Genomic DNA, 144,179 nt, shown 5'->3' on the forward strand with positions numbered 1-144,179 from the left:
GGATAAGTCGGACATCTTTGAAGTGAAGGCAAGAACTAGATAAATGTAATTGTTATTAAAAGCTGATCAATCAGTTAAACATAAGCAATCCTTATTTCATCAGGGGAACATCTAATTAAAATAAATAAAATCTTTCAAAACATGCGCACGGACAACATTAGGCAATCAAATAAACTTATCTTTGTTCTTTGTTATTCCTCCCTCATCTTAACTATTTCAAATATGTAATTGTTCACTGTTATCCTCTGAAAGGCTTTCAAAGTTAAAGAGCAAGTGACATCCATTTCTTTGCAGCTAGAGTAAGCGTGCCCCCATGTGACAAGATGAAGTGAAACAAAACAATCACAATACATTTGTTTTTCAATCAAAATTATTATTTTGAGAATATTTGTTCCACAAATTGTAAAAATGTCAAATGAATTGAATTTTTTTTTGTAACCCAAGAATGATTACTTAACATTTGTCAAGTGCTTTAGTTGATAAGCTGATACACAATCAAAACACAAAACATATGAATATGCGACAAAGCACGTTAAGTAGTGCTTCTTCAGACTTAGTATCAAATGAAATGATAAGGAATATTTAGTGGTTACAGTTACATTTTTATGTAGTTACAGTATTATAATGAGCATTTATGCAGCACTGCTGCCCTCTGATGGTATGATGGTGCTATTGGAAGTGGCTCCGGGGTGAAGTATCCCTATAGATACAGATCTAGGATCAGCTTCCCCTCTCCAATCCCAACCTAACCATAGGGGAATGCAAAACTGACAAGATCAGCATCTAGGGGCAACTTCACTCTACACCATTGGAGGAGCTGCAGGTTCCGTGGCTGCAGGTTCCAGAGTGATCACATATGTTCAGGGTGGCTCTGCAGACATGTGATAAACTCCTGCACAGCTTTGCCCTCAAAGCAGATCTGGTACACAGAGGCAAACAACGGAAACCTACAAGACAAAACATTGCACTAAATCTCAATGCAGCAAGAGGTGGTTCCATTAGCAGCACTCACACATTTGTTGAGGAGAGCTTCAGTTCAAACTTGCAGGTAATTTGATGAAAATGTATGTAGTGAATGAGTAGAGGAATATTGGAGGAACATTTTCAGGTCACTAAATGTATTAAAAGTAGGCTCAGCGATGCACGAAGTAAACAAAAACATCGGGCCAATTTCCGCAAGAGCGTTAAAGCACGAGGCTAAACTTCTTCACTATTTTGGTCCCATAGTCATCACGTTGTAGCAGCGTGAAGCGGACACGTGCACAGGCGCAGATACTCTGTGTGACTGTGTGAGAGCAAGCAAAGTCATAGCGTTGAGTCTCACTTTAAGGTGAAAGAGTTTGTACTCACTTGTTGATCATGTCTCTCTTCTTGAGAATTTTGAACACCTCAGCAGAGGTTTGTGGGCCTTGCAGCTTCTGGCCATTGAGCATCTCAGCCTCTAGCTCTTCAATAGACTGGAGAAGTATGCAACATAGCTAGTTACTTTACTTAAAGCATGTATACACACACAAACATTCCATGGGTTTCTTGAAGTGATGGATATTAATATCTTAACTGTTATCAACCAGACAAAACGGGTGGAAGTTGTACTGGTCACAGCAGAGTCACATCCTTGAGTCGTGTTTGTCTAGATATGTCACCTTGGACGTCTTGGCGAAGGCCTCGGCCACCTTGCGGTTGCGCCCCCCGTAGCAGGTGGTGATCAGGTCGGCGACCCCACAGCTCTCCAGGAAGGTCACGGAGGACACCTGGCCCTTACAGAACAGCTTGGTGAAGGCGATCATCTCCATCAGCCCCAGCCGGATCACCGCAGCCTTGGTGTTGTCCCCAAAGCCCAGACCGTCACAGAACCCAGCGCCCACCGCTACAATATTCTGGGAAGGAGAGAGTGGGAAAGGAACCATAAGTGGTATGTGCAGTTCTCTACTCTTCTTCTAGCAATATTATGATTCATGGTTTGTAACAAATGATTTGACAATGTGAGCAAATAAAACAGAGGTACAGTGGAGCGAAACATAGGCCTTCTGTGTAAGTTACGTTAACGATGTAGCTATATGTAGCAAAAGTTGTTCTCTTTGAGTTTAAATGTAAATTGTACCTTGAGAGCCCCACAGAGTTCTACTGTGTCACTCTCCTGCACCACGGTGATCCTGAAGTTGGGAGTCTGCAGCAGCTCTTTAAAGATATGTCCGTTTGCTTCGTTCTTAGCTCCTGTTTAGGTAGTGATAGAAAGTCAAGGTACACATAACTGCATCCGTGGGAGTTGCAACACACTAAACATTACAGCAATAGTCTAGATAAAATGATCTAAAAATGTCTTACCAATTGTGGTCTCACAGAACTTCTCATCAGCCACTTCGTTGGCAATGTTGGCCCCCATCAGGACGCTAACCTCAATTTCCAGTTTCTCACGGATGATGTCAGAGATGAGCTTCAAGCCCTCTGGGCCTTCATCGATGCCCTGAATAAGGACCAGGGCAGAAAAGAGATCTTAGGCTGCCTTCAATCACTCATTTTGTAACATATAACCCTAGTTACCAGCATTTGGGTGGCTGCATTTTTTTTGACTAGGCTGCTATTACATAATGAGTGTAAAATCATAGCCATGATGATAAATTCATACAGCTGAGACTTTCCCTGAGCACAATATGAAGCCAGAGTAAATTCAGACTTAAAATTGTTTATAGATTTTAGCAATGTTTTTTCTAAGTGAGAGCTGGTGTGAAAAAGAGGTAAATGGCATTACTTTGATGAGGGATATCCCAATGGTTCCCTGTGTAAGATGAGGTTTCATCTGATCACATAGCCTCCCAATGAACTGATGTGGAATGACAAAGATCAGTATGCTGGCCCCTTTCACCGCTTCTGTGACTTCTGGGACAGCAACCTGGTAAATTGGAGCGGGAAAAGATAGCATGATACATTGTACTACTCATGATGGATGTTACTGTGTAGTAGCATTTATCGTGAATCTACATTACGCAGTGGAGGCTGTTGAGGGGAGGACAGCTCACAATAATGGCTGGAACGGAGCGAATGCAATGGCATCAAACATGTAGAGACCATGTGTTTGATGCCCTTCCATTTTTCCCGCTCCAGCCATTACCACGATCCTGTCCTCCCCAATCAAGGTGCCACCAACCTCCTGTGATTACAAGATGTTATGTGATGTTATTTTGTTACATGGAGTTGACATAAGGGGCGGATGGCTATAATAATACATACATTAAGTTTTGACACAGTGGAAAGCAAGGTATGTCAGACTGGTAGGCCATTCAAAGAATGACAAATACCTTTAGCATCTATTCATGAAGATATATTCTGGCTGGGGGAGTTTTGTTAAGAGCCCTGATGCTCGTTCTGAACGTTAACATGCATCACTATTGGTTTGGGAAATATAAGGGACATATCTTTTATAGCAGCGAGAAATAATTACCCAAAAACCTAAAGTCTAAATTCCTACACACCTTTATAGTATGTCTGGGAATTTCCACGGACCTCACAATACCATATTATCACAATATTTAGGTGCCAATACGATATGTATTGCGATTCTCACATTTCTATGTATTGCGATTCGACACTGTGATTGTATTGCGATTCAATGTTCCAAACTGTTCACCATAGCTGCAGAGGGACAAGCAAGAACATGAGAAAACAAGTCTTGATCAGTCATTGGAATAAAAGTGCTGAAAACAAATTGGCGCCCTATTTTTTTTTTAAAGACTGAGAACAAGCTATGAAGGAAAAGTTCTGGGGTTTTGGTTTAGCTACAGACAACTAGCAAAAAAAATCATATTGCGATATTTTCAAAACTACATGATACATTGTCAAAAATAGTATCCTGATATGCAACTGTCTAGATTTCTTACCCCAGCACTATTTTATACGGTTAGGGTTTATGTTCCCACATGGCCATGTTACAAGCACTTTATTAAGGAAGACTAATGGAAGGCAGAGAAGACCACCTGTGCTAATTAGCTATCTAGCGTGCTTAAACACCTGTGTGTCAGCGTAACTGGAAAGGAAGTGTAGTTTGTGGTCTGGAGGAACACATTTGGCATGATATTGATCCCATACTACGCATACACACAGTCCTATGGTTCTGTGCAAACCTGATACAGTAAGTGTTATCTTTTATATTTGAAAGATTATTTCTCGCTGATATGAAAGATAATCCTATGTTTCAAAAACCGCATTGCAAGCAATGATTATTGGCGTTTTCTAAACTTTAAAACAAAGAGATGGGATTGTAGTGTACATGGGCCCACCGGTAAACGGTGCTTATAGCTGAGAACCCTAGGGATAAGGCAGAATGCCTTGTTAATGCCTTGGGTTCTTGAGAACAACCCAGACGAATATGTTGTTAGTTCTGTATAGGTCAAACTTCACTCATCTTATCTGTGTGTGTCCTTTTACACAACCACAAAGCATGTCCGGAGATAGGAGATAATGTTAAATCCAGATGTATTGCCCAACTCAATGATTTGTAATCTTGAGGCAAAAAATCTCTACTAAAACACAATACTAACCACATTTTTGGGAAGCTTGTGACCCGGTAGGTATTTGACGTTCTCATGCTCTGTGTTGATGATTTCTGTTAACTTTTTGCCATCGATCATCTCTTCAAACACCCACATGTTGACAATGGGGTCAAACCTGTTGGATCCCTTTGCATTGTGACCGACGATTTTGGCTATCGCTGAGCCCCTAGGAGATGATGAAAACATATTTTCAAAATCCCAGTCGCAAAATGAACATGCTAAATATATCCTGGGGGTACGATAACCAGATTATTACAGTACACGGAATGTCTTGAATGTAAATCAAACTTCTATGTTTGATATTCTATGAAACTACACGCAAGTTGTACATTTAACCTAATATCAGCACTTAGTTGGCTACATTATGACTCAATCAGTGGAATTAATAATGATATAATGTTGTCGAATGCAGGCACATGCAAATAGAGAAAGCGCGTAAATATACCAGTTTCCAGATCCAACGATGCACACTTTCTTAGCAGGCATTTTTAAGGTAGAGTAGCAGGCACGATTTCTTTAACAGTGTTAACAGCTCAGTAAAATGCCGTGTTTATAACCATAACTTCCTTATACGCCATTGTCGTGTGGGCAGCACATTCTTTTTTAGCACACCGCCCTTTTTTTAACCTGTTTATAAAAGAAGGGAAAGGTTTGTACATGTTAGATAACAGTAGGGTTATTCTGGGTGTGCCACCACGGCGAACCTGTCATGACAAGTATGGAGAGACATTAATGCATGGAGAAAGTTCTATAGTTTTCTCGATGTGCAGAGCTCGGAGGAGAAACAAAATTCTCACTGTCTGTCATGCAACATGACTGGAATATATGCTGGCGGTAGCTCGATGGGGTATGTGCAGGATATATTTGAAGATGGGTTGCATTTGTAGAATTTCGACAAACTTTGTATGGCAAAATATTCCCCTTTTTTTTGCCAGTGCGGAAGTCCTTTCATGGAATTGAATCACATGACTTCAGTACCGTGTCGCGTCATCGTGAAGCCTGTTAGCAGCGATTTGGATCATGTAAACACCAAGCTAACAACCTAGCACGCCACTGTTTTTATAAGAATATGTTGTGATGGATTACTTAATCAGTTGTTTAGATAGCTATCGTTCATGGAAAAACTATGTGTTTTGTTAAGCCATAAACAGAAGAAATCCATCTGTGAGCAAGGCCTTCAAGTTAGCAAATCAGACTAGCGTTTGATGTGTGGCTAGCTCTCGAGCTAGCTAGCCAGCTAGCTAGCGTTTCTGGCAAGGTTTGTAGCTTGTTAGCTAGCTATAACGTTGGCTATGACTATGCAAGGGGAAACCGCCACGGCAATACGAATATCGGACAGTGAAGGGAAACTGGATGTCTTTCCCCAGAAAGGGACGCCTGGTAGTTCTGGGAGAGGGAGTTCTAAAGGCTGGCAGTACAGGTATGATGACTGTCTAGCTAGCTAGGCTAATTCTCTTGTTTAGCCATATCTGGCTAACCAATCGTGCTAGTTAGCTGCAGTGATGTGTTTGGCTAATAGGCAGTGCAACACACGTCTTCAGTTGGTAACTATAATTAATTGGTCAAATGTTAGCTGGCTGGCCAGCTTTGGTTTCTAGCTTTTCTAGCTGAGCTTACTGACTTAGCTATTAGTTAACAGGCTAGCCAGAGTTGAATCAGAGGTTAATTGGGAGTTGAACTTTGCCAACCCACTGCTGTTATTGTAGCATAACTAGCTTTTTTGCTAACTGTCAATCATTTTCTCAATCTCTGCTCTGTTCAGTGACCACATGGAAAATATTGATGGTTACCTGATGAAATACACCAACCTGGTAACAGGATGGCAATATAGGTGAGTGGGCAGCCCAGGTTGAAGAACATTGATTAACCAGTGCTATGTGCATTTAGTAAAGGTATTTACAATATGCTCAAATCAACTACACATACTATTGAATAGATTCAATGTTTTGCCAACAAGCATCTTCAGCTCAAGGACATTGGGCCAGTAACCAAAAGGTCACTAGTTCGAATCCCTGAGCTGACTAGATGAAAAATCTGTATATGCCCTTGAGCAAGGCACTCAACCCTAATTTCTCATGTAAGTCGCTCTGTATAAGAGCGTCTGCTAAATTACTCAAATGTAAATCTTTTGCTTGAACGTTCTGCTCTTCATGCAGGTTCTTTGTCCTCAACAATGAGGCAGGGTTGTTGGAGTACTTTGTCAATGAGCAGTCCAGGCCCCAGAAACCTCGCGGGACACTCCCCTTGGCAGGGGCGGTCATATCCCCCAGCGACGAGGACTCCCACACCTTCACGGTCAATGCCATAAGTGGGGAACAATACAAGCTCCGAGGTAAAACACACACACACTATTGTCTCTCACACTCACCAATCACAACAGCTACAACAACTCCTACAAGAGTGTCATGCTGTATGAGTTGTCTACTACAGGACATCTATGGTTTGCATTTTAGCACAATGTTATTATATCCTCAATGCATCAGTCAGTTGTTGGACAGGCAAGATACACATATAGTCACTGTCAGACTATTGGACCAAGACTTTAGGAAGGGGAGACAGCATGTAAAACGTTGTCCTCGGTCGGAGAGGGATAACGTTGTCGTTATTGATCCATGCAGAGATTCACTCGGCTGCACTGTAATGAGCTCTTGTTCAGGCAACAAACTAAAGAAAACCGACTGAAACAGGGATGCACTAACTGAACATATCCAATAGGAAACTCATTTTCAGTTGCAAAACATTTTGCAACGGTGTGCACTAATGAATGTGACCCTGTGGTGGTGTTGTGTCTCCCAGCCACGGATGCCAAAGAGAGACAGCATTGGGTGAGCCGGCTGCAGATCTGCACGCAACACCACACTGAGGCCATGGGGAAGGTAAAGGCAAGGGCTTTTCATCTGACACACACCCACTTTCGCAGATGCATATACTTGCATATATACACAGTTGCATGCGTACACGGACAGGCACACGCACTCCTCATCACAAGCTCTTTCTCACTCACAACAATGTTTTCCCTTGATCCAAACACTCTACTGGCTTGTTTTGTTATGCAATCCCATTGATCGTGTCCATGGTTGCCTGTAACATGAGCTTCGTAACAGAAGTGCAGAGGGGATGTCTTGTTTATAGATTAGGTGTAGTAGTGTTTTTGCTTGATAATGATAACACATTGATGGGGAACTCGAGCTTCCATTCATTTAGCTTAATTATGAGCCTAGACCATCCTAGATGCCAGCCTTTGAGTGTAGTGTTGTAACGCGCCAAAGACACGCCTGGCTGCATCATAGCAGACAAACGGGGGGGGGGGGGGGACGACGACACTTCCTTTAAAAAAAAAAGTTTGATCTTACTTTCCTGGCTGAAGTCAGTGAGTCAGCATTACTCAGTGGGATTTCCTTCCTAACAGATGTACACTTTCCATTGAAATACTGTTAAGACAGAATGTGACAAACCACAAGAATGATGCTAACTCTATTCTTGGATAAATTGTGGCGTAACAATAACATCTTGATTCAGTACTTCACATGATTGGCCTTAATTCGTCTCGCATCTTGAGCACTTGAGTTGAAGACAATCAACATTTACATTGCACATTGACATGACACCATAAGGCCACACAAATGGTCACAAACAAGATGGCTCCGTAGGTTAAAATTCACCTAGGTACAGATCTAAGATCCTCTTCCCCTCCCACGATCCTAACTGTAACTAATAGAGAGAGGACTCATCATTGATATAACTTGTTTTAACATGGACATGTCCATTGTGGGCTTCCACCATTTTGAAAGTAGTCAGCTGGTGGGGATTCCTATAAGTTGGGCGCAATCAGCTGAAGAAGACAATGGACTAAGCCTCAATGTCACTGCCCATGCTGTCACACACACTATAATGGCACAGATACAAAGATGAGTCCTCTATCTCTATGCTGTAACCATTAGTGGGGGAAATGCTAAACTGACCCAATATCAGCGTCTAGGGGTAACTTTACTTACATTCCACAAGCTCCAATGATCAAAATATACTTTTCCCAACATCCTATCACAGATGAGATGCACTGTATGACAAATTTGTTCTGTCTTTGTCCAGAGTAACCCTCCGCCCAAGTCTCGCAGCTACTCCATGGCGTCTCAAGGGAGCGCCAGCTCGCCCCTGTCCCAGCGCAGGCCGAGCCAGCTCCAGAACCAGAACGCTGCCTCCTTCTTCAGCATGACTCAGCTCCACAAGGGCTCCTCGCTGTACTCCTCCAAGAGGTCCCTGCTGCCCGACCATCTGCTTGACGCCAGAGAGGTAGGCTGGGGATAGGGCCGGTAGCTATTACCTCATGAACCAAAATAGAACGGGGGTTTAGCATAGCGTGAAGTTTTTTCTCAGTGTTTTGTATTTATTTTCCATCAATGTTTTTTTAATAACTTTGCGTCTCAACAGGAATCGCCGGTGGTAGAGAGAAGAATATCTCTTCTGCCTTATTAGAAGTTTATTTTGTCTTAGAGGGTATTATCTTAGTCTTTTTACCCAGCTTTTTTGTCATTTTATGAAGACTTTTCATCTAGGACTAGGTTACAGGGACTTCTTGTTTTAATCTAATGACGGATACAGTTAGCTCATTTTTACATCTGTATCAACTCACTCCAGTTCCTTCCGCTCTTCTTACTCCCAGATGATGACCCAGGCCCAGGGCCAGCACCGAGACCTGATCCAGACCATCGAGGGCCTGCCCCCGGCCGCGGGCCCCCTCTCCCCGCTGGACCAGGACCTGCTGATGCTCAAGGCCACCTCCATGGCCACCATGAACTGCCTCAACGATTGCCTGCACATCCTGCAGCTGCAGCAGCTGGCCCGCCAGAGGAGCTCCCTGGGAGGTGAGGGTGACCGCTGGGGGCCTGGAAGGGAGGGGGAGTAGGTCACTACTGGTGACAGTAATGAGTGTTCATTTATGGATGAACTCCAATGAAAAGAAGGGGATCTGTGTGCATGCCCTGTTAGTTTTAGATCTTTATTGTCAGGATTTCTCAGATTTGCCTTCTAGATGCCGGTTAAGAGAGCAAGGTAGAAACTGTAAGTTACCTTTTCTTTACCCCCTTGCTCAGAGTTAGCCATGGAAGTCTACATGGATTAAAGGTGTTTTGTTTCCAAGAATGGTTTTAGTCGTGTTTAGTTTGTATGCAACATGTACTAGACACCCATCATATGCTAGCACAATTCTACCTCACAAATCATGGAATTGCACATGTAGACCCTCCCAGTCCAGATGTACTCCGAAAGCCGACAGTGGAATTATTTTCAATCATTTATGAAGGAGCGGTACTTATTCTTACCGGCTGTTTAGGGTTGTAACCAGATCTCTCATTGGGTAACTGAGTAATACCAGCTCTCCCAATTAACCACCCTTCTTCCATTTTGCTCACACAGCACCATACTGACAGCCAAGAGACTTACCAAAAGTAGTATGGCTGCTACGATTTCTTTTGCCATTTCTTTTGACAGAGCCAACCAGACATTGTGGAACAGGGGAAACGGGGAAAATCCGTCACAAGTTCCCAGTTTGACGTAGGAGATCGTAAGATCTTGTTACCTGGCATCCATATTTCATTAGGCCCACGAACAGGATGGAACCCGGGGAAGAGCCAATCAGGAAAAGTTGTCAAGGATTGTGTGGGCCATGCTAATTTGAATGGGCCTCGCCTCCCACCCAAACACCCATAGAAATACCCTATGTGGCGCTAATGCTAACCCACCAATCAGGCGAGGATGTTTCCTGTTGGCGGGGCATGAAACGTATCTCGATACTCACCGGGGATCGGGTTAACGTCTCCATCCTGTGGTCCTGGGGAACTGTCAGAGGAATAAGCCAGCCAGCCACCCCATCTAGCCAGCCTGGGTGTTTTTTGAATGGTTGCTGCATACGACCTAGTTGTTTTGGTCCGGTAGTTAAGGGACCTCGTAGTGTAGCCTTGTAGCCTAGCATGAGTACCTCTGAGCTGAAGGCCGCTGCGGCCGCCGCTGTGTCAATTGTTACAGGGCCCACAATCGAGTGGCTGGAGCCCAAGCTGCCGGACATCCTGAAGAACGGCGGGCCCTTGGACAGCTTCAGCACCAAGGGAGGGCTGCTGGAGGGCGGCCTCCTGGAGCTGAGTGCCACGGAGCCCTGCAGTTTCTCTGGGGTAAGGACACGGAACATTACGAGACCCAAAAGGGCTCATCACACTATCGAGCCAAACTGTACTGACCTGAGGCTGTATAGGGCGATGTGAAAAGTGATGTAGGTGTATCTCTTTGGACAGGACAGTTTGACTTCAGTACTTTTCATTAAATAAATGTCAATGTTTCCAATGATCATTTTGTCTATGTAACAATGTGTCCATGGTCAGATGAGGAGGATGGTAAAGTAAATCACTTTACCATGGCTTTTTACTGTTGGTGCTTCAGCTTGACTGTTTTTCAAGATGCAAGCCACAACTTTTGTTGTTCTTAAAGTAAATATTGTATCCCCTGCCAGGAGGAGATTGACGGGGAGGACGAGGTGGAGGACGCATTCACGGAAAAGGAGGAGGAACTGGTGGCGGTGGAGGAGGAGCGCAGTGTTGTCCTACACCTGCTCTCGCAGCTCAAGCTGGGGATGGACCTCACGCGGGTAGGTCGAGTTCCACAAAGCTCCCCCCCGGACACAGCCTGAAACATACATCGGGCTGGACCAAGGCCCAGCTAGACAGACCATAGTAGTGTCTTGTTTCCCGTCCTCTGATTGCTAATGTAAAGGACTGCATTACTGGAGTTAAGAAATGCCTCGGTTTGTCGTTTCATTCTTCTTGTTGACTTCATAGTGGAGCTGGGTGATGAATTGATGCGTTAACAATAAATAGAATGATACGTTTTAAAGTTAATGTGCACCGGTTTTTATTGGTATTATCTTTTAAACTAATACTACTAGTTCGTTAGTTTTAGCCATCAGTTTCCCCATTAACAATCCTCCATATAAGCAAACTTATTTTGTTTCAAACTTCACATTTCTCTATTATAGCTTACAAAATTCCTGCTCTAAGTGATCGGTGTTGATCATTTTCGGTTATCGCCCCAGCTCTACTTCAGTGAAATTCAGTTTCCCATGGTTAGCAGCAGCTAGTGTAGGCTCAAAGCCTGTTGGGTGTCGGATGGTGGTTAGTCAAGTCATAAAAAGAGAATGTGTTCTCACTGACCTCAAATTGAAGCTTTCTTTAAAATCATCTTTACCTCATTAGCTACATGTCATTATAGATCACACACTAGGTTATTGAACAGTTCTCAATAACTCACCTGCTTTATTAAAGGTCATAAATAGTTCTGTCTCCTCAGGTGGTGCTGCCCACCTTCATCCTGGAGAAGCGCTCCTTGCTAGAGATGTACGCTGACTTCATGTCCCACCCGGACCTGTTCGTAGCCATCACAGACGGCCAAGGGCCCGAGGAGCGCATGGTGCGCTTCGTCGAGTACTACCTCACCTCCTTCCACGAAGGCCGCAAGGACGCCATCGCCAAGAAGCCCTACAACCCCATCATCGGCGAGAGCTTCCACTGCTCCTGGAAGGTGCCCAGGTCCGGGGAACCCGCCAAGGATGCCCCCTCGCTCTCCTCTCCTCCCCAGGGAAGCCCCACCACCGAGGGGGAGGACAGCAGTTACCAGTTGCGCTTCGTGGCTGAGCAGGTGTCCCACCACCCGCCCGTGTCGGGCTTCTATGCCGAGTGCCTCGAGAGGCGGATGTGCGTCAACACCCACGTGTGGACCAAGAGCAAGTTCATGGGCATGTCCATCGGGGTGTCCATGATCGGGGAAGGTAAGGCCGGCCAGAGACGAGGTATCGATTATTGCACCGTCTGTGCATGCTAGCACCAGAGTGGTTGGTGCTAAACCCCTGGCTAAACATGGTCTGTAATATGCATCTGTCTAATGCTAACAGGATATAAACCATATTGTAATTTGTATGTGTAGGCTGCCTGTACCTGCTGGAGCATGACGAGGAGTACATGTTCACGCTGCCCTGTGCCTACGCCCGTTCCATCCTTACCGTGCCCTGGGTGGAATTGGGGGGAAAGGTAAATGTGAACTGCACCAAGTCGGGATACTCCGCAGTCATCACCTTCCAGACCAAGCCCTTCTACGGAGGCAAACTGCACAAGTGAGTGCCCCTCACAGAGCGTGCACACACACCTGCAGAGGAATTCCGAATGCTGTCATTAAATTGTTGCATTGGCTTTTGGTTAGGTTTGTGTCCCTGTGCCATTACAGCTTCATATAGTTATTTCCATGTTATGTTACTGTGTGTTTTTAGATTTAAACAATAAAAATGTTATGGATCCTAGGACTCCCTGGAACACAGTGACTGAGGAGTGGATTATCCTGGCTAAAGAAAGATTAATTGATATTGAGTTAGTGTGCTTGAATAATTTACAAAAGCCACAACTCTTTGGATTGAAGTGACCTCAAATTGTTTTGCATAGTTTGCGTGGAGAGACTGTGATTGGTTGATATCGTTGGCCATGTGTCCTTCTGCTCTCGTGGCGCCTCACGCAGGGTGACGGCGGAGGTAAAGCACAACGCCACCAACGCCGTGGTGTGCCGCGTGCAGGGCGAGTGGAACGGCGTGCTCGAGTTCAGCTACCAGAATGGCGACACGCGCATGGTGGACGTCACCAAGCTGCCCGTCACCAAGAAGCGCGTGCGCCCCAACGACAAGCAAGGACCAACTGAATCAAGGTTAGACAAAAAAAGTGAATTCATATTTGCATTAATATGCTCAGATTTGTTTTCAATGCTTTCAGGTGAGGTTGTGGCATAGATAAGGACTATATAATAAAATGTTTAGTTAATTTTGGCGCTGATTTTATTGTGCCTTGTCCCATTTTAATAGTCATGATACAAATAGATCACTCTGGGTTTTTTTAGGCGCCTGTGGCAGCACGTGACTGAGTCGCTGCGTCAGAAGGACATTGAGAAGGCCACGGAGTACAAGAGGATCCTGGAGGAGAGACAGAGGACCGAGGAGAGACACCGCACTGAGACCGAGACCCCATGGAGGACCAGATATTTTGAAAGCGAGGTACGTAGGACATCATCTTGACAAACCTTTTCATATTTAGCGTGCTTGCTTCAGCAAGACCTGGGGGAGCTTTGGACAGACATGCTTTTGTACAGCTGAAGCAAGCACACATTTTCTTCAGGAAACGTTCTATTATTATTGTGTTTCGTTACGCGGTCAGACATTTTGGCACCCACATTCCTGAGAAGAATGCAAGGATAATGAACACATGATATCTAATGAGGCATTTACAGTTTATATTCAGGAATAAATGGATTTTATTATGGATCTTTATAATGGATTCTCTTCTGTCAGACATTTATAGGTTGAAATGACAATTGAGTAGCAGGAAATCTGACAGATTGTACTTTATTAATTTATTTTCATGTTTTCTATTGTCTTATCTCTGTGCTAGGGCGAAGGCTGGATGTATCACAAACCACTGTGGAAAACACCCACTCTGAAAACTTAGTTCTACCGGTCAGCGAGATCCCATCATCGATAACGGGTGTAGCCACGAGACTGACGCTCTCTTTTGGTTTGTGTGTGTGTGGGGTTATTTCCTAAACGGTCGAGGTAAAGCGCGACCTCCACTTACATGCATACGGATGCAAAAGTATTGGGGAAGCCCTGTAACGTGACAGGCTATATAGTTTCATCTCACGCTCGCTGTACAGGCTTTTGTACTGATCACTTTTTGTATAATCCACTCTGAATGAGGACATTTCTCCTTGTACAGATAAAAGGTACTCCATTTACGCCGCCTTAACAATCGTATGGCGCCGCGCTCGTTTGGATTGTTTAAAGTGTTCAAGAATCACGATTCAGCAGAGGGAGGTTTGTTTTGTTTTACAGTGATGTCGCACACGAGACCGAGAATCGAAGTGCATCTTTCAAAGTACACAATTGACGTTCGACGGTGTGAACTGGATAGCCATACTGTGGGACATGATTGGCAAGGCCCGGGTCATGTTCATTAGGGCATGTGACAGAATGTTTTAAAACGGATTACAATGGAAAATGAGTTCTTATTGGATAAGTGCATAGTCCCTCCCTGTTTCAGTGAGTTTAATTCCGTTTGGTGCCTAATGACACAGCTTGAATAAGACGCACGCAACCTGTCACTACAATGAACAAGTTTAAAATGGGGACAATGTTCCTGAATTCATACTGTAGGTAATGAATGACATTACTCCTTTGGTTTTGCTCAGACGTCTCCATTTGGATGATTCCATCGTTCAGAATGATTGACAAGGCTTGGCATGATACAGATAGTATTTTAATGATTTAGGCCCCCAAAGTGAATGCATTTGTTTGATAAAGTAACAATAATTTCTTTCACAGTCCCAAAGGGATATAGTCCTCCTTCCTTGCTTGAGGAATTTTGGAAAATGGAATGCATGATGAGCAATGTCTTCTTTTTTTTTGTGTGTGTGTACTGCAAGTATTATACTCTGGTTACTATGCCTGAATTCAACAATTTAATGTTTTGTTATTAAAGCTTTTAACCAAATTAATTTGTTTTCATATGCAAAACAAATGTTTTATTTTTCTGTTTAAGAATAAATGTTAATCTCCTGGATATCTCAGTCAGTCTGTTCTGATTTTGAGAACAGAATATAACTAATATCGTCACCTTATTTGTTGGTTTTGAATGAGATTGTGCCCTCGTGGTGTTTCTTTTCAAAAGCTACGGTTCTCACATTTTCATTCCCCTCCCCAAATGTATGTGAAATACACAGAAGTGGAGTCTCATGAACACTAATGCAGTCAATATCAGCCTGGAAAGGTTCCCCCAACCCCTTTTTGATAGGTAGAATGCAAAGAGAAGACCTGCTTGAAGCATGGGATGTGATTTTAACTCTGCATTGATAACCTACTCTCTCCACGTCATGGTGCCTTAAGCAATCTCTTCCTATGTGCTTCTTCCAGTCCAATATTATATTATTACCCCCCCCCCCAGGGCTGGATTACTGCATTTGGAAGTCAGCTAATTTATAGCGGTTTCATACTGCTATTCTACACATTTTGGCATGAGCCTGAGAACATTTAGCTGTTTTAAAGCTCATTTTGGGCAATTCTACATATGATATCTGGGGGTCCCTGACCTCCAAGGGTAAGCAACCCCGGGGCATATGCGCTGCGTGCCAGTTCTGTAATCCAGCCCTGTTTGTTTCCCCGTCACCGCTATGAATGATGCAATCGTATGTAAATATTAGTTTTGGGGGTATTTGTTGCATTTTTTCCTGTTTTGAAAGACATGTTAGAAGCACAGACCCCTGAATGGTGTTATACACGTTGACTTGGTTGTTTGGAATATTACTCGTTTGTCTTGCTGACCTGTGAAATGCACTGACATTGAAGGAAACATGACTCCTTGTAGACTAAGATATGTGTGGTAATGACTGATTAAATAAATTGCCTATCAATTGAGTATTGTTTTTTTCCTCAAAAAAATAACTGCCCATACAACAGTAATATTTGGTAACCCGATACATTTTCCTTATTGACCGTGTATTACTTACATCATGGAACTGCTCAGTATTTTAAAGTGGATTCCTTGCTGACAACGGGTGCATCTCAATACTCTTCAAATGGGTGTGTAGTGAGCCACAATCAATACAGAGAAGCTAACTTTCTTTACATTTTGTGTTTTACATGGCTAACAGTTTAGGTTGGGCAGAAGTTCAAATCCCTCAATATTCCTCATGAAAAGAAGCACACGTTCAAATATTTTTGTTCTAAATCAGAATGAACCACTGCTAAAGTGTGGTAGGGGGGAAAAAGTGATGTGAATGAGTTTATTGATACAGGACAGATTAAGATATTGAGGTTATCCCTCCACCACTAAGCTTTGATAGGAGCCCACTTGTGCAGCGATTGTCTGGCGGTGTTCACATTGAAAGTTAAACTATAAACAATATTGGTAGTCTTAAAAACAGCCAGTCATATCCTCATCGCCCAAGAACTGTCATCACCACTCACAGGTGGAAGTTACAAAATGTGCCTCTCAAACTTGTTTGATGCCCTTCCCCCATACAGGGCACAGTCATGTTTCTGTGCATTCTTTCCACGTGTCCTCTTAGGCATTGCTTTGTAGCATGTTTTTTTTCTCAGTGGGTATTCTCTTACTATTCAATGTACTTCTGGCACTAAAGCATGACAGACACGTAATATTTATCCTGTGAACTTCCATATGCAATGTCAAATAATAGACAATTGTGAAAGCTGTGCAACAGTCATGGTAGAATGTGGTTTCTCCCCTCGGTCTCACATGCCAGTTCAGATTGGAACAATTCGTGAAACGTTTACAACAATCCTGACCGCATAATGGTGTATCGCTTATCCTCACATGCACTCAAAGATCTGCTACTACTAAAGCAGCAATATGATTTCCCTCATATGCGTAGTCAGATTATGGCCATGCAGAAATGACATGCCACAATAATGACAGCGATAAGGCTTCCCCCCTTTTTTGAATCCTAATGTGAGAACTCCCAATCATCACTGAGCAAAACATTTTCTAGACCTGGCAGCGATATGATTTCTCCCCTATGTGAATCCTCATGTGGATTTTAAGACCAGTGCCAAAATGAAAACAATTGCCACAATCATTACAGCTAAATATTTTATCCCATGTGTGGATCCTCATGATAATTCAGATACCCAACTTCAGAACTTTTTTTGTTTGTTTCTGTCTGCATCTGCGATTTACGCAGGGGCTGAGAGTCACTGGTTTTCTCTGTGGAATCCTCTTCCTTAGATTCTGTTTTGATCTGTTCAGTAGAGGCCATTCTGTCTTCGTATTCTTCACTTTGGGTTTGTGAGGACTGAGTTCACCCAGGCAGGAGTGAATACAGAGTCTTCCTCCTCCTGGATGATACAGAAGTCCTCCTGTTCCTCTTTAATCTGTATGATGTTTCAGTCATCTTGCCCCAGACTGGTGCTCAACTCCTGCTTACAGTGCTGCAGCTCAGGGGAAACACCCTCTTCAGAGACAATGATCTGCTGGAAACCTGAATGGAAGGAAAAAGGATGAATTACAACTGAAAAGCTGATAAGATAGGGGTTTCTGAATTGTCTTGTCAGGCGGTGCTCATCCTTCAACCAACAGTGTAGATGATTTTTGTGCTATCTGACGTAAGACAATGGGGTCTCTGTTACAGGATAGGTTCAGCCTTTTACAGCGTAATGCAAGTTGGTTCCTCACCTTGAAAGTAGTCTGCAAACTTATACCACAACTAGCTAACAATCTATGCAAGGGATAGAGGCAACTGTGCAATGCCAAATCACCTTTCAGTAATGCCAAATCAAATAATTGTTGACTTCAGAGGATATGGCCTTGAACTTTTGATCTGCGCTGTTGTCGTGTAAAATAGTGTTTTATTAAGACAGTAGGCATATTCTGCCCGTTTTTGTTTTTTGCCTCTATACATTTAAGTTAGTAAGGAGGAGACAGGTGTCTTTTGCAACCTGACTGGAGGATGTTAAATGTATTCACTGGTAGCAGGGAAATTAGTGTGCTAGCCAATGTACAATGTCCTTCTAAATGATATTGGAACTCTCAAAGACCGGTAAACAGTGACCACTAGTGGCTGTTCAGGCTACAAATTATGCAGAGGTGGGCTGCTAGTGGCCCAGTGGAGCTTGCTAGTTGGGTAGGCATTGGGGCTGGGAATTCAGGTTTCTCACGATTCTTAGGTGCTGATACGATATGTATTGTGATTCGATGTTCCAAGCATTATGCTCAATATACTGTATGTCTGCTGCAGAGAGAGAGAGAGCATAAGAACATTTTAGTTTTTGATCAGTCATGGAAGTAAAAGTGCATGTTAGCTCAATATTTAAAAAGATGGAGAAAAACTCCAGTTTGGTACTGTTCCAGTTTCAACTGTTCTGCCTGCGGCTATGGAACCCTGACCTGTCCACCGGACGTGCTACCTGTCCCAGACCTGCTGTTTTCAACTCTCTAGAGACAGCAGGAGCGGTAGAGATACTCTTAATGATCGGCTATGAAAAGCCAACTGACATTTACTCCTGATTATTATTTGACCATGCTGGTCATTTATGAACATTTGAACATCTTGGCCATGTTCTGTTATAATCTCCACCCGGCACAGCCAGAAGAGGACTGGCCACCCCTCATAGCCTGGTTCCTCTCTAGGTTTCTTCCTAGGTTTTGGCCTTTCTAGGGAGTTTTTCCTAGCCACCGTGCTTCTACACCTGCATTGCTTGCTGTTTGGGGTTTTAGGCTGGGTTTCTGTACAGCACTTCGAGATATTAGCTGATGTACGAAGGGCTATATAAAATAAACTTGATTTGATACAGCCGACTGGCGCTACCTAACTAAACGTAACGGGCATTAATATTCGATAGGGCTGTGACGGTCATGGAATTTTGGATGACCAATCACTCTAGGACGCCCACGAGCCTCGTCTGAAGGTAGCCTGGTACCAGGTTAAAAACATTTATGGACAAAGTTTAAGGGGTTAAATATGTTCCCCCAAAAAAACTGGATACTTCTTATATCCCTGATATTGGACAGACATTTCAAAACAAACTTCCTTGATTTATTTTTTGACTGTTTTTCCATGTATGAATCTGTTATTCAGTGCATTTCTATGAGATAATAGCAGTAAGGCCAAATTCAATGTTTCATCCCCCCAAAAAAGTATACTTTTTTTATACCTAAAATTTCAAATCAAATAGCTAAGTGATCCTTGGTATGACCCTCTTAAAACAATTCAATACGTTAGCTTAGTAGAACCCCAATATGGTTGTTTACACAGGCAGCCAATTGATACCTTTTCCACCAATTGGTCTTCTGACCAATCACATCAGATCTTTTTCAGAGCTGATCCGATTAGTGAAAGAAATATCAGAATTGGACTGCTTTTATAATTGCAACCTATGGTACTTACCTTTTGTATCCTGTGTCTTTTGTTACAGTTCTGATTAAAGAGATTCTCCTGTACTTTTGTACACTTCTTAACCAGTAGTTCTGACAGTAGTGCTCACGAGCCAAAAGTGGTCCCCGAAAATTGCATACTATGTCACATGTGTACCACACCTTTGCTCTCTAGCTGTCACTGTCACTCAAATGGCGAGGAGCTGAAGCTCATTGGCTAGAACTCAAATTGCTAGGGGTTGGCCCACGTGGGGGAAAATGTAGGGAAAATGGTGCAGCACAGCATCCAGAAAAACAGTTGCTTTAAAACTTCAGATTTAGTGGTTTATTGAGGTAAAAAAGTCATTATGATCAGATTATGCATGTATGAGGTAAACATTTACACATCCAGTCAAAAGTGGGAGGTTTAAAAAAGACAGTCACCAAAGTGCCGGTGCATGTCTTTAAATGGACTTAATTAAGACAGGTCCAGCCTGGTTTATGGAACATTTAGTGGAAGAGTTTAAGCTGGCTGTGTAGCTAAAAAAATAGATCAATGGGAGCAAGGCTTTAGTGAATACAACACACTTTGCATGAGCCACAGCAGTTAACATCATTTGAATGAACATTCTACATTGCCATGGAAATGATTGCATCACAATACCAGTTAGTCATTGTGAGTGTTAAAAAATATATATATATATATATTTTTTTTTTTACCGAGATCTGCACCATTTAAGTAAATTTAAAGTGAAAATAGCTTATTCCATAAACTTTGAGCTAGACGTTATCCGGCTTTGAAATTCAACTCAACTGAAAATTATGTTCAAGACCAAAACAAGGGTTCTTGTAGTAAGAGAGACTAAAAACCCTCTTTAGTGTAATCAGGAACTATCCTGAGAAATAAAATACAAAATAATAATTTAAATAAAAGGGTACCTACTATTTTAAGTGCATATGAAAACTGATCATAAAATAATTGAATAAAAAAATGTTTTACATATACACGTTCCTAAGAACCTTTTTTTGGAAATAAGTATTAATAACTAAATAGAACAATAACCGTGTAAAGTCAGAGCAGACCTGTACGCCCTTAAACAGTAACTTAGTTACTGTATACATAAAAAATAAATACAGCTTTCAATCTTCTTCGTAAGTTTGTAAACAAAATATGTCTTCTGGGCATACAAGAACAAACGAATAAATTGTCATTATGAGTGTACCCATGAGTTTACCAGTCAAATTGACAGGGTTACATTCCAAGCCCATTCTATTCATTATATTTGTACGTATGCTGCATGAGGGGGTGTTGCCTAGGCAACTGTAGACTTGTTTTCTACAACACCTTGCTCGTTTCAGCAAGGAGCAACAAAAACGTTTCAACACCTTAATTAAGAAACATACTCAAACGCACATTTGTCTTCATCCATAACCGCTGGTGACGCAGTTATATTTTAACGATGAAAAGGTTTTGTCTGAATTAAATAAAATGAGGACTAAGAGTCAAACGCCGACCGGTCCCAGTAAGAGAGAAACCCCCCCACCAGATGACAATCGAGGCAAAGGGGAATGAAATGGAGCATGTTCCTGCGCTGCAGGGTATGTCTCACCATCATTTTAAAAGCAAGCGCATACTATATTGTGTACAACATCAGCTGTAATGCTAACGTTAACAACCAATTTGACAAACATACCGTTTTATGCTAGCTCCACTGGTTATATGTCCGGGCTAATCCATACCCTGGACTTCTGGAGAGCCCAAGATGAAGTGCCCAGACCCAGAAAGGTTTACAGGTTGTCATTACCTCTGTCAAAAAGCTGATGATACCTACGCTCTCAAAACTAATCGTGAGTACTGCTACCAAATTATGGGACAGTTGGGAATCACAAGGTAGCCGTGATGTGATTCTTTGCGTCAGGTGTAACAATGACCTTCCCCTAGTGTGTCCACTTTGATGCAGAAAAGTGGGAGTACATGAAAAGCAACCTGGACTGCTTTTTTTATTTGCATTTCCTGCCGGCCCGGTACAGATAAGATCTGTGGCAATGAATGACGCACACACTCATATCAATGACCTGGTTTCCTTTGTTGAGGTATCCTCTGGTGTCGGTCTCCTCTGTGGTGAAGCTGCATCTTGAGGATCAGATCTTAATCTGTAGATACATGTGATGATATAGACTCAGTGGCCAGTTTATTAGGTACACCCTGTTCACAAAAATGGTTCGCTCCTACAGACAGTGAGTCACGTGGTTGTGGCTTGCTGTACAAAGCAGGCAGTCAGGCATCGAGGCATTTAGTTGCTGTTCTTTTGAACATTACAGAGGAAAACGATTGACCTAAGTAGGGCTATCTCCGACCCCCCAAAAATATCAATCAATCGGTTGAAATGTTCAAACATATTTGTGCATATAGACACACCCTATGTGTTTTAATAGAGTCAACGATATATGCATTGAGCTTGTCTGATGCTTTAAGCTCCCTGTTTGATTAAATAAGACACTAATGACTCAAGAGGGAGCCAAAGACCAAGATTACCAGAAAAAAAAAAACTTAACCCAACTATTCTCGCTCCTGCTGGCTTTCGCAGATTCTGCCATTACTCTCCTGAAGTTGCCGGTAATAGGCTACACGAGGAGTAGGCAACCTTTCTCATGTGGAATGCCAATTTATCTAATCGATCTGTGTGAAAGTTATGGTTTTCATATGCACATTTTCGTGGAACAGTTGTTTCATTTCATTTATAATAACATCTTCATATCTCAAAATCATTGTCATGTGGTCAGTCAATTGTATCTAAATGAAAATTATACAAACCTAAAAAATAACTTCTATTTCCATTGCCAACTATGTAAAAATAGACTAGAAAGCCCCCACAAAGAAATATGCTGCTAAAAATAAATATCCCATAAATCACATTGTTGCAGACAGGCCATGCATAGACAAACTTGAAACATTGTTTAAACTACTAACTTGGGGCCAGCCTGAAGTTCCTTGCAACATTGTAAAAAATGATCTGGGCCCTAAGTTTCCCATGCAGACCAAGCTGTAGGTTATTTGCGCAAGGAACAAGAAGTAATCAGGTAGGCCTATTTTATGATGTTTCCACTGGATCAGAGAATGACACTTTTTACTTTCACGCTGAGTGGTTATCGGAAGGGAGAGAGCTGGGAATATTTTTTTTTAAATACATTGAGGAATTGTCATTTTCAATGGATGTAAAAACAGACTTCGTACAGGTGACAGTGCATGTCAGAGCAAAAACCAAGCCATGAGGTGGAAGAAATTCTCCGTAGAACTCCGAGACAGGAACACATCTGAGGAAGGGTACCAAAAAAATGGCTGCAGCATTGAAGGTCCCCAAGAGCACGGTGGCCTCCATCTTTCTTAAAAATGTAATTAGTTTGGAAGCAACAATACTCTTCCTAGAGCTGGCGGTTCGGCCAAAAACTGAGCAATCGGGTGAGAAGGGCCTTGGTCAGGGAGGCGACCTAGAACCCGATGGTCACTCTGAAAGAGCTCCAGACTTCCTCTGTGGAAATGGGAGAACCTTCCAGAAGGACAACCATCTCTGCAACACTCCATCAATCAGGCCTTTATTGTAGAGTGGCCAGGTGGAAGTCACCCCTCAGTAAAAGGCACATGACAGCCCGCTTGGAATTTGACAAAAAGGCACCCAAAGGACTTTCAGACCATGAGATACAAGATTTAACTATTTGGCCTGAATGCCAAGCATCACGTCTGCAGGAAACCTGGCACCATTCCTACGATGGTGGCGGGAGTATCATGCTGTGGGGATGTTTTTCAGCGGCAGGGACTGGGAGACTAGTCAGGATCGAGGGAAAGATGAACGGAGAAAAGTACAGAGATCTTTGATGAAAACCTGCTCCAGAGCGCTCAGGACCTCAAACTGGGGCGAAGGTTCAACTTCCAACAGGACAAAAACTCTAAGCACACAGCCAAGACAACACAAGAGTGGGCTTCGGGACATGTCTCTGGATGTTCTTGAGTGGCCCAGCCAGAGCCCAGACTTGAACCCAATCCAACATCTCTGGAGAGACCTGAACATAGCTGTGCAGCAACGCTCCCCATCCAACCTGACAAAGCTTGAGAGGCTGTGCAGAGAAGAATGGGAGAAACTCCCCAAAAACAGGTATGCCAAGCTTGTAGCTTCACACCTAAGAAGACTCGAGACTGTAATCGCTGCCAAAAGGTGCTTCAACAAAGTACTGAGTAAAGGGTCTGAATACTTATGTAAATGTGATAGTTTTTTACTTTTAATAATTTGCAAAAATGTAAACCTGTTTTTTCTTTGTCATTCAAGGGTATTGTGTGTAGATTGATGAGGGGGGGGTGAAATTATTTAATCTGTTTTAGAATAAGGCTGTAATGTAACGAAATGTGGATAAAGTCAAGGGGTCTGAATACTTTCCAAATGCACTGTACATGTTTAATATTACATAAACATAACATGTAAAATGTACCATGACTTAATTAGTTTTTTCCTCTCTGTCAGGTTAAGGTACTTATTCTTACAACTAAAGTTAAAAAGGCATTGGATTGGTGTAAACTTGGGAAAGAGTTTTCTTTCACCAGTCTAGGCGCTTATCCTTTCAATCCAAGTCACATTCGGATTGATTTATAATTGAAACCAAACCTATGTCCCGGCCATCACGTTGCATGGAGTCGCCTCTACTGGCTAAAAGCATGTGTTAGCATGGGCAGTGTATTTGAGGACTTTCGCCATTTTGATTTCATTAACTTCCCAATTCATTGTCTGTTTCTTCCTGATGACCCAGTTAGAGTCCTGATGCCAGGTCATCAGGAATAATCACCCTATGAATTTTACTCATGAAGAAGAAAATTGACTTTTTAGATGAGATGGCCTCAACGGCACTGCCCATTCTCTCACAGATGCCATCGTGACACAGATACAGAGATGTTATGTCTGTGGTCCAGGCCCATCACCTTATATATTACAGCGCCCAGAAGTGACATCCTAAAACAAAAAAAACTATAAGCCAACAACAAATGTCTCCTGGCCTCCCACACACAGGCTACTAAATATAAAAACGAAATAAACATTTCTATCAAAACTCAAACAAAATAAAAATTAGCAAATCAAGTCTAAAAACTAACTGAATTTCTAATCAAAACAAAAAACGAATATTAAATCACAAAACTATAATAACCTTGCAGCGATCACTAGCGGTTGTTCAGGCTATAAATGATGCAGAGGCCGGGCTGCTAGTGACCCAGCGTGAGCTTGCTAGATGTAGCCTGGGCATCAAAAAACGTTGCTTAGCTTCCTGCTAACTGAATTAAACTGTCAATTGTCAATGTTTATAAAATTGATGTTGATTAACAGAGGGGGAAAAAAGTTACAACCCTGCTCTATACAACTTTATCTCAGGTTTCAGGATGATGTCAAGCAGCCCCTGTAGACGTCGGTTGTCCTCTTTCGATAGATAAACGTTGTCCTGGTACTCTGACATCGTTTTTGCAACGGCTCTGAATATCTCCTCCGCAGCGCCTGTACATCGTTGGTTAAAAATCACTCTCAACAACTCCAAGACATCTTTCAGATAATTTTAGACATCTTTCAGATAATGCCAATGGCTAGCTCGCGTTGCGTTCCGTCACCCGTGAAGCCTACAAGAGTAATGAAGCACTTCCGGGTGTAATTATTTCAAAGTTAGTCATGTCACGTGAAACTGTAAAATTAATAATAAAGGCTAAAATGATTGTATTATCAACATATTCTATACTAGTCATAAAACACATGGTCCTCGAAGTAATTCTGATACTTCTTTTGTTTTTTTTAACAGGGCTCCCACTCTTTTCAAGAAATCATTCTATAACTTTTCCATAAAATGTTTTATCATGATTTACAAGGAAGACGGTACTCAATAGGGGGCAAAACACAATAACTACACACCGAAGTAGGTATTATACATGCATACGTGAACAATGTATCAATTCCCTAGGTGAAAAGACAGTTTGTTCAGGTAGAGAATGGCTACTGGTGTCTAATGGGCTGAACTGGAATCTAATGGTTTCTACTGGATTCAATAGGACTAGTTTAAGTGACCGTTTGAGCTAGACTCGGTAACAGCTTGCATCAACGTGGATTTCATCAGATCAAGATAATTGTATCACTATCGTTGGACCAATTATTTGACAGATATTGTACAGTGATTGCCTGGCAGGGTTCACATGACAAGTTATAAAAGGAGACTAATATAATCAAGTTAAAAACTATGAACAATAGTAACTTGTCTGTCTGATGCCCTTCTCTACACCAGGCACAGTCATGTTCCCCTACATTCTCTCCATGTGTCTGCTTAAGCCTTGCTTTGTTTTGAAGCAATCACGACTTAGCATAATAGTTTCTTCTCAGTGTGTATTCTGATGACAATTCAATGCACTTTTGGTACTTAAGCATTTGACAGACACTTGTAAGATTCCTCCCGTGTGAATGTCTCATACACAATGTCAAAAAAAGGCAGTCGTAAAATATTTTCTAGTCATGGCAGTAATGGGGTCTCTCCTCTCCGTCTCCCCAGCCGATTCAGATTCAAACAATTAGTGAAATATTTACAACAATCCTGACAGCAATATAGTTTTTTCGCTCATGTGATTACCGCCAGTGCTGAAAGATCTGCTACTATAGCGACAATGATGTGATTTTCCTCGTGTGGATCCTCATATGCGTTGTCAGATTACCTTTATGACGAAAATATTTGCCACAATGATGACAGCTATAAGATTTCTCCCCTGTGTGAATCCTAATGTGAGAACTCAGATTACTAGGACGAGCAAAACATTTGCCACAGACCAGGCAGCAATGTGGTTTCTCGCCTGTGTGAATCCTCCTATGAAGTGTCAGCTCACCAACTCGAAAGAAACATTTGCCACAATCATGACAGCGATGAGGTTTCTCCCCTGTGTGAGTCTTTATGTGATAGTTCAGATATCCAACTTGAGAAAAACATTTGCCACATTCACCACAGCGATGCGGTTTCTCTCCTGTGTGGGCCTTCCTATGCAATTTGAAGCGGTCAAGCCGAGTGAATACTTTGTCACAATCCTGACAGTGATACGATTTCTCCCGTATGTGGGTCCTCATATGGGAATCCAGTGTTCCCATCTGAGTGAAACATTCACCACAATCACTACAGCAAAATGATGTATCTTCTGTGTGACTTCTCCTTTGCACTGGTGATTTCAGATCCAGGGATTCTCCACCGTTCGAGCTTTGTCCTTTTTCTGTCCATGTCTTCTTCAATTTGCACTGGGGATGAGAATCACTGGTTGGCTCTGAGGAATCATCTACCTTAGGTTCTGTTTTGATCTCTTCAGTAAAGGCCATTGTGTCTTTGTATTCTTCACTTTGGGTTTGTGAGGACTGAGTAGGGTACTGATCATAGTCACTTTTCACCCAGGCAGGAGTGAATACAGAGTCTTCCTCCTCCTGGATGACACTGAATTCCTCCTGTTCCTCTTTAATCTGTATGGGGTTCCAATTATATTGCCCCAGACTGGGGCTCCAATCCTGCCTATAATGCTGCTGCTCAGGGGGAAACTCCACTTCAGAGACAATGAACTGCTGGAAATCTGAAGGGAAGGAGAAAAGATGAGTTAGAAGTTATAAGCTGATGAGCTAGGTACTGATGATCTGACATAAGATAAATGGGGTCTAAGATCGCCTATGTTCAGGATTTCGCACTCATCTGTGCTGTTGTTGATTGGCCCAAACAGTTTGCGTATATAATAGTCAATCATTTATACCAACAGCCGCAATCTGACTCTAATGATTATAATGGAGAGGGCATAGCTCATTACTGGTCGAAACAACACTAATGATCCATAAAAAACACAAGGGTAGTACAGCGAGCAACTTTGTCTTCAGTAATCGCTGCTCGATTAAGTTCTGGGTCCATACGTGTTAAGAGAAGAGATACTAGAACAAGGAGCGGAACAAGAACGAGGAGCTCCACCCTCTCTCTTTGCAAGTTACGGGCCAAAAGTCCCCTCCCGAAATTCTAAAGATGCTATCCACCTGTGAAATCGTGATTTGTCCCCCAAAAATAGCGAGGAAAAATCCAAGCACCAGAACTATTCCTGCTCGTTAGCTATCAGTGCCCATAGTACGAAGACATCTACGGTATCATTTATGTTTATGTAGTCTGTCCACGAGAGAATGTCTACAGAGGTTGTACTTAATAAACATGGATTTGATATTGCTTATTCTATTCATATTTAAAATTATTATTATTGACTGCAAATTACTTCTTAAATTTCTCTCGCTATATGAAACCTGCACTATTGATTGTAGAGTTAGAATCCTAGAGCGGACAAAGCCCAAACCCCTGATCAGACCTGATATTTGACTGGAAATGTCTGTGGAGGGAGGTTTGCCTGACGTCTCAAACCTGAATTTAATTCCACTGATTTATTGACAGCTCCACACATTCTGAAACAGACATCCTATAATTTTTTGTGCTAACGTTAAAATGAGGCGGCGTTTTCGAAAACTCACTTCAGTGACTGGATCATCTCCAACCAATCAGAGAATCAAAGCCAATGTTGTGATTCATGATTCATGTAGGCCCCATCTGGCCCAACCCATTGGTTTCTGGGACCAAAGCAAATCCTGACTCATCGTGGAGAAGAAATACTAGTGGGTGTGGCGTTTGGCTGGGTAAGTCAGTAGGGCGGGGAATTGCCAGGGACCTCACGATACGATCACGATACTTAGGTGCCGATACGATATGTAAGTCGATTCTCGCGATTCAATACTGTGACTATTACCGTCCAAACATCTTGCTCACCATATGTCTGCTGCAGAGGGACAACAGATCCACGAGAAAACAAGTTTGGATCAGTCAAGGAAATAAAAGTGCTGAAAAAAGGTAGAGTCAACTGGCGCAACAATATTGCAATAGTCAAAACTATCCAATATCTGTCAAATAATGTACCCATGTGTAATTGTATCCATTTTTCCCCCCATTACTAGTATTCAGGCTATATGGAGGTAGCTTGCCATCAGTGGTCTGCAATCAGCAGCTCATACGGGCCTGCAACTGTATGACAGAGGGACTACTTACAGTGTATGCAATCATACAGTCAAATGCATTCAGAGTGAGATTAACAAAAAAAAATGTTTGTTGTCAAATAAAGGAATTTGTCTTTTGTTGAAATTATGTAACGACATTCCAACATTGTTCAGCACATTTATTGTATCCGTTTGCATCGTTTTCAATACAGGACTTTTAATTTGGAGGCGAACATTTGATTCCACTATTGTTACCCATTGTTAATGTTGCTCATTTCACAGTCCTAGTGTGGCGGACCAGTGGGAGCTTGCTAGCCATAAGAATCGGACTAGATGTTCACTACTTCTCGCTCTAGTCAGAACAGTGCTATGCCACGATCAGGACAGCCGGCGCGAGATATGGCTCAGATAACAAACTCCTAACTATCCTAACCAGGGGTTGGAACCAAAATTATTTCCCAATCGTTTTGTTCTGAACAGAACCACTATATTTTCATTCCGTTCCACTGTTCCACCCAGCAAAATACAATTCTGAACCGGTTCAAACCAAAAAAGTACCGTTCATATTGTTCTTTTTTTTAACCTGTAAAAGACTAATTTTCCTCTCACATTTAGCTCATTAAATTACTTCCCCAACAGTGCGGATAGAGCAGCTTTCTATGGAGCAGGCAAGCTAGTTTGAGCGAGATTGATTTTGACAAAATCTTTTAAAAACTAGCAGTATTTTAATCTCCTTGATTTGTCAGTTGGGATAATTAGGAATACAGTGGTGTGTGAGTGAGAGGCCTGCCAGATCTTACAACGCCTAGATAGGTATTTTACAGTAGCAGCTAACCACATCATATGTTATAGCAATCTGTCAGTCGATGACACCGTCGTTGACGTGACACACAGCCATTGGATGATGCATGCAAGGTCTGAGCAGGGGAAGGTGACCCCTGACTTGACCATTTCTTGACTAGTGAGGGGATTTAACTAATCTGGCCCGGGTAAGCGTGTTTTGCAATGGGTGAAAGTCAATTGCATTCTTTTTGGAAACTGGCTGTCTCCCGGGCATGAGCCAGGTGCCCCGTTCAAAGCCAACGGTGAAGTCGGCTCGAAACACATGGAGTAATGAGTAGGATTCTGTGTTTTCAAATGCAAAAGTCATTGCTTTTATCTGCCTTCCCAATGAAAATTATTTAGAAAATTCAAACATATCTTATGGAAAAGAGATGTACACTACCATTCAAAAGTTTGGGGGTCACTTAGAAATGTCCTTGTTTTTGAAAGAAAAGCTCATTTTTGTCTATTAAATAACAGCAAACTGTAGACATTGTTAATGTTTTAAGTTACTATGTTGTAAATTACTATTGTAGCTGGAAACAGCAGATTTTTTATGGAATATCTAAATAGGCGTACAGAGGCCAATTAACAGCAACCATCACTCCTGTGTTCCAATGTACGTTGTGTTAGCTAATCCAAGTTTATCATTTTAAAAGGCTAATTGATCATCAGAAAACCCTTTTGCAATTATGTTAGCACAGCTGACAACTGTTGTCCTGATTAAAGAAGCAATAAAACTGGCCTTCTTTAGACTAGTTGAGTATCTGGAGCATCAACATTTGTGGGTTCGATTACAGGCTCAAAATGGCCAGAAACAACGACCTTTCTTCTGAAACTCGTCAGTCTATTCTTGTTCTGAGAAATGAAGGCTATTCCATGCGAGAAATTAAGGCTATTCCATGCGTGAAATTGCCAAGAAACTGAAGATCTCGTACAATGCCGTGTACTACTCCCTTCACAGAACAGCGCAAACTGTCTCTAACCAGAATAGAAAGTGGGAGGTGGGAGGCCCCGGTGCACAACTGAGCAAGAGGACAAGTACATTAGAGTGTCTAGTTTGAGAAACAGATCCCTCACAAGTCCTCAACTGGCAGCTTCATTTGATAGTACCCGCAAAACACCAGTCTCAACGTCAAAGGAGAAGAGGTGACATAAGACTCCAAACAGCTAATCAAATGGCTACTCAGACCCCCCCACCCTGCTACTCTGTTATTATCTATGCATAGCTCCTTTAATAACTCCACCTACATGTACATAATTACCTCACCTCGACACCGGTGCCCACCGCACATTGACTGTACCGGTACCCCCCTGTATATAGCCCTGCAATTGCTCTTTAATTATTTGTTATTCTTATCCTTTTTTGGTATTTTCTTAAAACTGCATTGTTGGTTAAGGGCTTGTAAGTAAGCCTTTCACTGTAGTAGTAGTAGTAGTATTTGGCACATGTGACAAATAACATTTGATTAGATTTAACTGGTGGGAAAGGTATTAGGTCAAGTTAAAGCTGTGAGGATCAGGAGAAGTGGGCTAGTTTGGATTTCTTGTACTTCCGCGGAGCAGAAAGAGCGGATTTGAGCAGGGCGCCCGTCAATGTGAAAACTCAGATTAAGGGGGTAATATTGGGTGTGTCACGGGGAGTTGACGTTAAAGAAAAGAAGAATATCCCTGGAGTGGTTGACGCACGTCGGGCAAATTGAGTGGTTAATGGAGAGAAAGTGAGGCGCGTCCTTTAGTTTTTTTAAGCGGAGTCCCTCCCTACCTCGGTGAAGTTGGGATATGTGAATGATCATGTCAGAGCATTTGTGCCAAGAGTGATGCAGTGTAGCCCCTAAAGCTTTTGGACAAGAGGAAAGTGTATGCAGAAGGGAAAAGCTGAGATGTCCGTGTTGTGGAGGAGATCATCTAATGTGTTGTAGAAGTGTGCATGTGACGTGTTGACTAGCATGAGCAGTATCACCCTCTCAGGCCCCAGAGTCTGGGGAGGGAGCTATGTAACTTGGAAGGACAGAGTTAGAGCTTGTTAATTTTGTTTCAGTTTGTCACCCCCCCCCAACAGAATTGAGTTGAATTATTTCACACCAGTTCAGTTGGTGGCGGTAATGCACCATAAACACTGGATGCCAACTGCCGTTAAACACCGAAGAAGAAAGGGTTGACATGTCAGTAGTTTTCCTGTCAAATTTGGCTACTTAGAAAATGATGTCGCAGGTGAAAATGTATTGGTCACGCGTCTTTGGGCTACTTCTAAATTGCACTGCGGCTGCCATGAGATTTTTCTTATGTGTTGCAAACCGTGACAATATATCCTCCAAACACCAGCTTTGAGGGAATTATCACTTTTATACAACAGGTTACCAACATATTGAAATAATGACTGACATTTTCGTTAAAACGTTATTTTGATACATTTATTCATACTATTTAATCTTTCCACAAGATATAGTCCCGACGCCACAAATCTAGGGTTGCTACCCAAGCCGGGGATATAGTTGTTCGTTCTATTGGTTCGGTTGCTAGAGACACGACCCAGTCAATCAGTCTTTTTGTTCTGTATCTATGGACGTGACCCAGTTGTTTGTTCTAAATGTTTCATTGTACATGTTCTTAACCCTTACTTTCTAGCTAGCCAACTAAGGCTAATTTACAGTCACGTCAAAAAGTGCAGCCAGATTAACAGCAACGTAGCCGCATTTGCATTTGTTTAAGCTGTTTTCTAGTGACATTTATTTGGATACATCCATAACGAGCTAATGAGGCACAATTTGCCTGGCATAGAAAATGTGCTCACTTGTCAGGACACTTGATTAGAGGAGCTAGCCAACAACACAGCTAACACAACCACTTCAAACTGAAGCTGGAAAGACTGCAAACTAGCTGCACTTCGTTTCGTTTTATATTTTTAAATTCATTTTTTAAATATATATTTATAAAAATTATGCCAGTTGATTCATGATTTCGACTGGCTGAGAAACACTGCCTGCCTGTCTGTCTCGTCCCAACACGTTCATTACTATGGGACAGCAGGAGATCGAATTTGAATATTGAAACAATTTTGCAAATGTCGAGAAACAGACAGCAAGGTATATACACAAATCTCCCCTGTTGAAAACAAAATGTTAGTCTAAAAGAAATGTGAGATAATGTCTAGATGCTTTTTATAGTGGAGATCCAAGTTTATAAATTGCCTGGCTGGGCTGATGAGACAGTGGATGCACAGTCAGATGGAACAGAGTAAATTGGCTAAATCTATGACGTTAAAATGCAACGGGGCGGTTCGAGCCCTGAATGCTGATTGGCTGACAGCCGTGATACATCAGACCTATACCACAGGTATGACAAAATATGTATCGTTACTGCTCTAATTGCCTTGGTAACCAGTTTATAATAGCAATAAGGCACCTCAGGGGTTTGTGGTATATGGCCAATACACCACGGGTATGGGCTGTATCCAGGCACTCCGCGTTGAGTGTTTTTTATTTATTTATTTATTTTACCGTTATTTTACCAGGTAAGTTGACTGAGAACACGTTCTCATTTGCAGCAACGACCTGGGGAATAGTTACAGGGGAGAGGAGGGGGATGAATGAGCCAATTGTAAACTGGGGATTATTAGGTGACCATGATTGTTTGAGGGCCAGATTGGGAATTTAGCCAGGACACCGGGGTTAACACCCCTACTCTTACGATAAGTGCCATGGGATCTTTAATGACCTCAGAGAGTCAGGACACCCGTTTAACGTCCCATCCGAAAGACGGCACCCTACACAGGGCAGTGTCCCCAATCACTGCCCTGGGGCATTGGGATATTATTTTTAGACCAGAGGAAAGAGTGCCTCCTACTGGCCCTCCAACACCACTTCCAGCAGCATCTGGTCTCCCATCCAGGGACTGACCAGGACCAACCCTGCTTAGCTTCAGAAGCAAGCCAGCAGTGGTATGCAGGGTGGTATGCTGCTGTTCAAGAACAGCCCTTACACGTGGTATATTAGCCATATACCACACCCCTCAGGCCTTATTGCTTAAATAGACAACGGCTGGAATGCAGATTTAACCCATCAGCATTCAGGATTAGGCCCACCCGTTTAACAACCTGGCAACCCTAAAGACAGTTACAAATCGATTGCCCACCTTCATCATCAGCCGCGGGGGAATTGCCGGAAGGACTGTTGGTTCTCGATGAACCACTGGTAACAAGCGTCTGTCCTTCTTTGCCACTCACCGACCTGTACCTCGACTTGGTCAGGCTGAGTTGCTTCTCTAGCATTTTGATTTGCTCTTTGCTTTGAAAGACTTCTACACTTAACGCTCCACAGCAATCCTCTACTAACTTGCAAATCTCTGTCACGGCAGCGGAGGTTAGAATGTCCATGACGGAGCTTATCCGTTGATGCAAAACACTCGTCTCCGACATTTTCAGCCCTTGTTTTTTTTAACCGGTCACAATTACTTAGCTAGCTATTATGATTCCAAACGTTTTTTTTTGCAGCAGCTTATTCACGAAATAGTCATATTTGTAAAGAACATATGGCTTCTTGTTATCAATGTTTCGCCATCTTTGATAACTGTGTTCTTTCTTGGGAGCACATCCGGTCAGATTTTAGATAGACAAAAAGTTAGAAAGCGCCACCTACCGCGTGGAGACTAGGAGGCGCGTTACTCAGAGTCAAATCTTTGAGCACTAATTGAATTTGGTGTATTCTCTGACAGTAGGAATTATTCCTATGGTTTGCAGAATCATTGTTTAATAATTGAGTAAATAATGGTTTTTATTATGGTTACTGGTTATCAACTTGAATAAAGGATTTAGCACTGGAATAATCTTAACCTCAGACAAACTATGAGGTTGTATTAGTCTCAAGATCTTAAGAAAAACATTATTAATATTGTTAATTCCTAGTACATATGCTTATTGTTTTTACCATAGATATAGAATATGGTCAGTCTTTTTTACACCATCACTTACTGAAAACCCTCTTATCCAAATAAGGCTGTAAAAACATTCCATGCAAAGTTTCTCATCTAAACACACCCCTATATCTAGTCTACACCCTTTACTGTATTTAACAGAGCCTTAGCCGAGCCTGAGACATGTCTCAGTAAACAGGTAAATTGAGGCTCAATAAATAAATGGTGGATTCTACAGACTTTCTGTTCTCATCTTAAATCTTTTCTCATCCCATTTTATGCTGTCAACCAAAAGCACCATATCCAATGTTTTTTGTTGTCATATTATCCCTTTCAAAGGCCATAGATGATCGTAGACAATACTGTTATCTTCCTGAAAGTACTAGCCCATACAATGTCATATATATATATATATGCTGTATATACTTTTTTTTTAAAGAGTGTTTTACTTGAAAACAATAATACCAGTTTAAGTACATAGAAATACATTTTTATAGAAATTACAACACATTTGCGAAAACATTCCTGTGTCTGATGACGTTTAAAACATAGGATGTTCTGTCATGGTCCCCTGAAGGTTTTTGTTTAGTTCCCAGCATGTTCCTGAGACATCTTTGTTTTTAGGCTGTCACCTGATGGTTCCAAAGAAATGTTGTCCCTTCCAAAAAAACAACAACACCCTCATAGACCCATTCCCCATCAGATCCGGAGTACACCAAGGCTGCCCCTTAGCCCCACTGCTGTACGTTATCTACCTAGAGCCTTTCCTCCAGAAGATCAGGTCAACAATAGGAATCCCTGTCTACCAGATGCCAGGGACCCATGGGGGAGTCTTAAAGTGGCGGCATACATGGATGACATCACCATCGTCGGCACAGATAGTCGCTCCATCGCCACAGCAACAAAGATGGTGAACGACTACTGTGCAGCCACTTGCGCCCTCATCAACAGGGTTACGAGTGAACTATACCTGTCATAGGACTGGCATGGGACTCACCACCTCTTTCCCTGTCAAAACAGAGAACATCAAGCGCTTGGGGTCACTTTCCAGAGGGATGGAGGTGGCTCCGTCAGCTGGGAGGAGACCATCCGCCATGTCCAACAGAAAATCTGCGAATAGAGCGCTCAGTCCCTCACAATGACGGGTAAGATCCTGCTCTTGAACGCAATCGATCTCCCCATTCAGGGTGTTTCCCCCAGACAGAGCAAACAGCAAAAAGATAGAACACATGATGTTCACCTTTGTCTGGGGGAGCCAGATGGAGCGACTCAAGCGCAGCACCCTGTACAAAGCAGGTGAGAACGGGGGGAAGGGGGTCCCAGACATCCTTAACATCATTAGGGCACAGGGACTATCCAACTTGGTCACCAACATCCACAAGACAGACAGGGAAGCCAGCTACTTCGAACGGTACTTTGCCAACCCCATCCTCCAAACCCTCAGACTCAGCACCATCGACTACACTGTGCCCTATTCCTGGGACCCCCCCACCAGTGCCTTGACTTTTTCCACATTTTGTTACGTTACAGCCTTGTTCTAAAATTGATTAAATAAAACAATTTCCTCAGCAATCTACGCACAATACAGAATCGACACACAATAGCGAAAACACTAAGAGCCCGGACTTGAACCCGATCAAACATCTCTGGAGAGACTTGAAAATAGCTGTGCAGCAACGCTCCCCATCCAACCTGACAGAGCTTGAGAAGATTTGCAGAGAAGAATGGGAGAAACTCCCCAAATACAGGTGTGCCAAGCTTGTAGTATCATACCCAAGAAGACTCGAGACTGTAATCGCTGCCAAAAGTGCCTCAACAAAGTACTGAGTAAAGGGTATGAATACTTAAGTAAATGTGATATTTCAGTTTTTCATTTTTAAGAAATTAGCAGAAATGTTTCCGGTCCATGGTGTTCCCGGTTCCCGGTTCACCAGCCCAAGTTCCCGGTTCATGGTTCCTGTTCTCTCCCATGCCCATAGTCCCAGACCCAGCACCAACCCATGGTTTTTCATTCCTGGTAACAGCACGATCTCCAACCAGGCCTCAACACCAACCCAAGTTTCCCGGTACCAGCCCCAACGCTAGCACAAACCCTGGACACTGCACTGTCCTACAACTACCACCTTCATCCAGCAACTGCCAGCTCAGACCCCACCCCTCCCCCCACACAAAGACACAAACACACCGCCAACCACTCCACCAGACCAACCATGACTGACTGACAGACTGATTGTTACATGTTATTTGAACGAATGCATTTGTTTTTTGGTAATTGTTGATCGATTGTTTATTTATTTTTGAATTGTTTATTATTTTTTAAGTTGAACTAAATTTGATTTAAAATTTTAACATGTAATGAATTTTGAAAAATAACTAATTGACCTTTTGTAAAAAGACAGGTGCTGCTGATAATTCTGCCATCGTCATCAGTGTGTGTAGCCAATGTATCTGATGCTGTCTGGTCAAAAAGTATGGCATGTCATACTCTTTTTGGCCAGACAGCATCAGATACATGGGTTACATATAGTAAGATAGAGGGGCGGTGTTTCACTCACTCGGATGCTTTCTCCAGTGATATAGTTTCAGCCACATGCGAATTGAAGAAAAGTTGGAGGATGCTGTAATTATTTTGCATGAACATGTGAAGGTAACCTACTTTTTGAAGTGATTTGCTTGACAATCAGATGAAAACATCATGACAGGTTGTGTTCACGGCACATTAAAAGGTAATACATTTTTATAGTTAAATTACGTCTTACTATAAAACCCATTAAAGTATATAGGAGGGGCGGGGGCTCAAACTGGCCTCTGCCTGGCGCCTCCAAATCACTAAGTCTGCCTCTGGGTGCCCCAGTGTACTACCAATATTGCAAGTTATTTCTCGTATTGGCTTCTACATCAGTTTTTTGTCTTGTATCAACAATGATCTATTTCTGGGAGATCCATTTGAATCACTCCAAAACTTTGCACATAGTGCTGCCATCTAGTGGACAAAGTCTAAATTGCGCCTGTGCTAGAATAATTCATTGTCCTTTCTCTTGCATTTCAAATATGGTACAAATGTGCCAGTGTTCAGACATTCTTTCTGATCCAGGCGAAATCACACATCAACTTCGTTATTGTGGATATGTCCAAGTAAATGCCAATAGAAGAAAAGCTAAAACAAACGAAAATGCGACTGACACGCCCACGTCTGTAACATGGACAACCTGGACAATATGTTGGTAATCGTTTTATAAAAGCAATGAGGCATGCGAGTCAGTGCTATATAATGACTACATGATATATATAATGCTATATAATGACTGCTTCGCGTCGGGCCGAACAACGCCATTTGCCTTTGACTGTATTCATTATATAGCACTGCCTCTTGTGCCATATTGCTTAATTAAAACATGCTTCCTCGTCCATTTTTTGTGTTGCAAACAATTGTCTAATTAGTTTTACAGATGAATCGTATGTTTGGACAGTCAAAACTTTTGAAATAGATTTTTGAGAAGTTATCAAAAATAGCTTACGGGTTTCAAATTATTGAATTGGAATTTACTGTCTTAAAGGGGTAATTTTTATTTATTTTAAATTAATTATAGACCGATTATACAAAACAAAACATTAGGAACACGTAAATTATACAACTTTCCATGACATAGATTGACCAGATGAAAGTTATGATCCCTTATTGATGTGACTTGTTAAATCCACTTCATTCAGTGTAGATGAAGGGGAGGAGCCTGGTTAAAGAAAGATATTTGAGACATGGATTGTGTATGTGTGCCATTGATGGTGAATGGGCAAGACAACACTTTTAAGTGCCTTTGAACGGGGTAGTAGGTGCCAGGTGCACTGGTTTGTGTCAAACTGCAACGTTGCTGGGCTTTTCACACTCAACAGTTTCCCGTGTGGACATCCAGCCAAAGGACATCCAGCCAACTTGACACAACTGTTGGAAGCATTGGGCCAGCATTCCTGTGGAATGCTTTCAACACCTTGTAGAGTTCATGCCCTTACGAATTGAGGCTGTTCTGCAACTCAATATTACGAAAGTATTCCTAATGTTTTGTACACTCAGTGTATATACCCATTAACTCTTGAAGAATATAACTAACCCTAATATAATGCTTCATTAGCTTACTTCAACTGTCGTACCCCATCAGAACCCCAAATATAAGCTTGTTTTACCACAGTGTTTCTACACAATGTGACTGTTATCAAAAACAGTATAGCTTTAAAACATGGTTAAAACTATAATTTGGATATCATAGCTGGTCAATCCTTGCACCCATAACTGTCTGAATTTGACAGCGCTTACATTTCTCCAGGCCCATCCCTCAGCTCTTTACCAAAACAATGGCAGTGTGTCCACTTTGTTATTGTTTGAACTGCAGATTTCCACTTTTAATTCGAATTCACCCCAACCTTGATGTGTAAAGACTGCATAACCTCTACTCCCCATCTCCTTCCCTCCAGACTCCCTGCAGCTCTCTCTTGCTGTCTCTGAAGAGGAGGTTCTCCCTGAGCACTGTGAGCAGGAGCGGAGCCTTAGTCTGGGGCAGGAGAAAACTGAGCCCACACAGATTAAAGAGGAGGAAGTCGGGACCAGTCAGGAGGAAGAACCACTTCAATAACTCTTTGATACCAAAGAATCCATATTCGCTCCTCCCTGTGTGACAAGTGAATGTGATCAGGAGGAACCACTTCAGTCCTTCATTCCTCCTCAAATCCAGACAGGAGAACAGAGAATGTGACCCTAAACAAGTGAATCTCACACCTTTTGGCACTGTGACTCCGCTTAAGGCTCTCAGCATTCCCTGTGACCCTCCAAATAATCAAAACAATGCATCCAGCCACAGCACAGCCGAAAGCAGCGACCCAATGGGACTCGACAGCAGCCCAACATTAGATCCCAGCCTATCATTGGATCACAACCCATCATTTAAGAAACACAGATCCAAACCCAGCACCACAGCTATAAAAACTCTCCGCTGCTGTGACTGTGGTGAAATGTTTGCTCTAAAATCTGACCTGCAGATGCATGTGACTCTCGCCAAGAAGAGACCCAGTGAATGCTACAACTCTACCTGTAAACTGAAGGCCCCATGTCAGACTGTGTCACAATGGGAAAACCTGCCCCTGCCCCTTTTGTGGCAAGACCTTCCAAGTAGATATTTCCAAGCACATGATGACACACAAGAGAGAAATCATTTAGCTGTGGTGACTGTGGGAAGAGCGTTAATCGCAGGGGGAACCTAACCCAACATATACAGACTCACACAGGGGAGAAATCATTTAGTTGTGGTGACTGCGGGAAAAGCTTCAGTCTCAAGAGTAACCTAACCGAACATGTTCGGACTCACACAGGAGAGAAACCATTTAGCTGTGGTGACTGTGGGAAGAGCTTCAATCGCAAGCAGCCCCTAAACATGCATAATCTGACTTACATGGGAGTAAAACCATTTAGCTGTGGTGACTGGGAAAAGTTTCAATGTAAAGGACTCGCTAAAGAAGCATAAACTGACTCACATAGGAGAGGAACCGTTTAGCTGTGGTGACTGTGGGAAAAGCTTCTATCAGAAGGGGCACCTGAATGTGCACAAACTGACTCACACAGGAGAGAAACCCTTTAGCTGTGGTGACTGTGGGAAAAGCTTCAGCGTCAAGGGGAACCTAACCATACACAAACTGACTCACACAGGAGAGGAATATGGCTGCTCTGTCTGTGGGAAAAGATTCAGTCGTACGGCTCAGCTGTTAAAACATATGAATACAGCTCACAAAAAGAAAGAGAACAGGACTAAAACAGAAGAAAACATATTTAGACAAAGATTTGCCAGAAGAGCCGATTGACGTTTAATGGGTTGAGTCTTGTCCTTGAGGAAATATTTAGCGATTTCCGCTAGATGGGTCAGCTGCAAAGTCAAAATTAGCTATATTGAAACAATTCTGTTTTTTTTTTTTTTGCTCTGTGGTCTTAATTTAAGGTTGAGGTCAAATCAGATTTTATGACTTTGTGGCTGTGCGAGCTAGTGACCATTCTGCAGAGCTGCCTCCAGAACAAGATTCATAACGGAAAAAAACGCTGACCTGCATAAGAAGATGGAAATTAAAAAGCAGGGATTGGACAACTGAAAAAAAAGTCATGTAAACTCTGGATAATACATGCTCTAGATATGATAGATTTACTTTTGTAAAACGTTCTATTGGGGTAATTCAGACCGAGTTGCACATGTAAATGGAACTTAATTCCCTGCTCTCTCTATGGTATTCTGACCTTGAACTGAAGCATGGTGAAATGCCAGTGCCAGCCTGACCTTGAACCGAAGCATGGGGAAACGCCAGTGGACGTTTGACCTTGAACTGAAGCATGGGGAAACGCCAGTGGAAGTCTGACCTTGAACTGAAGCATGTGTTTGGGGTGGAGATCAAAGAAATGGAGGTGTGTTTACAGATAACCCATATTCTGACCTTGACTTCATTCCCTCATAATGTCACCACTTTACCGTGAGAATCCCAAGAATAAAGTTGTGCAATCTGTCGGTTTCAAGTGGAAAAACATATAGTTAATTTCCCCTCATAGTTATGACACCATTCTCCATGCACTGTAATTTATAAACTGATAAGAGCATTTACCTTTATGATTGTTGAAGACAAATGTGAAGCAAACTCAGAAGAAAATCAACATGAATGGTATTTCTGCGCCTTTCCTACTGTGAAGTATGGAATGCTGTGCCTTTATAAAGAATTGTAATTGAATGCTCTTGTAACTTTCGGGACTAAACTTGGAGACGCAAGCCAAATGGGATGACAAGGCAAAGCCGAGCACAGTTGACAGTCGCGCCAAATGTGCTCTCTAGAATGCTTTAATTATATGCTACGACATTTCCTGTTTCCTACATTTGTTTTATGTCAAATGTTATTCGCCGCTATATAGGTAGTGACCGTCAGTATTAACCACTCTTATTTAACACGTTTCGTGTTAGTTCCCTTCAGTTGGTACCCTGCATTTCGTATAATTCCATTACATTATTTGGTTTAGAATACCTTCATTTGTTTCCTCTGTAAACGCTGTCACGTTCTTGTGGTTGTTACGGAGGGTAGCTAGTAATAGTGGATATTATTTAATGAAGGCCTCATACAAATTGTAGTGTAAATCGGGACATCTAAGCTTATAAAACAATAATGGAGCGCAGACCAAATCATTATAGTTTGAACTTGACATGCAGCGCAAGACTTGGACCTTATTGTCACATAGTTCCATGATCAGTGCGAGCAATCAGGGTTAATTTATATCCTTCTAATAATGTACACTCCTTAGTTATATTTTAAGCATAAAAGCTCTCCAACCCCTATTTTTCCTGGAAGTAACCTAGGATTCATGAATACTTACCTTACGATAAATGTGTAATATCAGAGGGTTTTTAAATCTACCCGTGGGTTCTGAAACAGAGCCAAATATTCATGTTTTGATGGCTTTCTTTCATTGATCTCCATATTCTGAACGCATTCTCCGTAGGCTAGATTAGTCTTGTGCCGATCAAATTCAAATTAAAGGTACACAGTATTTAAAGGGATTGCTTTAGACACATGAACAGAAAAAAATAATTGAAGAAATTACCTGATCGATTCAGTCTGCCACTCAGTGGGTGTGTTTTCTGGGGTTGAACAAAATGTATTCAGTGCGCGCAAGGGAGCCACAAATCTCGTTGCGCACCTACATAAGGTTAGTCTGAATACCAACTACTGAGAAGGGCTTAGTAAAGGCATGCCTAGGAATGGCGTACATTTCCTGAGTGAATCGGCTCCTAAGTGAATCAAGTTTGATTTGAATTATGTAATTATTAAACAGTACAGAGTATTGTAGGAAACTCACAGCTCTGGTTCAAAGTCTGTTTTCACGTTATTAAAAACAGGGATTCCAGTTTGTTTTGGAATGTCTCTCAGGGTGATGAGAGAATCAGAATGATGTTATTGATAGGTTCAAAATGCATACTTTCCAGATAATATTGCCTTCTTTATGTCCAAGAGTATTTCTCATTCATTTTGACCTAATGCTGTTTGTTCATGATATTGATTGAATATTTTGGGAAGTAGATCACCAAGTCAGCCTTCTTCCACCTCAAACATTTCACGACTGAGACCCTCTCTTACTGACCCCACTGCTGAAACCCTCATTCACACCTTTGTTTTATCTGGCCTGGATTTGTTTTATCTGGCCTGGACTACTGCAACGCCATTCTCTACCGACTCCCCGCCATAACACTGGACAGACTTGAACACATTCAAAACTAATCTGATTACAAAAATATTGTAATCCGATTAGATACTTCTTAAATTAAGAACTGTGGCATGTCTCCACTAACAGGTGGAAGTTACAAAATGTGCCTCAATCTTCTGTGATGCCCTTCCCCCACACAGGACACAGTCATGTTTCTCTCCATGTGTACTCTTAAGCCCATGATACAGTGGCAACATTACCTCCACAAATTCCAAGTGTATCATGGCCTTAAAGGCTCCAATGAAGATTTTCAGTGTGAAAAGAGACAAGTCAGATGGCAGTCATCATGTTCAGAAAAACTATTTAATGTTGCAAACAGTAGAGGCCTACTGGGAGATCACTCTGCACAAAGTCAGCAACCTCTTCAAGATACAACTGCTAAAATGGCAAATGGCTCAAATGCAAATTATTCTTCGGAGTGGCAAGAATATTAATTCTGAATGAGACATACATGCATCATTATAGACGATGGGTGATACTGAACAATGAAACACACACAATGGTTTCTGGAAGAGACGGGCTACGCAATTAACAATACAAGTTCTGTTCTCAGTGGAAAAATACAGCTTCACACTTAATGAAAAGTTACAGCCAATACAGAATGGAAAATGACAGGTTAAGCAGAATATGTCCTGATTATGGCCTTTAATAGTTATGCATAGATGGTGCGTTTTGTGTTATTACATACAGCCGGAAAGTACTTTTGGATATCAGAACAGCGGTAACTCCCCAGCATTACAACTTTCCCGAATTGGTGGTTTTTTTTTAAAACTGTTAGATACTACTGCCCTGTTGGAGCTAGGAACACAAGCATTTCGCTACACCCGCAATAACACCTGCTAAATATGTGTATGTGACCAATAAAATTTGATTTGAATAGAGAATCAGGCTTCAGGACTACCAGAGTAAAGGTCATTCAAGCATGTCCTCAGGTGACCCTTTTAGGCTTTGAATGTTGTTCTTCGCTGTGTGTTCTCCGATGACAATTAAATGCTTTAGTGCCAGAAGTGCATTGTCGACAGAAAACGTGGAAGATTCCTCCCCTGTGTGAATGTCTCATACGCAGTGTCAAATGAAAGGCAGTTGTGAAAGATTAGCCAGTCATGGTATTAATGTGGTTCCTCCCCTCCGTCTCCCCAGACGAGTCAGATTGGAAGGAGTGAAACATTTACAACAATCCTGACAGCAAAATAGTTTATTGCTCATCTGATTATCCTCATATGCACTTGTGACTGCCAGTGCTTAAAGATCTGCTACTATAGCAACAATTATCTGACTTCCCTCGTGTGAATCCTCATATGCGCTGTCAGATTACCTTTATGACGAATATATTTGCCCCAATAATAATGACAGTTAGAAGATGTCTCCTGTGTGATTCTTCATGTGATAACTTAGAGAAGTGTGCTGATTATAACATTTCCCACAGAACTGGCAGCGAAAACGTTTCTCCCCTGTGTGAATCCTCCTGTGAATATTCAGATCCCTAAATTTAAAAAAACATTTGCCACAATCGTGGCAGCGATGCGATTTCTCCTCTGTGTGCGACCTCCTATGATAATTCAGGGACCCAGCATTAGAAAAATATTTGCCACATTCACCACAGCAATAAAATTTCTCTCCTGTGTGATCCTTCAAAGTGGTCAAGGAGGGTTTGAAGCGGTCAGACTGAGTGAATACTTTGCCACAATTCACCCTTGTGTGAATCTTCATATGAGAATCCAGATATCCCCACTGAGCAAAACATTTGCCACATTCATCACAGCGAAACTGATTACCTCCGGAGTGTATCATGATCCTATGAGAATTCAGTTTTCCCATCTGAGTGAAACGTTCACCACAATCACTACAGCAAAATGATTTATCTTCTGTCTGACACCTCCTTTGCACTGGTGATTTCAGATCCATTGATTTTCTACCTTTGGAGCTGATAAATCTTTTTCCCTTTTCTGCCTGTGTCCTCCTCGATTTGGGCTGAGGCCGAGAGCCACTGGTTGGCTTTGAAGAATCCACTTCCTTAGGTTTTGTTCTGTCTTTGTATTCTTCACTTTGGGTTTGTGAGGACTGAGTTGAGTACTGATCATAGTCACTTTTCACCCAGGCAAGGGTGAATACAGAGTCTTCCTCCTCCTGGATGATCCTGAATTCCTCCTGTTCCTCTTTAATCTGTATGGGGTTCCAGTCATCTTGCCCCAGATCGGGGCTCCACTCTTGTTCAAAGTGCTGCTGCTCAGGGGGAAACTCCACTTCAGAGACAATGAACTGCTCAAAATCTGAAGGGAAGGAGAAAAGATGAGTTAGAATTTATAAGCTGATGAGATAGGTGGTCTTTGCATTGTCTTATGTCAGGCAGTGCTTCATCCTTAACTGACAGTGTAGACAAATTCTGACATAAAAAAATGGGGTCCCTGTTTAAGGATAGGTTCAGCCTTTTACAACATAATACTAGTTGGTTCTTCACCTTGAAAGTAGTCTATGAATCTTTAAACAGCCACTACAAACATTGGCTAACTTAAGCCACAACTAGCAAAACATCTATGGAAGTGATAGGCAACTGTGCAATGTCAAATCAAATTAGGGCTGACCCCAATTAATCGATTGGTCAATTGTTTGGGTCGTTAGGCTGTTGGTCGACCGAGATTGTTTTAGTCGAGCAGTAACAAATATATATATCTGCGCCCATCTCTGTGAACTAATCCATTGTGGAAGCCTAGACTATAGCCAATTTAGGCTTGATTCGAAAATGTGGTCGGAGACTCCATATGGAGGGTGTGATGCAGAGGCCAAATCGAGCTCTGTACCGCATCGCCATACGCCTCCCAAATTTTGCAACAATGCGGAGGGCTCTGTATAGCTCCACATTGACATGATTGGTTGACAGTAGGTGGGGGTGGTACATCCTGTATAAACACTAACTCACTTCCTTGACAGCATCTCTGCACTGCTCTGTGAAGCATGAATGGTCTGACTTCTGCTGAGGTCATATCATCATAAATGCTGCATGGCCAATGCAAACGTCAGATTGAACATGCGCCCAGACCAGAATTCACTTCACTGTCCAGAATGCGCTCTCTCCCGGCAATTTGTGCACATTCATTGCTTCATAACTTCATTGTGTGAATTGTTTGCTTTTGATTGTTAGTGTATAATACTACATACACTACCGGTCAAAAGTTTTAGAACACCTACTCGTTCAAGGGTTTTTCTTTATTTTTACTATTTTCTACATTGTAGAACAATAGTGAAGACATCAAAACTATGAAATAATACATGGAATCATGTAGTAACCAAAAGTGTTCAATCAAAATATATTTTAGACTCTTCAAAGTAGCCACCCTTTGCCTTGATGACAGCTTTGCACACGTTTGGCATTCTCTCAACCAGCTTCACCTCTCACAAAGACACGGCAGTTGTAACCCAAAATCTCCAATTTGCACTCCAGACCAAAGGACATTTCCACAGGTCTAATGTCCATTGCTCGTGTTTCTTGGCCCAAGCAAGTCTCTTCTTATTATTGGTGTCCTTTAGTAGTGGTTTCTTTGCAGCAATTCTACCATGAAGGCCTGATTCACACAGTCTCCTCTGAACAGTTGATGCTGAGATATATCTGTTACTTGAACTCTGTGAAGCATTTATTTGGGCTGCAATTTCTGAGGCTTGTAACTCTAATGAACTTATCCTCTGCAGTAGAGGTATCTCTGAGTCTTCCATTCCTGTGGCGGTCCTCATGAGAGCCAGTTTCATCATAGAGCTTGATGGTTTTTGCAACTGCACTTGTAGAAACTTTACATTTTCCGTATTGATTGACTTTCATGTCAAAGTAATGATGGACTGTCGTTTCTCTTTGCTTATTTGAGCTGTTCTTACCATAATATGGACTTGGTCTTTTAACAAATAGGGATATCTTCTGTATACCACTCCTACCTTGTCACGTCACAACTGATTGGCTCAAACACATTAAGGAAAGACATTCCACAAATTAACAAGGCAAACATGTTAATTGAAATGCATTCCAGGTGACTACCTCATGAAGCTGGTTGAGAGAATGCCAAGAGTGCAAAGCTGTCAAGGCAAAGGTTGGCTACCTTGAAGAATCTCAAAATATATTTTGATTTGTTTAAAACTTTTTTGGTTACTACATGATTCCATATGTGTTGTCATAGTTTTGATGTCTTCACTATTATTCTACATTGTAGAAAATAGTACAAATAAAGAAAAACCCTTGAATGAGTAGGTGTTCTAAAACTTTTGACCGGTAGTGTATATCACCAGTAGTCCATTTACCGTTAATTCTTATAAATACTCATCTTCAATGTTTTACTTTGGTTACGGTCATTTCTTTTAATGCATTCAATATTATTATTCCAGTCTTCCTGTTCTCATTGTCAGAGTGGACACATTGTTTGCACAACCTATACTACACTTGTGAGAAACAAGTTTTGGTTTATTTAATTCCATTTGAGTTCTGTCAATTGAGTCACTGTGTTTTGTATGAAGTGCTGCTGTCAATGTTGAGTAAGGATGTGCACGCATAGAAGTAGTCCTATAGGCTACCTGGCCTGCGTGCAAATGTAGGCATAGGAAAGGTGCCCATTTGGGGATCTGATAGTATTTCTGACTGGCTTAACGCACCACCACCTGTGGAGCTTCTCAAAGTAATGTTTTCTTCACCTTAAACAGCAAGCAAACTAGGTCTCTAAATTTAAAAAAAATTTTTTTTACATCCATTGAGAATTACAATTACAATCAAATCTTTCCAGCTCTCTCTTTTTCGATAACCACTCGGCATGAAAGGGGAAAATATCATGCTCTGATCCAGTGGAAAAGTCATAAAAATAGGCTTCTTATTAGTGGTTGACTTGGACTGAAAAAGGTTCTGGTACTCATTTTGGGTCATGGTACTACTTATATTTAGGTGCAGGAGCTCCACAATACTTTTGAGCTACTATTCTATAAGAGGAACAGGAGCTCAAGCGGATGAAAAGTTGAGGGTGTCGGTACTCAGCTCTGGTGAGCTCCTGCCCAAGTCAAGCACGGCTTCTTATCCCTTGCGCAAATAGCCTACAGCTGTGTCTGTCCCGAGCTCACTGTATTTTATACAATGTTGCAAGTAGCACGCTTCCAGCTGGACCCAAGTTAATACAATGTTTGAAGTTTGTTGCAGACAGGCCAAATGTAGCCAATGTGATTTATAGGATATTTATTTTTATCAGGATATTTTCTACCTGCCGGCTGCAATATTTTTTATTTGTTGGCCTTATGTAGGCTATTTTTACATAGTTGGCAATGGCAATAGAAGATACTTTTTAGGTTTGTATAATTTTCATTTGGATAGAATTTTGATTAACTACATGACAATGATTAAGATATGAAGACGTTATTATAAATTAAATTCAACTGTTTCATGAAGATGTGTATATGAAAACCATAACTGGCACACAGATCCGCAGAAATGGTAAGATAAATTGCCATTCCACATGAGAAAGGTTGCCGACTCCTCGTGTAGCTTATTCCCGGCAACTTCAGGAGAGTAATGGCAGAATCAGCGAAAGCCAGCAGGAGCTGGAGCAGAATAGTTGGGTCAGGTAAAGTTTTTTTCCTTCTGGTTATCTAGACCTGTCGCCCTCTTGAGGCATAAATTCATAAGCTTAAAGCATCAGACAAGCTCAATGCATAAAGTTGATTTTATTAAAACACGTGGAGTGTCTCTATATATAGAATAAATATGTGTTGAAAATTTGAGCAATAGATTTGTGAAAAGAACAGAAGACTTTCGGTCAACCAAGATTTTTGTTGTTGTCAGGGACAGCCCTAAATCAAATAACTGTGTTGATTTCAGTTGATTTGGCCATTAACTGGAAAAGTGTTTCATAAAGAAAAGAGGCATATTCTGCCCGTTTGAGTTTTTTTGCCTCTATACATTTAAGTTAGTAAGGAGGAGACGGGTGTCTTTTGCAACCTGACTGGAGGATGTTAAATGTATTCACTGGTAGCAGGGAAATGAGTGTGCTAGCCAATGTACAATGTCTGTTCAAACGATAGTGGAAACGTCAAAAGACAGAAACAGCGACTACTAGCGGCTGTTCGGGCTAGAAATGCTGCAGAGGCAGGCTGCTAGTGGAGTCATGGCAGAGGGGAAGAGGCGAAGCGAGAGGGTTTACTCCACCCAAAATCTGTCCACATTAAGCAGGTCATTAATTATTACGCAAGTGAGGAGTTTTTGCATGGGGGGCAATGAGTATGGACTTTTGTCAAGATAAAAATGTATTGCCATTTTGATAAAATTAGACGTTTTTGATCTAATACGTTTTGTAACACTTAGGTTATTACAAGTGTACCACAGGAGGCTGGTGAGAGGAGGAACGCTAATAATATTGGCTGGAATGGAGTAAATGGAATGATATCAAACACATACCTTAATACATTTCCATTGATTCCATACTAGGAGCCCATCCTCCCAAATGATGGTGCCACTGATATAAATATGATACACTGACATCCTGGTAACTTTGAGAAAAAACACTTTATATCGGAGTTGTCCCTGTTGAAATTCAAGACTTCAATGCATATTCATGAGAATAGCATAGCGTCTCATTCTCCATTGAATACAGTCCGTTGACTTCAACACCCCTCGTCAAATATTCAAACAACGAGATATATCCACCAATCCAAAAAGAGGAACAGGCAGGAGCTTGACAGCCCGCCGTTCTGCTCTGTGGACATCCAATCAAATTGTTAGGGAGAAGACAAGCATCTCCTCATACAGTATATCTGGGGCGTTATCATTACGGAAACCGTTCACCGTTTTTAAGAACCAAACGGAAACAAACAGAGCAAACGAGTGTTTCTATTTGACAAATTCAGGTAGGTCCCTCCCTTTTCATTCGCTTCTGTTTAATAACTGTTTTGCAACAGAATTGGCGTAATGAAGATGCTCCCAGCCATAGTTGCGTCACTAGATACCACAGCCAAAGTCATAAACTTCGTATTTGGTGTGGTTTATCTTGGCATCCAACGTTATGGTGCATTACCGCCACCTACTGTCCTGGAGTGTGGGCCAGTGACAGGGTGAAACTAAAACCTACCTGCCAACCCCATTGCCCTTAAAAAATATTAAATATTTGACACTATATCTAAGAACGTTCTACTCAATATACTCAAACTAATTTCCTGTATCCTCTTCTCCCTCATTCTAGATCGCTACCTCTTTCCCTCTGATACTGCCCACACTGTTGCAATACATGCTCCACGGTCTCTGTTTCAAAGTCAGAAACACCGCCTGTTCTACAATTTATCTTCTTAAAATCTGTTTTTAACGCTAACCTTATTCCTAAACTTAAATGAATACCAAAAAGCTACTTTTTGCTTTCATAAATGTTTACGATAGAGCCGATTGATTTTGTGGCTGTGGTAACTAGTGACAACCCCTAATCATGTTCAACTGCAAGTCAACATGGCTGCCGAATTTGCTAGCTGTCAGCACAGAGGTTTTCTAGCCACGTTACTTAGGCTAGCTTCCTGCAGCACTGAATTAAATCCTCAACAATGCAAATGTTTATAAAATTAATGTTGAATACTGAGAATGTAACAAACCTGCTCTATACAACTTTATCTCAGGTTTCAGGATGATGTCAAGCAGCCCCTGTAGACGTCGGTTGTCCTCTTTCGATAGATAAACGTTGTCCTGGTACTCTGATATCGTTTTTGCAACGGCTCTGAATATCTCATCCGCAGCGCCTGTACATCGTTGGTTAAAAATCACTCTCAACAACTCCAATTTAGACATTTTTTTTTCAGATAGTGCCAATGGCTAGCTCGCGTTGCGTTCCGTCACCCGTGAAGCCTACAAGAGTAATGAAGAACTTCCGGGGCAAGTTTTTTTAATCCTTCAAAGTAAGAGTAATATTATGTGAAAATGTAAAATTAACAATAAAAACTAAAATTGAATTATCAACATTTTATACTAGTTATAAAACACACGGATCTCTTCAAAATAAGAGTAATATTATGTGAAACTAAAGAGGAACAGGAACTAATTGTTTAGTTTTTTTTAAACAGGATTCCCACTCTTCAAGAAATCATTCCATAACTTTTCCATAAAACGTTTTATGACTTACAAGGATGAAAATACTATTTTACTTAACTAGGCAAGTCAGTTAAGTCAAGAACAAATTCTTATTTACAACTACGGCCTACCAAAAGGCAAAAGACCACCTGCGGAGATGGGGGCTGGGATTATTTTATATTTTTAAATAATATATATATATATTTATTTATTTTTCAAATATCAATTATATTTTTTATACATATATTAAAAAAAATAAAAAAAATAAATAGGGGGCAAAACACATGATAACTACACACCGAAGTAGGTCTCATACATGTATGTGTAGATAAACAATGTATCAATTCCCTAGGTGAAAAGCCCGTTTGTTCAGGTAGAGAATGGCTACTGGTGTCTAATGGGCTGAACTGGAATCTAATGGTTTCTACTGGATTCAATAGGACTAGTTTAAGTGACCATTTGAGCTAGACTCGGTAACAGCTTGCATCAACGTGGATTTCATCAGATCAAGATAATTGTATCACTATCGTTGGACCAATTATTTGACAGATATTGTGCAGTGATTGCCTGGCAGGGTTCACATGACAAGTTATAAAAGGAGACTAATATAATCAAGTTAAAAACTATGAACAATAGTAACTTGTCTGTCTGATGCCCTTCTCTACACAGGGCACAGTCATGTTCCCCTACATTCTCTCCATGTGTCTGCTTAAGCCTTGCTTTGTTTTGAAGCAATCACGACTTAGCCTAAATAGTTTCTTCTCAGTTTGTATTCTCTAAAGACTATTCAATGCACGTTTGGCACTTAAGCATTTGACAGACAATTGTAAGATTCCTCCTGTGTGAATGTCTCGTACACAGTAGCCACATTTCCATCCACAGTTTTTATGCGAGTTAAATCAAATGTTATTTGTCACACACACATGTTTAGAAGATGTTATTGCAGGTGTAGTGATGCTTGTGTTTCTAGCTCCAACCGTGCAGTAATATCTAACAATACACACAACCTAAAAGTAAAATAATGGAATTAAGGAATATATAAATATTAAGATGTGCAATGTCAGAGTGGCATAGACTAAAATACAGTAGAATAGAATACAGTATATACACATGAGATGAGTAAAGCAGTATGTAAACTTTAAACATGAGTAAAGTGACTAGTGTTCCATTATTAAAGTGGCCATTTCAAGTCTATGTATATGGGGAAGCAGCCTCTAAAGGTGTAGGGTTATGTAACCGGGTGGAAGCCGCCTAGTGATGTCTATTTAACAGTTTAATGGCCTTGAGAGAGACTGAAAAACAGCTCCTCTTGGTCCCAGCTTTGAAGCACCTGTACTGACCATGCCTTTTAAATGATAGCAGGCAGTGGCTCGGGTGGTTATTGTCCTTGATGATCTTTTTGGCCTTCCTGTGACATCGGGTGCTGTAGGTGTCCTGGAGGGCAGGTAGTTTGCCCCCGGTAATGCGTTGGGCAGAACGCACCACCCTCTGGAGAGCCCTGCGGTTACAGGCGGTGCATTTGCCGTACCAGGCGGTGATACTTTCAGTTGTGCATCTGTAAAAGTTTGAGGGTTTTAGATGCCAAACCAAATTTCTTCAGTCTCCTGAGGTTGAGAAGAGGCGCTGTTGCGCCTTCTTCACCACACTGTCTGTGTGGGTGGACCATTTCAGATCGTCAGTGATGTGTACGCTGAGGAACTTGAAGCTTTCCACCTGCTCCACTGAGGTCCCATCGCTGTGGATAGGGGCGTGCTCCCTCTGCTGTTTCCTGAAGTCCACGATCATTTAATTTGTTTTGTCAACATTGAGTGAGAGGTTATTTTCCTGGCACCACACTCCCAGGGCCATCACCTCCTCTCTGTAGGCCGTCTCGTCATTGTTGGTAATCAAGCTTACTACGGTTGTGTCGTCTGCAAACTTGATGATCGACTTGGAGGTGTGTGTGGCCACGCAGACATGGGTGAACAGGGAGTACATGAGGGGGCTGAGCATGCACCCTTGTGGGGCCCCTGTGTTGAGGATCAGCGAAGTGGAGGTATTGTTTCCAAGCTGGGGGTGGACCGTCAGAAAGTCCAGGACCCAGTTGCACAGGGCGGGGTTCAGACTCAGTGCCCCGAGCTTAATGATGATGACTATGGTGTTGAATGCTGAGCTATAGTCAATTCTTTTACATTTATTATTATAACAATAAAAATAAATCACCTTTAACCAGGTAGGCCAGTTAAGAACAAGTTCTCTTTCACAACTGCGACCTGGCCAAGATAAAGCAAAGCAGTGTGACAAAAAAACAACACAGAGTTACACATAGGATTTTTTTAAATACAGTCAATAACACAATAGAAACATCTATATGCAGTGTGTGCAAATGGAGTAAGGAGGTAAGGCAATAAATAGGCCATAGTAGCGAGGTAATTACAATTTCTCAAATTAACCCTGAAGTGATAGATGTGCAGATGATGATGTGCAAGTAGAAATACTGGTGTGCAAAAGAGCAAAAAAGTAAATAAAAACAATATGGGGATGAGGTAGGTAGTTGGGTGGGCTATTTATAGATGGGCTATGTACAGCTGCAGCGATCGGTAAGCTACTCAGATAGCTTATGCTTAAAGTTAGTGAGGGAGATTTAAGTCTCCAACTTCAGCGATTTTTGAAATTCGTTCCAGTCATTGGCAGCAGAGAACTGGAAGGAAAGGCGGCCAAAGTGGGTGTTGGCTTTGGGTATGACCAGTGAGATATACCTGCTGGAGCACGTGCTACGGGTGGGTGTTGTTATGTTGACCAGTGAGCTGAGATAAGGCGGAGCTTTACCTAGCAAAGACTTATAGACGACCTGGAGCCAGTGGGTCTGGCAACGAATATGTAGCAAGGGCCAGCCGACGAGAGCATACAGGTCGCAGCGGTGGGTGGTATATGGAGCTTTGGTGACAAAACGGATGGCACTGTGATAGACTGCATCCAGTTTGCTGCGTAGAGTATTGGAAGCTATTTTGTAAATGACATCGCCGAAGTCGAGGATCAGTAGGATAGTCAGTTTTATGAGGATATGTTTGGCAGCGTGAGTGAAGGAGTCTTTGTTGCGAAATAGGAAGCCAATTCTAGATTTAATTATGGATTGGAGATGCTTAATATGAGTCTGGAAGGAGAGTTTACAGTCTAGCCAGACACCTAGGTATTTGTAGTTGTCCACATATTCTAAGTCAGAACCGTCCAGAGTAGTGATGCTAGTCGGGCGAGCGGGTGCGGGCAGCGATTTTTTGATAAGCATTCATTTAGTTTTACTTGCGTTTAAGAGCAGTTGGAGGCCACGGAAGGAGTGTCGTATGGCATTGAAGCTCGTTTGGAGGTTTGTTAACACAGTGTCCAAAGAAGGGCCAGATGTATACAGAATGGTGTCGTCTGCGTAGAGGTGTATTAAGGATACACCCGCAGAAAGAGCGACATCATTGATATATACAGAGAAAAGAGTTGGCTCGAGGATAGAACCCTGTGGTACCCCCATAGATACTGCCAGGGTTCCGGACAACAGGACTTCCAATTTGACACACTGAACTCTGTCTGAGAAGTAGTTGGTGAACCAGGCGAGGCAGTAATTTGAGAAACCAAGGCTGTTGAGTCTGCCGATAAGAATACGGTGATTGACAGAGTCGAAAGCCTTGGCCAGGTCGATGAAGACGGCTGCACAGTACGGTCTTTTATCGATGCCGGTTATGATATCATTTAGTACCTTGAGCATGGCTGCGGTGCACCCGTGACCAGCTCTGAAACCGGATTGCACAGTGGAGAAGGTACGGTGGGATTCGAAATGGTCAGTGATCTGTTTGTTAACTTGGCTTTTGAAGACTTTAGAAAGGCAGAGCAGGATGGATATAGGTCTGTAACAGTTTGGGTCTAGAGTGTCTCCCCCTTTGAAGAGGGGGATGACCGCGGCAGCTTTCCAATCTTTAGGAATCTCAGACGATACGAAAGAGAGGTTGAACAGACTAGTAATAGGGGTTGCAACAATGGCGGCAGATAATTGAATGAACAGCATTCTTACATAGTTATTCCTTTTGTTCAGATGGGATAGGGCAGTGTGCAGTGCGATGGCGATTGAATCGTCTGTGGATCTATTGGGGCGGTAAGCAAATCGAAGTGGGTCTAGGGTGTCAGGTAAGGTAGAGGTGATATGATCCTTAACTATCCTCTCAAAGCACTTCATAATTACAGTGAGTGCAATGGGGCGATAGTCATTTAGTTTAGTTATTTGTTTTCTTGGGGGAAGGAACAATGGTGGACATCTTGAAGCAAGTGTGGACAGTAGACTGTGTTAGGGAGAGATTGAATATGTCCGTAAACATTCCAGCCAGCTGGTCTGCACATGCTCTGAGGATGCGGCTAGGGATGCCGTCTGGGCCGGCAGCCTTGCGAAGGTTAACACGCTTGTCTTACTCACGTCGGCCACGGAGAAGGAGAGCCCACAGTACTTGGTAGTGGGCCGCCCTGTTATCTTCAAAGCGGGTGAAAAAGGTATTTAGCTTGTCCGGAAGCAAGACGTCGGTGTCAGCGACGTGGCTGGTTTTCCCTTTGTAGTCTGTGATTGTCTGTAGACCCTGCCACATACGTCTCGTGTCTGAGCCGTTGAATTGTGACTCCACTTTGTCTCTATACTGATGTTTTGCCAGTTTGATTGCCTTACGGAGGGAATAACTACACTGTTTGTATTCGGCCATATTCCCAGTCACCTTGCCATGTTTAAATGCGGTGGTTCGCGCTTTCAGTTTTGCGCGAATGCTGCCATCTATCCACGGTTTCTGGTTAGGGTAGGTTTTAATAGTCACAGTGGGTACAACATCTCCTATACACTTCCTGATAAAGTCAGTCACCATATCCGTGTATTCGTCAATGTTATTCTCAGTCTACCCGGAACATATCCAAGTCCGCGTGATCAAAACAATCTTGGAGTGTGGATTCCAATTGGTCAGACCAGCGTTGAATAGACCTTAGCACGGGTACTTCATGTTTGAGTTTCTGCCTATAGGGAGGGAGGCGCAAAATGGAGTCATGATCAGATTTGCCGAAGGGAGGGCCTTATAAGCATCCCGGAAGTTGGAGTAGCAGTGGTCGAGTGTTTTAGCAGCGCGAGTACTACAGTCAATGTGTTGATAGAACTTCGGTAGCGTTTTCCTCAAATTTTCTTTGTTAAAATCCCCAGCTACAATAAATGCGGCCTCAGGATGTGATTTCCAGTTTGCTTAAAGTCCAGTGAAGTTTATGGGCCGTCGTGGTATCAGCTTGAGGGGGAATATACACAGCTGTGACTATAACCAAAGCGAATTATCTTGGGAGGTAATACGGTCGGCATTTGATTGTGAGGTATTCAAGTTTGAGTGAACAAAAGGTCTGGAGTTTATGTATGTTATCACAATCCCACCATGAGTGGTTAATCATGAAACATACACCTCCGCCTTTCTTCTTCGGGTAGAGTTCCTTATTCCTGTCTGTGTGATATACTGAGAACCCAGCTGGCTGTATGGACAAAGACAGTATATCCCGAGAGAGCCATGTTTCCGTATAACAGAGTATGTTACAATCCCTGATGTCTCTCTGGAAGGAGATTCTCGCCCTGAGCTCGTCTACTTTATTATCCAGAGACTGAACATTAGCGAGTAATATACTCTGAAGCGCCTCCTGAGTCAGACTAGAAGTCCACTCCGAATACCTCTTCTCCACCGGCAGTGTTTTGGATCACACCATATATTACTAAAAATTTAAAAAATCACAACAGCTGTGATGGAAACAGGAAGTTTCTGTACAATTTTATAAATGCGTACATTAATTATGAGAGAAATGACAGTGGATACGACTTTATGTGCAAATATTGATATAATAACCATCATATCGAAGTAAACTTGGGAGTCACGCGATGATATGGTGTGTGCTCCTCCCACTACGACTCAGGAAACCATGCAGTTTATTAGGCTACAGCTGAAATATGTTTTTAATAACCTTTATTTGATCAGGGAGTCATACTGAGACAAAGGTCTCTTTTACAGATGAGCCCTGAATTACATAAATGACAGAAAATACAAATAAAAATATAAATACAAAATGCATGCAGAACGAAACACATTTATCAGTAATAAGTTCCTCAATCAGCCTTCTGAATTGCCCTAGAGGCACCAGAACATCAAATTTAAGAACATTTTGAAGAGTGTTCAACAAATAAGGTGCAAGAAAACTATGAGAGACCAAAGGAATATGCATTTAGCCAGTCATGAGACCGGGTGTGGTAACTTGTATGTCTAAAGTCTAGTAATTATGTTAGGTAGGTACAGTGGGACTTTTTGTAAAATAGCTTTAGAAATGGAAACATAGCAATGTATCAAGCTACGTGACATAAGAAGGCCAACCAACTACCTGGTAGAGAATGCAGTGATGAATACTAGTTACATGCAGCCTGGTCTAGGCCAATTGAGGAAAGCCTCTGAATTAGCAGTGAGTGATTAACAGTATTGAAAACCTTTGACAGGTCAATGAAGAGGGCAGCACAATGTTGCCTTTTATCTATACAACTAACGACATCATTTATAACTAGGGATGTAGCAGAGATAGTGCTACAACCTGGTCTAAAACCCAACTGATGTATATTTAGAATACACTTCAAAGATAAGAAAGTTCATAGCTGAGAATTAATCAAGGGTTCTAATATTTTAGCTAGTCAAGAAAGTTTAGAAATAGGCAGATAATTATTTAGGTCACAAGGGTCAACACTAGGATTGCAAAGGGTCGGAAACTTTCCGGCAAATTTCCGGAATGGGAAGTTAAGCCCGGAATTTGGGGAATTTTGCTTAAATTCATCAAAAAAGTTAGCGTGTAACAGTGAACCTTTTTTGTGGGATACACACAAGGCAATCCTAGGTGTTGTGGCATATTTTGTTTAAATTATCCCCCAATTCAATGGAATTGCAACCCTCTGCATGCACAGTGCATTCTTCCATCACATGTGCAGCTGATTCTCAAGATCTTGCACACTAATGAGATGCTATTGAGCCCACACTACTACACTGTCTGAGCTAAGGACTACATGCTTTCTGGTAAGTTTTGATTACAATACTGGGTGGGGTGAAAATATTTTATTTTACATAATTCTTTGTTAACTAGTAAATAGTAGCCTACAGCAAAGTGTGTTTAAATCATTTCTGACTTGTTAACAATTTCTGCTAGTTAGTTTTTGCTACCATGTGGGTTTTAGCTTGCTTGAGCTTGCTAACCGAGGAGTGTTAATTCACCTGTTTCCATACATGTTTCATTTTAAAATATTTATCTTACAAAGGAGTTCTTTAATCTAACTGCTTAACTATTTATCTGTACATGGAATTGTATTTTATTTTAGTACGTATTTTTTTCTAATCTTTACAGGAAAATGCCACGGGCACTATCTGATGTGTGGAGACATTTCACTGCAGCTAATGTGTAAGGAAAAGCTGTGTAAATTTACAAATACTGTGCAAAATCATATGTGAAGAATACAACAAAGATGCAGAATCCTAGGGCCAAGTGCATAAAGTTCCCTCGGTGCTCACAACAAGCAACCTCTGACAAAAATCCCTCTACTTCTATTCGAGGTGAAAATGATGAATCAGATACCTTATCGATAGCAACAGCTCATGGTCCTCCTGGAATCAGACGTTTTTTGTTACTCAATGGAGGAACGTAGTCAGAAATGCTTATGAATGTCTTGCTCAAGCAGTATATGCAACTGGTTCACCTCTGATGCTCATAAGCAATGTGTATTGGAAGAGATTTCTGAATGTTTTTCGCCCAGCATATACCTCTCCAACCAGACATGCTTTATCTACTCATTTGCTGGATGCAGAGTTCAAGTGAAGGTCAAGCAAATCATAGAGAAAGCAGACTGTATTGCAATCGTCTCTGATGGGTGGTCGAATGCTCGTGTGCGAGGAATAATTAACTACATCAACACCCCTCAAACAGTATTCTACAAGAGCACAGACACAAGGGACAACAGACACACCGGTCTCTACATTGCAGATGATCTGAAGGCATTCATCAATGACCTTGGAGCACAGAAGGTATTTGCACTGGTGACAGACAATGCTGCGAACATGAAGGTTGCTTGGTCTAAAGTGGAGGAGTCCTACCCTCACATCACACCCATTGGCTGTGCTGCTCATGCATTGAATCTGCTCTCCAAGGACATCATGGCACTGAAATCAATGGATACAGTCTACAAGAGAGCCAATGAAATGGTTAGGTATGTTTAGGGTCATCAAGTTATAGCAGCAATCTACATCACCAAGCAAAGTGAGAAGAATTTGAGCACCACATTGAAGCTGCCCGGCAACACCCGTTGGGGTGGTGTTGTCATCATGTTTGAGTCTCTTGGGGGGGAAGGAGTCTCTCCAAGAAATGACCATATCGCAGTCTGCCGATATGACAGCCCCATGAAGAGGATCCTCCTGGATGATGTATTTTGGGAGAGAGTGGTAAGCAGCCTGAAACTCCTGAAACCTATAGCAGTAGCCATTGCACAGATTGAGGGAGACAATGCCACTCCGTCTGATGTTCAGACTCTTCTTGCAGATGTAAGAGAAGCGTGAAGACTTCTGCCTGAAGCCCTTACACGCCGCAGCGTACATGTTGGACCCAAGTATGCTGGCAAGAGCATCTTGTCTGGTGCAGAGATCAACAAGGCCTATGGTGTCATCACTACCGTGCCTCGCCACCTTGGCCTCGATGAGGGCAAGGTTCTTGGCAGTCTGGCTAAGTACACTTCCAAGCAAGGGCTTTGGGATGGAGATGCAATATGGCAGTCGTGCCAACATATCTCATCAGCCACCTGGTGGAAGAGTCTTTGTGGATCTGAGGCTCTTTCCCCTGTTGCCTCCATCATCCTCCAAATCCCACCAACATCAGCCGCCTCAGAGAGTAACTGGTCCTTGTTTGGGAACACACACATCAAAGCACACAACAGACTGACCAATACAAGGGTTGAAAGATTGGTGGCCATCCAGGCAAATGAGGCTTTTTGAGCCAGACAACAAGCCAGGTTGGAAAGTGACAGGGAAGATGAGGCCTCAGAGTCTGATGTTCAAGAGGAGGTCCAGAGAGAAGACATGGAGAGGAAGACAACCAAAGCTTTAGTTTCTAGACTATCATTTTACAGATGTATGTTGAAAATGTTTTTGAGAGATGCGATTAATCATTGGGGATCATTCAATATTCCACTTATTTTGTTGTTCAGTGAAATCATCCCATGTGAAGAGTCAACTCATTTAGAGATCAATTCGTAACTAAATCGTTTTAAAAATGTATATTGGAAGGATTTAATCATTCGCAATTATGTCTACTTATGATAGGGTAAAAGGTTTATGTTTCTGTCTCCATATGATACGGTAAATATATCCAATGCAAAAAACATTGACATTTAAATGGTATTAATATATTCCCGTTAATTCCCACGGAAAGTTTCCAAATGTGCTACCCTAGTCACAACGTTAGTGAAGGGGGAGTACATGGGCCGCCTTCCAAACTTTAGGGATAGTACCAGATATATAATGGTCAGGTTAAAAAGATGGGTTAAAAATTCAGCAATCAGGGGGGCAGAAAACTGCAGCAAAAATGGATCAAGCCCCAGGGGATTTCTTTTACATCAATCTTAAGCAAGGCATCTAGCACATCACAGATAGTAAATTGTTGAAATAAACAAAGATTCACTATAAGTTGGCGGGTTAACCGTCGTGTCAGCTGGAGGCTGGCAGAGGGAAGAGCAGTTGATTGAATGACCAGGGTCAATTAAACCAGTTTTTCTCAAGTTAAAAGCATCACTTATCCCATTCTTCTCAGTTATGATGCCAGAGGCAGACAGAACTTGCATTGGCAGGGAAGAAGAGGAATGTGTTCCTTCAGTGCATTGACTGTTTTCCAAAACTTAGAAGGATCACCAGCAGAGTCAGAGATAGCTTGATTAAGCTTTCTTAAATCGAGATAGGACATCTGTTTCTCAATTGTCTGAAAGATTGTCAGTCCACTACAGAGTCAGTTTCCTTGAATTGGCCCAGGCCTGATTTCTCATCTGAATGAGCTCAGATAACTAAAATGAAAGCCAAGGGTTAGATCTATCTTTGACTCTGATTTTTTTTTAAAGGGGCGTGTGTATCTGCCAGAGGAATAAATATGGAGGAGACATCTTCTATAGCCAACTCAGGGTCAGAAACACAGGAGACAGTGGCTAAATCAGATTAGAACATGTTATGTTATGATGAACTTCACAGGGTGGTGAAAGTGCATGGTATGAGCTTGATGCTCATTTCTCAAAAATATTGAGGGCCTTATTGACATGAAGATCGATAAATACAAATATTCTCACTCTTATCCATAATAAATCTCATCATGTAGGCTAGCCTGTCTCTGCGACCTGTTGGTTAGAGAGCACGAGCCAAGACCAGAGTAGAGGCTCATTTGCTATTTAAAGCAACAGTTTGTGACAAAACTATTCGCAGAGTTAGATTTTTATTCAGTACATGAAAACTTAGGCGAAAATGTACATTGTGTGCACCACGTCATCACACACTGATTTTTATCCACAACAAGTCTGCTTGGTGGGAAAATGCGCATATTTTCTTTATGCAGATTTTAGAATATTCACATTAATATCTGTCGCCAATTGGATGGAAACCTAGCCAATGTTAAAGATAGGCAGTTATGAAATATTTGCCAGTCATGGTAGCATGTGGTTCCTCCCCTTGGTCTCCTCATATTCTAACAATTATTGAAACATTTACAACAATCCTGACAGCGATATAGTTTATAGTTCATGTGATTTATCCTCATATGAACTCATGTGACTACCGCCAGTGTTGAAAGATGTGCTACTATAGCAACAATTATATGATTTCCCTTGTGTGAATCCTCATATGCGCGGTCAGACTATCTTTACGACGAAAATATTTGCCACAATATTGACAGCAATAACATTTCTCTGTGTGAATCCTAATGTGAGACCTCAGATTACTAGGACGAGCAAAACATTTGCCACAGACCTGGCAGCAAAGTGGTTTTTCCCCTGTGTGAATCCTCATATGAAGTGTCAGATCACCAACTCGATAGAAACATTTACCACAATCATGACAGCGATGAGGTTTCTCCCCTGTGTGAGTCTTTCTGTGATAGTTCAGATACCCAACTTGAGTAAAACATTTGCCACATTCATCACAGCGATGCGGTTTCTTTCCTTTGTGGGCCTTCCTATGAGCATCCAGTTTTCCCATCTGAGTGAAACGTTCACCACAATCACTACAGCAAAATGGTTTCTCTTCTGTGTGACTCCTTTGCACTGGTGACCTTAGATCCATGGTTTTTCTACCCTTCGAGCTTTGTCCTATTTCTGTCCATGTCTTCTTCAATTTGCACTGGGGATGAGAGTCACTGGTTGGCTCTGAGGAATTATCTTCCTTAGGTTCTGTTTTGATCTCTTCAGTAAAGGCCATTGTGTCTTTGTATTCTTCACTTTGTGAGGACTGAGTTGGGTACTGATCGTAGTCACTTTTCACCCAGGCAGGAGTGAATACAGAGTCTTCCTTCTCCTGGATGATACTGAATTCCTCCTGTTCCTCTTTAATCTGGATGGGGTTCCAGTCATCTTTCCCCAGACTGGGGCTCAACTCCTGCTTACAATACTGCTCGACAGGGTGACACTCCACTTCAGAGACAATGAACTGCTGGAAATCTGAAGGAAAGGAGAAAGGATGAGTTACAACTGAAATGCTGATTAGCTGGTTTTAGCAATGCTAGTATTTACACACTACCAATGCTAGGAATTAGTTTGAAAAAAAAACCATAAGTCTGCCAGCGGACAGAAGTTAAATTTAATTTAAACTTACTCTGAACATTTTCTGTAGGCTTGGTCCTTATGCAGGGGGGAAATTTTGAAAAAAACATAATAGAACGTAAATTAAACAGACTTTCCAAACATGGGTCTGTGTTGTAGACCCACTTCCACTTCCACTTCGCTTACCTCATCTCAAAATAAAAGTCCTGCACGTGCGCCATACCTGCACACATAAAAAAAAATCAAGAAGTTGTGGGGGACTTTTATTTTGACATGAGGTAAGCAGAGAGGAATAAACCCATGTTTGGAAATTCTGTTTAATTATACATTCCATTAGATTTTTTTTTATTTTTTATTCCCCCCTGCATAAGGACCAAACTTACAGACAATTGACAGAGTAAGTAGAAATATCATTTTATTTCACTATTCAGCATTTTTGCAAGCTAATTCCCATCAACGCTGTTGTGCAAATACTAGCCCTGCTAAAAGCATTTACACACTGATTAGATAGGTGCTTATGCGCCATCTGACATAACGGGGTCTAGGATAGAATGGCACATTATTTTTTTTAAAGATAGCCCATAGGATAGTTCACGATTTCGCGCTCATCTGTATTGTTGTCGATTGACCCAAACAGTTTTTGAAGTGTGTATGGGCAATCATTTTACCAGTAGCCGCAATCTGACTCTAATGATTATAATGGAAGGCGCATAGCTCCATACTGGTCTAAACACCACTAATGGTCCATTTAAAAACGCAAGGGTTGTACAGCGAGCGACTGTATTCAGTAATCTCTGTTACTCAGAACTAAAGTTTTGCATAATTGGTCAGCTGTTCGATTAAATTCTGGATCCATACATGTGAAGAGATGCTAGACTGAGGAGAGGATTGTTTATTCTACTACATGTAATATTATAAATATTGACTGGATTTGTGATGCAAGCTATCGGTTTCTGGGACCAATCAGAACGGTCAGAATGTGTTTGCATTCTAGAAGAGGTCAGGGAGGGAAGAAAATCCAGACCATAGAGATAGATAGAGGACTTATACTTGTATCTGTGTCATTATAGCCTTTGTGACAGCAGGGCAGCGCCATTGAGGCAATCTCCATTTTGAAGTAGTCAATTTTCTTCTTCACGATTGGCTGATCCCTCCTGATGACCCAGTTGGACATAACTCCAACAGGGTCACCAGGAGCGATCAGCCAATGAAGTTGTAAATCCCACTCAGTTGACTACATTAAAATGATGGAAGCCCTCAAAGGTTTTGCCCATGCCAATAGGGCCTTTTGGCCACTAGATGCCTCAATCATTTTTTATGATCCAGACTCATCGTGGAGAAGAAATGTTAGTGGGCGTGGCGTTTGGCCCGGGAACGATGTGGATGAGTACTCAGGCTAGCGGGAGGTAGGTTGCTGCTGATTAACAGCGGTCTGCACCGGAAGGGCTGTAGTGCACACAGGCCACAAACGGCTGCCGGCAGTGAGTCTGCAACTGTATGCTGGAGACAGCATTATGCAGTCAAATACATCCAGAGTGAGATTAAAAGATGTGTTCTGTTTATTGTCAAATACATTAATTATTGTATTTAGTTGAAATTATGTAACGACATTCCAACATTGTGTAGCATTAATATTCCAGGGGTTGGGTTAAATGCGGAAGACACATTTCAGATGAATGCATTCAGTTGTACAACTGACTAGGTATTCCCCTTTCCCTTCATTTGTTTGCATCAGTTTCAATACAGGACTTTTAAACTGGAAGGCGAACATCCAATTTCACTATTGTTAATGTTGCTCACCTCACAGTTGTAGAGCTAGTGGCCCAGTGGGGGCTTGCTAGCCATAAGAATCCAACTAGACGTTCATTAGGACGACTTATCTCTCGTCAGAAAGGTGCTATGTCACGATCAGGACAGCATGGAACTGGCGCGAGGTACATCTCGGAAAACACACCTCAATCTCATTATCCCCACTGACAAATCGAGAATGGTAAGCTGACAAAATAAGACTATTTCAAACTTCTCAATTTGTCAGTGTGGATAATGGGATAATAGAGCTCGCCAGCTTGTAGGCCTATAAGACGGAAATGAGTTAAGTCTGGTTCGTTCAGCCATTCCTATGAGTGAAATTAATGGAGAAAGAAAGGGGTTTTGGGATAAATGCCAAAAAGAGAGGTTAACACAGACTTAGGAGATCTTCTTCTGTGGGTTTTATGGCAGACTACAACCCAAAAAGGTGTATTACTGCCACCAACTAGACAGGGTTGAAAAAAACAAAGGTATAAATAAAACCCATACGTGATAGGGAAAATGTACTTAATCCACCCACAATAAAACACCACATTGACAAAACCCCAAATCTCCCACTTTTTTCTTCAAATCTCCATATCTCCCTTCTCAGGCTCTATGACCTGAGAAGGTGGTTTGGCTAATGACAATACTCCATGAAACTCCTTCGCCGAGAAGTCTTTCAGTCCCAGGAACCGTACTGCTACAATCGATCCACAATCTATTTTCCTGGACTTCCTCTCCACCTTGGCAGTGCCATTAATCCCCATAGCTATAAAGGCCACATTGTTAACCTTTAACATATCTGGGTCTTGCTGTCAACCCCTGCTGCCTTCAGTGAAGACCTATCCAACACCATGGACTCTTCAGGAGCGCCATTCGAACCCTCAACCCTTTTAACAGCCACTGCATATGAAATGCTCTGGACAGCCCCGACTTTGGCCAGTTCATACTTTTTCACCCTTGTTGTGCATTCATGGTTCCCACCCCAATTGCAACAGGTCAAAAAAATGATATTTTCCACAACTTGAACATCTCGGCTTCTCCCTTCTGCAAACACTTGACACATGTCCAAAAGCTTTACAATGATCACACTGCATTGGTCTTGGAACAAATGATTTTTTTCTTAGGAGATCTTATACATTTTGTTCTAGGAGATAATATCAGTCAGTTAACATGACCTTTATGAATTCTTTGTGCTTGTTTTTCTTAAATAAATGCTTCAAATTCACCAAAAGTTACGTTACCTGATGAATACTATCTCTTAAAGGGGCATTTATATTTTTATTTGATTTTGACTTCATCATCTCCAGCCCCTCCTAAAATGATTTGGTTTTAAATATACTTAAGTATCAAAAGTAAATGTAATTGCTAAAATATACTTAAGTATCAAAAGTAAAAGTACAAATCATTTCAAATTCCTTATATTAAGCAAACGGCACACTTTTCTTGTTGTTCTTTTTTACAGATAGCCAGGGGCACACTCCAACACTCAGACATCATTTACAGATAGCCAGGGACACACTCCAACACTCAGACATCATTTACAGATAGCCAGGGGCACACTCCAACACTCAGACATCATTTACAGATAGCCAGGGGCACACTCCAACACTCAGACATCATTTACAGATAGCCAGGGGCACACTCCAACACTCAGACATCATTTACAGATAGCCAGGGGCACACTCCAACACTCAGACATCATTTACAGATAGCCAGGGGCACACTCCAACACTCAGACATCATTTACAGATAGCCAGGGGCACACTCCAACACTCAGACATCATTTACAGATAGCCAGGGGCACACTCCAACACTCAGACATCATTTACAGATAGCCAGGGGCACACTCCAACACTCAGACATCATTTACAGATAGCCAGGGGCACACTCCAACACTCAGACATCATTTACAGATAGCCAGGGGCACACTCCAACACTCAGACATCATTTACAGATAGCCAGGGGCACACTCCAACACTCAGACATCATTTACAGATAGCCAGGGGCACACTCCAACACTCAGACATCATTTACAGATCGCCAGCGGCACACTCCAACACTCAGACATCATTTACAGATAGCCAGGGGCACACTCCAACACTCAGACATTATTTACAGATAGCCAGGGGCACACTCCAACACTCAGACATCATTTACAGATAGCCAGGGGCACACTCCAACACTCAGACATTATTTACAAAAGAAGCATGTGTTTTAGAGAGTCCGCCAGATCAGAGGCAGTAGGGAAGACCAGGGATGTTCTCTTGATAAGTGCGTTAATTGGAACATCTTCCTGTCCTGGCATTCAACATGAAACTAGTACTTTAGAGTGTCAATGTATGGAGTAAAAGTAAAGAGTACATCATTTTCCTTAGGAATGTAGTGAAGTAAAAGTTGTCAAAAATATAAATAGTAAAATACAGATACCCATACAAACTACTTATGTAGTACTTTAAAGTATTTTTACTTAAGTACTTTACACCACTGCCATTGATCTCTATTTGGAGTACAGCGCTACCGGGGAGAGAGAGATCAACTTGACCATTTCTTAGTTTAGGTCAAAGGCTGACAACAGCCAGTTACAAATCGATAGCCCACCTTTGTCATCGTGAGTGTCGTCCGCATCATCGGCATTGGCCGTGGGGTAATTGCCCGAAGGACTGTTGTTTATTGGTGAGCCGCTTCTGACAGGCGTCTGACTTTCTTTGCAACTCACTGACATGTAATTCGACTCAGCCAGCCTGAGTTGCTTCTGTAGCATTTTGATTTGCTCTTTGCTTTGAGAGACTTCTACACTTAACGCTCCACAGCAATCCTCTACTAACTTGCAAATCTCTGTCACGGCAGCGGAGGTTAGAATGTCCATGACGGAGCTTATCCGTTGATGCAAAACATTCGTCTCAGACATTTTTAAACCCTTGCTTTTGTGAAACCGGTCACAACTACTGTATAACTACTATGACGATAAAAACCTTTAAAAAAACGTTATTTGTTCAAGAAATAGTAATATTGGTAAGAATATCTGGCTTATTGTCAACACTCCACCATCTTCGATAATTGTGAACTTCCTTGCGAGCGCATCCGGTTAGAGTTAAGATAGACAGAAAGCGCCACCTACCGCGTGGAGACTAGAAGGCGCATTACTCAGATAAATATTTGAGTACCTAACATTGTATTTGTAGAATTCTCTTACGGTAGGAATTATTCCTATAGTTTGCAGAATCGCTGTTTAATATTGAGTAAATCATGGCTTGTATTATGGTTATTGGTTATCATGTTATCAACTTGAATAAAGGATCTATCACTGGAGTAATCTTAACCTCAGACAAACTATGAGGTTGTTCGTATTAGTCTCAAGATCTGGTGCAAAGCAAAATGCAAAAGTCCTGCAGAAGCATATACAAAACTTCTGACAGTTATCAACTTTTGTCCTGCAGGATTCCTGCACAATTCCTTCACAGAGGCCCAAATTCCTGTAAGATTCCCGTGGGACTTTTTAGTAAGGGGTATGTTTTCCTTCCTTGTTTTCCCAGTTAACCATCCTAATATTCATTCATCCTAATATCCATTCATCATTCATCCTAATATCCTTTCATGATTCAAACTGCAATAATAAAATGGCACCAGACCATTCAACTGCAATCCTCCTCTCTGTTTTAATGACAACCAACATGATAGCCTCAACTCAAACCAGCAACAGTTACATCAAATACAGTCCTTTTACCACTACTCTGATATTTTATTTCACAATGAGCCATGACTAGAATACAGTAAAACAGTATGTAAACACAAATAAAGTGACCAGTGTTCAATGACTCTATGTACACAGGGTGAAGCAGTCTCTAAGGTGTAGGATAGAGTACTGGGTGGTATCCGGCTAGTAACAGTGACTAAGGTTCAGGGCACGGTACTAAGCGGAGGCTGGCTAGTGTTGACTATTACAGTCTGATGGACTGGAGATTAAAGCTGAACTGTCTCCTCCTTCTAGATGTTAACGGGGTGAACAGGCCATGGCTCGCGTGGCTGAGGTCCTTGATGATCTTCTTGGCCTTCCTGTGAAACCGGGTGCTGTCGATGTCCTGGAAGACAGGCAGTGTGCCGTTGACTGCACCACCCTCTGGAGAGCCATGCAGTTGCAGACGGTGCAATTGCCGTACCAGGTGGTGAGACAGGCTGACAGGATACAGGATACTCTCAATGGTGCACCTGTAGATTGTGGAGGCCAGATGACCTGGCCTCCACAATCACCCTACCTCAACCCAATTGAGAAGGTTTGGGATGAGTTGGATTGCAGAGTGAAGGAAAAGCAGCCAACAAGTGCTCAGCATATGTGGGAACTCCTTCAGACTGTTGGAAAAGCATTCCAGGTGAAGCTGGTTGAGAGAATGCCAAGAGTGTCCAAAGCTGTCATCAAGGCAAAGGGTGGCTACTTTGAAGAATCTCAAATATAAAATATATTTAGATTCGTTTAACACTTTTTTGTTTACTACATGATTCCATATGTGTTATTTCATATTTTTGATGTCTTCACTATTATTCTACGATGTAGAAAATAGTAAAAATATAGAAAAACCCTTGAATGAGAAGGTGTGTTCAAACTTTTGACTGGTACTGTAGGTATTCTTACATAGGTATTTCTCTTGTCCAGGTGGGATAGGGCAGTGTGCAGTGCAATAATGTCATCCGTGGATCTGTTGGGGCGGTATCCACTTAGTCCCTTTACTGTCGCTTTGCCTCTTTGATTGCCTTACGGAAGTCAGAGCTAGTCTGTTTGTACAGTATATGTCCATGTTCCCAGTCACCTTGCCATGGTTAAATGCGGTGGTTCTCGCTTTCAGTTTTGCTCAAAAGCTTCCATCTATCCACCGTTTTTGGTTTGGATAAGTTCTAATCGTCACAGTGGGAACAGCATCCTCTATACACTTGCTGATTAACCCAGTCACCGAGTCAGTGTATACTTCAATACTATTCTCAGATGCGGCCAAAAGGCCGTTTAACATGGGCAGCGCCATTGAGGGCTTCCGCCATTTTAAAGTAGTCAAAGTGGTCAAATGGGTGAGTATTCTTATGGGTTGTAGCCTCAATGGCACTGCCCATGCTGCCACAGATGCTATAATGACACAAATATAAAGATGCTATAATGACACACCTCTATCTATCTTTATGGTTATTTGACATTCATTTGAATGCAACAAGAGTTAAGGAATTTACAGGTCACGTTTTTTAATCCTTCAAAATAAGATGTCCTGTAAATTGTGTAATATGTATAATAAAGACACAATAAAGTATACTAGCTATTAAACACATGGATCTCATTAAGTAATCATGTGATATATTTAGTATTGCTGGTAACGAAGCAAAAGTGACATTTAGGTTCCTAAAGACATTATTATTATACATTATTATATTATTGTTATGTAAGTAGCTAGACCTATTATACATAATAAGCAGTATATTTTATTACTTTCATAAAACATGATCATGTTCCTCATGGTGAATATAATAAATATCAGTATCTTGTTCAAATGAGGACCACTTTGGTAACAAGCATTTTAATTAATACTATTGAGAGATATCCTCTGGGTCCACATTGTACATTTTGTTGTATATGTCTGTTACCCAAAATAAATGAAATTAAAAAATCTATGTTGGAGATGGACTGTTGAGGCCCTTTGCTCCAATGGGAACAAACAGGAATAAGTCAAGTAAATTAGACTTCAGTCCCCCATGAAATAACACCATATATAGATTCTACAGTCCCTAGTGAGTAATCCCAACCACACTTTTACTTTGGCACCGAGAATATTTTTCTTTTTATAAACCAATATGTGATGTATAGGCGTGTAGTGTATTGCATTTGGACCAACGGAGTGGGTGGAATAGAAAGTGTTATATATACACTGCTCAAAAAAATAAAGGGAACACTTAAACAACACAATGTAACTCCAAGTCAATCACACTTCTGTGAAATCAAACTGTCCACTTAGGAAGCAACACTGATTGACAATAAACTTCACATGCTGTTGTGCAAATGGAATATGAGACGGAGAGACGGAGACGGCATGAGACGGAGTCTGCAACCCACACAAGTGGCTCAGGTAGTGCAGCTCATCCAGGATGGCACATCAATGCGAGCTGTGGCAAGAAGGTTTGCTGTGTCTGTCAGCGTAGTGTCCAGAGCATGGAGGCGCTACCAGGAGACAGGCCAGTACATCAGGAGACGTGGAGGAGGCCGTAGGAGGGCAACAACCCAGCAGCAGGACCGCTACCTCCGCCTTTGTGCAAGGAGGAGCACTGCCAGAGCCCTGCAAAATGACCTCCAGCAGGCCACAAATGTGCATGTGTCTGCTCAAACGGTCAGAAACAGACTCCATGAGGGTGGTATGAGGGCTCGACGTCCACAGGTGGGGGTTGTGCTTACAGCCCAACACCGTGCAGGACGTTTGGCATTTGCCAGAGAACACCAAGATTGGCAAATTCGCCACTGGCGCCCTGTGCTCTTCACAGATGAAAGCAGGTTCACACTGAGCACATGAGCACATGTGACAGACGTGACAGAGTCTGGAGACGCCGTGGAGAACGTTCTGCTGCCTGCAACATCCTCCAGCATGACCGGTTTGGTGGTGGGTCAGTCATGGTGTTGGGTGGCATTTCTTTGGGGGGCCGCACAGCCCTCCATGTGCTCGCCAGAGGTAGCCTGACTGCCATTAGGTACCGAGATGAGATCCTCAGACCCCTTGTGAGACCATATGCTGGTGCGGTTGGCCCTGGGTTCCTCCTAATGCAAGACAATGCTAGACCTCATGTGGCTGGAGTGTGTCAGCAGTTCCTGCAAGAGGAAGGCATTGATGCTATGGACTGGCCCGCCCGTTCCCCAGACCTGAATCCAATTGAGCACATCTGGGACATCATGTCTCGCTCCATCCACCAACGCCACGTTGCACCACAGACTGTCCAGGAGTTGGCGGATGCTTTAGTCCAGGTCTGTGAGGAAATCCCTCAGGAGACCATCCGCCACCTCATCAGGAGCATGCTCAGGCGTTGTAGGGAGGTCATACAGGCACGTGGAGGCCACACACACTACTGAGCCTCATTTTGACTTGTTTTAAGGACATTACATCAAAGTTGGATCAGCCTGTAGTGTGGTTTTCCACTTTAATTTTGAGTGTGACTCCAAATCCAGACCTCCATGGGTTGATAAATTTGATTTACATTGATCATTTTGTGTGATTTTGTTGTCAGCACATTCAACTATGTAAAGAAAAAAGTATTTAATAAGAATATTTCATTCATTCAGATCTAGGATGTGTTATTTTAGTGTTCCCTTTATTTTTTTGAGCAGTGTATATTATTTTCAACAGTGTTATTAAGCCGTCAATGTTTTGTGATTATTGGTGTTGTAAACATGTAGCTAACTGGTTAACGTTAGCATCTTGCCTGTTTGACATTTCTTTGGAAATACTAGCTACTATTATCGGGTATTTGATAAGCGGTTTAGCAAAATAAACGTTTAATCGGTATTTGGTCCCCAGTTAGTGGCCACCTTATTACATCCATTAAAGTGGGTTAAAAAAGAGACATCGATCTCTTCTCCCAAGCGTTTAGTAGATAACTGGTCAGTTGGTTAGCTTTTCGGTTTAAAAACATGTACTTACCTGTCCACCTTTCATACCCTGCTGCGGTCTCCTGTTGACTGACTGTTAAAACATGATTCCTCAGCAACATATTTTTCAGTGTTGGAACCAAATACAGATGTACAGATGCATCTTATGTTTTGACAAAGTAGATACTAGTTTAATACTAAAATATAAAGGAATATGAATAATAGACATGAAATAAATAAATTTCAGTAATGTGTATTGACGTGAACAGTAAAACACTGTGTTGGTGTTGCAGTGATACACTTGGAATCTTAGTGAAGGAAAAACACAAGACATGGGTTGAATAAATATATATTAGATTCATAAATACATACATCAAAGCAAAGAAGACAACATCTAAATCTCGACCTCCATCCCTATATTGTCACACATATCGCATTAAAAGTCCAGCTCCACTGCCCTCTCTGGGTCCCACTTCAAACAGCAGCAGTGGATGCAGCACACACTTGGCACCTCCGACTCACGCTCCTGAGGGGAGCTTGCAGATGGATCCCGCTCCCGCAGCGGGCACAGCAGGTGGTGTTTTCAGCTACTTGTATTTGAAAAACAAAATCAAATTGATGAACGTGGAGGTATTACGTCAACAATAGTAGTTGATACAACTGAGAGAAGATTATGAAGTACCTGAGGGTGGCGTGACAAGAGGTGGCCGTTGGAGCTTTTCTTTTCTCGTTAGTATCGTGGCAAGGAACCAAAACACGGAGCGGATTTCACTTCTTCAGGAAAACCGACCTAATGTAACATGTGGAAACAAACATCATTATATTTCCATCCAGATTCACATTTATTTATTTGCCAAGCTATAGCACACAATATTTTACATACAGCAGGTTTTTAAAGGACCAAAGTATTATCTGCTTCGTGTTTTCATTTTTGCCATGGAAAGAATATTGCGATACTGCTATCGCAACAGCCTCATTAGGCAGAGCATGTATCATGAAAAGCATTTTCAACTTTTTTACATCAATACCTCTAGAGGAAGCTACAGGGGTTTTTGAAGGAGGTGGAAACGGGTGCTAAGGGCTATAGATAATATGAAGAAAATAAAAAAAAGTGTTAAACAGCAGTTTATAAAACACACGCATAACAGTAACTATTTAATAATGTAACATGTTTACCCCTGGAGGTGGTGGTTTACTAGTATGGAGGAAACTGTATCACAAAAACCTGGAAGTGATTTGAATTTATATATTTTTTTAAATGGACAAACTTTTGAAATAAATCGCTTTTTCTTTTTAGTTTATTGAGAGGTAATTGGAAATAGATTCTAGATTTGCAATCTGCGATTGGTACATACATTTTTTTTAACCTTAAAATTAATAATATACCCATGGATTCTTGAAGAATATAATTTATGGATGCCTTGTACCCCAACAGAACCCCAACTATAAGCTTGTTTTACTACAGTGTTTCTAAACAATGTAATTGTAAACAAACACTTTATAGCCTCAACATGTTTAAAACTGTCATTTTGATATCATAGCTGGTCAGTCCTTACACCCATAGCTCTGTCTATGAATATGAGAGTGGTTCCATTTAGCAAGCCTCACCCCTTTACCAAAACAGTGACGGGGTACCCGCTTTGTTATTGATTGAACTGCAGATTGCTCCTTTCAATTCAAATTCACTGTAACCCTGATGTCTGAAGGTTGGATAACCTTAGCCCCCTCTCTCATTCCTTCCAGATTCCTTGCAGCTCTCTCTCGCTGTCTCTGAAGAGGAGGTTCTCCCTGAGCATCAGCACTGTGAGCAAGAGTGGAGCTTCAGTCTGGGGCAAGAGAACACTGAAGCCACACAGATTAAGAGGAAGAGGAGCAAATCAGTCAGGAGGAAGAACAGCTTCAAGAGCTCTTTGATACCAAAAACACAATATTCACTCCTGCCTGTGTGACGAGTAAATGTGGTCAGGAGGACCCCTTGACTCCTCCTCAAATCCAGACTGTGGAGAACAGAGAGTGTGACCCTAAACAAGTGAATCTCACACCTTTTGGTACTGTGACTCAGCTAAAGGCTCTCAACATTCCCTGTGACCCTCCAAATAATCAAAACAATGCATCCAGCCACAGCACAGCCGAAAGCAGTGACCCAATAGGACTCGACAGCAGCCCAACATTAGATCCCAGCCCACCATTGACTCACAGCCCACCATTTAAGAAACACAGATCCAAACCCAGCAACACAGCTATAAAAACTCTCCGCTGCTGTGACTGTGGCGAAACCTTTGCTCTTAAAGCTGACCTGCAGATGCATGTGACTCTCGCCAAGAAGAAACCCAGTGAATGCCAATTCTGCAAACATTTCTACAACTCTACCTGCAAACTGAAGGCCCATGTCAGACTGTGTCATGGTGGGAAAACCAGCACCTACCCCTTTTTTGACAAGACCTTCAAACTTGAAGGAGGTCTGTCCAAGCACATGATGATTCACACAGGAGATAAACAATTTAGCTGTGGTGACTGTGGGAAGAGCTTTAATTGCAAGGGGAACCTAGCTCAACATATACGGACTCACACAGGGGAGAAATAATTTTGTTGTGGTGACTGTGGGAAAAGCTTCAGTCGCAAGAGGAACCTAACCAAACATGTTCGGACTCGGACAGGAGAGAAACCATTTAGCTGTAGTGACTGCGGGAAGAGCTTCAGTCGCAAGCAGTCCCTAAACATGCATAAACTGACTCACACAGGAGAGAAACCATTTAGCTGTGATGACTGGGAAAAGCTTCTATCAGAATGGGCACCTGAAAGTGCTCAAACTTACTCATACTGACTCACACAGGAGAGAAACTATTTAGCTGTGGGAAAAGCTTTCGTGTCAAGGGGAACCTAACCATACACAAACTGACTGCTGCTCAGGCTGTGATTCAGTCGTAAAGGCTCAGCTGCTGAAACATATTAATAAAGTCCAAATAAAGAGAACAGGACTAAAACAGAATTTTGGGGGGGAGAAAGAGATCTTCTGTCAGAGCAGGTTGACATTTATTTGGATGAGTCTTGTCCTTGAGGCAGCACTGAGCAATTTCCGCTTATATGGGCCAGCTGCAAAGTCAAAATTGTCTACATTGTAAAAATGCATGAAAACAAAAATGTAAGGTTAGGTTTAAAATCAGAGTCTATGACTTTGTGGCTGTGCTAGCTTGTGACCACTCTGCAGAGATGCCTCAAAAATAAGATTCAATATGGAAAAAAACACCAACCTGCATCAGAAGACGGAAATAAAAAGTCAAATTAATAAAAAGTAATGTAAACTCTGGATAATACATGCTCTAGATGTGATAGATTTACTTTTGTAAAACATTCTATGGGGCTATAGAGAGCAAATAATTCTGAACAAAATGAAACAAATTGTTTTAAATTGGCTATGTCTAGATGCACTTTACAAGCACCATAATTGCTTCCCGTGGGCATATAATATTAAAACAAAGCTGACTATGGAGAGTTTTACGTACATCCAAACTTTTCACAGCAGCTGGACAAAGATCCAATATACAGTTGAAGTCGGAAGTTTACATACACTTAGGTTGGAGTCATTAAAACTCGTTTTTCAACCACTCCACAAATTTCTTGTTAACAAACTATAGTTTTGGCAAGTCGGTTAGGACATCTACTTTGTGCATGACACTAGTAATTTTTCCAACAATTGTTTACAGACAGCTTGGAAAATTCCAGAAAATTATGTCATGCTTTAGAAGCTTCTGATAGGCTAATTGACATATGAGTCAATTGGAGGTGTACCTGTGGATGTATTTCAAGGCCTACCTTCAAACTCAGAGCCTCTTTGCTTGACATCATGGGAAAATCTAAAGAAATCAGCCAAGACCTCAGAAAATAAATTGTAGACCTGCACAGGTCTGGTTCATCCTTGGGAGCAATTTCCAAACGCCTGAAGGTACCACGTTCTTCTGTACAAACAATAGTACGCAAGTATTGGTCTACACGGACAAGTTCTGGCCTGGTTTAGATCTTACCTGTCGGAAAAATATCAGTTTGTTTCTGTGAATGGTCTGTCCTCTGACAAATCAACTGTACATTTCGGTGTTCCTCAAGGTTCCGTTTTAGGACCACTATTGTTTTCACTATATATTTTACCTCTTGGGGATGTTATTCGAAAACATAATGTTAACTTTCACTGCTATGCGGATGACACACAGCTGTACATTTCAATGAAACATGGTGAAGCCCCAAAATTGCCCTCGCTAGAAGCCTGTGTTTCAGACATAAGGAAGTGGATGGCTGACAACTTTCTACTTTTAAACTCGGACAAAACAGAGATGCTTGTTCTAGGTCCCAAGAAACAAAGAGATCTTCTGTTAAATCTGACAATTCATCTTGATGGTTGTAAAGTCGTCTCAAATAAAACTGTGAAGGACCTCGGCGTTACTCTTGACCCTGATCTCTCTTTTGACGAACACATCAAGACTGTTTCAAGGACAGCTTTTTTCCATCTACGTAACATTGCAAAAATCAGAAATTTTCTGTCCAAAAATGATGCAGAAAAATTAATCCATGCATTTGTTACTTCTAGGTTAGACTACTGCAATGCTCTACTTTCCGGCTACCCGGATAAAGCACTAAATAAACTTCAGTTAGTGCTAAATACGGCTGCTAGAATCCTGACTAGAACCAAGAAATTTGATCACATTACTCCAGTGCTAGCTTCCCTACACTGGCTTCCTGTTAAGGCAAGGGCTGATTTCAAGGTTTTACTGTTAACCTATAAAGCGTTACATGGGCTTGCTCCTACCTATCTTTCCGAGTTGGTCCTGCCGTACATACCAATACGTACGCTACGGTCACAAGACGCAGGCCTCCTAATTGTCCCTAGAATTTCTAAGCAAACAGCGGGAGGCAGGGCTTTCTCCTATAGATCTCAATTTTTATGGAACAGTCTGCCTACCCATGTGAGAGACGCAGACTCGGTCTCAACCTTTAAGTCTTTACTGAAGACTTATCTCTTCAGTAGGTCATATGGTTGAGTGTAGTCTGGCCCAGGAGTGTGAAGGTGAACGGAAAGGCTCTGGAGCAACGAACCGCCCTTGCTGTCTCTGCCAGGCCGGTTCCCCTCTCTCCACTGGGATTCTCTGCCTCTAACCCTGTTACAGGGGCTGAGTCACTGGCTTGCTGGTGCTCTTTCATGCCGTCCCTAGGAGGGGTGCGTCACTTGAGTGGGTTGAGTTACTGACGTGATCTTCCTGTCTGGGTTGGCGCCCCCCCCTTGGTTTGTGCTGTGGTGGAGACCTTTGTGGGTTATACTCGGCCTTGTCTCCGGATTGTAATGTTGGTGGTTGAGGATTTCCCTCTAGTGGTGCGGGGGCTGTGCTTTGGCAAAGTGGGTGGGGTTATATCCTTCCTGTTTGGCCCTGTCCGGGGGTTTCTTCGGATGGGGCCACAGTGTCTCCTGACCGCTCCTGTCTCAGCCTCCAGTATTTATGCTGCAGTAGTTTATGTGTCGGGGGGCTAGGGTCAGTTGGTTACCTGGAGTACTTCTCCTGTCTTATCCAGTGTCCTGTGTGAATTTAAGTATGCTCTCTCTAATTCTTTCGTTCTCTCTTTCTCTCTGAGAACCTGAGCCCTAGGACCATATGTCAGGACTACCGGGCATGATGACACCTTGCTGTCCCCAGTCCGCCTGGCCTTGCTGCTATTCCAGTTTCAACTGTTCTGCCTGCGGTTACGGAACCCCTACCTGTCCCAGACCTGCTGTTTTCAACTCTTAATGATCGGCTATGAAAAGCCAACTGAGATTTATTCCTGATTATTATTTGACCATGCTTGTCATTTATGAACATTTTGAAAATCTTGGCGCTCTCTAATTTTCTCCTTCTCTCTTTCTTTCTCTCGGAGGACCTGAGCCCTAGGACCATACGTCGGGACTACCGGCCGTGGTGACTCCTTGCTGTCCCCAGTCCGCCTGGCCTTGCTGCTATTCCAGTTTCAACTGTTCTGCCTGCGGTTATGGAACCCCTACCTGTCCCAGACCTGCTGTTTTCAACTCTTAATGATCGGCTATGAAAAGCCAACTGAGATTTATTCCTGATTATTATTTGACCATGCTTGTCATTTATGAACATTTTGAAAATCTTGGCTCTCTCTAATTTTCTCCTTCTCTCTTTCTTTCTCTCGGAGGACCTGGGCCCTAGGACCATGCGTCGGGACTGCCGCCCGTGGTGACTCCTTGCTGTCCCCAGTCCGCCTGGCCTTGCTGCTATTCCAGTTTCAGCTGTTCTGCCTGCGGTTATGGAACCGCCACCTGTCCCAGACCTGTTGTTTTTCAACTCTTGATGATCGGCTATGAAAAGCCAACTGAAAATTATTCATGATTATTATTTGACCATGCTTGTCACTTATGAACATTTTTTAACATCTTGGCATAGTTCTGTTATAATCTCCACCCGGCACAGCCAGAAGAGGACTGGCCACCCCTCATAGCCTGGTTCCTCTCTAGGTTTCTTCCTAGGTTTTGGCCTTTCTAGGGAGTTTTTCCTAGCCACCGTGCTTCTACACCTGCATTACTAGCTGTTTGGGGTTTTAGGCTGGGTGTCTGTACAGCACTTCGAGATATTAGCTGATGTACGAAGGGCTATATAAAATAAAATTGAATTGAATTGAATTGAAAGTATAAACACCATTGGAACAACCAGCCGTCACACCGCTCAGGAAGGATACGCGTTCTGTCTCCTAGAGATGAATGTACTTGGTGCGAAAAGTGCAAATCAATCCCAGAACAACAGCAAAGGACCTTGTGAAGATGCTGGAGAAAACGGGTACGAAAGTATCTATATCCACAGTAAAACGAGACCTATATCGACATAACCTGAAAGGCCACTTATCAAGGAAGAAGCCACTGCTCCAAAACCGCGATTAAAAAAAGCCAGACTACGGTTTGCAACTGCACATGGGGACAAAGATCATACTTTGTCCCCAAACCAAAAATATTGTATTTTCAGCTGTTTTGAAGCTGGTGTACAATACCGAAAGTAAAAGACGCAATAAACTAAACTTAAGAACGGAAGCATAGAAATAGCGCACATAGAACAGATCTACCACTTTTTAGACTTACTTTCAACGAGAATGACACATTTATAACTTACATTTCTATGTGAATTTGGTCAGGTCAGCAAAAAGTTCAATATTGCTGCTTTCATTTTCCCCCCCCCCCATAGGTATGGCATAGGTATTTAGGGCTCCCGAGTGGCGCAGCGGTCTAAGTCACGGCATCTCAGTGCTCGAGGCGTCGCTACAGACCCTGGTTCGATTCCAGGCTGTATCACAACCGGCCGTGATTGGGAGTCCCATAGGGCGGCTCACAACTGGCTCAGCGTTGTTAGGGTTTGGCTGGGGTAGGCCGTCATTGTAAATAAGAATTTGTTCTTAAATGACTTGCCTAGTTAAATAAAGGTTAAAAAAAATATATATATGAAAATGGCACCATTTTCCATGCACGGTTATTTATAAACTGATAAGGGATATTGATAAGAGCATATACCTTATTACTGCGGAAAACACATGTGACGCAAACTCAGAAGCAAATCCACGTGAATGGTATTTTTGCCTTTTTCCCACTGTGAAGTATGTAATGCCGTCTTTATGAAGAATTGTAATTGTATGCTTATAACTTGCAAGATTGCTGATAATGTACACTATTTTCCCTAGTATAATTATATTGTACAATACTTCAAACATTACCAATGAAGAACTGAATGTCAACTTTTAGAATGAACCATAGTATTTTGTTTTTTGTTGCATAAAGGCTCTGCAACCATATTTTTCCTTTTTAGTAGCCTAGGATTCATAAATACTTCCCTTTTAACATAAATAATGTGTAATATCAGTGTGGTTTTAAATCTACCCATGGGTTCTGAAACTGAGATGAATATGCCTGTCTTTCATTGCTTTCAGAATATGGAGATCAGTCTCTTCCTTCTGTCCACGAGTATTTGTCATTCATTTGACCTAATGCTGCTCGTTCATGATATTGATTGAATCTTTTGGGAAGTAATCACCAAGTCAGCCTTCTTCCACCTCACAAACATTTCACGACTGAGACCCTCTCTTACTGACCCCACTGCTGAAACCCTCATTCACACCTTTGTTTTATCTGGCCTGGACTACTGCAACGCCATTCTCTACCGGGACCCCGCCAAAACACTGGACAGACTTGAACACATTCAAAACTCAGCCGCACAAGTCCTCTCACACACCAGACCTTGACCGCAACTCTCATAAAACTTCACCGGCTCCCCGTTCACTACAGGATCATCTTCAAACGGCTCTTGCTCGCATACAAAGCGTTCAATGGACACATACTTCACTGACCTCCTGCACCCATACACTCCCACCCGTTCACTGCGCTCCCCTGACACTGCGCTCCCCACCATCCCTCGCACCAGATTTCACTCCATGGGAGACCGACCTTTTAGTGGTGCAGCCCCCAATTCTGGAACACCCAATTCTGGAACACCCAATTCTGGAACACCCTCTCCATCTCAGAACCTCACAATCCATACACACATTCAAGTCCACACTAAAGAGACATCTTCACACAGGCTTGTCTTAGCTTTTATCCTCTGTCTAGTTCACTTAAATGGTTAGTCTGTCCTTATGTTTCGTGTACTTTTATGTACTTGCTTATTTTAATGTGATTTTATAGCTTTAAAAAAAAAAAGGTGCTGATTATCTCGCTATGGGCTGTATTCATTCCCTCTCGCTGAAGTGTTACAGATTGTATGATAGACATTTGAAGGTAATTTCCGATTACCCGACATATGCATAGTTTACCCTGAATGCAGTCTCCGCTAATGTGGGGACATTGAAACTTAAAAGTAATCACGCTGTAAAGCTGAACTTCCGCAATACGGATCAAATAGAGCCTTATATAAAGTGACTTTGGGTGTCTTGAAAAGCGCTTAAAATGCAAAGGATTATTATTATGTAATGATTTACAGTCAACTCCTGTTAAGTGCATTTTATTTAAGTGCAAACTCTGGGCTCTATTGAATCCGTATCACGGAAGTTCAGCGCTACAGCGCGATTGAAATGTAAAGGCAATGTTAGCGGAGACTGCGATCACAGTAAACGTTGTATATGTCGGCTCAACCTTTTACATTTATATTGCTAAATCTGTGAGGCTTCAACGATACAGATGAATAAAACCCCCTGTGTCAAGTGCGTTACACCGTTTTTCCAGTCCCAATTCAACAACATTCTTTGTAATTATTTATATCTGCATTCTCTGGTTTAGCACACACTGTCACTTCAGTCCCAAGCCAGTTTTTCTGGAGTCACGTGTGTTACAATGGACTTGTTTGAGTGGAAAGGCTGAAGCAACCGACTGCAGACGAAAGTCGAGTCAAGTTGGGGAGGTGCATCTGCTACAGCCGAATGTTGTACACTGATGTGGTTTCCAACAGCAAAGCTCAGTGCAACATGTGTCACGGTTTTCTTCCTGGGATGAAGGAGAGGACCAAAATGCAGCGCGGCTAGTGTTCAACATTTTTAATAAACAAAGAGACGAATACATGAACATTATACAAAATAACAAATGTGAAAACCGAGACAGACCTATCTGGTGCAGAACACAAACCCAGAGACAGGAAACAATCACCCACAAAATCCCAACACAAAACAAGCCTCCTATATATGATTCTCAATCAGGGACAACGATTGACAGCTGCCTCTGATTGAGAACCATATTAGGCTGGACACAGAAACAGACAAACTAGACACACAACATAGAATTCCCACCCAGCTCACGTCCTGACCAACACTAAACAAGCAAAACACATAAGAACTCTGGTCAGGACGTTACAACATGGCAGTGTTGCCATTGTTTATGAACGTTTTTCTTTGTAATGTTGAAATAAACATGTCTCCAACCCCCATATCACACTCTCACAAACTGTAAATATACAGAATGTGTGTACATTCTACCATCAATTGGGGAGAGAGAGCTTCAAAAATCATATTCATTTGTACATATCTGCAGTATACATATGAATTGCAGATAAGCTGCTTCCTCTTTCAGTCATGTCTTTCGTCACACTCATGCGGGTCAAACAAAAACACTAATGATTGGTTGACAAGTAGTGCCTCCCGCAATGCAGGCGATGACCGCAAATTGCAGCTGGTGAGCAACTGCAGAAAATTGAAGTCGACTGCCGTCGAAACTTCACCACCTTTGATCACATGGTTGTTGTAAAGTTCATGTAGGCTCAAGTCGGATCCTTTTTGTCCCCATAATGCAATGCACTTTGAAAGACTTGACAAAGGTGATCCACTCGGACGCGCCCAATGCGTTGTCTTTCAGATTAAATTATGATAATTCCACATCACCTTATTACTTATTATAACTGTTTCCCACATGTAGTTAGTTATATAGTTCCATTATCTCTGGTCTATACCTTATAGTGCATGTGGACCAGAGGAGGCTGGTGAGAGGAGCTCTCATTGTAATGGCTGGAATGGAATCAATGGAATGGTATCAAACACAAACATGGAAACCACATGATTGACTCTGTTCCACTTATGCCATTCCAGCCATTACAATGAGCCCGTCCTACGCTGAGGTGTGTTTCTGGTCTTACCACCTGCTGATACAAACAGAAAAATAACACAATCGGGAAGTGAAACTGACAGTTATAGAAGATGACCATACGACATAATCAAGTTAAAAAACTATGAACAATAGTAACTGTATTTGAAGTATTACAAATAGCCAAAGGCATACAGTATATTATTCCCCCAAGAACCGGGTCTCCACTCACAGGTGGGAGTTACAAAATGTGCCTCTCAACCTTCTGTCTGATGCCCTTCTCCCACACAAGGCACTGTCATGTTTCTGGTGGGCTACACAATGAAACATACAAGTTCTGATCTCAGTGGAAAAATTGTTTCACAGAATGGAAAACGACAGGTTATGTAGAATATGTCCTGATTATAGCCTTTAATGGAGAGCGGGCCTCAGAGCTACCAAAGTAAAGGTCAATCAAGTGTGTCCTGTAGGCTTTAGGATTTTGGCTTTGTTTTGAAGCAATCGTTTGACTTGTATGGTTTCTCCTCTGTGTGTTCTCTGATGACTATTCACTTCTGGCACTAAAGCATTTTCGACAGAAAACGTGGAAGATTCCTCCCCTGTGTGAATGTCTCATACGCAGTGTCAAATGAAAGGCAGTTGTGAAAGATTAGCCAGTCATGGTATTAATGTGGTTCCTCCCCTCCGTCTCCCCAGACGAGTCAGATTGGAAGGAGTGAAAGATATATAGAAATATAGTTTATCACTAATGTGATTAACACCAGTGCTAAACGACCTGCCACTAAAGTGGCAATGATATGATTTATCTCATGTGAATCCTCATTTGCCTCGCCAGACTGGGGCTCCACTCCTGCTTACAATGCTGCAGCTCAGGGGAAAGCTCCTCTTCAGAGACGATGATCTGCTGGAAACCTGAAGGAGAAAGGGTAAGTTAGAACTTACACAGTGATGAGACAGACGTTGATGGACTATCTGACATAAGCTCATGGGGTCTAGGATAGGATAGGCTATGTTCAGGAATTGGCATCTTAGCTGTACTGTTGTCGATTGACCCAAACAGAGCAATCATTTTACCAGCAGCCGCAATCTGACTCGACTGATTATAATGGAAGGCGCATAGCTCAATACGGGTCTAAACACCACTAATAGTCCATTTAAAAAATGCAAGGGTAGTACAGCGAGCCACTTTGTCTTCAGAGGTTGTATATCATTTCAATTGTTTATTCTATTTACAATTAAAATGATTAATATTGACTAGATTTGTGATGAGAATCATGATAGATATTCACTAGATTTGAGACTTTTTTGTTTATTTCGCTATATGAAACCAGTATGGATTGAAGAGTTAGAATATTAGACACCAAACCCTGATCAGACCAGGGAAATGCCAGTCAAATATCAGGAGGGAGATCACTTGATTATCAGTGGCCTGCAGTTGAAGGGCTGTAGTGCAGAGGAACCACAAACGCCTGCCAGCTGCGGGCCGGCAACTGTATGCCGGAGGCGGCACTAGTAAAGTGCATTAGCTGATGGAATAAAACGTCTCTCATCATTAGCCATTGACAACATGGTGCTATTTAGCCGCAAGCAGCAGATTTTTGACCAACATTTACATGGCGATACTTTCTTCATTCTCGACTTGGAAGTAACCAGTGTCTTCTAAACTGCCATCGCTAGTTGCAGGTAGAACGTTTGAATTTAGAAAATGCTCTGTTATTAAATAAAATACATTTTTGCTCCGTTAAATAATTCAACAATGTATAGGCTACGCTGCCATTTTAGAGTATATTTGTCTTCTCTCATTGATCATTGAAAAGCAACGCTTGATTTCTGAGTTGCGCACATGAAGTGCAGCCAATGTTCCCTCCAAATTCTTTCGGCGCGGAGCAAATTTCAGGTCTGCTGAGTGCAAACTTGAATTTTGTGAAAATTCAGCATTTACTGTTAACACTGAGGCTGTATCCGCTTTAAGTTACAGTTTTAACAGTGGTCAAGTAGGCTGCTGTGGCTATTTGATCGTAATGTAGGCCTACCAGAGTGGTCTACCATCAAAAACAATGGAGAAAATGCATCCCATAACATTTTAACATGGAAATAGCTGTTCTATCATTCAGCCTACGGTAGTAGACAATGTGTGGTGTTCAATGTAGGCCTATATTCTATTGAAAAAAACATGCAGAGCTTGACATTAACCTGTTTCTCCACTTGTCCTTCAGACAAGGAGGTGACTTAAAATGTTGTTGTGTTGTTTGATGCAAGAAACCACTTTACAAAATAAAAGGCATCATTATTCCCATACCATTATTACAGAGAATCAGACAAATGATGCTCCCCTCTGCCTGTTGACTACTTAGCTTAATCAAGCCTGTCTCAAAATGTAAGCTTTTTACCTGACTCACTTTTCAAAGATGGCTAGAAATGCACACGTTTTGTGCTCTTGTAGGAAACAATCACTCCCCCATTGCTGACTACAAATTATCTATAACTGGGCTAATAACTCACTAACTAGGAAAGGACATGAACAAATGTGCACACGAGGCTACATGTAGCTCTCACTTTGATCTCAAAACAACAGCATCTACTCACAACCGCTCATGCTGTAAACACAGTCCAGTTCAAAGTGAATGGCACAGATCTATATATGGTAATGGTCTATTTGCATATAGGACTACTGCAGCTCTGGCTGGTTATGGCTCACCGGTCTGTGTAGAGTATGGGACTGAGTCGAACCTGTCAATGAAATAGAATCCTACTCCGATGCGTTCTGCCTACAACAAAATGTATTGCATAGTTCGTTTTGCAAACTGAGTCTTGCATAGATCATTTTGTTTCGGGGCATTCACATGCAATCGGAGTTATTGGAAGTTTGGAGTTCCGACTGGGGAATTTCACTTCAACAACCATCCAAGTCGTAATTACAAGTGTGAAACTCTGAGAAAATGTTGTTACCTGAGTTGCCAAGTGGTGATGTTTCGCCACTGGCCTTTCACCTTTTCAACCTAAAGATGACAACAACTCAGTTTTTGACAATCACAAACGTATTTATCAATGTGGATAATGTAGCTAGTTTGACCATATTGTCAATGTTAAGCAAGCTAGCTAACTTTATTATTGGCAACATTTGCTAGCTTATCTAGCTAGCTAAAATCGCATTGGTTGAAGAATTGTACCGACTTCAAAATGACCTGAAAACAATCATGTTTGACTTACGACCTCTTTATTGTGACGTTTTCTCCATCTGAGGAGCATGTAAATGCCAAGCAACAGCCACCTGGCCAAACTGCCTGGAGAGGGTGAGGGCCAATCGCTGCGCCTTATTGGCCACACAGTGATGCACTTCCTGGTTGCAATGGATATGTGCATCTCTGACCTCTCCTTGATCTTTGCACTTTGACCTATCTGCCAGACAGCCACTCTCTAACACACAACCAGACAATTCAAACCAAGCGAGGACTTGGAACAAAAGCTCTATGGAACATTCCCACGCATATTGTAACAAGCACAGATTCAGCACTGTCATCTGTGCAGGATAAAGGACAAAAGCAACCCAGTGACTCGCCAAAGTGTGTCTGGACTCAGAGCATAAGACTGGGTGATGTCCTGATTGCATAATTGGGGCAGTGCAGGAGGGAGACACAGAAATAAAATATCTTCAGGCCACCAATGGAATATGCCACACTAGCAACACTCCTCAATGACTGTCCTCTGGGTCATGTCTAGAAATGATGCAGCTAATGGCAAAGTGATGTCAAAAGTTGCGTGTTTGAGTCACGTCAGGGAGAATTTTTTTCATTTAGACTAGATCCCTAAATTCTCCTAACCTGTCACTTCTGACATTAGCGGCATCCCATCTAGCCAAAGCCTGTCCTGTGGGCTGGAGTCCTCAACTAGGGTGTGAAGGGCATATAAACACTGTTCGCCCCTGCACATGTATTATTGTTTGTGTTTCGTTTATAAGACGAAGCCGAATAGCATCATGGTAAAAAAAAAAAATCGCAATACATAGGCTACTCTACTGTTCTATCGCGCATGCAATTATGTGCAATGATTTCCGAGAGGGGGGAAAGTGTTCGCTGTTTGAAGTAATGTCTTTGTTGTTGTAATATCTCAAATGACGTAGCAGTTTTACAATTTCTGATTCCAGCTTTAAGTTGCCCAGTGCCATCATGATCCCTCTCAAAACGTATTCCTTCCCAACCTTCAATCTCTCTCTCTCTCAATTTAAAGGCTTTATTGGCATGGGAAACATGTGTAACATTGCCAAAGCAAGTTAAGTAGATAATAAATCAAAGTGTATTATCTCTCAATTCAATTCAATTTGCTTTATTGGCATGACGTAACAGTGTACATATTGCCAAAGCTTATTTACAATATAAAAATGAGAATCAAAATTGTCAACGGGACAACAGTAACAACAATAACCAAGTGTCAAAATAACCATACATTGAACAATAACAATAAACATACAGTAGAAGACATGTGCAGGTTGATTGGTCTCTCTCTCTCTCTCTCTCTTGCGCTCTCTAACTCGTGGCACTACCTCTCCTTGCCACTTGGAGCCGCAATGGTAGAAGACATGAAAATGGTAGAAGACAGCACATACAGTGTGGATATGAAACTAGTACACAGTGGTAGAAAAAGAGCCAAATTGTCATACTTGAGAAAAAGTAAAGATACCTTCATAGAAAATGACTCAAGTAAAAGTGAAAGTCACCAAGTAAAATACTACTTGAGTAAAAGTCTAAAAGTATTTGGTTTTAAATATACTTAAGTATCAAAAGTAAATCTAATTTCTTAAATATACTTAAGTACAAAAGTAAAAGTATACATTATTTCAAATTCCTTATATTAAGCAAACCAGACAGCACTATTTTCTTGTTTTTTTATTTACGGATAGCCAGGGGCACACTCCAACATCCGGACATAATTTACAAACGAAGCATGTGATGTTTAGTGAGTCTGCCAGACCAGAGGCAGTAAGAATGATAGGTGACGTTTTTTTCTTGATAAGTGCGTGAATTTGACCATTTCCTGTCCTGCTAAGCATTCAAAATGTATCAAGTATTTTGGGGTGTCAGGGAAAATGTATGGAGTAAAAATTACATACTTTTCTTTAGGGATGCAGTGAAGTAAAAGTACAAATCAAATCAAATGTATTTATATAGCCCTTCTTACATCAGCTGATATCTCAAAGTGCTGTACAGAAACCCAGCCTAAAACCCCAAACAGCAAGCAATGCAGGTGTAGAAGCACAGTGGCTAGGAAAAACTCCCTAGAAAGGCCAAAACCTAGGAAGAAACCTAGAGAGGAACCAGGCTATGAGGGGTGGCCAGTCCTGTTCTGGCTGTGCCGGGTGGAGATTATAACAGAACATGGCCAAGATGTTCAAATGTTCATAAATGACCAGCATGGTCAAATAATAATAATCACAGTAGTTGTCGAGGGTGCAGCAAGTCAGCACCTCAGGAGTAAATGTCAGTTGGCTTTTCATAGCCGATCATTAAGAGTATCTCTACCGCTCCTGCTGTCTCTAGAGAGTTGAAAACAGCAGGTCTGGGACATGTAGCACGTCCGGTGAACAGGTCAGGGTTCCATAGCCGCAGGCAGAACAGTTGAAACTGGAGCAGCAGCATGGCCAGGTGGACTGGGGACAGCAAGTAGTCATCATGCCAGGTAGTCCTGAGGCATGGTCCTAGGGCTCAGGTCCTCCGAGAGAGAGAAAGAAAGAGAGAATTAGAGAAAGCATACTTAAATTCACACAGGACACCGGATAAGACAGGAGAAGTACTCCAGATATAACAAACTGACCCTAAAAGTAGCCAAAAATATAAATAAAGTTAAGTACAGATACCCACTAAAACCTACTTTAATAGTATTTTAAAGTATTTTTACTTAAGTACTTTACACCACTGCTAGTACACTTCTTCACACCATAGTCACACACACATCATTTACTAACCTTGAGAGAATTGAGTCCTGGTGGAGAAGCCTGGTCACTCAACATCTACGAGTATGAGTCACCACAATAGGATGTACAGAACGGAGAGAGTGGGTGATGTTTGGTGTAATTATGGTAGTGCTGCATGACTCAAGTACCCCTAATAGATTTTTAGTTTTTTAAATGTGTTAACCTTTATTTAACTAGGCAAGTCAGTTAAGAACAAATTCTTATTCAAAATGACGGCCTACCGAGGAACAGTGGGTTAACTGCCTTGTTCAGGGGCAGAACTACATATTTTTTTACCTTGTCAGCTTGGGGATTCAATCTAGCAACCTTTCAGTTACTGGCCCAATGCTCTAACCACTAGTCTACCTGCCGCACTAAGAGTGCTCTGTGTTCCATACACAGATGATCATTGTGCCATGCCAAACACGTTCCTGTTGAATCATCTATCATTATGAGCAAACACGTGTCTAGGATAGGAGCATCCTGACTGCAGAGTACAGTCAATCTCAGAGAGGCCGATTTTAACTTTAGTTACTGTTCCTGTGTTTCAGCCATTAGCCCAGTGCTGATCTGTGTGTGTGTGTGTGTGTGTGTGTGTGTGTGTGTGTGTGTGTGTGTGTGTGTGTGTGTGTGTGTGTGTGTGTGTGTGTGTGTGTGTGTGTGTGTGAGAGTGAGAGTGAGAGAGAGAGAGAGTGAGTGAGTGAGTGACAGAGAGAGTGCTAACACACTATAACCTGTCTATTCCCTGTCCCCCACTGTCACGCCATGACCGTAGAGATCTTTTTATGTCTCTATTTTGGTTTGGTCAGGGTGTGATTTGGGTGGGCATTCTATGTTCATTTTCTATGTTTTGTATTTCTTTGGTTTTGGCCGGGTGTGGTTCTCAATCAGAGGCAGCTGTCTATCGTTGTCTCTGATTGAGAACCATACTTAGGTAGATTTTCCCCACCGATGCTTTGTGGGTAGTTGTTTTCTGTTTTTGTGTCTTCACCAGACAGAACTGTTTCGTGTTGTTACATTTTGTTATTTTGTCTCAGTGTTCAGTTTTTTAAATAAATAATCATGAACACTTCCCACGCTGCGCTTTGGTCCACATCTTCTTCATACGACGGCCGTTACACCCACTGGAAAGTCTGGTTCCAGGAAGAGAGAGTGCATGTGATTGGGTCATCCTCCTCCTCATCTGTTCCCACAGTTAGTTTCCAAATTGAAATACAGTCAGAGCTCCTAGTCTCGACCCTATCTAGCCTCTCTGGGGTCTACCCTTTAACCGTTCACTGGGTTAATCAGCAACTCAGCATGCCAAAGTTTCAGACATATTACAAACATGCAGCTTCCAAATTGAAGCATTGTCACAGTAAACAGGTTAAAGATGTTGCACTCAGGATAACACCATATTTGCATATCATGTGTTTGGCTCTACAATTGTCTAGCATTGATTATTGAAGCATAGAAATATCATCTGTATCTCAATCCCACCACATAGAGTAGCCTGAGAAACCAACATGAAGTGAAAGGGTTAACAACATAGCGAGATTCTTCCTCGCATTCCTTTACACAACTTGTTTTCCTCTCTCTCTCTCTCTCTCTCTCTCTCTCTCTCTCTCTCTTTCGCTGCAGGCTTCTCATTCCATCCAGCCAGGCTGATCTTTTATTATTAACCTGTCCCAGTCCCACCGTAAACACCTCCATCACCCTCTCCCTCACACTCAATTACCAAGCCCCACCCTATTTTACTAAGCTAATCCAATCTTTTAGTTGGACTTATTGCACCCATTCCTGAAATGGTTGTTCCAGTTTAGATGGCTTAGCTCGTCTCATTCATCTATTTTACACTGGCAGTCATTCTGAATGCAGATTGTGGGTGAAGATAAAGTTCCAATTGTGTGCTATCTCCATTCAGGCTGGATTCCAATAGAAATTAGATATTACTTTGCAAGCCAGCATAATGTGACTTGATGCTGATTTTGTGGGTAACCAATTTACGCTGGTCACCAGCAAAAATACAGCAAAGACTGGTCACCATAGAAAACTAAATGAAGGCTGGTCTATGCTGTTTTTTTCATCAGGGTTGACCAAGCTACGTAAAGTCTACTATGGGAATGGGCCACTCAGACCGCAGGCTGCTGGTTGGGAAGCTAGAGTAATGGCAGCAGCATCTCTCCCTCCCTGGGCTGTTGATGTAGAAGTCTGAAGACAGGAAGGAGAGCTAGACAGACTATCTGCCTGGCAGGGGAACATCTGGCTCTAAGTCAGTAAGGCATGAAACATTCATATCTGAATGGCTTCTGGAAACTACGGTTATCTCTTCACATATGAAGGGACAATGAAGAGAAACACAGTCCATGTTTATAAGCAGAATGTAGCTTCACTTTAGAAAAATATTGTAATTTGAGAACAAGGACATTTTGAACATGACATGAAAAATTATTGACACTGTCACACCATTATTCCTTTCTCCAGTGTGGTGACGATTTGTAATCTTGTACAGGCCTCTGTATTGTGTTCACAATGGATTCTGTCATCATCCTAGTTAGCCGCTCTCTTTCTAAAGAACCCGAGGAGAAAGAATATCGATTTCTAAGCATGATAGGAGAAAAGGCTCCATGGTTCCCTGGCTGGCCTGAGATGTAATTTGAGCTCAGATTTATTTTTCCACCGAATGACTTTCAGAAAACAGCCAGGATGCCATTTATCTGATTACCACTAACCCAGGTCCAGGAAAGCTATACATAATTAACACGAGAAGCGTATTACCTAAAATGGATCAAATGAAAGTGTGGGTTCGCAGCTCCAATCTGATGTGTTGGTCATTACTGAGATGTGGTAAAGGAAGAGTGTTTTGAATACTGATGTTAAACTTTCTGGTTATAACCTTTTTCCGGCAAGACAGATCTTCCAAAGGTGGGGGAGTGGAAATCTTTACCAAGGATCACCTTAAATGCTTGGTTGTCTCCACCAAGTCTGTCCCCAAACAATTTGATTTGCTGGTTTTAAGCATTAAGCTTTCAAATAGCTCTTTGTTGACTGTTGCTGGGTGCTATCGTCCTCTATCAGCACCGGCCTGTACCCTACCTGCCCTAAGCTCTCTCCTGGCCCCTTACACTAAGTCTGAATTTGTCCTGATAGGTGACCTAAACTGGGACATGCTTTAACCACCTGACCAAGTCCTAAAGCAATGGGACTCCCTAAATCTTTCTCAGATTATTACCAATCTCACAAGGTATGACTCCAAACACCCAGAAAAGGCTACTCTCCTCAATGTTATCTTCACAAATAATCCTGATAGGTATCAGTCTGGTGTTTTCTGTAATGACCTTAGTGATCACTGTTTTACAGCCTGTGTTCGTAATGGCTGCTCAGTGAAACGACCTGTCCTGATTTGTCATAGGCGCTTGCTAAAAAACTTTAATGAGCAAGCCTTCCTTCATGAACTGTCCTCTGTAAAATGGTATAGAATCTGTCGAAAGCGCTTTGACCTTCTTTTTTGATATTTTCAGTGGTATTGTTAACAAACACATCCCCACAAAGAAAATGAGAATTAAAAACAGGTTCAGCCCCTGGTTCGACCGTGATCTTGCAGAGTTACTCCACCTCAAGAATTGCATTTGGCGAAAGGCTCGGCACACACATACTCAGGCTGACTGGCTCTCGTTCAGGCAAATAAGAAATAAGTGCACTCATGCTATACGGAAGGCCAAAGTTAGTTACCTTAAGGAGCAGTTCTCTCTCTGTGGGTCTAACCCCAAGAAGTTCTGGAAAACGGTTAAAGACCTGGAGAATAAGCCCTCCTCACAGCTGCCCATGTCCCTTAATGTTGCTGATGTGGTTGTTACTGACAAGAAGCACATGGCTGAGCTCTTTAATCACTAATCATTAAGTCAGGATTCCTGTTTGACTCAGCCATGCCTCCTTGCCCGTCCAACATTTCCTCATCTCCCACTCCTTCTAATACGACTATCCCCAATGCTTTTCCCTCTTTTTCCCCTGCCCCGCTACAAAGTTTCTCCCTGCAGGCAGTCACTGAGTCTGAGGTGCTAAAGGAGCTCCTTAAACTTGACCCCAAAAAAACATTTGGGTTAGATGGTTTAGACCCTTTCTTCTTTAAGGTTGCTACCCCTATCATCGCCAAGTCTGTCTCTCCTTTCTGGGGAGGTTCCCATTGCTTGGAAGGCAGCCACGGTTCGTCCTTTATTTAAAGGGGGAGATCAAGCGGATCCTAACTGTTATATGCCTATTTCTATTTTGCCCTGTTTATCAAAAGTGTTGGAAAAACTTGGCTACAATCAACTGACTGGCTTTCTTGATGTCTATTGTATTCTCTCGGGTATGCAATCTGGTTTCCACTCAGGTTATGGGTGTGTCACTGCAACCTTAAAGGTCCTCAATGATGTCACCATTGCCCTTGATTCTAAGCAATATTGTGCTGCTATTTTTATTGACTTGGCCAAAGCTTTTGATAAGGTAGACCATTCCATTCTTGTGGGCCGTCTAAGGAGTATTGGTGTCTCTGAAGGGTCTTTGTGCTGGTTTGCTAACTAACTCTACCAAAGAGTGCAGTGTATAAAGTCAGAAAATCTGCTGTCTCAGCCACTGCCTGTCACCAAGGGAGTACCCCAAGGCTCGATCCTTGGCCCCACACTCTTCTCAATTTACATCAACAACATAGCTCATGCATTAGGAAGCTCTCTCGTTAATTTATATGCAGATGATACAGTCTACAACAAAGCTTTCTTAGTGTCCAACAAGCTTTCTCTACCCTTAACCTTGTTCTGAACACCTCCAAAACAAAGGTACTGTAGTTTGGCAAGAAGAATACCCCTCCTCCCACAGGTGTTATTACTACCTCTGAGGGTTTAGAGCTTGAGGTAGTCACCTCATGCAAGTACTTGGGAGTATGGCTAGACAGTGCACTGTCCTTCTCTCAGCACATATCAAAGCTGCAGGCTAAAGTTAAATCTAGACTTGCTTTCCTCTATCGTAATCGCTCCTCTTTCACCCCAGCTGACAAACTAACCCTGATTCAGATGACCATCCTACCCATGCTAGATTACGGAGACATAATTTATACATCGGCAGGTTAGGGTACTCTCGAGTGGCTAGATGTTCTTTACCATTCGGCTATCAGATTTGCCACCAATGCTCCTTATAGGACACATCACTGCACTCTATACTCCTCTGTAAACTGGTCATCTCTGTATACCAGTCACAAGACCCACTGGTTGATGCTTATTCATAAAACCCTCTTAAACCTCACTCCCCCCTATCTGAGATATCTACTACAGCCCTCATCCTCCACATACAACACCCGTTCTGCCAGTCATATTCTGTCAAAGGTCCCCAAAGCACACACATCCCTGGGTCGCTCCTCTTTTCAGTTCACTGCAGCTAGCGACTGGAACGAGCTGCAACAAACACTCAAACTGGACAGTTTTATCTCAACCTCTTCATTCAAAGACTCTCTTACTGACATGGACACTCTTACTGACAGTTGTGGCTGCTTTGTGTGATGTATTGTTGTCTCTACCTTCTTGCCCTTTGTGCTGTTGTCTGTGCCAATAATGTTTGTACCATGATTTGTTCTGCTACCATGTTGTGTCGCTACCATGTTGTTTTTATGTTGTGTTGCTACCATACTGTGCTGTCGTGTGTTGCTGCCTTGCTATGCTGTTGTCTTAGGTCTCTCTTTATGTAGTGTTGTGTTGTCTCTGTTGTGATGTGTGTTTTGTCCTATATTTATATTGTATTAATTTTTTATTTTTAATCCCAGGCCCTTGTCCCCGCAGGAGGCCTTTTGCCTTTTGGAGGCCGTCATTATAAATAAGAATTTGTTCTTAACTGACTTGCCTAGTTAAATAAAGGAAGAAATAAATAAAAATAATAAAATAATAATCTATATTCATAACCACAGTATGGTATGGTTACTCGCATAGAAGGTAGACCTACAGACACCTACCCACATAAAAAGAATTATAAATACTATTCACTGTAGTGTTTTTGCGTACTAAAGCAATAAAGTGTAATATTTACTGTAGTATACTGTAGTATTTACAGTTAACTATAGTATAAATACTGTAGCTAAAGAAAATGGTAGTATAATCAAATCAAATGTATTTATAAAGCCCTTCTTACATCAGCTGATATCTCAAAGTGCTGTACAGAAACCCAGCCTAAAACCCCAAACAACAAGCAATGCAGGTGTAGAAGCACAATAGTAATTACTGTAATGTTTTTGTGGACTATACTATAATGTACTATTTACTCAAGTGTTTTTGCAGAGATTACTGTAATATTATAGTGTTTTTGTTTTATTATCTTTGACATAGGCGCACAATTGGCCCAGCGTCGTCCGGGTTCGGGCCGAGGTAGGCCGTCATTGTAAATGAGAATTTGCTCTTAACTGACTTGCCTAGTTAAATAAAGGTTAAATAAAAAGAAGTGGAGGCTTTCTCCTTCTGTCACGATCGTTGTTAGGTGAAAGAGAGGACCAAGGCGCAGCGTGATAATGATACATCTTCTCTTTATAATGAAGACGAAACAAACACTTTTACAAACTAACAAAACAACAAAGAAGCTATATAAACAAATAGTGCTGCCACTAAACACTACACATAGACAATTACCCACAACCTACCTAATGCCTATGGCTGCCTAAATATGACTCTCAATCAGAGACAACGATAGACAGCTGTCTCTAATTGAGAACCAAACCAGGCAACCATACACTTACATAAACACCTACACTGAACACAACCCCATGAACTCTACCAAAACCCCCTAGACAATACACACACCCTAGACTAGACAAAACACAATATATGTTCTTTACTTGGCATGTAGATTTCTCACTTACGGTAGGCACAAATTGCGATATGGGGAGAGGAATGGGCAGAGAATTTTCTCTAGTTAATTTGTTTTATCGTTTTTGCAGACTGTAGTGTTTTTGCAGACATTAGTATTTGCTATAGTGTTTTTTGTGGATAATACAGTAGTATTTACTATAGTATTCTACAGTATGCTACAACATTCTATAGTAAGTACTACACGTGATCGAGGGATAAAACAGTGTGTAGTATAGTATTCTACAGTATACTACAGTTTACTATATAATTCTATAGTATGTTCTGTAATATTCAATAGTAAACTGTAGTATTATTTCATGTGGGTACCTTCCTGTCTCAGAGAGAGAGAAAAAACAGTGTTTAAAGTCAATGTACTATATTTTCCAAAGATGTTATGAGCGGTTGTGCATTCTGATTAGGGTGTATGGCAGGTAAGATGCCTTTCTGTTGTAACATGCAAGTACTATTGCATGCAAACAGCCTGACTTCTAATACGCCTTGAGTGTGACCCATCACCAGATCAATTAAAACCTGTCTGCAGGCTTCTGGATCAGGTTTGCTAAACACTAAGAAGCTCCAGTCCTGAAGTCTTGACTAGTTGGCCAGTCATAAATAAAAACATAACCACCAGCCACTACCATGTCAAAGCAGGTACAAACTCAGACTTTACCCTATGGTTAGCTCTTTTAAAATAACAGAGCCATCATCTAATCTATCAGTAGGGATGTATGTGTGTGTGTATGTGTGTGTGTTTCTCCAATTACTTATTTTCATGGAACTCCCAGCAGTTACCCTGCATGGCCCCAAAACCAAATATGCCCTACTTGCTGTCGTCTCCAGTAATCCCCCCTAGCCTCTCCCTGTTAGTGGTTATCTGACCGTGTGGCTGCGGCTCCTTTCAACAAAACACTTCCTTCCTCTCTCTGCCAGGACCTTCAGGCTTGAAGCACCACAATATTTTTCAAAAGAACTGAAGGAGGTTTTCTGTCTACTACAATGTCAATGTGTAGTCTTCACACAAGAAGATTGGACTTTTTTCAAAGTCAAAAGTCTTCCGAGTTTTAACTTGCCTCTCGATCCCTCATCCATTATCAGTCAGCGTGTATTACACTAGGGTGAAACCCCGATTATAGGCTACTTATTGACTTGTCTCTGTCACAGTGCGCTGTATGTCGCCTAGTACACGGTGTAGCCAGGGATCTGTGGCTTTTAAAAGGGTGAGAGATCATTGCGTCATATCACCTGATTACATTAGGAGACGAGCGTGTTTAGTGATCAAACCGCAGGCCTAATGGGGCGTGCCTAATGTGCTCTCCAGTGGCTTCTACTGTTGTTGTGGAGCTTTCAGTGGGGTTTGAGAGAGATTCTAACGCCACCGCGTTACACACACACACACACACACACACAGACACACACACACACAATCATCGTCATCAACATCGTCATCAGCTTTCATCTCAATAACAGTCTGAAAAGCTACATAAAATGTGTTGTTGCACGAAAATAGGATAGACTATTGATAGTGTGACAAGTCCATAAATGTTTAGAACATTTGACTCCAACCACAGCTGATGTTGCCTTTCACAATGTGTGTGGAATTAATAGGGTGCTTCTAGAGAAAAAAAGGGACCGCGTCAAAGAATGGTTACATTGGAGAGGATCAAGGCAGGCCCAATGCTTGGAGTGAGTCCGTATTCCTCACAGCCTTTGTCAGTGGTGATAAGAGAGTTAAAGCACTTTCGTGCAACTCAGCATGTATTGTCTGTGACATTATTGGTTAACAAACAGCTGTTTTTTTTGTAGTCTAAAGGTGCAATCAGTGTTAGTGTGACAATGTCAAGTAAAATATCATTTGAAATTTCTGTTTGGATTCCAAAATATTTACAATGGAGCAACATGTACGTACATGTTCAGATAGCCGTATGAATATACTGCATGTGCCTTTCATACAAAACACATTTGTTAGGTCGAAGCAACCTTGAGAGAATTGAGTCCTGGTGGAGAAGCCTGGTCACTCAACATCTACGAGTATGAGTCACCACAATAGGATGTACAGAACGGAGAGAGTGGGTGATTGTAACGGTATTCCTCCTCCTCTACAACCGAAGAGGAGGAGTAGTGATTGAACCAAGGCGCAGCGGGTTGTGATGACATAATTTTAATAAAACAAGACGGGAAAAACACGAAACGAAACCACTTGAAATAATTAACAAAATAACAAAACAAAATGTAGACAAACCTGAACTATACGAACTTACATATAACACTAAGAACGCACGAACAGGGAAAATAGACTACACAAAAGGAACGATGTACAAACAAACCGAACAGTCCCGTATGGTGTGACAAACACTGACACAGGAGACAACCACCCACAACGAACACTGTGAAACAACCTACCTAAATATGACTCTCAATTAGAGGAAACGCCAAACACCTGCCTCTAATTGAGAGCCACACCAGGCAACCCTTAAACCAACATAGAAACAGAAAACATAGAATGCCCACCCAAACTCACGTCCTGACCAACTAACACATACAACAAACTAACAGAAATAGGTCAGGAACGTGACAGTGATGTTTGGTGTAATTATGGTAGTGCTGCATGACTCAAGTACCCCTAATAGATTTTTTGTTTTTTAAATTTGTTAACCTTTATTTAACTAGGCAAGTCAGTTAATTAAGAACACATTCTTATTTAAAATGACGGCCTACCGAGGAACAGTGGGTTAACTGCCTTGTTCAGGGGCAGAACTATATATTTTTTTTACCTTGTCAGCTTGGGGATTCAATCTAACAACCTTTCAGTTACTGGCCCAATGCTCTAACCACTAGTCTACCTGCCGCACTAAGAGTGCTCTGTGTTCCATACACAGATGATCATTGTGCCATGCCAAACACGTTCCTGTTGAATCATCTATCATTATGAGCAAACACGTGTCTAGGATAGGAGCATCCTGACTGCAGAGTACAGTCAATCTCAGAGAGGCCGATTTTAACTTTAGTTACTGTTCCTGTGTTTCAGCCATTAGCCCAGTGCTGATCTCTCTCTCTGAGGCAGCTGTCTATCGTTGTCTCTGATTGAGAACCATACTTAGGTAGATTTTCCCCACCGATGCTTTGTGGGTAGTTGTTTTCTGTTTTTGTGTCTTCACCAGACAGAACTGTTTCGTGTTGTTACATTTTGTTATTTTGTCTCAGTGTTCAGTTTTTTAAATAAATAATCATGAACACTTCCCACGCTGCGCTTTGGTCCACACCTTCTTTATACAACGGCCATTACACCCACTGGAAAGTCTGGTTCCAGGAAGAGAGAGAGTGCATGTGATTGGGTCATCCTCCTCCTCATCTGTTCCCACAGTTAGTTTCCAAATTGAAATACAGTCAGAGCTCCTAGTCTCGACCCTATCTAGCCTCTCTGGGGTCTACCCTTTAACCGTTCACTGGGTTAATCAGCAACTCAGCATGCCAAAGTTTCAGACATATTACAAACATGCAGCTTCCAAATTGAAGTATTGTCACAGTAAACAGGTTAAAGATGTTGCACTCAGGATAACACCATATTTGCATATCATGTGTTTGGCTCTACAATTGTCTAGCATTGATTATTGAAGCATAGAAATATCATCTGTATCTCAATCCCACCACATAGAGTAGCCTGAGAAACCAACATGAAGTGAAAGGGTTAACAACATAGCGAGATTCTTCCTCGCATTCCTTTACAGAACTTGTTTCTCTAGGAGGGTATGACTGGCATACAGACATAGTGGAGCCCTTCACATGGTTTCACAGATATATTAATTATGAAGACAATGTTCAAACCTGACTTCTCCCTTTCTGATATTCTGCCTATTACCAGACATGCAAAAGACAAGCCTGACCTCTCCCCTCTCTGGGCCCCAAGTGACTTTTCCCTAGAGCTGTCATCATCCCTCATCTACCCCCTCCAACAATTTTCATATTTTCATGTAGCTCTGCTCTCTGCAGCATTCTCTCTCTCCTCTTTCATCTTATTTAAGCTTCTCTCTCTCTCTCTCTCTCTCTCTCTCTCTCTCTCTCTCTCTCTCTCTCTCTCTCTCTCTCTCTCTCTCTCTCTCTCTCTCTCTCTCTCTCTCTCTCTCTCTCTCTCTCTCTCTCTCTCTCTCTCTCTCTCTCTCTCTCTCTCTCTCTCTCTCTCTCTCTCTCTCTCTCTCTCTCTCTCTCTCTCTCTCTCTCTCTCTCTCTCTCTCTCTCTCTCTCTCTCTCTCTCTCTCTCTCTCTCTCTCTCTCTCTCTCTCTTCTCTCTCTCTCTCTGCAGGCTTCTCATTCCATCCAGCCAGGCTGATCTTTTATTATTAACCTGTCCCAGTCCCACCGTAAACACCTCCATCACCCTCTCCCTCACACTCAATTACCAAACCCCACCCTAGAGGACAATCTACCTCCGTTTAACCCTTCCACTACCTTGATCGCACGATTCTTCCACGTCCTCCAAAGTCCTACAGATAGACTCAGAGGAGAGAAGTGGGATGGAACGAATGAGCCTGTCTGACATCTAAATGTGGTGCGTGGAGAAAATGGGTACATCATTCGCACCTCTTTAAGTGGTCAATGCTCAATTTGCCGAGGAAATGGAGTGATTTAGTTTGCCGTGGTGGAGAGAGCGAGGGAATTGAAAGGAACAGTCCATTGAGTTCAGGGGGGGGGGGGGGGGACGGGGGTGGGACGTGAGACGTGAGGAGAGAGGTAGCAGAGAATGGATTCTTTCCATTATATAGAATGTTCAAGGACATTACAGATCCAAACTGATGAAGCCATGTCCTAATACTACAGTATGTGTAACAGGAGAGTGGATCGCTGAGCTAAGAGTGTATCTCATATAGGAACACAATATATTGTATTGCCAGCGTTAAAGACACCTTGAGGTTTGTGTTGTGGAGATTGAATTCTGGACTTGATTTGGTTCTATTTTCAGCCCTATAATTGTTTTCTCCCACTTGCTACAGTACTTCGAAGCCGTTTCCTTCAGATGCTCGTTTCGCTCTCGGTGCTGTTGTTCACATCTTTAATGGACTGTGACTTGAACTAAATGAACGCAATGAAAATGTAAAATGCACTCTGATTATGTCCTATCCTTGTTCGTCTGGCAGTTTTGTGGGCCTTTCATGACCATGTGTAATTACACCAGCTGTCATCTCTTCATTAATTTGATTATTTATATATATACAATTGAAGTCGGAGGTTTACATACACTTAGGTTGGAGTCATTAAAACTAGTTTTTCAATCACTCTACAAATTGCTTTTTTACAAACTATACAGTGGGGAGAACAAGTATTTGATACACTGCCGATTTTGCAGGTTTTCCTACTTACAAAGCATGTAGAGGTCTGTAATTTTTATCATAGGTACACTTCAACTGTGAGAGACGGAATCTAAAACAAAAATCCAGAAAATCACATTGTATGATTTTTAAATAATTAATTTGCATTTTATTGCATGACATAAGTATTTGATCACCTACCAACCAGTAAGAATTCCAGCTCTCACAGACCTGTTAGTTTTTGTTTAAGAAGCCATCCTGTTCTCCACTCATTACCTGTATTAACTGCACCTGTTTGAACTCGTTACCTGTATAAAATACACCTGTCCACACACTCAATCAAACAGACTCCAACCTCTCCACAATGGCCAAGACCAGAGAGCTGTGTAAGGACATCAGGGATAAAATTGTAGACCTGCACAAGGCTGGGATGGGCTACAGGACAATAGGCAAGCAGCTTGGTGAGAAGGAAACAACTGTTGGCGCAATTATTAGAAAATGGAAGAAGTTCAAGATGACGGTCAATCACCCTCGGTCTGGGGCTCCATGCAAGATTTCACCTCGTGGGGCATCAATGATCATGAGGAAGGTGAGGGATCAGCCCAGAACTACACGGCAGGACCTGGTCAATGACCTGAAGAGAGCTGGGACCACAGTCTCAAAGAAAACCATTAGTAACACACTACGCCGTCATGGATTAAAATCCTGCAGCGCACGCAAGGTCCCCCTGCTTAAGCCAGTGCATGTCCAGGCCTGTCTGAAGTTTGCCAATGACCATCTGGATGATCCAGAGGAGGAATGGGAGAAGGTCATGTGGTCTGATGAGACAAAAATAGAGCTTTTTGGTCTAACTCCACTCGCCGTGTTTGGAGGAAGAAGAAGTATGAGTACAACCCCAAGAACACCATCCCAACCGTGAAGCATGGAGGTGGAAACATCATTCTTTGGGGATGCTTTTCTGCAAAGGGGACAGGACGACTGCACCGTATTGAGGGGAGGATGGATGGGGCCATGTATCGCGAGATCTTGGCCAACAACCTCCTTCCCTCAGTAAGAGCATTGAAGATGGGTCGTGGCTGGGTCTTCCAGCATGACAACGACACGAAGCACACAGCCATGGCAACTAAGGAGTGGCTCCGTAAGAAGCATCTCAAGGTCCTGGAGTGGCCTAGCCAGTCTCCAGACCTGAACCCAATAGAAAATCTTTGGAGGGAGCTGAAACTCCGTATTGCCCAGCGACAGCCCCGAAACCTGAAGGATCTGGAGAAGATCTGTAGGGAGGAGTGGGCCAAAATCCCTGCTGCAGTGTGTGCAAACCTAGTCAAGAACTACAGGAAACGTATGATCTCTGTAATTGCAAACAAAGGTTTCTGTACCAAATATTAAGTTCTGCTTTTCTGATGTATCAAATACTTATGTCATGCAATAAAATGCAAATTAATTACTTAAAAATCATACAATGTGATTTTCTGGATTTTTGTTTTAGATTCCGTCTCTCATAGTTGAAGTGTACCTATGATAAAAATTACAGACCTCTACATGCTTTGTAAGTAGGAAAACCTGCAAAATCGGCAGTGTATCAAATACTTGTTCTCCCCACTGTAGTTTTGGCAAGTCGGTTAGGACATCTACTTTGTGCATGACACACGTCATTTTTCCAACAATTGTTTACAGACAGATTATTTCACATATAATTCACTGTATCACAATTCCAGTGGGTGAGAAGTTTACATACACTAAGTTGACTGTGCCATTAAACAGCTTGGAAAATAATAATGTCATGGCTGAGTCAATTGGAGGTGTTCCTGTGGATGTATTTCAAGGCCTACCTTCAAACTCAGTGCCTCTTTGCTTGACATCATGGGGAAATCAAAAGAAATCGAGTCTGGTTCATCCTTGGGAGCAATTTCCAAACGCCTGAAGGTACCACGTTCATCTGTACAAACAACAGTAAGCAAGTATAAACACCATTGGACCACACAGCCGTCATACCGTTCAGGAAGGACACGCGTTCTGTCTCCTAGAGATGAACGTACTTTGGGGCGAAAAGTGCAAATAAATCCCAGAACAACAGCAAAGGACCATGTGAAGATATTGGAGGAAACAGTTACAAAAGTATCTATATCCACAGTAAAACGAGTTCTATATCGACATAACCTGAAAGGCTGCTCAGCAAGGAAGAAGCCACTGCTCCTAAACCGCCATAAAAAAGCCAGACTATGGTTTGCAACTGCACATGGGGACAAAGATCATACTTTTTGGAGAAATGTCCTCTGGTCTGATGAAACAAAAATAGAACTGTTTGGTCATAATGACCACCGTTATGTTTGGAGGAAAAAGGGGGAGGCTTGCAGGTCGAAGAACACCATCCCAACTGTGAAGCACGGCGGTGGCAGCATCATGTTGTGGTGTGCTTTGCTGCAGGAGGGACTGGTGCACTAAACAAAATAGATGGGATCATGAGGGAGGAAAATTATGTGGATGTATTGAAGCAACATCTCAAGACATCAGTCAGGAAGTTAAAGCTACGTCGCAAATGGGTCTTCCAAATGGACAATGACCCCAAGCATACTTCCAAAGTTGTGGCAAAATGGCTTAAGGACAACAAACTCAAGGTATTGGAGTGGCCGTCACAAAGCCCTGACCTCAACCTATAGAAAATGTGTGGGCAGAACTGAAAAAGCGTGTGCGAGCAAGGAGGCCTACAAACCTGACTCAGTTACACCAGCTCTGTCAGGAGGAATGGGCCAAAATTCACCCAATTTACTGTGGGAAGCTTGTGGAAGGCTACCCAAAACGTTTGACCCAAGTTAAACAATTTAAAGTCAATGCTACCAAATACTAATTGAGTGTATGTAAACTTCTGACCCACTGGGAATGTGATGAAAGAAATAAAAGCTGAAATAAATCATTCTCTCTACTATTATTCTGACATTTCACATTCTTAAAATCAAGTGGTGATCCTAACTGACCTAAGACAGGGATTTTTACTAGGATTAAATGTCAGGAATTGTGAAAACTGAGTTTAAATGTATTCGGCTAAGGTGTGTGTAAACTTCAGAGTTCAACTGTAAATATATATATATATACATATATGTAGGATGTCTCTTTTCTCCCAAATTCCTATGGGAAGCCTTTACCCATGTGTGTTTGAAGTGAATAACAGAGTGAATGTCAACTCTATCAATCTGAAGTTAATTCAGTCAGAATTAGATTATTCTCTAATTGAAGGGTTCCATGTTCCACCTGACAGGGAATGGAATTGACCCCAACTTTGGTGGATAGGCTACTACTATCTTTCCTGGGTATGGTTGTGGTGCTGGGAGATGATCCACTTGAACATAAAGTCCATTCGGTTAGATACATATTTCTCAATATCTAAGATGCTAATCTATTCTGGAGAGTGTGTTTTTGACTGTCCTATGTCACACTTCCGTGTTATTTAATGTTCATCCACCAGCTTATCTCAACTCAAGCTGTTAGCTCAACAGAGCAGAGATATTAAATCACAATATCTTAATTACTTTGCTGTGAAACTAATGAAAATTATCCTTTTGAGGGAGAAACGAGTGTTTGTTTTTTCTGTGGTTCTGAGTGGCTACTCTTCTTTCTGAAGCTATACTGGCATGGTATCTGACCTTCAGTGCCAAACACCCCCGCTGAGGCCTGGCTGGCAGAGAGAGAAAGTGTTTGTAGAGAGATCTATGTGCCACTCGATACTGTCTCTCTCTTGCCTTCTACCCCCCCCCCCCCCCCCCCCAATACTGAGAGAGACATTAGAAGTATTTTTCTCCGTCTCTCCTGTTCCAATACAGAGACACAGATGAAGCATCTCTCACTCTCTTCCTGTCTCTCAAAACCACAGAGACACACAGACGTGATCTCTGTCTCAGACTGTAAATCAATAGAAGCCATTTATAATCTCGGCCACTGACGGTCGATATATTGCATTCATTTGAGGTTGGCAGCTACTATCAGTGCGTCTGGCGCTCTGACACAAGCCGGTTGGAAGACACAGCGGGGCTTCTTGGCCACTTACATACTCTGAGAAGGCCCTCAGCCCTGTGTTATTACACAATCACCATTTCCTCACATCACTAGTGAGCTAGGAGGAGAAGGAGGAGCCTGTTGTCAGTTTCTGATAATAAGCAGTTAGTAGGTTCTAGCTTAGGAACAGTGTTGGGGAAGCGACTCTGAAAACATAGTTTACTAAGCTACCAATTACTTCACACTGGAAGAAGTTAAACTACACTAAAGCTACCCTAAAGAAAAATATAGTTTATTTAACTAAAGTTCCTTTGAAAAAGTAGTTCACTACATCCAAACTACTTTGTGAAAAATTATTATATCTAAATCTGAAACTTCATTGTCTACAAATTGCAAGAAAACAGATCACTCTGCAGTCAGAATGTGTTATTTAGCCTATTAAACACAAAAACTATATTTCAATTGAAAATTAAACGGGTCTGCTGCAGAAAACGAAAGGAAATTCTTAATCATTTTTTAAATAACATTTTTACCCCCCAAAAAGTTGTGTGTAGTTCCATTAATTAGCTATACTGCTATATGGCAAAAAAAAGTTAGCACCTACTAAAACACTACCAAGATTAGAATTTAGTTCAACTACCACCAAGATACTGTAAAATGTACTTAAATTACTAGTTAAACTACAACTACATGTAGTACACACCAACACTGTATAGGAATAATAATAATTCCCCTAACTTCCTTTTATTCCTGGAATCCAAACTATGATATTAATCTGCAACACAGACAGGGTTACATGCAGAGTACTCTACAGTCTATCACCAACCCCTTTCCTTTATCCATTCCCCCTCTCCTCCCTCAACCCCTCCCTCCCTGCCTGAGATTCTGGTGGAAAACCACTCTACTTCCTGGAGGTCACATCAAAGCCATCCAATCAGATCTAGTATTCTCATGTTGACCTTGGACAGGCAAAGGAATCACAGGAAAATATGTGGAATGGTTATCACACAGACCACACTGTAATGCATCTACCCAGAGTAAACACAACATGTCATCTGGATCTTTTTTCTTTGTGCCAGTTGTCTATTCCTGCCTTGGTATTCAGCTTGAAAGCTTTTTTATGTAAGTGTTGTCTTCCATCTCTCACAAATATTGTTATTATGACCAAGAGGCAGACTGTAATCAATCAATTTACATTCTCCCATCATCTCCGCTCTGAAGTACAAAGAGAAGGATGTGGAGACACAAACAGGTTGTTTCTCTATATAAGCTTTCCAGGCTAGTCTGTTCTCCTACAGATAAGACGTTGGTTCAATATTGAGTAATGAATATCTCTGTCCTCCAAACAAGATGGCAGGTGTTTGGCAGGAAATCAGTTCCTACTGTGTCTCCATTGGAGCATCCGTTCACTCCTTTTACACATATTTACTAGTCTCTCTAGAGACAGACATGTTGCCTACCTCAATATTCCAATGTTCTGGCCATTGCCTAGCCCACAATGTTCCAAGGTCTGTGTCACGCCCTGACCTTAGATGTCTCTGTTTTTCTTTATATTTTGGTTAGGTCAGGGTGTGACTAGGGTGGGCACGCTAGTTTTGTATGTCTAGGGTTTTTGTATGCTTAGGGTTTTTGTATGTCTAGGGGTGTTGTCATCTAGGTGTATTGTATGTCTATGTTGGCCTGATATGGTTCCCAATCAGAGACAGCTGTTTATCATTGTCTCTGATTGGGGATCATATTTAAGTAGCCATTTTCCTTGTTTGTGTTGTGGGATCTTGTCTATGTGTAGTTGCCTGTCAGCACTATATTGTATAGCTTCACGTTTCGTTTGTTCGGTGTTCATTCTTTTAATAAAGAGAATGTATGCATACCACGCTTTACCTTGGTCTCCTTCATACGACGAACGTGACAGTCTGGGATATCTGAGACTACATACAGTTGAAGTCTGAAGTTTACATACACCTTAGCCAAATACATTTAAACTCAGTTTTCACAATTCTTGACATTTAATCCTAGTAAAAATCCCTGTCTTAGGTCAGTTAGGATCACCACTTTATTTGAAGAATGTGAAATGTCAGAATAATAGTAGAGAGAATTATTTATTTCAGCTTTTATTTCTTTCATCACATTCCCAGTGGGTCAGAAGTTTACATACACTATATTAGTATTTGGTAGCATTGCCTTTAAATTGTTTAACTTGGGTCAAACGTTTTGGGTAGCCTTCCACAAGCTTCCCACAATAAGTTGGGTGAATTTTGGCCCATTCCTCCTGACAGAGCTGGTGTAACTGAGTCAGGTTTGTAGGTCTCCTTGTTCGCACACGCTTTTTCAGTTCTGCCCACAAATGTTCTATAGGTTTGAGGTCAGGGCTTTGTGATGGCCACACCAATACCTTGACTCGTTTTACTGTGGATATAGATAATTTTGTACCTGTTTCCTCCAGCATCTTCACAAGGTACTTTGCTGTTGTTCTGGGATTAATTTGCACTTTTCACACCAAAATACGTTCATCTCTAGGAGGCAGAAGAAGAAAAAAAAATTACTTGTGTCACGCACAAAGTAGATGTCCTAACCGACTTGCTAAAACTATAGTTTGCTAACAAGAAATGTGTGTAGTGGTTGAAAAACAAGTTTTACTGACTCCAACCTAAGTGTATGTAAACGTCCGACTTCAACTGTATTTACCTGTCCCTTAAACCCATCCTGCTCTGTACATTCAGACTCTGTATAGCTCTTATCTATGGCAGAATACAGGCGACTATCAGAGCACACAGTAAATTCTTGTAAAGTAGAACTTACTTACTTACTTACTTCTGCTTTGCTCTGCCCATCCACTGTTGGTAAACATACCCATTGAGATATAGTAATAAGGCCAGAGTCCATTTTGTGAGGATCAATGCTCCCAGAGGGTTCGTGACTGAGTTAACGTCTCAGGGTAGCCTAGTTTACTTTCCGGCTCCTACTGTAAATTGAATGCTTCCTGTTAATTCCAGATGCTCAGTCAGTCACACAGCCTGACTCAGTTCATTCCTACTGAACCTCCTCTCCTCTTTCACAATCCCACCAGCTGTCACTTCCTGTCTTGTCACAGAGACGGGGACTGACTGCAATCTGTCCCTGCATGTCTGTGCATACTGCACTGTACAGTATGTACGGTGGAATAAAGCATCATATTAAAAGAGGAAGAAAAACAATCCGTAGCCAATTGTCTTGGTTAATCTCCAGTTTGTAAATCTATGCTGCAGAAGCGAAAGACAAAGGATTAGACTTTGTCGTCATCATGTGTGTGTTGGGAAAATAGGCTTAGGTGCTTGAGGAAAGGAGTTGTTCTGTTTGTCATCCTTGTCCTCTGTTAGAGGATTTCATCAATTTGAGTGTTGCATAGTAAGTAAACCATGACTTGCTGTGATGTTTGTGTGTCAGCAGCATGCAAGACAGACAGTACTGTGTGTCAAGGGCAATGTGAATGAATGAATTACAATGAATGAATGAATGAATGGCAAATTGCCAGTTGGCAACCCAATCCCTTATGGGATTAATTGACACGTAAAAAAACATTACAATAATTCAATGCGATAATACAGTGATAATTCTTCTTCCGGTGTTCTAAGCAGTGCGTTTTTGCATAACAAACATTTGTATATAATGTATGTGCACACGCTCATGCACGGGTGACTGCATAATTGCTTCACCTAACAATGCAATTGCGTTTCAGAAATGTACAGTAAGACTACTTTCTCCTCATGTATATTCTGAGTTGCAGCACACAGGGGCGGCAGCAGCAGCCCCACATCAGTCAGCAGACTGAGCATCGAGTATGTTTGACTGAATGAAATGCCCCATTAGAGTGGGTGGAGAGTGTGTGAGGGTGTGTGTTTGAGAGAGAAGTAGACTGCTGTTGTATAACTGCTTACTCTTACTTCGAATGTTTCCATCTGATGAAACACCACCCTTTAGTCTTTGTTATCAGTCGCCCATCCAGCCCTGCAGGTTTCTTTTATTTGACACAAAGAAAAAAAGAAACAATAGTCTCCCATATATTCACAGGAGCTTTTTTTTAATGGAATTTGTGTGCTGACAGACATCAACATGTCACTTACAAGGGCTCTCTGAGAGACAGCGGGGGATGAGAAGGTATTATCATAATAGTAGGGTTTAAAATAAATCGGGGGTAGTGCAGAAGTAGGCTTGCACACACACACACACACACACACACACAAAAGTAGCACACAGCTCCCACCCACTAAACTAATGGGCCCAGAGAGCTTTCAGACTGCGATGGAGAGAGAAACTTCTCTTCCGCAGCCCTTGTTGCGAGTGAGAGACAGCTGGAGAGTACTGGGCACCATGCTAAGCTCAGTTCCGACCCATTTGTAAGAGGATGGCTGGGCGCCCTGGAGGGACAGATGAATACGGGTCACAGGTAATTGGCAGAGTAGGCTGGAGAGCTGAAGGGTGTAATTTTCTGCCTCCCACAGCAAAGAGGAGATGGAAGGATGGCTCGAACTGAGCCGCTGCAAGGTTATTCGAAGATGGGAGATTTTGTGTTCTGTTCCTCACATTCCTGGCTGATGGTACATGAGAGAGAGAGAGAGAGAGAGAGAGAGAGAGAGAGAGAGAGAGAGAGAGAGAGAGAGAGAGAGAGAGAGAGAGAGAGAGAGAGAGAGAGAGAGAGAGAGAGAGAGAGAGAGAGAGAGAGAGAGAGAGAGAGAGAGAGAGAGAGAGAGAGAGAGAGAGAGAGAGAGAGAGAGAGAGAGAGAGAGAGAAGCTTAAATAAGATGAAAGAGGAGAGAGAGAATGCTGCAGAGAGCAGAGCTACATGAAAATATGAAAATTGTTGGAGGGGGTAGATGAGGGATGATGACAGCTCTAGGGAAAAGTCACTTGGGGCCCAGAGAGGGGAGAGGTCAGGCTTGTCTTTTGCATGTCTGGTAATAGGCAGAATATCAGAAAGGGAGAAGTCAGGTTTGAACATTGTCTTCATAATTAATATATCTGTGAAACCATGTGAAGGGCTCCACTATGTCTGTATGCCAGTCATACCCTCCTTTTCCCATTGGGGGGAGGAGTATGGCAGTGTCTGGAACCGTTATACCACCCCTCTGATGTTGAACTTATCTTTCATAGTATATGACCTAGAGGTTCACTCCCCTTAGTGAGATTCTCCAGGAGTGGGGAAAAGAGGGGGTGTATTTGAGATGGGATTATCTAGAATTGACAATTGATATATGCCATTGGATGAGGTAATGTTTTGGTAATAGGAAGTACCAAGAACGAGAAGTAGAACCTCGTCTAAGAGACCAAACTGAATGATAATTTATAGCTAATGCTATCTGGCTATGGGATACTCTTTCAAGTAAAAGGCCCTTTGTGAAGTTTCTAAGATCTGTGGTTCGAGGGGTGTGTATCTTGGCTATAAAAGATACTAAGAATTATTTTGTAAGGACTCTTGTAAGAGTCAAAGGGCTATGGTGAAGCTCATATAATTAAAGATGGAATTTAAAATATAACTCTGACTTGTGTGTGGTTTGTAAACTCTCATCATTTAGTAATACAGGAAATTACCACGACAACCTATTACAGTGAAAAAATACCACACTATTGTTTTAAGAGAGTGCACAATTTTGAACATGAAAAGTTATTAATAAACAAATTAGGCACATTTGGGCATCCTTTTTTTGGTTACTACATGATTCCACATGTGTTATTTCATAGTTTTGATGTCTTCGTTATTATTATGAATGCGCATGTGAAAGCATGGTCAGCTCGTGGCAGACCTGACTAATTCCTGTCTCCTTCGGCTCCACCTTCACATTAGAGTCATCAGACAAAGTTCTATTGACTGTTGACATCTAGTAGAAGCCGTAGGAAGTGAAAACTCATCAATATCTCGTTGTAATTTCAATGAGAGCTTGGTTGAAAATCTGCCACCTCAGACAAAATTCAAACAGGAAGTGGAACTTCTCAGGTTTTTGCCTGCCATATGAGTTCTGTTATACTCACAGACATAATTCAAGTGTTTTCTATCCAATATGAATAATAATAATAATATGCATATATTAGCAACTGGGACTGAGGAGCAGGCAGTTTACTATGGGCACCTCTGTGCACCTTTCATCCAAGCTACTCAATACTGCCACTGCAGCCATAAGAAGTTAAACGCAACGTGTCAAAGTGATCCTGACTGAACTGTCTGACTCTGCGCCAGTCATCTCATCTCATTTCCAAGTTCTATATTTTGTGAACTGGGTGGCTGCTCTCTCCTCGCATGCAAGCTGCTTGGCAAACATAAGCGTGCAGACTGTGCTTAGTTCCAAAGTAAATAGCATATTTTTTCTCCCTTACCTCAACAAAGCTCCCTCATCCCCCATTGAAATTCCGTGCTCTGAAATTTGGATGAGAAATGTAATGAGGAATATCTCATTCAACTGATTCACATGAGGATGCAAGAGGAACTATTCCACCCCATAGTGTCTTTCTTCTTGCATCTGTATTTCTTAGGTAATGCGATCTCCATACCTGGCCTAGAGTGTGTTCTTGCCTGGAGCTGTGAAACTGGTCATGTGATCAGCAACCTCCCTACTCGTTCTAGATGGTGTTCCTGCCTGGAGCTGTGAAACTGGTCATGTGATCAGCAACCTCCACACCTGGTCTAGATTGTGTTCTTAAATGGAGCAGGACAGGTGTCATTGTTATGTCATGTCAGAACTGTACCTATCCCGCCTGTACTGAGAAGGCTCTGCGTAAAAAACAAAAAATGCTAATAGCAACATTTGTTTTTGCCCATCTACCACAACACCATAGCATGAGTTTTCACATGCAGACCGAATGAACTTTGCTTCAACACAGCGTTTTGCAACCATTCATACCTTATGTATTACTAAAGCTTGTTGTATCCCCATTCCTTTACATGGCGGAAGATCTGTCACAGAACTAAAAACAAGTCTAAAAACACATCCTACGGTTTATGATCCTATAATACCAGCCCACTATATCCTACTATAATACTCAAGCCTATTATACTATCCCACTATATCCTACTATAATAATCTAGCCTACTATACTAGCCCACTATATCCTACTATAATACTCTGGCCCGCTATACTAGCTCACTATATCCTGCCATAATACTCTAGCCTACTATACTAGCCCACCATAGCCTACTATAATACTCTAGCCTACTATACTAGCCCACTATATCCTACTATAATACTCTTGCCTACTATATCCTACCATAATAATCTAGCCTACTATACTAGCCCACTATATCCTGCTATAATACTCTTGCCTACTATATCCTACCATAATACTCTAGCCTACTATACTAGCCCACTATATCCTACTATAATACTCTAGCCTGCTATACTAGCCCACTATATCCTACTATAATACTCTATTCTACCATACTAGCCCACTATATCCTACTATAATACTCTGGCCTGCTATACTAGCCCACTATATCCTACTATAATAATCTAACCTACTATACTAGCCCACTATATCCTACTATAATAATCTAACCTACTATACTAGCCCACTATATCCTACTATAATAATCTAATCTACTATACTATCCCACTATATCCTACTATAATAATCTAACCGACTATACTAGCTCACTATACCCTACTATAATAATCTAGCCTACTATACTAGCCCACTATATCCTACTATAATAATCTAACCTACTATACTAGCCCACTATATCCTACCATAATACTCTAGCCTACTATACTAGCCCACTGTAATACTCTAGCCTACTATACTAGCCCACTATAATACTCTAGCCTATTATACTATAATACTCTAGCCTACTATACTAGCCCACTGTAATACTCTAGCCTGCTATACTATAATACTCTATCCTACTATACTAGCCCACTGCAATACTCTAGCCTACTATACTAGCCCACTGTAATACTCTAGCCTACTATACTGGTCCACTATAATACTCTATTATACTATAATACTCTAGCCTACTATACTAGCCCACTATATCCTACTATAATACTCTAGCCTGCTATACTAGCCCACTATATCCTACTATAATACTCTAGCCTACCATACTAGCCCACTATATCCTACTATAATACTCTGGCATGCTATACTAGCCCACTATATCCTACTATAATACTCTAGCCTGCTATACTAGCCCACTATATCCTACTATAATAATCTAACCTACTATACTAGCTCACTATATCCTACAATAATAATCTAGCCTACTATACTAGCCCACTATATCCTACTATAATAATCTAATCTACTATACTATCCCACAATATATCCTACTAGAATACTCTAGCCTGCTATACTAGCCCACTATATCCTACTATAATAATCTAACCTACTATACTAGCCCACTATATCCTACTATAATAATCTAATCTACTATACTAGCTCACTATATCCTACTATAATAATCTAACCTACTATACTAGCCCACTGTATCCTACCATAATACTCTAGCCTACTATACTAGCCCACTATATCTTACTATAATAATCTAACCTACTATACTAACCCACTATATCCTACTATAATAATCTAATCTACTATACTTTCCCACTATATTCTACTATAATAATCTAACCTACTATACTAGCTCACTATATCCTACTATAATAATCTATCCTACTATACTAGCCCACTATATCCTACTATAATACTCTGGCCTGCTATACTAGCCCACTATATCCTACTATAATACTCTAGCCGACTATACTAGCTCACTATACAGTATCCTGCCATAATACTCTAGCCTACTATACTAGCCCACTATATCCTACTATAATACTCTAGCCTGCTATACTAGCCCACTATATCATACTATAATAATCTAGCCTACTATACTAGCCCACTATATCCTACTATAATAATCTAACCTACTATACTAGCTCACTATATCCTACTATAATAACCTAGACTACTATACTAGCCCACTGTATCCTACTATAATAATCGAATCTACTATACTAGCCCACTATATCCTACCATAATACTCTAGTCTACTATACGAGCCCACTGTATCCTACTATAATAATCGAACCTACTATACTAGCTCACTATATCCTACCATAATAATCTAGCCTACTATAATAATCTAGCCTACTATACTGGCTCGCTATATCCTACCTTAATACTCTAGCCTGTTATACTATCCCACGGCATCCTACTATAATACTCTAGCCTACTATACTAGCTCACTGTAATACTCTAGCCTACTATACTAGCCCACTGTAATACTCTAGCCTACTATACTAGCCCACTATAATACTCTAGCCCATTATACTATAATACTCTAGCCTACTATGCTAGCCCACTGTAATACTCTAGCCTGCTATACTATGATACTCTATCCTACTATACTAGCCCACTGCAATACTCTAGCCTACTATACTAGCCCACTGTAATACTCTAGCCTACTATACTAGCCCGCTATAATACTCTAGCCTATTATACTATAATACTCTAGCCTACTATGCTAGCCAACTGTAATACTCTAGCCTGCTATACTATAATACTCTATCATACTATACTAGCCCACTGCAATACTCTAGCCTACTATACTAGCCCACTGTAATACTCTAGCCTACTATACTAACCCACTATAATACTCTAGCCTATTATACTATAATACTCTAGCCTACTATACTAGCCCACTATAATAACTCCAGACTTACAAACCACAAAATAACTCACTTTAACTAACCCATAGCCTTTGACAACCCAATTACTACCATTGCTACTGCTGCCATTACTAATGTTATCACTACCACTACTATTTAACAACCATTCAGTGGTGGAATAAGTACCCAATGTTCATACTTGAGTAAAAGTAAAAGATACCTTAATAGAAAATGACTCAAGTAAAAGTTAGTCACCCAGTAAAATACTACTTGAGTAAAAGTCTAAAAGTATTTGGTTTTAAATGTACTTAAGTATCAAAAGTAAAAGTATAAATATTTTATTTTAAGCAAACCAGACAAAACAATGTTCTTGTTTTTTAAATTATGGATAGCCAGGGCCACAGTTCAACACTCAGACAAAATTCACAAACGAAGCATTTGTGTTTATTGAGTCTGCCAGATCAGAGGCAGTAGTGATGACCAGGGATTTTCTCTTGATAAGTGTGTGAATTAGACAATTTTCCGGTCCTGCTAAGCATTCAAAATGTAACAAGTACTTTTGGGTGTCAGAGAAAATGTAAGGAGTAAAAAGTACATCATTTTCTTTTGGAATGTAGTTGAGTAAAAGTAAAAGTAAAAAATATAAATAGTAAAGTATAGATACCCCTTAAAAGTATTTTTACTTAAGTACTTTACACCACTGCAACCATAAATACTTCAAGACATGCAAACACACATTTTCTTTTTGTAAATATTCTTCTCTGAACTTAAGTGCATATTTATTCCCCACTTTACAAAAAAAATGAAATCACCTGTAACGGCTTTCGTTGGTGGAAGGAGAGGAGGACCAAAATGCAGCGTGGTACGTATCCATAATATTGTTTAATCGAGAATGAATACAAAATGAACAAGAGCATAAATGAAAACCGACACAGTGTATGGTGCAAACACTGAAACGGGAAATAACTACCCACAACCCATAGTGGGAAAACAGGCTACCTAAGTATGATTCTCAATCAGAGACAACGATCGACACCTGCCTCTGATTGAGAACCATACTAGGCCAAACACATAGAAATATAACATACAGAACAAAACATAGAAAAACAACATAGAATGCCCACCCCAACTCACGCCCTGACCAAACTAAAATAAAGACATAAAAAAGGAACTAAGGTCAGAACGTGACATCACCTTGGCAGAAAACGTAATATCCTTGACTGCTGCAACAACAACCACAACGGCCTACCTCACGGTGATGCTGTGGCTATTCTGTTTATTTGAGCCTACCGACGCATTAGATGGCTGCTATGTGATGCCTAGGCTAGAAAAATGTAATTCAACCAAGACACATATATCTCCATGATACCAATACATGAAGGCTTTCATTTATATCATTGTTGCACAACAAAATACCACCTCCATAGCTATTTAATGATCACTGTGGAAGTGGGACTCCATATCACGCAGTGTCATCTGCGACTGTAGGCCTACATGTTATTCCCCTCAAGCTTCATTCAATATAAATGCATCCTTCTCCAACTCCTCTCATATTTATGAGACACTTTTTAAGTCTGCCAAAAACAATCACGCTACTATCGCGTCATGAGGCTTGTTCGGAAGGGGAAGGAGGATATGCTGTAGTAGGCATGCGATATATATCTGGTCATTCAAAACAATAATAGCTTCATGAACACACATCTCTAAAAAGGAATGCGTGCTATTGTTCCCACTGGGGCTAAACAGGTAGACTCATGCACACAAACGTTGAACAAACATGATGCCATTTATCTAATACAGGATATGTAATGGCCCCCGCCATTCATGCACACACGCACTCAGACATACAATCATGTGCTACCAACGAATGTTGTATCACTGTTTAACATTAACAACGTGATCTAATTAAGATTCCATTCATATATACAGCCTTTGAAAAGGACACTTTCCTTACAGAAAAACCATATGATTTGACATGTGGAAAATCACATAATTTCACAATAAACTTAAGTTGGTCCTATATGACTCAGTTGGTAGAGTGTTGTGGGTTTGATTCCTGGGGCCGCCCATATGTAAAATGGCATCTATTATATTATTAGAAAACGTGTTTTTGGAACACTACCCATGCGATCATGTTTTCACGTGTAGTTTCGTGTTATCACGTTGCTTGACACGTTGTCACTTTAACTTCACGTAAGATCACATGAAAAAGTGTGAACTTCATGTGGTTTTTCCATAAGGGTTAGTAACGGCTTCTTAGCGGATGAAACCAAATGTGATATTTCAGAGAAGAGCAGTAGAGTGCCTAGCACCCAGCCTTGAGTGTAAGAGTTTAGCTAATTACTGTACAGCAATCTCATTCAAATTCCAGGCAAGGAAATCAGCACATTGGGCCAATGGACACACACACCCACTCATTACCAAAGTTGTCGTGGAAACAACCTAGTTCTCGCTGGCACTGGGCCATGTGGAAGGCCCAAAAATTGTCAAAGACTCCAGTCACCCAAGTCATAGACTGTTCTCTCTGCTACCGCACGGCAAGCGGTACCGGAGCGCCAAGTCTAGGACCAAAAGGCTCCTTAACAGCTTCTACCCCCAAGCCATAAGACTGCTGAACAATTAATCACATGGCCACCAGTACTATTTACAGTCCGGGTGAAGCACCTTTGTTTTTACACTGCTGCTAGTCACTGTTTATTATCTATGCGTAGTCACCTCACCACTACCTACATGTACAAATTACCTCGACTAACCTGTGCCCTGCACATTGACTCGGTACCGGTACCCCCTGTATATAACCTCGTTATTGTTATGTCATTTTATTGTGTTACTTTCTATATTATTTTTTACTTTAGTTTATTTAGTAAATATTTTCTTAACTCTATTTCTTGAACTGCATTGTTGGTTAAGGGGTTGTAAGTAAGCATTTCACGGTAAGGTCTCCATCGGTTGTATTCGGCGCAAGTGACAAATACAATTTGATTTGGCACATAGGGGTTTGAACTAAACAAACCATTGGGGTTCTGTCTGGCACATGAAACTGGCACATGAAATGTCCCCTAGCTCCCCCGAGACAGCAACAGCTAGTTATGTCAACCCAAAACATTGTTAGGAAGTCTGGCAGATGTTAGATCATATTCTTCTGAAATCAACCATACAGCATGCAGTGTGAAACAAATTGTGTATAACACCTGTTCACATGCTGATCCAGAACCATAAAACAAGGGTTGTCAGTGCTGGTATTTTGACTGACGGGGAAGAAAGCATATTACACCATCCCTATCCCACAAAGTCTTCTCGTCTCATTTTCATATAGGGCTCAACAGCTTCTTATGAACCCATGACCCGCAGGGCTGGGGAGAGAGGAAGGGATTTGAGTTAGAGACTGACTGACAGTCCACTGGTTAGAACTGGTTTTCATCTTCCTGCCCCACTGCCAAGCCCTTGATAGAAGGCTGTTTTGGGAGGGTTGCCAGCCTTTGAATTCAGCTGCGGATTACCGGCAGCAGGAGGGTGTGTTTTGGCAAAGGCAACTAGAAAAATATACTGAACCAATATATAAACGCAACATGTAAAGTTTTGGTTTCATGTTTCATGAGCTGAAATAAAAGATTCCAGAAATGTTCCATACGCACAAAAATCTATTTTTGCTCAAATGTTGTTTACATCCCTGTTAGTGAGCATTTCTTCTTTGCCAAGATAATCTATCCACCTGACAGGTGTGGCATATCAAGAAGCGATTAAACAGCATGATCATTACACAGGTGCACCTTGTGCTGGGGAAAATAAAAGGCCACTCTAAAATGTGCAGTTTTGTCACAGAACACAATGCCACAGATGTCTCAAGTTTTGAGGGAGTGTGCAATTGGCATGCTGAGTGCAGCAATGTCCATCAGAGCTGTTGCCAGAGAATTGAATGTTAATTTCTCTACCATAAGCCGCCTCCAACGTCATTTTAGAAAATTTGGCAGTCCGTCCAACCAGCATCACAACCATAGACCATGTGTAACCACGCCAGCCCAGGACCTCTAATACGGCTTCTTTGCCTGCGGGATCGTCTGAGACAAGCCACCCAGACAGCTGATGAAACTGAAGAGTATTTATGTCTGTAATAAAGCATATTCTGATTGGCTGGGCCTGGCTCGCAAGTGGGTGGGCCTATGGCTGAGCCCCTGCCCAGTCATGTGAAATCCATAGATTAGGGCCTCATTTATTTATTTCAATTGACAAATTTCCTGATATGAACTTTAATTCAGTAAAATCATTGAAATTGTTTCATGTTGCGCTTATATTTTTGTTCAGTATATATTTCCAAAAGAACATGTGTGTGCTTGTGTAAAGGACGGCACACTGCTTGCTAAGCGAGTACCACTTCCTCCCGATTCGGGCCCATACCTGGCGCGAACTTGGGACCTCTGCCTTGCTAGCATACGTGACCGTCCTCCCTCAAGCGTCTTAGCCGATCGCAACACCTCAAAAGCTACCGCAGCTAATGAGGCTACGCAAGCGGGACACTTAGGTCTGAGGAGTAAGTTTCACACATCCCCATGTGCTACACTTGCTACTCTTGAAGCGTTTGTAAAATAGTAGTAGTAAAGTGGAGTCTGCTGAGGGGAGGACGGCTCATAATAATGTCTGGATCGGAGCAAATGGTATTGCATCAAACACATGGAAACCATGGAAACCATGTGTTTAATGTATTTGATATCATCCCACTTATTCTGCTCCAGCCATCACCACAAGCCCATCCTCCCCAATTAAGGTGCCACCAACCTCCTGTGTAGTAGTAAGTAGTAACGGTAGTAATAGTAATGATAGTAAAAGGGTTGTTATGGGCTAGGTTATGGGTTAGTTTAGTGAGCTGTTTTTGGGGTGGTTTGTAGGTGTGGAGTATCACAGTGGGTTAGTATAGTAGGCAGGCTAGAGTGAGTACTATAGCATCAAAAGCCACAGAATGTGTTTTAAAATCACAAAATGTTTTAGTTTCAAGATTCTGAATGTTCTGCACCAGTGATTTCAATTTAGAATGTTTGAGTCTGCGTTACACCATTGAAATAAATGGGGGTACAGAAAGCTTCATGGTTTTAAAAGTAAAAATAGGAACAAATTACTGTACTGAAGCAATCTAAGATGAGAAAGTCTGCACATTTCAAAGTTGGTTTGGTGTTTGTAGCGAAAATGTTCAAGTGCAGTGGCAAATGCTAAAATCTACTATTATAGCCCATGGATCTTGTATGCAAATGTGATATGCTTTTAGTTCAAAAGCATAAATATGATCAACAATCTTCTGACAAGCAAAAGTCAGCCTGCACATTTTAACATTGATTCCGTATTTGTATCTTAAACAATTCTAGAGCAGTGGCAAATCCAGGAATGACCCATTGTAGTTTATGGAGCCTTAATGCACATTTTAAATGGCTATAGTTGAAAAATAATAAACAGTATCAAATATTTTTGACAAGCAATCTACGCTGAGTCGGTCTGCACGTTTTAAAGTTGGTTTGGTGTTTGTAGCTTAAACAGTTGAAGACCTGATTTTTACAATTGTTTTTTATTCAAGTTTATGATCCTTGAAATGCGTTGGGATTAATTCCAAGATGATTGTAGTATGAGAAGTATAACAGTATCAACATATTTTTTCAAGCAACCAGAAGACAGTCAGCCTGCGCGTTTTAAAGTTGGTAGCTTTTACGGTTTTGACACTACAAGTTCCAGCATAAGGCGGTTAAGAAGAAGTAATTTTGTCTTAATTTTAGTGGGCTAGTTGTTCTTGATTTCAGCAAGCACCGCTAATAGGGGCAGTATAAACCCAGGTGGATTTTGATTTTTTAGTAGCAAACATTTATGCACTGCAGTATTGTAAAAATCCTCGGGTGTTTCTTTTTAGTATCTCATTTCGTACATCTGCGCTACTCTGTGTTGCTTTTCCATGGAGAGCTGACGCTGTGCAAGGCAATTGAACATGATTAGATCAGCTGACAGTTAGAGCAACAGACTCAGTATGTACGCTTTAAATGACTCGTGTCACTGTAGAGAATGTGCCTGCCAAGGGCATGATCTCGTGACAAGTATGGTGTGCAATGCATCAAGAACAGACGATTTCCCTATAAAAATCTCTATACAAATGACATTATGTTATCTGACTCTGAGAGCAAATATGTTGGACTACTCTTCTGTGGTGGCAGGCTGTATTGTGTAGGGCTATATTTGATGTGGAAGCTTTAGACTGTGATTCTGATCTGTCTGCGAGATTAGATAGACTAGGCATGGTGTAAATATAGTCTACACAGAAGTAAAATAGCAACTTTGTTTCAATATTTTGTTTACTTAATTTGCAGTTCAATTCCACATCATTCACTTATGCCCCGCCCACCCTACTTTCTCGCCCCGCCCACAATACCCCCCCCCCACACACAAAAAAAGGATCGAGAAAGGACGGTCCTTTTATACCTCAATTGAAAGAACCACAACACCACGTTACACATCCTGTAGTGTGTTCGTAAAGCAGCACTGAATAGCGTTCGGTTGCAACTTGCCTCTTTCTTTGAAGATGGCGCGAAAGCATGCATTCCGTTTAGTCTTTGCATTTCAGATCTAAGCCTGAAGAAATGTCGATGTTCGCCGGGAATGAATAGGGTTTGACTAGCTCAGGTAAGGCATTTTATCATCTTTGTATCAGACAGAGCAATCAATGATGCCATGGGTATTTCAAACAGAGGGTTATGGTGAGAGGGACGCTTATATAGAGATCACAAAGGGTTTCGACCTGTGCCATGGAAAAGGGGGCATGCAGAATGGTTAAAACATTGTCCCTGGCTTTCATTCGAAATGTAGCATGAATTATAAAGTTACCTACATCATAACAACATGGGCAAAACGTAATGTGTGCCTATTTCATCTACCACAAAAATATGGGTTCCCATCGAACTGAAAACGCCAGTGATATTATATTGTTGTCTAATTGGAATATTTATCAATATTTTGTAACAGTACACAGTCATAATTCCTGCAGTGAACTGATCCCACTGCTGAACTGATCCCAGTGTTGAGAGGATCAACACGAACTGCCAAGTGAAGGCTTTTATTTGAATCAATATTGGTTCTCAAAAGTCAACTTGGCGACATCGTACAGCACAAAGAATCATACACACATTGGACTATATTGACTCATCTTTTCATAATTTGACTATATTGTTTTACGTTTCTGACATTTTAAACTACAATATGCAGATGGACTCACATATCTTAATTAAATCAGTGTCCATATGACCATAAATGACCATCGTGGAATGGTTTAGGATTGAGGAGTGTCCGGGTCTGGTGTGTGCTCAGAGAGACAGACATGTGAGAGGCAGGGTGAAGGAGCCTTGCAGCCCTGTCTGATAGCCCTTCTCCAGGCTACCTCAACACCACCAGTCCCAGGACACCTGGCCTGACACTCTGGGTCAATAGCCCCAGATACCAGCTGACAATCGACTACAGACTGGCCCCAGGCATGTCGGTTCAGCCACCTTTCACAGTCCTGACATCTTAATTACTGGACACCTGTGAACACCTGGTGTTGGGGAATGGGGTATCCTCCCTTGTGTGTTGTGTGTGTGTCAATTGCAGCCCTTTGTTAAAACACCCGATCCTATATCGACCCATAGCACCTACCCCTGGATAGGTACAGCTGTCAATAAGGTAATAGCTCCTCTTTGCTTTCTAATAATGGGTAAAATTGTCACCAAATTGCGTATTATTTTCCTATTCTCTCAGATCTACGCAAGTGCGTATCATCGTAGTGGCATTTTTGGGATTTGGCGAGACCTTGACATGCAGGTAAAGAACACCTTGTCTCGCCATGTGGTGCGTTACCTAGGCAATAAGACTTGATGAGGTGTGGTATATAACCAATGAATGCCAATAAACCATGGCTAAGGGCTTGCATAAGAACAGCCAATCAGCATTCAGCCAATCAGCAGTCTCGGCTCAAACCATCCAGTTTAGATGGTTAAATAAATACCTTCACAGAAATGTTGGAAGACCGACTTCCTGTGTTATGCTGAAAGATACAGCATTAATTCATTTCTGGGGCTGTTTGAAAGCTCCATGGTTTGTTCCAGACAGTATAGGGCATTTCCATGTAAAAATCCCCATGAGCACTAACATGTGAGGTTCTTAGAAGCACATCACATTTCGTGTCAAATGAAAGCAAATAGTCTATATTTTGAGAAATTAAGGCATATCTACATTTAAAAAAAAATCTCCTTCCAAAAAATGTGGAATAAGCAAAGGCTTTGATTTCTAGTCAAACAGATGGAAAAGGGGTCTTAGAAAACATCTAGTAGAAAAAGTCTTAACAAGTATTAGAAATACATCAAAACACAATATTGTTGAAGGAAAGACCCCTGCCAACTAATATCAACATTTATAATTAGTTTTGCAGGAATTATTAGCCTTCTGTAAGTTTAAGAAATATTGCCTAGTGTCTTGTCATTCTGTTACCAAAAACCCACATATCTTTAAGATATTTTATCATTTCGCTCCCTCATGAGGACGGAGGAGAATGAAAGCTCACGGAATTAACAAGTAAAGGTAGACCTACCAATTAGCTGTAGTGTTTTACTGATATCAATTTGGTTTATGATTTATTAAGTGATTCAAACACGTCGTTCTGTTACCAAATCAGTAACTGACAGAATGACAAAAAAACTCTAACAGAATGTCTAAACTAAACTGACTGCAATGGAAATTCATAGTAGTCACAAACCACAGTTGGGTCACCTGCTACTGTCCTCCCTGCCACTGGCATATATTCAGCTCATAACTGTTTACTTTCTCTTTCTGCCAAGTGGTGGTCAAACCAAGAGTGTGAAAACAGTCTGGCCACCCCTCCCTCTCTCTCCCTGTCTCTCTTCTCTCTCTCTCTCTCTCCAGTTAATGTCACCTCTCTCAGCTATTACTGACACCTACCCATGAGCCCCCTCTCCTTCCATTTATTGTAACCAGCCCCTTCACTCACTGAACACTGACCGACACCGGACGTCCATGAATGTTGAAAAGTAGTTGAAATGTGGTCAGTCCAAATCTAAACCAATCATGGACAGTACAGCAAGGAAAAGTAGAGTACTGTACAGTAGCCAGGGTTGGGAAGTAACTGATTACACATGACTCCAGACTAACATTTTCCAACAGTGCCACTAGGATTTTCAGTTGGTTGCACCGGTCTCACCCCAAAAACAATTGCTGCATCACACAATATACATATATAAATCTTTTTTCTATCATCTTCTAAAGTAATTTTGTGCTTTATTAAAAAGTGTAAGAGACTACTGAGATGGTATTCAAGATGGTATTTCTTCATATTTTCATGTTGTGATTTGAATGTGCAACCTAATCCAGTGATTGTGATGCATTTTGGGTGAACAATTAGGCTATTGTTATTTTTGAATGTTAAAATAAGGCTCCAGATTTTTCTGATTTAGTTTTTTGTTCAATATAGATGAATTTTCCTGCATCTTTATGTGCACTAATATTATTGAGGCTAGTTTACCACCCGAGTAAGTGCAAACTCCAAAAACTTTAGGTCGCAATAAATATAATACCTACTGCTAGTAGCCATGTATTAATCGAACAGTTTTGAGTGAAGTGACCATGTAGAATGTGCAGCTCGCACCAATGCGACCAATTTTTTAATATATTTTTTTAAACCTTTATTTAACCAGGCAAGTCAGTTAAGAACACATTCTTATTTACAATGATGGCCTACCCCGGCCGACGCTGGGCCAATTGTGCGCCGCCCTATGGGACTTCCAATCACGTCCGGATGTGATGCAGCCTGACACGTCTTGCACTGAGATGCAGTGGCTTAGACTGCTGCGCCACTCGGGAGCCACGAGTAGGTAGTGCATTGAGTTGTATGTTTTTTTTAAAACTTGGCAATCAATGTTTTTTGTTTGTCATACTTTTAAAGTGAAAAATCTGAGTTTTAGCGTCATTCTGTTACCGAGGAATTGCCCCTATATCTGATTTACTATAAATCTTTTTAGCTTGAACACCCTGGCCCCTGCTGTGTGAGTCACTTCTGGTGCCAGCCCGCAGGCCCGCTACAGTAGTTGTTATGAGATATCATTTCATTCAGTCACACAGACTCAGTCACGAGGCTTAGGCTACACAAAACAGGGTTTCTCTCCCTAAAGCCACTCGAGTAGAGAGAGCGGATGTCTTGCTGCTCTCTTTTAATGCAAAACTGCTTGGTGAGTTTGTAGGCTAGATTAAACTGGTCCACACAAGAAGAGACATAATGCCTCTGTCACACTTTCTCTTATGGCTAACTAACTCGCCTCAAAAAAAGGCTAGATGGAAGAGTAATAAGGCATTTTCCTTCATTCACTCCTGTATCATTTCTATTACCACAGTCGGTCCCAGACTTTTATTTTGAATCCGTAGGGAGATGTATGAGGCCCTCAGGATGTTTGTGAATGTTAATATGTTGCCATTACAACCACACACTGGAGCTGAGTCAGCCAGCCTCTCTGTCTCAGTATGAGGTGGTTTTTGCTCTGGAGCCACTGAGAGTCAGAGAGTCCTGAGACTGACATCCATTTTGGGATAAGATAGCATGAAGACTGAGTCACAGGAGGTTACCTGATCACCACACATCCCCTAGTAGCTCATATACGTGTGACTCACTTTTCTTTCATCTCCCATCAAACAAACACAGAACTTTGCTGTGTCCTTCCTGACCAGAAATGTTATCGTGTATTTTTTCTGTCCATGCGTTGTGTGATATCTGCGGAAATTAGGAAGTGGAGAGGATTTTGGTGAAATGAAAACTGCAATGTAATATTTCTAGGTTGCATACAGTACTGTTACAGTAGACCCCCCCCCCCCCCCCCAATAGTCAATTGAAAGTTTCTAGGTACTTTGTAACTAAGTACAATTATTATCATTGTGAAGAACATGCGTTTGCTGTCTCCCCTGTCGTAGTATTATCGAGTGAGAAACTCTGACCGATAAGTGAATCGCAAGCCAACACAAAACCCCTCTCCATTTGCCCATTTGTTTGTAAATAACCTCTTGACGTTTTTCTCCTGCAGCCATGTGGACGTTGAGTCTCGATCTTCTACATGTGACGTGAGCTGAGAGGTAGTAGAGTAGATTAGCCTGGTGGTATAACGTGTACTGTAAATTCCCCTCCTGCCATGGTTATTAGAGAGCCTCTCTCAATGGTGGTTTAGCCAGGAGCCAAAGCTACTTTTACCTTCCTCCCACATTAAGAGCTTTTGTTATGCACCACATCAAGAGGTAGATTTAAACAATAAGGCCCGAGGGGGTGTGGCATATGGCCAATATACCACGGCTAAAGGCTGTATCCAGGCACTCCGCGTTGCGGCGTGCCAGGAACAGCCTTTAGCCGTGGTATATTGGCCATATATCACAAACCCCCAAGGTGCCATAGTGTTATTATAAAATGGTTACCAACGAAATTAGAGCAGTAGAAATAAATGTTTTGTCATACCCGTTGTATACGGTCTGATATACCATGTCTGTCAGCCAATCAGCATTCAGGGCTCGAACCAACCAGTTTATAATTCTGCATATACAGAATGCATTATGTGCCATGACAATGGCAATGCAGGAGTGCTTTCTAAACAGGCCAGCACCACATGAGAGAAGAGGATAACAGAATAGATGGAGCTTAGCGAGGCGTGTCATTGAAGATGGAGGAAGGCATTTTGTCAGCAGAAACAGGACAGGGGGGATATCATCTCTCCACGGAGAGACCTCCTCCTGCTGCTGGCTCTCTGGAATGACTTCTACAGGCTGTGTGTGTGTATGTGTTTGAGAGAGAGATTGTGTGTGTGTGTCTCACTGTGTGCCAGTGTGAGTTTGCATGAGTGTGTGTGAGTAGGTTTGCGCAAGTGTGTTTGCATTACTGGTTGTGTGTGCGTGGGCACTGCCGGAGAGACCAGGGGCCATGTGCCAAACCCCGGCTGTGGCCCATTGTGAGACCAGCTGGTGTGTGAAGAGGGCCAGCGGTCAGTTCGGTTCCCAACCAGACTGGAGCTAAAGATGTCTATATTTTCTACTACGAAACATAATACCTGCTATGTCTATGATTGGATATAAGGCAGGAACCAGGCCCTATCTCTATATTTTTCTCTATATTTTTCATTTTTCTATCTCCCCCTCTCTCAGATGTGGTTTTATGAATGATCTCAGTTATCTCAGAGGCACAGAGGAAACATCAACAGCTGTTGTTTGGCTTCCCTTGTCTATCTCAGCCATGCTGTTTCTGTTTTCGCCGACACCTTGACATTACCGTCAGGATCTAGGTGGATTGTTTTTATGTGGAGAGGATCTGGGTGTATGTGTATCTGTGGGCAGAGGATCTGGGTGTGTTCTTATGTGTTGACTTAGCTCATGTGTGCTTGATGGAGCGTTGTGTTATTGTTGTTACAGCACTGTGTTCAGGGTGTTGCTACATCACTGCGTTCAGGCAGGCACATGACGCTCATGCTCGCCGAGTTCAATTTGTGACTATCTGGTTGGAGAGAAAGCAGAGGACCAATTGTGTTCCTTCTGGGGCAAGATTGTCTCTTTCTGATTGAAGACAGACGTGTGACCTCTGACCCCTGTGCTCTTATTAGGGGGGGGGGGGGGGGGGGGGTTAGTGGTCCAAGGATCAGTTTAGGCCAGCCAGCTTCCCACAAGACTTTGTAGTGGGGGATATATAGTCAGTGCCAGTGGAGATGTCAGTTCAGTCATGGTGTTTTTTGCTAAAAACAAGGTTTGGGAAGCCCAATATTTTTTTTCTCTCCATGCCATACTAATTCCACTCAAATCCTGCTTTTGAAATGGAGAGCTAGCTTTAGTAGCCTAGCTTAAGCACTATTGAATTGAACAAAGAAAAGAGGCCCACATCTCTCTTCAGAATACTGCCAGTGGGTTACCCAGTGGAATTTCAATTCATTACCTTTATTTCCCCCCTTTCAGTAGTGTTTCCCTTTTCCTTTCTATGCCCCAAGGCAGATTATTTCAGTTTAACCTTCCTTGTCATTCACGCTAGCTCCACTGCACTGGCTCACCGGTGGTGATGGAAAGACCCTTTGAAGATGTACTTTGTGTGGGTAAAGTCCTGAGAGAGAGGCTGGGGCTTGGTGGTTCCCTGCCTGGCCCTGCCCTGCGCAAGCTCTTGCTCTGAGGGGGAATCTGACTCTTCAAACCCCCTAAACTCATAATTACGACACTAGGTTCTGGCAACACTTAACCTAGTCTGCATGTTTGACCCCACATCTACTCTTAACTTAGACCTGTATCTCTCTTTTTTCTCCTTCTTCCTCTCTCGCTCGCTCTCTCTCTCTTCTCTCTTTCTCTCTCCTCTTTCTCCTCTCTGTCTTTCTCCGCTCTTTCTCTCTCACACTCTGACTCTCTGTGTCTGTCTGTCATAGCTTAATACTTAGCTGTGATGGCTCAGTCTCTACCGCTGCTGTTCGAAAACCTCAACGCTCTCCATTTAGTCTAAAAAAAGGCTCCAGGGGCCAATTCCACTACAAATTCGAGAAACGTCAACAATTAGCGAGTGCTGGTGTGAGAGCTACGATTAGCATTCTGCATTTGCGTGCCACAGCCGGTGTTTACATTTACCTGCTATTATAATGACTGCTACTGTTCTTGTTCATTTGGTCATCCAATATGTTCCCCCCCATTGGGAAAACGAGTTGACAGGGTGGTAAGAATTGGCTGCAGCTGCAAAAGAACATGGCACAGTGGTGAATGGAGAAGAACATATACCAATATTTTCTGTGGAAAAATGGCACACCAATTATGTTTTTGCTCAAAAATATCCTTAAACGATGCATGTTACCTCAGGTTTCACTTCACAAACAGGTCCCACTGTGGATGATGATGATTAAGCCTTTTCTACTGTGTGAAAAACACAGTCTGTCTGTTTTGTGTTCACTGTGGTACGTGGGAGAGGTACAGCACAGCTCCCCAACCCCTCCTCTGCCCCTGCCCATAGAGAATGTAACCAGACATGACTTAACCCAACCAACTCAGGGCCACACTGCTGTCAAAACTACAGTCAACCACTACAGGATCAAAGAGTGAATACGAGGATAGATGGAAGGTCGGAGTGGATTATTATTCAAATGTTCCCTATTGCTTGGTAAAGCAGGAATCAGCACCTTCTATTTTAAATAGAAAGTTCTGACAAGGGCAGGATACATCCGAGAGAGAGGAAGGCTTTCATGTCTCAAAAGTAAAAGACAGTCCAGTTCCATTCGAACTTCAAAGCGGAGAAAGAAGGGCAGGAAGGAAGCATTTTTAACAAGGGAGATGTGTCCATCCTGGTCTTTGTAGTGTTTCTTATATCTCTCTGTCCACGACCCTGTGGAAATCCAATTAGCATAATACAAAAATCTCTATCAAATTCTGTCTAAGCTAGAGATATTTGTTGTTTTTGTTGTTGTTGCATGGGCTGCGTCTCAATCCACCGCATCCGCTAATGTCGGCCGCCCGCATCTGCGGTGGAAGGCGGGAGAGCTACAGCAGTGTTTGTCAGACCAGGAGACATCTCTTCTCATGAAAACTTCTGTAGTGTCCGAACAGTTTGGGCTACACACTGCACCCACAAGCCTCACAAAAGTCGTCTGTAGGCAGCCCGGTACCAGTTAAAACATTTTTTATGGGAAGTACTTTAGTGCCAAAAAAGGGGCTAAATATGGGTACATAAAAATAAAAAAATGTAAGACAGACACTTCAAAACATTTTTATTGAACCTTTATTTAATGATTTATTTATTTACAATGACGGCCTACTCCAGACGACGCTGGGCCAATTGTGAGCCGCCCTATGGGACTCCCAATCACGGCCGGATGTGTTACAGCCTGGATTCGAACCAGGGACTGTAGTGACGCCTCTTGCACTGAGATGCAGTGCCTTAGACCGCTGCGCTACTCGGGAGCCCTAACTTCCTTTTGATGTTTTTTTTACTATCTGTTTTGCCATGTATGAATATGTTATTTAATGCATGTCTAAGGGCTAATGGTGTTAAGGGCAAATTCAATGTTTCATTAAATATATTTTATTTATATTTTTACAGGGATTCTAAATCAGATAGCTAAATGTTCCTTAGTATGACCTTAAAATAATTCCATATGTTAGCTTAGTAGAAACCTGGGCCATTAGACCTTAGGGGGTTAAGCTATTATAGTGCTTACACTTACGGATACATTGTATTGTATGAATTGGTGCGGTACTACTGAAGTTGATCATCCACTTTATTGTATGAAAATGTGCTATACTAATAAAGTTTTACCTCTTTAGGCCTCATCCTGAGCACTGCCAGGTCGGCCTCTAGGGGTCGGTGACGGGACCGTACCCCAGCTGCACCCAACATGACTCCCAGGACCTCCACCATGATCCCAACCATGAAGCAGTGGAGGCAGCTGGTTCTGGTGGTGATGCTGGCCTGGCTCCTCATCTTCCTGGCCCTGCTCTCCCACTTCCTGGACCCCCGGGATGTGGATCTCCGCTCGCCCTCCTCGCTCACCCACACCGAGACCCGCCGTCTGGCCTCCATCCAGGGTAGTACATCGGGCATCAGGGCTTCTCCTCTTGGGGTGTCATCCTCATCTTCCCCCGCCAACCAGGATCCCAGCCACAGCCGACAAGGAAAACAGGAGGCCCTGGAGCTGAGCCAGAATGGTGACTCGGTGGTCTGGAAAAAGGTGAGCGACCAGGAGGAGGGGGTGGATCAGGAAAGGGAAGAGAAGATAAGGAGGGAGAGACTGAGAAGGAGGAGGAGGAAAGGGAGCATGTCCAGGGCTGAGCAGCGGGGCAGAGACGGCTACTATTTATCCCAGTCCAAGGCAGTGGTCCAGCAGCTGCGAAGGGGCATTGCCTCAGTGGGAATGCTCGCTCCACACCTGCAGAAGTCCATGAGGGACTACCTGAATCTCAACAGGCACCATGTGGCCTACAGGGGGCTGCGCAAGGGTAGGCAGAGCGGGAGGGAGGTACTCTGTGAACTGAAGGAGCAGGCCAGGTTGAGGACACTGGATGGGACAGAGCAACCCTTCTCTGGGCTGGCCTGGGACAGGCTAGTGCCCACACGACCTCTGGAGCAGCTTTGGGGCCAGGGGTCAAAGTTCAAGTCGTGTGCGGTGGTCACCTCGGCCGGGGCTATCCTCAACTCTTCCCTAGGGAGAGAAATTGGTGAGTGCTGTAGGACAGGTGATACACATTTTTCAAACATCGGCAGTATTTATAACGTAACTGTTAGCTCCAATGTAAATAAAGACACTGCTGCCAAGTTCTGGTACAAATCCAGACGGAAGTAAAGCTCAAACTAGATCTATTACACCCAGCAGGATGTTGCAGCTGCATAACACAACATACAAGTCACACAATCACATATTTATACCTTCCAACTGGGCAAAGTCATCTCCTTGTATGTCTAAGATAAACAGATTCTCTGTTGCTGGGCAGGAACTAAGTCTGTTCTTGGTAGTGTCGTGGCCCAGCCAGAACCCAGAACTTTTGTGTGTGTGAGTGATAAGGCTTTAGTTTGAGTGTTGTTGGGTTGGAACCCTTTGCCCCCCCCCCCCCCCCCAGAGGTCTCTTCTCTATTCAACTGTTGTCCTCACCTCGATGTTGACTTTTCCACATCTCTCCTGACTCTAGTTCCATTGAGACTAACCTAGCTTATCAGGAACTGAGGCTTTACTGAGGCTCCCTTTAACTACTTCCTTAAAAAATATTCACGGGAAAGGAAGAACATGTCTGGATAGACAGACACTTTCTGTACTTCAAATCAAACTTTATTTGTCACATGCGCCGAATACAACAAGTGTAGACTTTACCGTGAAATGCTTACTTCACTGCAATATTACACACAAGCTTCAACATCCTAAGTAATAACAAGTTAGTATTACTAATCAGACTGATTATACAGGTATACAAGTTATTACAACTAATTGGCTGATTGTCAGACTAGTCTTCATCACTGCATAAGTGTATTGCTTTGGTAGGTTTGATTTACCCTTAGAATTGAACTAGCCTCTACCCTTACAGTGCATAAGAGCTCTGATGCTGGGATGTTCCTCACGCCTATAGAAATGGCTCCGCATTCAGTGCGTGTGAATGGGAACCCTGGCTTACTCTACGGGATCTTTAGACCGCTCTACTTTGTATTCATTCAGTAGCCTTTCGTGTTGATAGCATCCGATTGGCTTGTCACTCCCCATGTATCTGTTCATTTGATGTGATGAGTAGCCTGCGTGTCCTTGAAATGAGGAGGAAGAGCCGTGACAGTAATGCAGGCACCTTTTATAAATGAGACTTCAGCCGGTAAGATAAGACCTCCAAAGAAAAGGGTTTGCTGCTCTCTAGTGTTGGAGTTCGGTTAGTGACTCATAAGCGTCACGATAAGCATAATATTATAGTTTACCTGGACTAGATATACACTGGACAAAAATATAAATGAAACATGCAACAATTTCAAAAGTTTTACTGAGTTACAGTTCATATAAGGAAATCGGTCAATTGAAATAAATTCATGAGGCCCTAATCTATGGATTTCACATGACTGGGAATAAAGATGCCATAAAAAAAAAAAGTAGTCGCGTGGATCAGAAAACCAGTTAGTATCTGGTGTGACCACCATTTGCCTCATGCAGCACAACACATCTCCTCATAGAGTTGATTGTGGCCTGTGGAATGTTGTCCCACACCTCTTCAATGGCTGTGCTGGATATTGGCTGGAACACGCTGTCGTACACATCGGTCCAGAGCATCCCAAACATGCTCAAGGAGGGACCTGTCTGGTGAGTATGCAGGCCATGGAAGAACTGAGATGTTTTCAGCTTCCCGGAATTGTGTACAGATCCTTTCGACATGGGACCGTGCATTATCATGCTGAAACATGAGGTGATGGTGGCGGATGAATGGCACGACAGTGGGCCTCAGGATCTCATCACGGTATTTCTGTGCATTCAAATTGCCATTGATAAAATGCAATTGTGTTCATTGTCCATACCATAACCCCACCTTCACCATGGGGCACTCTGTTCACAACGTTGACATCAGCAAACCGCTCGCCCACACGACGCCAAACACGCTGTCTGCCATCTGCCCGGTACAGTTGTCAAGAGAGTGCATAGCTGTCATCAAAGCAAGGGTGGCTACTTTTAAGAATCTCAAATATAAAATATATTTTGATTTGTTTAACACTATTTTGGTTACTGCATGATTCCATATGTGTTAATTCATAGTTTTGATGTCTTCACTATTATTATACAATGTAGAAAATAGTAAAAATAAAGAAAACCCCTGGAATGAGTAGGTGTGTGTGTGAACTTTTGACTGGTACTGTGTTATATATATATATGTTATATATTTATATATAACTGTGTTATATATAAATAAATAACATTTATTTTATATATATATATATATATATATAAAATAAAAAAATTAAGAGTACAGACTATTGAATGAGACATGTTTTTGAGAAGATAATTATAAAAATACACGTATTTCTTTTCATTTGAATAAGACATGAAAATGCAATGAAATGGAGATTATTTGTTTATGTAAAAATCAAAATGTGAAATTCTTGGTGGGAAAATGGAGTCCCCAGAAATTCTGGCTGAAAAAATGTGGTCCCCACTGAAAAAGTTTAAACACCACTGCACTCGAGGGAGACATTCACTAACAACATTACTTATGCTTGTAGACAACCATGCCATTTTCATGGTACTGTTGGGGTGATGCATACAGCTTATGTCCATACCCTGTACTCAGATTCCCATGAGGCTGTGCTTCGCTTCAACGCTGCTCCTACAGAGGGCTATGAGAATGACGTGGGCAACAAGACCACCATCCGCATCATCAACTCTCAGGTAGGTCCCCCACTTCTCCTCCTGTGACTTTTCTTTAGTACTCAGGACCTCCTATTGATTGACAGTGGAATCACTGACACACTGCCTTGTGAAAATGATTTGAGTTGATCTAGAGCTGAGTGAAACCGCTAGTCAGATCACTAAGACAGGCTATCCCAGCACTTCCACGCTTATCTAGTCAATCATTGATGATACACCTATCATTGGGAGAGGACAAGTTGGTGTATGGGATCTGTACATGTGGACTGTAGGTGAGATGTATTCGTTGCTTGCCTCATATTACATTTAGCCTGGTGTGCTGGAGAGCTATCAGTACAGCAATCAGTAATTTGTCTCCCTGCAGATCCTGGCCCGGCCCAGGCATCGCTTCACCAACAGCTCTTTGTATAAGGGTATGACACTGGTGGCCTGGGATCCTGCACCGTACTCTGTGGACCTGCCCAGGGTAGGTCTCTCTCTCACTGTCAGTCACGCGCTGTAGTGTGTATGTGTCATTAATGACTTCCTAATCATCTCCTGGTTCATCTTAGGGAAAGTCTGGTGCAGAGTGAGTCAGCAAACATCGCCGTTGTGGCCTCAAGCAAAGCACTTAACACCCTACAATTGTTCCAGGAGCGCTGCACTGCAGCTGACCCACTGCTTCCAGCCCCTCTGGTGGTGTGTCTTGCGAGAGAGCGTCAACACCAGTTTCCATTCTAAATGGACAATAAAGTGCCTCATATTTTTATAAAAGTCATCTGAAGGTTTTTACTGAATAATTCAGAAAGTGTCTGTGTGTTTAGTTTCAGGTTTCTGGTGTGTAGCTTACACAGGCCCCTTCCCGAGATCCTGTTAGCGGTAGCGGTCATGTTAACATTTAGCCGAGGCTTTTCTCCAATGCAACTAACAGTCAGTTAACCAACTGTGTGAATACGCTCTATGGTGACAGTGCTGTCTTCAGCCTTTTGATTAATGTGGGTCACGTGTCAATCTCCAGATGTCAGGAAACATGATGACCAACTGGGTGGTAATGAGGAGAAGCTGAACGATACGGACAGATCTTCTGTAGTTTTCCACTGACTTTAGACTTACTCAGTCCTGGTGAGGTGTGGGAAATGGTTTTCTAGCGTATTACTGTTCATCAACAGGCTCTAACCTCTGGAGATGCTCCATCTTGTTTTAAAGTAGTTTGACAAATTGCTGTTACATTTTCCACAATAAGTGTGAAAGGGAATTCTTCCGAGTTCTATGAGACACTGGGAGCTTTCCATTCTTCCATTCTCAGAGTGTATGCGAGACAATTTGTCGAGATACGATTTGTTAGTCTATTCAGTTGAAAGAGATGGTAGCTAGCCTAAGATCAATCACAACAGAACAAACACTAATAACATTTTTCTTAAGAAAACACAAATTTAGGCCTTGTCAATTTGTTAGAATTTCCTCCTCCTTTGACACACAGTTCAGTAGGCAAACTTTCTTGAACGTTGCAAGTAGAAATGTCATTAATAGAGCAGACACAATTCCTTATTTTACATGTCAGAGAGGCATGTTTGTTCTACATCAAATATTTATATCTGAACGTTTCCCAACTTTGTGCCCTGCTGAACGTACACTTGTATTCAGACCCCTTGACCCCTTGACATTTTGTTACGTTACAGCCTTATTCTAAAATGTATTCAATTGGTTTTTTCCCTCATCAATCTACACAAAATACCCCATAATGACAAAGCAAAAAGAGGTTTTCAGAAATGTTTGCACATTGATTACAAATAGAAAACATATCACATTTACGTAAGTATTCAGACCCTTTACTCAGTACTTTGTTGAATAGCCTTTGGCAGCGATTTAAAGCATCAAGTCTTCTTGGGTGTGACTCTACAAGCTCGGCACACCTGTATTTGGGGAGTTTCTCCCATTCTTCTCTGCAGATCCTCTCAAGCTCTGTCAGGTTGGATGAGGAGCGTTGCTGCACAGCTATTTTCAGGTCTCTCCAGAGATGTTCGATCGGGTTCAAGTCCGGGCTCTGTCTGGGCCATTCAAGGACTTTCAGGGACTTGTCCCAAAGCCATTCCTGTGTTGTGTTGGCTGTGTGCTTAGGGTCGTTTTCCTGTTGGAAGGTGAACCTTCACCCCAGTCTGAGGTCCTGAGCGCTCTTGGGCAGGTTTTCATCAAGGATCTCTCTGTACTTTGCTCTGCTCATCTTTGCCTTGATCCTGACTAGTCTCCCAGTCCCTGCCGCTGAAAAACATCCCCACAGCATGATGCTGCCTCCACCATGCTTCACCGTAGGGATGGTGCCAGGTTTTCTCCAGACGTGACGCTAGGCAGAGTCTTTACGTGCCTTTGGCCAGCTCTAGGAAGCCTTGGTGGTTCCAAACTTCTTCCATTTAAGAATGATGGAGGACACTGTGTTCTTGGGGACCATCAATGCTGCAGAAATGTTTTGGTACACTTCCCCAGATTTGTGCCTCGACACAATCCTGTCTCGGAGTTCTACGGACAACTACTTCAACCTCATGGCTTGGATTTTGCTCTGACATGCACTGTCAACTGTGGAACCTTATATAGACAGGTGTGTGCCTTTCCAAATTATGTCAAATCAATTGAATATACCACAGGTGGACTCCAATCATGTTGTAGAAACATCTCAAGTCTCATAGCAAAGGGTCTGAATTCTTATGTAAATAAGGTATTTCTGTTTTTAAGGTTTAATACATTTGCTAGAATTTCTAAAAAACAGTTTTCACCTTGTCATTATGGGGCATTGTGTGTAGATTGCTGAGGAAAATGTTTTATTTAATCCATTTTAGAATAAGGCTGTAACGTAACAATATGTGAAAAAAGTTGAGTTTTTTTCGAAGGCACGCTATATGGAGAACAATGTAATGTGTTTTACATTACCTCTGCTGTCTGCCACACACATTGGCATGGCATTAGTTAAAATACAGATTGGACACACACACACACACACACATTCATAAGGCCAATGATCAAGGGCTGCATGTTAATCAAGTTATTCTAATGGCACCCACTTTGAAAATGAAAGCCATTGTTCGCATGTGTGTGTTTTTGTTTGTGTGTGTGCACATGCATGCGTGTGTGTTTGTGCGCTCGCAGTAGAGCATGTGTGTTTTTGTATAGCCTGCTGTACTACATGCACCCATTTTGTACGGATGGTTGAACACATTCATTGGGACTTTACCAAGAAATTTGCTTCAGACCCAGAATACATTTGAAACGAATTACTGTTCTTTATCTGATGCTTAAAAGGTATAATTTACTCAATTTTGCCTCATGTTATCCTGACTGTTTGAAGAACCAGAGAGTTAACACGGTATCTGTCACCTAGCAGCTTAATGTGACTGGGTGTCAGAACAAAGGCTGATATTTTCACTCTGCGGTCAAAGCATCACCACGTTTATTGAGCAGATTACCTCTGTCAAATTCTGCCACCATATTCCTTATTTAGCGCCCTTGAACTGTAGGGAATAGGGTGCCATGTGGGATGCCAAATAAGATTAACTTCCAGAATAGAGAGTTAATTAAAGCATAACTGCGGCGGTCATTCATCAATACCTCCATTATACCTGCTATGGGAGTGGGGGAATGAGTATTGGTGTAACAAACCTTGACTTTAAAAGGTTGGTCTCTCGTCATATTTTCAAGGGAAATATCCATACCCGACTTTGTTCCCTGAATCATGGATTTAATTGACTCTTGTGTAAGCAGTGGTGTACGAAAGGAATATGTATTTATACAACATTTTAGCTTGAGGCGTTGGGATTCCTGTGGTGACGTTGTGAGTCAGTCAGTACGGTGGTGATGAATTCAAGCAAACCCGCATCACAATAGTGGCACAATAGCTGTAGCATTTTAACATACATCCTTTCCCGTAGTCAAATAAAACCATAGTACTAATACTCATTTTAGGTGCTCTTGAAATGCATTAGCAGGTAGACTGCTCCGTAGCAGGCCGCTGTGCTACCGGAGTAGATTGATTTAACAAAGACACCGTGTCAACACTGCGGTGGCAGCAGTGAGTCTGACACTCGGCAGATGCTGTCATGATTGTGCTGACCCGGAGTAGCAGCGTTCTATTTCAGATAGCGTAAAGAAAGATGCTTTGGTGCTGACTGCAGTCCCCTCTTCTCTTCAGTGGTACAGGAACCCAGACTATGACCTGTTCACCCCGTATGAAGAACGCCGGCGGCTCCAGCCCACACAGCCGTTCTACATCCTCCACCCCAAGTTCATCTGGCAGCTGTGGGACGTGATCCAGGGGAACACCCAGGAGAACATCCAGCCTAACCCCCCATCCTCTGGGTTCATAGGTGGGCAAGCGCCTCTGATCATCCACCCGGGCACCCACCCATCCATGTATCTGTTTGACCGCTGTGTCTGAAATGGTACCCTGTTCCCTATGACAGGAACACTCTTCAGCCAACGTGCATCGAATTCACAAAACTTCATTAACTATTGAGATGAAGCACGTACTGCAGGCCTAGTTCAGAACAATATGGTGGTATCCTTGGTTCAATGCTTTTGTGAGTGAGATCTGCGATTGCTCAAAGGTAAGAATATAACAACAAAGAGCTTAATTGTTATTCCGTGTGTGTTCAACCTCAACATCTATTTACAAGGTTACGCAGTCGAGGGCACAGGTGCTCAATAACAATTGGCATTCAAGGAAGTCAATTATCGATTTTCTAAGCAAATACTAGTTTTTAAGGTAGCCTGGTGGGTAGGAACATTGGGCCAGTAACCGAAAGGCTGCTGGATCAAATCCCAGAGTTGACAAGGTACAAATCTGTCATTCTGCCCTTGAGCAAGGCAGTTACCCAGCTGTTCCCCGGGCGCCGATGACGTGGATGTCAATTTATGGCAGCCCCCCGCACCTCTCTGATTCAGGGTTAAATACATTTCAGTTGAATGCATTCAGTTGTACTGACCAGGTATCCCCCTTTCCCTTTCCCATATTGTGTCCCGTGTTGGTGTTTTGGAAGGGCAGAGCGGTGAGACATGAGAAATTATGTGATTATTAGGGGAGAAATTATGTGATTATTAGGGGTAAGATTATGGCAAGGCAAAAAATATTTTTTTCATCATATGTTTATACATATGCATCTATACCATTCTAAACCTGCATAAAATATTACCACTCACACACGGACCAAAAGTACGGAGGAGAGTCCAGAAAGAACAGCGGAATGGTGATTCATTCGTGTGTTGTTTTTTTCCCCTCTTTTGTTCTCAATTTACATGATAATGGGGGGGGGGGGGTGTTACAACATAGACCCCATGGCAGTTCCTGGAAGCCCAGCAGGAGGGCTTGAGGGGGCTGTGTCGCCCTGAGCACGTTACTGTGCTACCACCACACACACACAGAAAGAGAACACACACACACCGCCAGCAGCAGGACTCAGTGAGGCAGACCATGACTCACAGAAGGATTTTATTTGGGTTGCAGTCCATTTATTTAACTGTTTTTTGGGTTACAGTTTATTAGGCAGTGAGAGGCGGTGCTGTTCAGTTTGTCATGTGGATAAAGACAAGCAAGTGCCGTATGATGGCTACAGCCACTGTGTGGCAGCCCAGTGGGGTGCACGGCTGTTGACTGCCTGCTGGGAGCTGCTAGGTACCTATGTACATCATTTAGACTTGTAGACTGAGGCACATGTCAACATGCTAAGCCAGATACTGCATGACTCCACATTACAGGCACAGAAAGATGGTAACTTTAACAGGTTGTGGCTTTCATAAAACGCCTGGCTGTCATCCCAACATGCAAATATTGGTTGGATCAGCATTGTTTCCACATTGTCATGACTAAACATTTCAAACTGACAATTGAACATTGTTATGATCTCTCTTGCCCAATGTGATGATGGCTTCAAGAGCGCAAGACAAGTGTTGCAAATATGCACACTTTCTGTTACACTTCTCCAACTGTTTCTGGTGTATTACCCTCCCCTCCCCACCCTGCAATGAAATGGAAAATCCCTTCACATTGTTGCCATACGTTTAATACCAGTTTAGGTTGTAATACTAGCCAGTTTTACACAGATCACCCAGGTGCATCATTTATAAAATGTTCTTACGCACAGATATGATCTTAAATAGTTGAAATCCACAGCTATATAGTGATTTAATAACCATGAAGTAGGTGTGATTTAGCAACTTAGTGTGATCTAGAAATGATCATGATTATGTGTGATTTACAACCTTAGTTATGTGTATAAACATTGTGATTATCCTTCCTATTGTTTCAACAACTGATGGTATGCTGAAATGTAATATAGAAACTGAGCAAATTAATGAGGCCCAAGGTGATTTGATCTCACAGATGAGGTGCAAAGAATTCAGCTTCACCAGCATCATTCACATAGGCTTCATATAGCTGCTTTAGAACAAATGTAATAGATGAACTGTCTGTTTATTGCACTTCATTGGAAATGGCCACAGTTATGACAAAAGCCTTTTTTTCGTACTGTAACAGTAATGACAACACTAAAGCCACTGCAGTCTTAATACAACTCTGGGGTCTATCGACGTAACACATGTAACAATATGATAACGGAAGTTGAGGAAAAATACACGTTTATTTATTATTATTTTTTACGTAAACAACACCACACTGTTGCGTTTTCTCACGGCAAGACTTGACAGGAATAAATCTACACCTTTTACTGAGTAACAAAGTAACAGTTGACCATCTAGATGGGTTGGGGCGGTAGACACACCTTCTATAACATGGATCATCAACTAGATTCAGCTGCGGGCCGATGTATTTATTTTCTTCTTGAGCGGATGGTCGGGGGGCCAGAACATAATTACTGCCAATTGACAGCAAGAAGCTCAAACAGAGATGACGTTTACTAAAGCATAATCATTTCAAAACAGATTTCCAAACTTAAAATCAATTGGAGCTGATTTCATGTTCTTACAGTCTTATATCCAACAACAAAAATACAAAAAATATATATTTTTTAAATTTATATTTGCCATGAACTTAAGGGGCCAAATAAATCCACCAGCTGGCTGCCAGCTGGGGTACCCTGTTCTATAAGATAATAGAGCACAGTGTAGTTTCTGGGGTGATGACGTGGAATAGAAGATATTGATAGTTCTCTGTCTGGGTAACGTTGTGGATTAGATCACTGACTGTATAGAAGAGTTCTCTGGTGACACAACGCCTCATCATGGAACGTTTATGGGTAGTCTGTTGTTGAGGCGTTCTCATAATGACAAATCACTATGGAGAGTTGTTGGGTGACGCCACATGATATATCACTGTGTAGACTGAGTTTTTGGGGGCGACACCGCATGAAAAATGCCAGGGATAACACCGTATCCTCTAGAGTTCTCGGTGGTGACGCTATCATATGACACAGTGGATCACTGGATAGCGTTTGTCACGTGGGGGAAAAGAGGGGTGGGTTGAGAGGGGCTTCGGGGGGTACGCAGCTGTCCACAGGAGGTGATCTCTTGGTTGGGGTCTGGGCTGGTCTGTTCGGAGACGGGGATGGTGTCTTCACGGTTGTTAGTGCTGCACTCCACCGTGTGGGGATGGTGGTTGTGGTTATGGTGGTTGGCGCCGGTGGAGAGCTGGGGCGTGACGGCTACATTGTTACTGTAGCCCCGGCGGTTGAGCTGGATGACGGTGGTCTTGGAGGGCATGGAGGAGACGCCGTTCTCAGAACTGGGCCGCTTGCAGTGGAACAGGATCAGGAAACACCTGTAGAACTGCAAGGGAGGGACAAAGAGAGTGTGTGAGAGGGTGTGGGTGTGTGTGTGATAAGGAGTGTGTGATAGGGGGGGGTGTGTGCGTTGCAAAATATATTTACACATGTTATTCAATCATTGCACCCATACTGCTTGCGCGCGCCAACGAGCATCTGCATTGGCAGGCGCTAAAATAGAATTTGCTTCTATTTGTGACAAGTCCTGCCTCTCCCATCTCCTCATTGGCTTTTAGAAGCATATACCCACGTGCCATCTCCTCATTGGTTATACCCACGTGGGTGATTGAAAGATGAACTGAGATCGGTTGGTCGGCTGTGGTAATACACCTTATTATGAAAAATAGTTATTATGAAAGTTAGATGCCAATCGCCATATAAAGTCCAAAGAAGAAAAAGCCTGGAAGGAGGAGAGATGAATAGAAACGATTCGGTTGACCGTTTTATGTGTGGATTAATTGTTGGAGTAGAGGACCTTTCAGGTAAATAATAATTTCAGGTAAAATAACAACTCAATGTTTATATCCCAGGACAAATTAGCTAGCAACAGCAAGCTAGCTAGCTAAATTGCCATACATGTTTAATGCTTTTCGACCTGTCCCCAAATTAATATAATTGGTTCAGAGTTTGTTTTGATATTTCAACCTGCGTGTCGTGATTGCATTTGGTGTGGGGGGACAAAATCAATTTGCGCACGCACTCGTCCGGCTCGGGCAAGTTGTTAGATTGCAGTATGAGCTGTAATGAATTCATCTTTGCCCTTTTTGTTTTGATTCCAGGCATCGTCCTGATGATGTCGCTGTGTGAGGAGGTCCATGTCTATGAGTACATCCCCTCTCTGCGTCAGACAGACCTGTGCCACTACCACGAGCACTACTACGACGCCGCCTGCACCCTTGGGGCGTACCATCCCCTGCTCTTTGAAAAGCAACTGGTCCAGAGGATGAACAGCGCCACCCAGCACGACCTCAAAACCAAGGGCAAGGTCACGCTCTCGGGGTTCAGCGCGGTCAACTGTGGGCCCTGACCTTTGACCTCCTATGGCCATCAAGAGACGGAGCGTGCTGATACTAATCAAGCGACTGAAGAGGCTAAGTTGAGTCAGCACTGTTGTCCGTGGGCCATGATCTGTCTCTTTGACCTGGACCGCTGTCTGGAAAGTCAGGAAGGAAGTGAAGAGGAGGAGAGTGTTGCCAATACTAATCGATCGTCCTCGAGAACTGCCTTTGTCACAATGGATAGTGTCAACAGCTGAAGCTGCTCTGGCCATCAGGTTCGGAGACCAGAGACTGTCAAGGGTGCTAAACTGATAGTTGTTTCAACATTAAAAGAAGTGAAATAGTTTAAAGGCCGAACTCTGAAGTGCAGAGAAATGTCTTTGTTTTTCGCCGAGCCTGGAAGAAAAAAAAAACCCAGCCCGTTGCTGCTGGTTAGGATAGCAATAGTCAACATGGTTGAAAGGAGGGGGGCGTTTAGGGCATGTGGATGTGATGTTGTTGTATTGTGTACCGAAGTAGTCCTTCAGGGATGTATTCCTACTGGAGAGATGGGTCATCGTTTTAAGGTATTGTTCTTGTGACACAGTGTTGTACACGAGAGAGGTCATGGTATGAACGTGGGAAAGTGATCTATAGATTCAAATATTGAACATCGGTCAAAGGCATGTTTTTCTGATTCAACTAATGAGGTGCATTTTCATGTACAGGTCATGTTTAGAGCATAGAAATAGAGAATTGAAAACATGCAGTGTAAAAGGTTTACTTGAGAGGGGTAGGGTTTGAATTTAAACCGTTCAAAAAGCATGTTGCGTTCCTTTTGATAAAGAATATTGCAGGGATAGTAGTGTATGTAGGTCTATGGGGAAAACAACCACTTTTCACTTTTTTGCATGAACCAGTCTCACTCAACCTAACCACTGATCTGTGTGTATGTGAGTAAGGAACTCAAACTTTCTTATCAGTGTTCTCGTGTCCTCTGTACGTACGCTATTTAAAGTTACTGTTCCTCAACGACTAGATGGTAAAACTGACAGCAGTTACTTTTCCTGGCCTTGATATGATTCTACAGCCACACTGTGTAAATAGAATGTAAATGTGGTTTGTTTGCCGATTTAGAAGTCTGGTCAAGTGCAATGCAATGAATGTAGCTATGAATAGTTTGAGGCACATTTATTTAGAAAAATAAAATAAATGTAACCTTTAGGCAAGTCGGTTAAGAACAGATTCTTATTTACAATGACGGCCTAACCAGGTTTGGCCAGGGGTGTGCCGCCCTATGGGGCTCCCAATCACGGCCAGATGTGATACAGCCTGGATTCGAACCAGGGACTGTAGTGACGCTTCTTGCACTGAGATGCAGTGCCTTAGACCGCTGCGCCACTCAGGAGCACAGCGGTCTAAGGCTTTTGGCAATGGTGATATAGACTTGATACTGTGCCAAATGTTCCCTGTGTGAAGTTAACTGTTAACACTACGTATTCTAGGAGTTCACCACTACAAAAGCAAAGCAGAGGCCTCAGCTTGGAAATGTAAATGGACAGAATGTCCTTTCTATGATTCACTTGGAATGCACCAAACACAGCAATAGAAAAGTCATTTTTCTTTTGAATATTTTTTTGAGAAGTGTTTGCTGATCTACTGTTGAGGGTAAACACTATAATATTCACACCTTTTGGGATCTTTAAACAAAAATCATGTTGTTTTTACAGATAATTTTCTATAGCCAGAATCAGTTTGTACTGAACATCATTTGTTAGTTTGTATAAAATTTGTATTTATTTTCCATTGTTTTCTACTTAAACTGTTGTGAATAAAGATATTGTACTTGCCTTGTGATTTGACCCTGGTCTAACTAGCTGTTTAACTACATATCCCACAATTCAAGAGGCAAGGGCTGTATCTCAATTGCTTAAAAATGTATTACCTGCTCGTCTCCTCCCTTTGATTGAAAAACACTTGTAAGTGTAAGAAAAAATGGTGGAAGCTCGTCAGTGGGCTGGCTTTCATCTGGTCACGTCTTTCACATCAATGTAACGAAGGAGAGGAGGTGAGTAGAGGACACATTTTTGGTTTAGGTTCTGCTCACCTGTTTGTTCATGAGTATATAGATGAGGGGGTTGATGACAGTGCTACTCTTAGCCATGATGGAGGGCACCACGGTCACGATGGGGGTGATAAGGCCCGGGTGTCCAAAGGTGGCCATCATGGCGATCACGCCGTAGGGCATCCAGCACAGCAGGTAACACACCACCGTAGTGATCACCATGAACAGGATGTGGAACTCTCTCCGCCGTGCCGCCGACTTACGGATCCGCCCCACCTGGGAGGAAATGATCATACATAAAGCTGTGCATAAATGTATGTCCTGAGAGGCCAATCACATAGGAGGATGTAGAAGGACATACAAGGTCTTGTTACAGTACTTAGAGAAATGTCATTTCCTT

The 144,179-nt window shown here is 42.0% G+C and overlaps 8 protein-coding genes and 1 long non-coding RNA gene across 13 annotated transcripts in view; 3 read left to right on the plus strand and 6 right to left on the minus strand.

Moving 5' to 3' along the window:
* Positions 1-352: 352 nt before the first annotated feature.
* On the minus strand, positions 353-5,182 carry LOC139566358 (glycerol-3-phosphate dehydrogenase [NAD(+)], cytoplasmic-like). The gene is made up of 8 exons (XM_071387484.1): positions 4,993-5,182; positions 4,536-4,713; positions 2,750-2,890; positions 2,326-2,464; positions 2,102-2,214; positions 1,644-1,877; positions 1,351-1,457; positions 353-947 (listed from the first exon to the last, which is right to left on the minus strand). The coding sequence occupies exons 1-8, from the start codon at positions 5,031-5,033 to the stop codon at positions 851-853; spliced, it is 1,050 nt and encodes a 349-aa protein (XP_071243585.1). The 5' UTR covers positions 5,034-5,182; the 3' UTR covers positions 353-850.
* Positions 3,976-16,032, plus strand: LOC139566353 (oxysterol-binding protein-related protein 11-like). Of its 3 annotated transcripts, none has more exons than XM_071387478.1 (13): positions 3,976-4,126; positions 6,310-6,378; positions 6,704-6,879; positions 7,344-7,423; positions 8,637-8,837; positions 9,208-9,409; positions 10,569-10,711; positions 11,047-11,181; positions 11,880-12,357; positions 12,513-12,699; positions 13,095-13,277; positions 13,467-13,620; positions 14,015-16,032. In XM_071387478.1, the coding sequence occupies exons 2-13, from the start codon at positions 6,317-6,319 to the stop codon at positions 14,069-14,071; spliced, it is 2,058 nt and encodes a 685-aa protein (XP_071243579.1). In that variant the 5' UTR covers positions 3,976-4,126; positions 6,310-6,316; the 3' UTR covers positions 14,072-16,032. The 3 variants fall into 3 exon arrangements, with proteins under 3 accessions (XP_071243579.1, XP_071243578.1, XP_071243577.1); XM_071387477.1 differs by lacking the exon at positions 3,976-4,126 and adding an exon at positions 5,223-5,394; XM_071387476.1 differs by lacking the exon at positions 3,976-4,126 and adding an exon at positions 5,467-5,967.
* Positions 15,550-33,947, minus strand: LOC139566355 (zinc finger protein 182-like). Of its 2 annotated transcripts, none has more exons than XM_071387480.1 (3): positions 33,499-33,947; positions 21,181-27,101; positions 15,550-17,604 (listed from the first exon to the last, which is right to left on the minus strand). In XM_071387480.1, the coding sequence occupies exons 1-2, from the start codon at positions 33,779-33,781 to the stop codon at positions 26,152-26,154; spliced, it is 1,233 nt and encodes a 410-aa protein (XP_071243581.1). In that variant the 5' UTR covers positions 33,782-33,947; the 3' UTR covers positions 15,550-17,604; positions 21,181-26,151. The 2 variants fall into 2 exon arrangements, with proteins under 2 accessions (XP_071243581.1, XP_071243580.1); XM_071387479.1 differs by having other exon boundaries at positions 15,550-17,615.
* Positions 33,948-35,125: 1,178 nt separating this feature from the next.
* Positions 35,126-40,193, plus strand: LOC139566229 (oocyte zinc finger protein XlCOF22-like). The gene is made up of 6 exons (XM_071387265.1): positions 35,126-35,234; positions 35,476-35,769; positions 38,743-38,864; positions 39,070-39,419; positions 39,482-39,719; positions 39,766-40,193. The coding sequence occupies exons 1-6, from the start codon at positions 35,126-35,128 to the stop codon at positions 40,117-40,119; spliced, it is 1,467 nt and encodes a 488-aa protein (XP_071243366.1). The 3' UTR covers positions 40,120-40,193.
* A 2,638-nt stretch (positions 40,194-42,831) lies between these two features.
* Positions 42,832-50,418, minus strand: LOC139566357 (zinc finger protein 429-like). Its single transcript, XM_071387482.1, has 2 exons — positions 50,138-50,418; positions 42,832-44,817 (listed from the first exon to the last, which is right to left on the minus strand). Exons 1-2 carry the CDS (start codon positions 50,328-50,330, stop codon positions 43,901-43,903), a joined length of 1,110 nt encoding a protein of 369 aa, XP_071243583.1. The 5' UTR covers positions 50,331-50,418; the 3' UTR covers positions 42,832-43,900.
* A 6,140-nt stretch (positions 50,419-56,558) lies between these two features.
* LOC139566356 (zinc finger protein 835-like) lies at positions 56,559-67,302 on the minus strand. Its single transcript, XM_071387481.1, has 2 exons — positions 66,832-67,302; positions 56,559-62,337 (listed from the first exon to the last, which is right to left on the minus strand). Exons 1-2 carry the CDS (start codon positions 67,139-67,141, stop codon positions 61,496-61,498), a joined length of 1,152 nt encoding a protein of 383 aa, XP_071243582.1. The 5' UTR covers positions 67,142-67,302; the 3' UTR covers positions 56,559-61,495.
* A 14,074-nt stretch (positions 67,303-81,376) lies between these two features.
* On the minus strand, positions 81,377-107,516 carry LOC139566381 (uncharacterized). The gene is made up of 4 exons (XR_011673097.1): positions 107,301-107,516; positions 106,928-107,010; positions 102,340-102,446; positions 81,377-83,333 (listed from the first exon to the last, which is right to left on the minus strand). It is a non-coding gene; the product is annotated as an uncharacterized lncRNA (long non-coding RNA).
* A 13,043-nt stretch (positions 107,517-120,559) lies between these two features.
* Positions 120,560-143,571, plus strand: LOC139566197 (beta-galactoside alpha-2,6-sialyltransferase 2-like). 2 transcript variants are annotated; one of them, XM_071387225.1, is made up of 6 exons: positions 120,560-120,777; positions 129,442-130,332; positions 132,922-133,019; positions 133,363-133,464; positions 137,155-137,329; positions 141,517-143,571. In XM_071387225.1, exons 2-6 carry the CDS (start codon positions 129,513-129,515, stop codon positions 141,762-141,764), a joined length of 1,443 nt encoding a protein of 480 aa, XP_071243326.1. In that variant the 5' UTR covers positions 120,560-120,777; positions 129,442-129,512; the 3' UTR covers positions 141,765-143,571. The 2 variants fall into 2 exon arrangements, with proteins under 2 accessions (XP_071243326.1, XP_071243327.1); XM_071387226.1 differs by lacking the exon at positions 133,363-133,464.
* The window catches only part of LOC139566198 (parapinopsin-like), a 28,753-nt gene continuing 23,019 nt past the window's right edge, over positions 138,446-144,179 (minus strand). Inside the window, exons 3-4 of the mRNA XM_071387227.1 lie at positions 143,822-144,055; positions 138,446-140,741 (exon numbers count right to left, since the gene is read on the minus strand). Coding sequence (XP_071243328.1) covers positions 140,394-140,741; positions 143,822-144,055 — 582 coding nt within the window. The 3' untranslated portion in view covers positions 138,446-140,393. The remainder of the gene's footprint in view (positions 140,742-143,821; positions 144,056-144,179) is intronic.

This window comes from Salvelinus alpinus, chromosome 38, assembly GCF_045679555.1.
Source record: "Salvelinus alpinus chromosome 38, SLU_Salpinus.1, whole genome shotgun sequence".
In the NCBI taxonomy this organism is placed as follows: domain Eukaryota; kingdom Metazoa; phylum Chordata; class Actinopteri; order Salmoniformes; family Salmonidae; genus Salvelinus; species Salvelinus alpinus.

Excerpts from the sequence above, each read along its gene's own strand:
- LOC139566356 (XM_071387481.1), bottom strand. The coding sequence starts at position 67,141 with ATGTCTGAGACGAATGTTTTGCATCAACGGATAAGCTCCGTCATGGAC. Across the intron at positions 62,338-66,831 it reads CGACACTCACGATGACAAAG|ATTTCCAGCAGTTCATTGTC; the intron begins GTGGGCTATCGA and ends CCTTTCCTTCAG.
- LOC139566353 (XM_071387476.1), top strand. The coding sequence starts at position 5,840 with ATGACTATGCAAGGGGAAACCGCCACGGCAATACGAATATCGGACAGT. Across the intron at positions 8,838-9,207 it reads ATCTGCTTGACGCCAGAGAG|ATGATGACCCAGGCCCAGGG; the intron begins GTAGGCTGGGGA and ends TCTTACTCCCAG. Across the intron at positions 13,278-13,466 it reads CAAGGACCAACTGAATCAAG|GCGCCTGTGGCAGCACGTGA; the intron begins GTTAGACAAAAA and ends GGGTTTTTTTAG.
- LOC139566355 (XM_071387480.1), bottom strand. The coding sequence starts at position 33,781 with ATGTCGGAGACGAGTGTTTTGCATCAACGGATAAGCTCCGTCATGGAC. Across the intron at positions 27,102-33,498 it reads CCCCGCGGCTGATGATGAAG|ATTTCCAGCAGTTCATTGTC; the intron begins GTGGGCAATCGA and ends CCTTCCCTTCAG.
- LOC139566357 (XM_071387482.1), bottom strand. The coding sequence starts at position 50,330 with ATGTCTAAATTGGAGTTGTTGAGAGTGATTTTTAACCAACGATGTACA. Across the intron at positions 44,818-50,137 it reads GATAAAGTTGTATAGAGCAG|ATTTTGAGCAGTTCATTGTC; the intron begins GTTTGTTACATT and ends CCTTCCCTTCAG.
- LOC139566358 (XM_071387484.1), bottom strand. The coding sequence starts at position 5,033 with ATGCCTGCTAAGAAAGTGTGCATCGTTGGATCTGGAAACTG. Across the intron at positions 2,891-4,535 it reads ACAAGCTTCCCAAAAATGTG|GTTGCTGTCCCAGAAGTCAC; the intron begins GTTAGTATTGTG and ends CCAATTTACCAG. Across the intron at positions 2,465-2,749 it reads TTGGGATATCCCTCATCAAA|GGCATCGATGAAGGCCCAGA; the intron begins GTAATGCCATTT and ends GTCCTTATTCAG.
- LOC139566197 (XM_071387225.1), top strand. The coding sequence starts at position 129,513 with ATGACTCCCAGGACCTCCACCATGATCCCAACCATGAAGCAGTGGAGG. Across the intron at positions 130,333-132,921 it reads TTCCCTAGGGAGAGAAATTG|ATTCCCATGAGGCTGTGCTT; the intron begins GTGAGTGCTGTA and ends CCCTGTACTCAG. Across the intron at positions 137,330-141,516 it reads CCCATCCTCTGGGTTCATAG|GCATCGTCCTGATGATGTCG; the intron begins GTGGGCAAGCGC and ends TTTTGATTCCAG.
- LOC139566229 (XM_071387265.1), top strand. The coding sequence starts at position 35,126 with ATGGATGACATCACCATCGTCGGCACAGATAGTCGCTCCATCGCCACA. Across the intron at positions 35,235-35,475 it reads CCTCATCAACAGGGTTACGA|ACAGAGCAAACAGCAAAAAG; the intron begins GTGAACTATACC and ends TGTTTCCCCCAG. Across the intron at positions 35,770-38,742 it reads TTCCTGGGACCCCCCCACCA|ACTCCCTGCAGCTCTCTCTT; the intron begins GTGCCTTGACTT and ends CCTTCCCTCCAG.